General features: G+C 34.4%; 1 protein-coding gene across 4 annotated transcripts; it reads left to right on the top strand.

The window, feature by feature from the left end:
* The first annotated feature begins 41,287 nt into the window (after positions 1-41,287).
* On the top strand, positions 41,288-116,810 carry PTBP2 (polypyrimidine tract binding protein 2). 4 transcript variants are annotated; one of them, XM_040627002.1, is made up of 14 exons: positions 41,288-41,443; positions 43,148-43,178; positions 67,042-67,117; positions 79,925-80,097; positions 80,983-81,126; positions 83,496-83,660; positions 83,762-83,872; positions 89,646-89,841; positions 106,579-106,718; positions 108,157-108,190; positions 108,608-108,700; positions 114,741-114,957; positions 115,061-115,138; positions 115,312-116,810. In XM_040627002.1, exons 1-14 carry the CDS (start codon positions 41,436-41,438, stop codon positions 115,442-115,444), a joined length of 1,599 nt encoding a protein of 532 aa, XP_040482936.1. In that variant the 5' UTR covers positions 41,288-41,435; the 3' UTR covers positions 115,445-116,810. The 4 variants fall into 4 exon arrangements, with proteins under 4 accessions (XP_040482936.1, XP_040482934.1, XP_040482933.1 ...); XM_040627000.1 differs by having other exon boundaries at positions 106,564-106,718; positions 115,315-116,810; XM_040626999.1 differs by having other exon boundaries at positions 106,564-106,718.
* Positions 116,811-144,179: the final 27,369 nt, after the last annotated feature.

Here is a 144,179-nt window from a genome sequence, read left to right as displayed (position 1 = left end):
TGCTTATCTGTTCCTCTACTTTTTTGTGATAGTATGCTATGTAAAAATGAAGTTGCAAGGATAGTAAATGTTATAAAGAGAGGAACTGGATGGTCGAGTGATCCCCATAAAACAACTTAATAAAGGTTTGTCATTTCAAATATTGTATAATACACACCCTCTTCAGTTTTCTTGTGGTTGTTAAACCTCTGATCCTAAACACCTAAAAGTTATGAGGTTATTACTATCTATTGATTAGTATTTGTGGATAATATCCGAGTAACACTATCAGCCTTAAATTTGTTTTAATTAATTTCCAACCTGCTTGGCTATTTCTTACAAACTTTCACTAACCATTTATGCAGCTAGGGAAACATGAGTCTTCTATGGAAATGGAATTACTTCAGATTTGTAAAGATGTTGAGTGTCATAAGCATATTCAAAAGTTCCCAAATAAATATTAGACCTGGAGTGCAGTCTTTCTTTTTTTAATTAAAATGTAAAAGATCCTGAAGTAATTGACATCGTTCAAATTATCAAATAAAGTTGCTGAGCTCACAATTTTGTATCCATTGTATCCTTTCCTGAATTCCACATAGTAAAGAGAAAAGATCCATATCAGCACTGAAAGGGGTTAAAAAATCCTGTTTGCTGACTGGACATTTCAGTAAATTTCAGGAAAATACATGGATGAACTCATATTCAGGTGCTAACCACATAGCACCTTTGCAGAAAATTAGGGAAGGACACCTCCTGAGGGGATAGAGCCCTGAAGCCACATTCACATCTTTCTAAATGTTGAAGAGCCCCAACATTCAGTTCTTCATCTCTCCTCTCTCCACTCTTACTCATTAGAAAGTTCTCTTGCCTTTAAATATCATTTTAATACTGACAGCCAGATTCGTATTTCAGCCCCATTTGCCTGCCTTAGCTCTTAATTCATGTGTCTGTTGTCCACTCAGCACACCCACCTTGATATCCAATAGGTCTATCAAAGTTAACATGGCCAAAAAGTAACTCTTGGTTCCCTTACCCTCACGCAAACCTGATCTTTCCTAAGTCTTTCCCATTCCAGTTAATGACACTAAGATTTCATGCGTATATTTAGCCCAAATTCCTAGAAATCATCCTCAATTCCTTTCCTATCTCCTACTGCAACCCTGAAGCATGTTCCCTGGGCCCTATATTTACTTTAAATCCTGATTCAAGCCATTCTCACCCCCCTCTACTAGTTAGTGCAAGCCACTATCATCTTTCATCACCAATCCTCTAAGGGCCTCCTAACACTTCTGGTCTTTATTCTTGCTCCCTGTACAATTCATTCTTCACACAAAAGTTATCTTTTTAAGTTATAAGTCAGACCATGGCATTGCACAGTTCAGATCCCTCCAACAATCCCCTATCAGAGTTAGAATAAAATTCAAACTTATTATCGTGGTGAACGAGGCTCTACATCTCTGGTCACTCTCTAGCTCTAGCTCTCAGACCTCATCTAAAACACTCTACCTCTTGTTCTCAGCCCTCCTGATAATGGTGTTTTGGTTCTTTCTCAAAAAGGTCAGGCTTGTTTCTGCTTTAGGACCATAATATTGCTCTGGTCACCCATGCACTTATGCTTTTTTTTTTTTTTTTAATAATGATTTTTTATTGTATTATGTTAGTCACCATACAGTACATCCCCGGTTTTCGATGTAAGGCTCGATGATTCATTAGTTGTGTAAAACACCCAGTGCACCATGCAATATGTGCCCTCCTTACTACCCATCACCGGTCTATCCCATTCCCCCACCCCCCTCCCCTCTGTAGCCCTCAGTTTGTTTCTCATAGTCCATAGTCTCTCATGTTTCATTCCCCCTTCTGATTACCCCCCCTTTCTTTATCCCTTTCTTCCCCTACCGATCTTCCTAGTTCTTATGTTCCATAGATGAGAGAAATCATATGATAGTTGTCTTTCTCTGCTTGACTTATTTCACTAAGCATTATCTCCTCCAGTGCCGTCCATGTTGTAGCAAATGTTGAGAACTCATTCTTTCTGATTGCTGGCTACTCATGTTTATTAAGCACCTCTCACAGGACAGGTTGTTTTATGCAACAAGAAAAAAATAGAACCTGCCCTCAAGGGGTTTACATTCTTGTGCCTAAAAGAATGTTTTATCATCTTTCATCAAGATTCCTAAAATAGCCTCCTAACCTTTCCCTTTGTTTCTATTCTTGCAAAAAAAAAAAAAAAAAGCAACAATATTTTACATTTCTGACTGCCCTTGTTTCAAAACATTCTGATCATGTCTTATGCATACAAGAGCTTCTTGAATCCCTTAAAGGATACTATTAGAATTTTACTAGCATCCTAAATTAATTTTGTTTCCCATAGCGTTAATTGTCCTATTTTCTCCTTTAGTTCTTTTTTGCATTGTATATTTATCTCAAGTGTCTTGTTTTCTCAGTATTCATTTCTAGTAATGAACAGAGAACAAAGTTGATTAACATAGAGCAATGACATGGGTTTCTTCTATAGAGTAGAAAAGTGTGTTGACCACAATTCAGTCTCATTTCGTTGTAGGTCACCTACTTTTCTGTCTTTAAGATATGAGAATTTTCTCTTGATATATGGGTTTTTTAATATTTCATGAGTTTTCCTCCATATATTCCTCCATTTCCTCTTTAAAACATTTTCTCCTACTAAAATTCAACCCTTTCCAATATAAACTCGATTCTCAGTTTATTCTGTTATTGCTTAATTTTGCCATTTCTCCAGTTGTCTTCTGTTAATAATTTATCTTTTCTTCCATTTTCGTTTATTCTTTCTTCCATTTCCTCTTTTCCCTCCTGCCCTGCCTCCTTTTCTCGTTCTCACTCTGTTTCTTTCTTGAGCTCTTAATAGTTGTATGTTGGACCTCCTGGATCAATTTTTTATTAATTACTTTTATAATATTTTAATCAGTTTATTTTTTGAATTATGTTTCTTGAAATTTCTTTACCTTTATCTTCTATATCATTGGTTGGTCTTCTGTGGTGTTCATTATATTCTTCTGATTTGCATCAATAACTTTGGATATTAGAGAATGATAGAGAAAATTAGAAACTAGAATTCTTTTTTTTTTAAAGATTTTATTTATTTATTTGACAGAGAACAAGCAGGAGGAGTGACAAGCAGAGGGAGAGGGAGAGGCAGGCTCCCCCCTGAGGGGAAAGCCCAATGTCCAATGTCCGGCTCTATCTCAGGACGCTGGGGTCATGACCTGAGCCAAGGCAGACGCTTAACCGACTAAGCCACCTAAGTGCCTCTAGAAACTAGAATTCTAAATCTAACCAAGGACTGGATACATACAAGAACTCAAAAACTTTACCTCCTACAGATGTTTTTGTAAAAGTACTGAAAAATATATTTCACAAAACAAAACAGAAATATATGTATCATAAGGAGTTATAAATGTGCTTTGAGGAGCTATGGAATTAATACAGAATACAAAAGTAAGAAAATTACTTTGGTTCTAGAATGAAAATAAAAAATGTGGCATGATTTTTAGTAATTTATGTTCTATAAGAAAAATACCATTTGACTTAATCTAAAAACATTCAATGTTGAACAGCACAGTTTTAACCAGTTATGATTACATTTTCTTCTTTACAGGTAAATCACACAATTTGGATATCAGTGAATGATGTTTTATAATTACTATAAATACTGTTTTTAGTTTCTTATTTTTGGGTGAACTATTGCTAAAGATCACAAAAGCTTTGATTATATTATAGAATTATTTAAGTTAGCTTGTGAAAGAAATGACAAAAATGACAGAAATTGGAAGATGGCATGACAAGAGGTAGAGAAACATGTAAAGAAGCTAACTTCTCATATTATATAAAACGAACTCAATAGAGTTGATAAATTAAGATATGGAACTTTAGATATTTAATATTATAATAATAACCACTTGAGTAATCAAAGTCAGAGACAGAGTGGTAGAGGCAGAAAGAGGGGAAATTAGAAGACAGTGTAACTGTAATCACTTTCTGCTTGCAGTACCGATCCAGCCAATATCGTCTAAATCAACAAGCACTGGCACATGTGTATCACATAGAGATATAATGGTAACCTTCAGAAGAGCCAATTTTTACCACTTTTATCAGAATTAATTAGTCACATGAAAATTATGAAATTCTTGGTATCAAGGTGACACACTGGTTAAAAGTTTTAGAAGTTAATCAGACTTCATGTCATCTGGCTAAAAAATAATAAAGCGTTACTACAAAGGAAAAGTATATATTCTTAAAAGAATGAAGTATATGAAATGTGTAAATTAATCTTTAATGTGAAATATAATAATTTCTTAGTTCAACTAGAGGGCAAGGAATTTCAGATAAACAATGATGAATAAATAAAATGTAAAACATATCTAAACAAACACATTAGTTTTCGTTGAATAAAAACCAATCAAAATATCTCAGTGACATTCAACAATAAACTTTTATTATTAATATTACTTTGCTTATGGGACTGCAGGTCAGCTGGGACAACTTCTTTAGCTTTTAGTTCTGCTGCAGTGACTCAGCTCCATCGTCCTATTCAGGAGCACAGGCTGATCAGGGCAGTAGCTTTCTGAAAAAGGCTTGTCTCATGAAAAAAGTCAGAAGTTTCTACAGGGATGCATGAAAACACATGTTGCCTCTTAAGGCCCAGGTTCAAAATTTACACATTCACTTCTACCTTCATACCGCTAGTCAAAGCATATCCCATGCCCAATCTCAACATCAATGGGGCAGGTAATATATTTCTCAAATCTGCTGAACGGTAATCTGAGCTACCACATACACACAGATGAAATCATTTGTTTCTATTGAGCACTACTGATTTCATTCAGAAATACACTTTAGGAAATTATTATTCCAATCAGACTTTACCTATATTTGTTTCTCAAGTAAAAAAAGGCCAATAAAAGCTTTGCAAGTCAAGCTGCCAATAAAACCAAGTTAATAGAGTAATATATAACCAAGCCATTATTCATCATCTCACTATAAGCGGACACTAAAGCAAATTGCATGGTAAATTATTCTCAAAAAGGAAAAGTATCATTTGTTCATTGTCTCAGCATACACATTTATGTATACATTTTATTAATTCTAGAAACATAACATTCATCTTTTGGGTGAATAGAATATGTATAGCATTTTTTTTTGGTATAGCATTTGATAGGAAATGCTCACTTTGTTCTGTTGAATAGCACTATCATTTGGAATATTAAAAACAAATTAGCACATTGGACACAACATAGTCAGGCGAAGGTTGACTAAAAGTAACAGCAGCTCTCAAATGAATTTTTTAGTATATATTCAAAAGCTCTTTAACACATAGAAACATTACTTTTGACCACCAAAAAAAATATCGTATAGTGACTTATCTTCTCTATGATCTAAAAGGAGAAACATTATAGTCTTTTAAGGTAAACATTGATTCAAATTTCACAAATGAAGCATGGCTAACCATTAAGATTTTTTTATTATTTAGATACTGCTAAAAAGAACATTAATTTTGGGCTTAGAGACATATGGATTTGGTTGATTGGCCAGCATGTTCAACAATCTAAATCCATTTTAGAAGTGTTTTAAATGAATCAGCTGGTAAAACTCCAAGCAGAAACAACAAGCCAACTGAGAAGTAGGCCATTTTTCTCTTGATATTTCTTTGTTTCTCTTTTTCATCTTCTTTCTCCATTTCCAGCCCAGGAACTAAAGTAACTCCTCATGCAAACATAGCAGAATAGTTCTTGTGGTCTTGCTCTGCCTTCCTGGCCCTCCCAACTCCCCAAATTTTCCAAATTGTTAAGACCTACACATATTTTAATGATTCATTTATCTGTACTGGAAAGAATGAGACCTACAAAGGCTTGCATGATCCTCAAACTCTAGAAAACCTTTTAAGGGGAAAAAAATCAATAAAATTCCCGCTGTATTGAATAATTCAGCAAAGTCCTTTGCTGCAAATACATACAGATAGATGGATACATGGGTAGGTAGATGATAGATAGATAGATAGATAGATGATAGATGAGAGAGAGGGAGATAGACATATAGGTATATATAGAGAGATATATGTACACATATGTACATATATATTATATATATGCATATGCATATATGTATGTATATGTGTGTTTGTATACATATATCCTTATAAGCCTATGTAGATGCAATACACTATTTTCATGATGTTCCTGCATAAAAATGTCTCACTAAACCTACCTTAAATGTATTCCTGACTGGGATGTCTGGGTGGCTCAGTTGTTTAAGTGTCTGCCTTCGGCTCAGGTCATGATCTCAGGGTCCTGGGATCGAGTCCCTCATGGGCTCCCTGCTCAATGGGGAGCCTGCTTCTCCCTCTACCCCTCCCCCTGCTCATGCTGTCTCTCTCTCACTCTCTCTCTCTCAAATATAAAATCCTTTAAAAAATTTATTCCTGACTTATATTTTAATAATAAATCGATAACTTAGGGCAGCAGTCTCTGTGGGGCAAAAAAGATCGTCCAAAAAATATATCCGAAGATTATAAATTTTTGTTTAATTTTTTTGAGGAAGGAATTAAATGCAGACATTTACTTTCTCTTTTACTAAGTGGTCTTTCCAGTTTCTGAGTTAAATTTTTGTCTTCAGTGGTCTTTCAGGTCTCTACTTGTCAAATCTCTCATTCTTATAATTGCAACCTTTTAAATAAGTAAATAATTTAGATGCTTCATTAATTCAAATTGGCCCATGTCTTCCACAACCAAACCAAATCGGTGATAATTCCTGGTACACAAATAGGGAAAGTGAAATGCTTAGCAAACAATGATGACACTTAGTAGGTACTTACTAAATCTTTGTGTAATGATTCAATGAATGAATTCTATAAAACCAGGAACTGAAAGACATATTTGGCTCGTTTTTCTTGCTTGCTTGCATTCTTTCTTTCTTTCTTTCTTTCTTTTTTTGAAAGATTTTATTTATTTATTTGACAGAGAGAGAGACAGCCAGCAAGAGAGGGAACACAAGCAGGGGGAGTGGGAGAGGAAGAAGCAGGCTCCCAGCGGAGGAGCCCGATACGGGGTTCGATCCCAGGACTCTGGGATCACGCCCAGAGCCGAAGGCAGACACTTAATGACTGAGCCACCCAGGCGCCCCTCGTTTTTCTTTATTTCACAAAATTTCAACTCAAAAACGTTGGAACTGTCACTTAATGAGGGAGAAAGTGGGTATCTGTATTTATTCCTTCTGCATGAATGCTTACAAGATTTAAATACAGATTTATAAGATGAATTTGTCCTGGATGTATTTCTTGAACAATCTTTTCTTTCCCCACCTGCACCACTGCTTTAAATTATTGAATCTTTAAAAAATAAATAAATAAATAAATAAATAAATAATTGATTTGTCATTAAAGTGTAAGTCAGGAGTACATTTAAAGTAGGTTTGGTGAAAAATAAAAAATAAAGTAGGTTTAGTGAGAAATGTTTGTATGAGAAAATCTTGATATAGTGTTCTTTATGAGTTTATGAGTATGTAAATGAATACATTTATTTTTGAAATATTCTGTGAAGGAGTTTTAGCGATGTGGTCATGAAAATGTGCTCTCCAGGTCTCTTGCCATGACAAGCAGAGCTCCCGGAGGGCCTCAGCTGCTGGTGCCTCTGGATCTACCCCATCCCTCGGCCGCTCACACCAGGGCCGTGCTTCCAGACAAAGGCTGAACGTAGTGAGCGGGATACGCTCAGTCTTGCAAGACTTGGCACTACTTTAATGAGTGGCTTTGACTCAAGGACTCTCTATTAGCCTGACCACAACGTTCTTAGAACTAAGCTTTGGTCTGAGACTCTTCCTGCTGATTCTTCCTTCCTTCCTCCTCTCTCTCACAGGTATCAAACTTACAAGGCTGTTTGAATGTTCTTCCCACTTTATCTGGCTCTGTCCCCTTTATCTTTTATAGTTTTCCCCCAATAAAGCTCTTGGACTTCCAATCTTACCATATTGTTTCTCAGACCATTCTAAGAGCTGAATAATTCAATTTAGTTGAAATTTTATTGCTTTTCTTCTCTTTAAGATCTTCTCTAGGGTTTGAAGATCATGCAGGCTTTTATAGAACTCTTACTCTATCCCATACAGATAATATATTAGTATTAACCATTAAAATATGTATAGGTTTCAACAGTTTGGAGCTTTTATTTACAATGGGAAGTGCAGAAGGGCAAGGCAAACCCAAAATAGATATCTAACTAAGTTTGCATATGTGTGTTAGGTCCCCAGGTTGGATATGGAGAGAGGAGATGAAATAGAGAAACATGGTCTACTTCTCCTTTAGCCCATTGTTGTCCCTGCTTAGACCTTCATTTGCTAATTCAATTAAAATACTTAGAAAGTGAGGATGTACTGTATGGTGACTAACATAACATAATAAAAAATTATTTAAAAAAATACTTAGGAAGTGAGTTCAAGTTGTTGAACACAATGGTTTTTTAACACAACCAGATCCAGGAGATCTTGCCATTATGTCTCTGAGCTCAAGAATGGTTATTTTATTAAGAGAGTTTAAGTGCAGTTTTAAAAAATTTAATGGGGTGCCTGGGTGGCTCAGTGGGTTAAGCATCTGCCTTCGGCTTAGGTCATGATCCCAGGGTCCTGGGATCGAGTCCTACATCGGGCTCCCTGCTCAGCGGGGACTCTGCTTCTTCCTCTTCCCACTGCTCATGCTATCTCTCTCTCTCTCTTTTTTTTTTCTCTCTCTCTCTCTAAATAAATAAAAATCTTAAAATAAATAAATAAATTTAATTGTTAGCCATGTTTCACTTGTGAAATTCAAAGCAAAGTTTATCTTAAAAGACCTTATAAAATGACCCTATTTTAGTAGAGGTCACAAAAATAAACTAGTCAAAATATGACTTTTTTTTCTCAAAAAAGTAGTATTTCTTATGTCTAAGGTGCTCTCAAATATATGCTCATGTTAATTAATTTTAAAAGCTGTAGGTTAAGTATGGAGATTCCTCAAAAAGTTAAAAATAGAGCTACTCTACAACCCAGCAATTGCACTACTAGGTATTTACCCAAAGGATACAAACATGATCTGAAGGGGCACCAGCACCACGGTGTTTATAGCAGCAATGTCCATAGTTGCCGAATTATAGAAAGAGCCCAGATGTCCATTGACAGATGAATGGATAAAGATGTGGTGTGTGTATATATATATATATATACATACACAATGGAATATTACTCAGCCATCAAAAGGGATGAAATCTTGCCATTTGCAATGACGTGGATGGAATGGGAGGGTACTATGCTAAGTGAAGCAAGTAAATCAGATAAATTATCATATGGTTTCACTCATACGTGGAATTTAAGAAACAAAGGAGCAGATCGTAGGGGAATGGAGGGAAAAATAAAATAACATGCAATCAGAGAAGGAGACAAACCATAAGAGACTCTTAATTTTAGGAAACAAATGAGGGTTGCTGGAGTGGAGGTGGGTAGGGGGATGGGGTAACTGGGTGATGCGCATTAAGGAGGGCATGTGATGTAATGACCACTGGGTGTTATAGGCAACTGATGAATAACTGAACTCTAAATCTGAAACTAATGATGCACTGTATGTTAATTAATTAAATTTAAATAAAATAAGATAATAAAAAACCCCTGCAGTTTACTCCAATTTAATTTTCTCTAGGATGGCGACAATGTTTCAGATGTGCTTTGTCTATCCAATGTGACAGTTCTTTTTTTTTCTTAATTTTGTATCAAGCATATTTCATTGAATTGCTTTATTGTTATTTTTTATTATAAACATGAAAATAATTTTGAAAGAATGCCTGGAAAAGGAGAGCAACAAGTTGTATAACTGTAAAAACGTTAAAACATAACGTAAGACTATAATATATAAATACTTGAATTGCTTGACAAAACAGAAAAAAAACATTATTTGAAGTCATTATAATTGCATACCTGCAAAAAAGCAAGACTATCAAAGTCTTTTAGTATAAACTATCATGGGACACTACTGTGACATCTGTAAGACATCTGAGAAAAGAATAAAATGGTGCTGAGAATTTTGAAAGAAGATGTGAATAAATGAGAGGCCAGCTAGTGTTGCTTAGAATGAATATGGGGTTTGCTGGCCTGGAGAGGAAGTCAATATAAAGACCCACCAAGGTAATAAATTTCTAGGTTCCAGCCACATCAGTTTCTATTTCTCAAGTACAAGGCTGAGTTCCCTTGTCCCACCCAACAGGAATGTCCTTCAGAGGATATATGACTATATCATAAATGTGCCCACTCAATACCTCTTCTTGGAAATGAGATCACAGAACCCCAGCAGATGAGGGGGAGTTAGGACACAGGTTAGCCACATCCCCCTCCAAAGGTTACTAGCAAAGACAAACCTTTGGTTTTAATCAGAAATATCCATCATATTGGGTAGTAAGGTGGGCACGTATTGCATGGTGCACTGGGTGTTATACACAACTAATGAATCATCGAGCCTTACATCGGAAACCGGGGATGTACTGTATGGTGACTAACATAATATAATAAAAAAATCATTAAAAAAAAAAAAAAGAAATATCCATCATATATTAATATATTTCCCTCATTGTAAATTGGTTCTTTCCCCAAAAACCACTCCTGAGAGAATATAAACCCCTCAGGAGCAGGTGTCTTTGCAGATTTTGTTCACTTCTGCACCCAAGCACCAAGAATAGTGACAGGTACAGAGTAGTCACTCAAAAAATAACTGTATTGAATGAATAGGTCTCCTCCCTTAGGAGACAGTCAGACCCTCGGGAGAAAAACTCATGTTTAATCAGGTTTTGTAAATCCAGCATCCGGTTCACTGACTGAGACTTTTTCAGCATCAATGAATACATGTGGAATTAATTGATTGATTATTTAGAAGTAGAATTAATAGAAAAAAAATGTTTCCTCCCAATTCAGAGGTAGCACATTGGAAGCGATCTTTGAGCCACATGTACATGGCTTTTGATTATCAAGTGTTCTGCAAACTCTTCTAATCAGTTGTGAGTTTCAAGGATAAGAATGAGAAGGTAATTCATTTTTCTATGGCATTCACAGAAGCTGATGCAATTCTCAGGACAGAGCATGACCAAGGGTGGCATTTCCCAGAACTAAGCATTTAAATACCACTTCTAGAGTTGCTGCTTCCCCCTGCACCTCTGCCGCACTAATATATTTTTCAATTATTTACTGTGAAATAATGTTAGATTTACAGAAGAGTTGTAAAGATAGTACAGATAGCTCCCACGCACCCTTTACCCAGGTCCCCCAGTGGTGACATCTCACATAACAATGGCACTTTGGCCAACACTACAAAATTAACACTACTATTAACTAAGTTACAGACTGTGTTTGCGTTTCATCACTTTTTCCACTAATGTCCTTTTTTAAAATTTTTTATTCCAAGACCTAATCCAGAATACCATGCTGCATTTAATCATAATGTTTTCTTAGTCCCCTCTAACCTAGGACAATTTCTCAGCCTTTCATTGTTTTTCATAATCTTGACTGACACTTTTGAAGATTCGTGGTCAGGTATTCTATAGAATGTTCCTGAATTTGGGTGTATCTATTGTGCCATGATTAGAATAATACTACAGATTTGGGGAAATAACAGCACAAAGGTGAAGTGTATTTGTCCATTATTTTAAAAAATTTTTTAAAAGGCTTTATTTATTTGTGAGAGAAAGACAGTGGGCAGTGGGAGGAGCAGAGGGAGAGAGACAAGCAGACTCCATCCTATGTGTGGAGCCTGACTTAGGGCTCAGTCTCAGGACCCTGAGATTGAGACCTGAGCCAAAACCAGGAGTCAGATGCTTAACTGACTGAGTCACCCAAGCGCCCCAATTTTTTTTTGAGTTTTTATTTAATTTTTTTATTATTCCAAATGATATTGCTGTTTTACAAAGCAATGTGAGCATGTCGTATCATATGCAACACCTGTCAAAATTGATGCCAGTTTCTGGTTGTGCTAAGCCTAGAAATCCTGGTAGGTAGTTTTTTTGTGTACCGGAACAATTTAAAACATGTTCTGGAAGCCTACTCTGGAGTGGCGGTCAAGGACTAAATTAAATGATTGGGTGAAAACTCCTGCTCCTGTTTTGATCCTTCTAGTGACTGATCTCAGCAGCTGCTAGAAAAGAGGAAATAAAAAAGAGACTATTTGGTGGGCATATGTCAAGTTACTTATTTTGATATCATGGGGGATGACATGGTATAGTACTTGACACATAGTAACTGTAATAAATATTTGTTGAATTAATAAGTAAATGACTAAACAGCCAAGTCACAAAAGCACATCTCCTGGTACCAACGACAGAATCTTAGGCTTAGGGGACAATGGATCTGATCCAACATGTCTGCAGTTTTTCTCTTCAGGGGTCACAGTGACCTGAAAAATTAGCTTTATAACAGGTAGTTGAAGAGAAACTGAGAGAAAGGTCCCATCAAAGATTACATTGAGTATAAAATCTAAAAATTAAGTTGAGACACACATATTAAGTTTCTTCATGCTTTCTTTTTGAACCAAAAGAAAGAGTCTAGAAAAAAGTATTTTTGTTTCCTTCATTTAAATTAGATCTGTGTATCTAACAAACTTAAGTCAAAGCCTTTACATGTTTGACATTGAAATAAAGTGCACTGTGGTCAGTGCTGGCCAGAATTTTCTTTCTCTTGCTAAACCTAACTGTTGTATATATTATTGGTAGTATTTTATTTTTTTATTATTTTTAGCATTTCACTATCTAAAAATGCACATATCATTGAAAGGCAGTTTTTCTATTTCTGAAATAATTCCTCCTTAAAGAATGTTCCTGGCTTAAAGAAAATTTGGAAAAGGTTTTCTCTTTGAAAAAACTCATATGATTGAAGAGATTTCACCTTCAAAGAGTTTTACTCCAGAGGGAGCCCCCTTTGAGAATTTTAAGCATTGCATGGGAAATGTATGCTTTGAAGATTTTCATGTTAAAAAACAGTTGCATGACTTGGGTATCCTCTTTGAAGTTTTTTTTAAAAACAATATTGAAAGGATTTCCCCTTTGAATGTTTTCTTGTTACTAAGTACTGCTTTTCTGAAAAATGTTACTCTTCACTCAAGTGGTTTGCTTCTTTTCATTTTTTTCCCCCATTATTACCATACCTTTTATCATTTTGGTCTAATAAGAGGGATAGAAGATGCCACTCTACCAGGGCTCCTCCTACATACTATAAAACTAGAACTGGGTTTCCCAGCCTCACCCTACATCAGATCAGAATCAGAAGTACTATAAAAATTACTACCCCATGTAAGGAACCAACATGGAAATGTGGCCTCATATGGGAGATTTTATAAGAATTGGTGATGTCTGGATGAATTACTCAAGAACATTATAAATTGGTTATAGGTAATAGAGAACACCTCAATGAATAGTCTCTTCATAATATCCTTAAATCAGATACAGCTAAAGAAGAGACAGAAAAAATCTTTTGGGCTGGATCAGATGAGGAGTATCATGACCAATACCAGGCTCCCTTCGTTTGACTAACTATCAGTAAGACTCTACAACATCCTAGGTGCCAACGAGGACATGGAATAGATAAGACAACAGCATCACTCTAAACAAGTTTACAACCTTACAAGAAGGCATAAAATGCACAAAAATAGCTATAACCTCAGGTCTTGTGTTAATAAGTGCATCAGTACTAAAAAGCCCTTATCAGACTTTAGAGAAAGGAAAGGCTGTTGGTGATTAGGGGGATAACAGTCTTCATACAGGAAGGAACATTTCAGATAAGCATTAAAGCAGTGTTTTCAATTGGAGAATAGTACCCCATAATTGGGTCAAGACTCAATCTCATGGGATAACACTAACATTCTCTTTTAATGAAAGAGAATGGTAGAGAACAGAGTACAGTACAATAAAAAAGAAATTTTACACCACTCAAAGAAAGGGGAAAATGTGCTTTCGTGAAAATTGTGTTGCATTTTATTTTTATGTGCATATGTGTGCTTGTATTAATTGCAATGTAAAATACATTTTGTACAGTGAGTCTCAGTAAAACAAAGCAAAACAAACAAAAACCACTTGAGAGCCACCGCATTTTTTTTTCAGATTTTATATATTTGAGAGAGAAAGAGAGAGAGAGAATGAGCAGGGGGAAGGGCAGAGGGAGAGGGAGAAGCAGGCTTCCTGCTGTGCAGGGAGTCTGATGCAGGGCTCAATCCCAGAACCCAGAGATCATGACCTGAACCAAAGGTAGTTGCTTAACTGACTGAGCCACCCAGGCGCCCCCTGAGAGCAACCTGGCCACCCTAACAGGTGTTCACTAATGTTAAATGAAAATGTTTATATGTGGGGTTTCTTTTTTCTTTTTTTTTTTAAGATTTTATCTATTCATTTGAGAGGGAGAGAGAGCCAGCGAGAGAGGGAGCACAAGCAGGGGGAGCACAAGCAGGGGGAGTGGGAGAGGAAGAAGCAGGCTCCCAGCGGAGAAGCCTCATGTGGGGCTCGATCCCGGAACGCCGGGATCTCGCCCTCAGCTGAAGGCAGACGCTCAACGACTGAGCCACCCAGGCGCCCCAATGTATGTGGGGTTTCTTATTGCGACAAAATATATGTAACATAAAATGTACCATTTTAACCACTTTAAATGTACAACTCAATGGCATTTAGTACACTCACATTGTTCTGCAACTATGGCCACAATCCATCACCAGACTTGTTCACCATCCCAAACCGAACGAACCTCTATACACATTAAACAATAACTCCCCACTACCCCTTCCCTCAGCCCCTGTAATCACTATTCTACTTTCTGTTTCTATAAATTCGTCTATTCTAGATCACTCATGTAAGTGGAATCACAATATTTATCCTTTTGCATCTGGCTTATTTCACCTAACATGATGTTTTCAGGGTTCACCTATGTTGTATCATGTAACAGAAATTTCCTTCCTTTGTAAGGCTGACTATAGGTATTTTTATTAGAGCATCTTCTTAGAATGCTGGCATAGAGACCACGCTGTACTCCTCATACAGCCTTTCAAACTTTGCTCCAATTCCAGCACTTTGCAGGCCAGAATGGTGATTCTTCCTATTGCCTATTTAGAGCTCAACAGCTTTCCACTCCCTGCCAGAAGCACAAAGTGGGGTCAGAGGTCAACACCACCTGTAACAGAAGCATTCAACAAACTCATTCCCTTCTTCTGTCCCTGAGTGTTCCTGCCTTCAGCAATCATATCTTCATTTTCTGGACTCTGTATCTTATCACCCCAATTCTTTCAGACCAGCCACCTGTGTTTTCTAGCTTGGCTGAATTTCCTGAACCCCTGCCACATCGTCTGACCATAGATCCCTAACAAACTTCTTTCCAACTGCTATTCTGTACTGGGGGAGATGGTCTATTACAATATGTTCAGTAAGCAAATTTAGTAAATATTTGCTAGTATAAGTTGAATTCTTTTTTATTATTTTGAAAAATTTACAATCACTGACACCTCAATGGCCATTTGAAATGATGTTTGGTGGACTATACATATAATTCCATGGTAAAACTTTTAAAAATCTTTGGAAATATGTTTATATAATAATATTTTGATATAGCTGAGATTTGTTTAATTTTCAGCTCTATTAAAGCAATTTTGTACCATTCTCCATATATATGAGATGGTTGCTAAGGAACTATTCAATGTAAATATCAAGTAATTCAGGTTTGTGCTTCAAAGGGCAAAGAGCTAAATTTGAGAGATCAGAGGAAGATAATAGTGGCTTTCTTTCTTTCTTTCTTTCTTTCTTTCTTTCTTTCTTTCTTTCTTTCTTTCTTTCTTTCTTTCTTTCTTTCCACTTGAAAATGCAGAGAGACATTGCAAAGTCTCCTTTTGTTCCTGTGTAAGATGAATCAACCATGGCATCCTGTGCCTTGCCTCTTGTGATACTTACAATGATTGTTTAACAGCGCTTGTCTGGGCTGGGCTATATATATGCTGCATGGGGACTGTCTTGTGTTCCCTCTTGTTCCCTCCCTCTTGTTCCATGGGCCTAACACCTAGCCTGGCCTGTTGTAGGCTCTCCATAAATACTTCTTGTTTAAGTGAATAAAGGGATAAACTGGCTAGACAAATATAGCAGCTTCTTTGCTTTTCCTCAACTTTGCCTGTATTTTTCTTTCATTTAGAAGCAACAATCAGTTATGCAAGCAATCTAGCGCTGGGCAATGGTTTTCCTGACCCTCACCCTAAGTGATTAGCTCAGGAATGGGAATGTGACCCAAACGTAGCCAAATCATGATCAACTTTGGATTTTTGCTGGAACTCCTAGAAAAAGAGAAACCCTCTTTCCTCTGGGTCACTAAACTAAGGGACTGTAAGCCTAGTGTTTCAAGGAGCCTCCCTATGAATAAAGCCAACATAGAGGACTGCTGAACTGACTGAGAGAAAGGCTGAGGCTTCCTGACAAACCTTGAGCACCTGAATCGAACTCTGCCTGACCTTTCTATTCCTGTACTTTTCAGGTTCATGAGCCAATGTACTCCCTTTCACAGTGTAAGAGTTTGAATTTTCTCTCGCTTGCAAACAAGGATCATGCCTGAAAGAGCAAGTTTTAAGGTCGATGGCCCATTTGAAAAATCATAGTAGTATATTAGCAAAATTTCTCATTGTGGAGGTAATTTTAAATAACTCTCAAAGTTGCCTGTGGTGGTTGTTGTTAACCATACAGTTTTGGGAGAGGACATTGTAGGTGTCCTCTCCCAAAGATATTCCACAGATTTACACTGCCTATTAGCCATGCGTTTTTAGTGGAATCAACCTTACGTCCTGCTGTGGTAATCTAAGCACTTGAAATTCCTGGCTCACAGTGATAATTTAAGTATAGGCATGTGGCTTTACTTGATCCAACCAGAGTGAAAACCAGAACTTTCATTCAATGGTTGTGGAAAGAAAATCTCCCTTCTGAATGAATGTGGTGTGCAGTTATGACTTGGATTTGCTGCAGCCATTTTGCCACCATGAGGAAAACCAGCCTGAGGAAAGAATCAACACACAGAGGAAGACAAAGCTGTGAAAATTAGAAAAAAGTAGTCTAATCTTTAATCAATTTAATCTACCTCTGGACGTTTTAGTTCATGCACCAATATGTTCTATTTATTGTTAAAGCCAATTAAATTAGTGTTCTGCTATTTGGGTTTGAAAGTATTCTGTTAAAATGTTAATTAAACCACCAATCAGTCAACTGATAAGAAAATTCACTGCAAAGTGTCTTATTTTGCTAAAATACCTCTTTTGAGGACCCAAAAGTAACATATGTGAAAGTACCCACCAAAGATCATAGCACATAGGAGTACAAGAAATGTTGATTGAATTGGTATTACTTTTAATAATGCCTATCATTTTAGTTATGCCAGGCAATGCTAAGGATTTGACATTCTTTGGCACCTCTTCATTTAATTCTTACACCAAATTACAATAACCATAATGATTAGTTCAGGGATGGACATATGACCCAAGCCATCCAGAGTGAATCTCAAAAATTTGTAGGAGCAAAAGAAAAAGAGGCTTACTTTTTCCCATTGGATATGAAGTTGAGATAATACAAGCCCAACTCATCTTCACACACTTGATGAAGTGTCCTCTTTCTCTTTTTTTAAAGACTTTATTGATTTATTTGAGAGAGAGAGCACTCATAAGAGGGGGGAAGGGCAGAAGGAGAAGGAGAAGCAGACTCCCCACTGAGCAGGGAGCCTGAGGCAGGGCTCAATCCCAGGACCCTGGGATCATGACCTGAGCTGAAGGCAGAAGCTTGTGGATTGAGCCACCCAGGTACTCCAATAAAGTTCCTCTCCAAGAATGGGACCAACACAGAAGAAACAGAGCTTAAGAGTTAAAGAAAAAGCAGATCTTAGTGTAATTGTTTAAAGTTCCTGTGCTCCAAGTTTTCACATGTTAGGTGTCAGTTATCTGCTGCTGTGTAAAACAAAACAAAACTCCAAAGCTCAGTGGCTTAAAACAATAAGCATTTGTATTTGCTCATGAGTCCATGCATCAGATGAATAGCTATGTTGATCTGGTCAGGCTCGTTCCTTTTGACTAGGCTTACTTTATGTATGTAGTCATCTGGGGACTGACTGGTCTATGATGGCTTCATTTACATACCTGGTGGTGAGTTGTCTGTAGGCTGGGGCTAAATAGAACTATAACTGATCTTTTATTGTCTGACGGGCTAGCCCATGATTGCTCACATGGCAATGACAGTGTTTCAAGAGAGGGAGCAGAGTGTACAAGGGCTGTTTACTCTTGTATAAGAACCATCACTTCTGCCACATGCTATTGGCCAAAGCAAGTCACAAGATAAGCCTAGATTCGAGTAGGAGGGAATAGACTGCCTTGATAGAAGTCCCATCGGAACAGGTGTGGATACAGGAAGGCATGAAGAATTGGAGACAGTTTTTAAATAAATCTACCACATGGGCCTAAATTGAGTTTTACTCTTAGATGTCTCGGTTATATGAAGCAATAAATTCATTTTTTAGTCAGGCTTACTTAAGTCTAGTTTCCTATCTCTCAAGTCTATCAGAGTTTTAACTGATACAATGATTGCCTCCCCTTTGTAGCCATATTTTGGACTCCTATAGGGTGAGAGTCACATACATTTATGACCCTCAAAGTTACTGTCATTAGGTGTTTGAAAATTTTACTATTTTAGGCTACTGTGTTGGAGGAAATATCATACCAGGACTGTCCAATAGTAGCCACTAGTTACATGCGGCTATTGAGCACTGAAATGTGGCTAATTTGTACAACAAACTGAATTTTAATACTATTCAATTTTTTAAATTTTATGTTTAAATAGCCACATGTGGCTAATGATTAGCCTAACAGGACAGGTCTACACTGATAATCTCACCTATGCCCCAGGCTAGCTGAATGACTATGGGTCAGTCACATAAGCCTTCTAGTCTTAGGTCCCTTACCTAATTGATGAGTGATCAGACAAAATGTTTTCTAAACAAACTCTTAACTTTAATATTTTATGATTTTAGGTAATTCAGTAACTTCTGCCGGAAGGATGAAAACTTCTGTAGGAAGTTTGATATTTTGTGAAGATATAAAAATGGTATAAAAGATTGTTTTTCTTTTTTAAAATAGTATTTATAACTCTTTTTCCTGCATTAAGAGTAGTATGTGAAAGCTAGGGGAAATTGACAATAAAGGAAAGAGGAAAATAAAATTCGGCTATAACTGGGATAAGCATATAATTTATTGTCCAAACACAGACAATTTTGAGAGTGAAAAGGACACTAATGACAATTGCAGTGGGACAAGTGGGATCCAGAACTGTCCCAGACAAACTAGGCTTTATGGCCACTCTGTATATAGTCCACAATGTGCCTTAGTATAAACCAATAACATAACATGGAGCTAACGTAATGTGTCCAGGTGTGTATGTTTTCTGATGTTCTGTCATACTACAGGGATAGATTTTATAATATTTAAAGAAAGAAATGGATGACATAGCTTTCAGTCAATTCTTCAAAAATTATTGTTTCTTCTGGCTAGAGCTTCAGAAGGTATTGAACAACAATGAATTAAAGATCAGTATATCAGGAGAGAGTCTCTATAAAATATTGCAGACTAAAACCAGATCCATGTCTTCTAACAGCCAGTCAAACATAGGGTAGAATTTGCCTCTTCTATTACTTAGAATTAACAGTTTCTTGTGAAGAAGGTACTTACTATCGTTTTAATTCTAGGAAAATGGGGGAAATTTTTCTCATTTATGTGAATGATAATTTGCTTACAAAATGAGAAGGTAGTTTAACTATGACAATAATAATGGTGTTTTAGACTTCTTCATTATAATATTAGAAATAATTTTACTTGAAAATAGGGGCGCCTGGGTGGCACAGCGGTTAAGCGTCTGCATTCGGCTCAGGGCATGATCCCGGCGTTACGGGATTGAGCCCCACATCAGGCTCTTCCGCTATGGGCCTGCTTCTTCCTCTCCCACTCCCCTGCTGTGTTCCCTCTCTCACTGGCTGTCTCTATCTCTGTCGAATAAATAAAATAAAATCTTTAAAAAAAAATAAAAAAAAATAAAAAAGAAATAATTTTACTTGAAAATAAAACAGACCTTAAAAAGATCAAGTACTACCATTTTTATGTAGCATTTCTATGTATATTAACTAATTTCTTTTCCTTTCTTTCTCTACCTAACTGTATCTTTATATTTAAAATATGTTTCTGGCGGACAGTATATAGTTGGTTCTGCTAACTGATAATATCTACCTTTTGTTGAACTGTTTAGGCCATTAATATTTAATGTTAGTATAGATAAAATTAGGTTTAAGTCTACTACTTTAGTTTTGTTTCCTCTTTATCCTATCTACTTCATCATTTCCTTTTTCTGTTTTTGCCTTCTTTTTGTTTTTTGTTTGCTTGCTTTTACGTTTTTATTTAAATTTCAGTTAGTTAATATACAGTGTAATATTAGTTTCAGGTGTACAATACAGCGATTCCACACTTCCATACATCACCCTGTGCTCATCACAAGTGCCCTCCTTAATCCCCATCCCTATTTCACCCATTTCTCCCCATTGCCCCTCTGGTAACTATCAGTTTGTTCTCTATAGTTAAGAGTGTTTCTTGGTTTGCTTCCCCCCTCTCTCTTTTTCCCCTTTGTTCGTTCATTTTGTTTCTTAAATTCCACATATGAGTGAAATTGTATGGTATTTGTCTTTTTCTGACTGGCTAATTTCACTTAGCGTAATACTCTCTATCTCCATCCACATAATTGTAAATGGCAAGATTTCATTCTTTTTTATGGCTGTAGTTCATTAGATAGATCTTTCATTAGATCTTCTTTACCCAGTCATTAGTCCATGGACACTTGGGCTATTTCCATAATCTGGCTATTGTAGATAATGTTGCTATAAATATCAGGGTGCATGTATCCCTTTGAATTAGTATTTTTGTATTCTTTAGATAAATACCTAGTAGTGCAATTGTTGGATCATAGGGAGTTCTATTTTTTTTTTTAAGATTTTATTTATTTATTTGAGAGAGAGAGAGAGAGTGTGTGTGAGCACAAGCAGGAATAGGCAGAGGGAGAAGCAAACCCCCCATTGAGCAGGGAGCCCAATCTCGGGACCCATGAGATGATGACCTGAGCGAAAGCCAGCTGTTTAACCGACTGAGCCACCCAGGTGCCCCGGGGTAGTTCTATTTTTAGCTTTTTGAGGAACCTCCTTACTATTTTCAAGAGTGGCTGCGCTAGTTTGCATTCCCACCACACTGCAAGGGGGTTTCCTTTTCTCCACATCCTCACCAGCCCCTGTTGTTTCTTGTATTATTCTGGCAGGTATAAAGTAATATCTCATTATAGTTTTGATTTGTATTTCCCTGACAATGAGTAATGTTGAGCATCTTTTCATATCTGTTGGCCATCTCTATGTCTTCTTTGGAAAAATGTCTATTCGTGTCTTCTGCCCATATTTTAATTGGATCATTTCTTTTTGGGGGGTATTGAGCTTTGTAAGTTCTTTGTATATTTTGTATGTAATTTGTAAATATCTTCTTCCTTTCCATAGGCTGCCTTTTAGTTTTTTGCCTTCTTTTGGATTGAGTATTTTTATGACACCATTTTATCTTTTGTACTGTTTAGCTATAATTCCTTGTTATATCCTTATAGCTGTGGCTGTAGGTTTTACAATATGCATCTTTGACCACAATCTCCCTTTAAATATTATACCACTTCGTGCATAATGTAAAAAGCTCACATTATTCTTCCTTTCTTCTCCTTCCATCCCACTGTTATTGTTGTCACACATTTACTTCTACATTTACTTTTTCATTACAACATTGGAAAACAATTTTATTAGTGAAATAAATAAAATAAATTGAAACAAAATACATGAAAAGACCAAATTTTATCATTTTATATAAGATTTCAATCAATATTAATGACTTTTTCTTTTAACTCACAGTAAGTTGTTATTAATTTCTGCTTTAAGCACGCAATTATCTTTTGAAGAAATTCTTAAAATAGAAAAATTTAAACATACCCACATATTTACCTTTTCAAAACTTTTTATGCCATTATTGAGACTCAATTTCTTTTTTTTTTTTTTTTAAAGATTTTATTTATTTATTCGACAGAGACAGCCAGCGAGAGAGGGAACACAAGCAGGGGGAGTGAGAGAGGAAGAAGCAGGCTCATAGCGGAGGAGCCTGATGTGGGGCTCGATCCCAGAACGCCGGGATCACGCCCTGAGCCGAAGGCAGACGCTTAACCGCTGTGCCACCCAGGCGCCCCGAGACTCAATTTCTGTCTAGTATAATTTCTTTTTATCTGAGAAACATTTTTCTTGTTGTGTAGATCAGCTGAGAAATTTTTTCAACTTTGTCCGAGAAAGAATTTTTTTTCCTAATTTTTGAAAGATATTTTCTCTGGATATTGAATTCTAGTTTGACAGCAATTTTTTTCAACACTTGAAAGATGTCATCGTATTTCTGGATTGCAATTTTTTTCCAGTGAGAAGTCTGCAATCATTCTTTGTTTTCTCTGGCTGCTTTTAAGATTTTGTCTTTATCATTAATTTTTAGCAACTTGCTTTTGATGTGTCTTTATGTGGGTTTTTGTGTTGTTTATCTTGAGCTCTTAGGTTTGTAGTTTCATACTTTCTATCAAATTTGGAAAATTTTTAGTCACTAAAATTCCCATCTTCTCTTCCACGTCAAAACTTCAATTGCATGTGTTTCAGACTATTTAATATTTTACCATGGGTCCCTGAAACTCTTCATTTTTTTTCAGTCTTTTCTTCCTTTTTGTATATCAGTTTGTATAGTTTCTATTGATTTCTATGTCTTTGAGTTTATTGATCTTTACTTACGTAGTTTCTAAAAACTCCATTAAGCCCATCTACCAGTTTTTTCATTTTAAATATTATCTTTTTCAGTGCTAAAAGTTCCATGTGACCTTTTTGTTATATATGTTACATAATAATAATTTTATATCTATAATCTTTATACTTTTATTTCTGTCATTACATTTATGCTTTTCTTTAAGCACTTGACTTTATAATAGCCATTTAAAGTATGTGCTAAAACCCCTCATCTCTACAGTTTCTGGGTATATTCCTATTCATTGATATCTCTCTTGATATAAGTCTCATTTTTCTGCTTGTTTACATGTCTTGTAATTTTGTAGTGAGTTCTAGACAGCAAATTTTATGTTGCTGTGTATCTGTGTTTTGTTGTCTTTAAAGATTGTTGAATTCAGTTTGGTAGGTGTTCAAGTTACTTTTGGATCTATGTGACTCTTTCTTGATTTTCTTTTTGTAACTTGGTCAGGGATGGTCAAGAGCATTCTTAACACTAGTGTGAGTTAGCTCTACTGTTAAGGTGTGAGCTTTCTGGGGTTTCTGTTGAATGTCCGAGATGTTCAGTGAAGGCTCTGTACTATGGCTTATTAGAACTCAAATCTCTCCCCTTCCTGTGTATCTCCTGGCCCTGTGTGAGTAATGGACTTTGCTCAGCTTATGGCTCCTCAATCATTTTCTACCAGCCTTATGGAGTTTCACCCTATGCTTGTGTAGCTCAGTATTCACCAGTAGACTCAAGAATAACTCTTGCAGATTTTCTCTGTCCTCTTTCCTTTCCTGTTCTTATCAGTTCAAATTTCAGGTGGTTAGCCTCTCTTAAGTCTCATATCTGTCACTTCAACTTATTGAGAGTGTCGTATTCTGCTTTCCTTACTTCTCTCCTTACCATATTCCAGGAAGTATCTTCAGGCACAAAGCTGAAGATATCATAAAGTTCACCTCATTTATTTTCTTTTTTCTCAGTTATGCACTATTTGTTGTCCAATGTATGAAAACAGTTGTGTCTTTACATTTTTTCAAGTTTTCTAGTGTTCATTTTATTTTATTTTTGTATTTATTTTTTTTTAAGATTTTGCTTATTTATTTGAGATAGAGCAAGAGAGAGAGAGAGAGAGAGAGAGAGAGCCCACGAGCAGGGCAGAGGGGCAAAGGGAGAGGGAGAAGCAGGCTCCCTGATGAGCAGGGAGCCCCATGCAGGGCTCAATTCCAGGACCTAGACAGCATGACCTGAGGTGAAAACTGATGCTTAACCAACTGAACCACCCAGGCACCCCTCTAGTGTTCATTTTAATGGTAGGAGGGCAAGTCAGGTCCCAGTTACTCTTTAATGACTAAGGATGCTAATGAGCCTAGCCCAGATCCTTATCTGTGGTTTTAATGTCTTGACTCTTTGTTAGGGAAGTTTCTGTTTTCTCTTGCATGCTGCTATATTAGTTGAGAACCCTGGTTTTATCATACAGAAGTATGTTCTATTGGATTTACTCCTGAGAACTGGAGATGGAACAAAACAGTCTTAGAAAAAACAAAAACAAAAAAGAAAGCAGAGTGGCCTACTCCCTGTGGCCATTATTTCTGCTGTAGCTCAAGGATCTTGTCCCCAGTATAGCTAAGCCAGATGCCCAGACTGGTGAACTTTGTTGCTACCAGGGACTCACTCAGGAATTTTGCCATTATTTTTTAACCCAAATGGTATTAATGTTTAATTTCATTAACACTCTCTAAACTGTTTATGAACATTTTTGTGCAGTATGTATGAAATATTTCACAATACAAATTAAGAGTTTTGCTTAGTAAGGATAAAATGTTGGAATTATGAAGTTCACATTTTGTATTTTAACCATTGTGAGATAAACACATTCTGGTAGGCACAGTGCTACCATAAAACAACAAACAAGCAAAGAGACAAACCAAGAAATAAAAACTTACATGCCAGTGGACCATGAACTCTAAAGGTATCCAGAGAAAATTTTAATTATTATGATGAATTGATTAAATACGTTTCATATTGCAGTATGGTAAGAAGAATTGGTGGATCAAGGTGAAAAAATATAGTTTCTACCCTTAAGGACCTACAGGGTATGTGCAATGGTGGAGTTGGGGAGCCCCAAGCTTACGGAGATAATTGGAAAATAATAGATAAGAATGGGTGGTAGAGAACCACGGAATATTATTACAGCACAAAAGGAAAGATTTTGTGTTGAAGTGACATATTAAATGACTCCAATAAAATAAGCAGAAATTAAATTAGGGAAAGGGCATATGTGGTGTGGGAAAGTTGGAAAGGTCATTAACAGACATTAACAAGGTCATTGAGGCAAAAATGGAATGATGGGTGCAGGATACTGGTGTCTATTTGGAGCATAAAGCGGAAGACTGGCAATGCCTGAAAATGAGGCTCAACACTATGAAGAGTTTGTATACTATGTTAACAAACTTGGAGTTCACCTATAATGAAAAGGAGCCATTAGAGGTTTTTAAGAAAGCTGTTCCATATACAGACTTATTTTTGCACAAATGTCATGGAGTGTAGCATTCATATGAATAAGAACAGTGGTTAGAAAAGTCAAATGATTATTATAGTAGTTGAGTTAAAAGAATCCTGCCCCTGAAAAAAAAGTTTAATGATAGAAGAGGGGGAGTAATCGACAGATCAAGGGCCCAGATAGTACAGCATCAAGGAACTGGAAAGGGCACCCTTCATCCTCAAAACTAGAGGAAAGGAATACATGTGAATGGTTTATGTAAATTATTTTATAGGTGAGAGATTGGCAAATTCAGAGAGATTATGCATTATGGCCTCAGTTTTGTCAATGAAAGTGGCCTGAAAGTGAGTGGAGAATTGGAAGAGATTTGTGCAGATTTGGAATAGTAGTTGAGGGAGAGGAAGCAAAATACAGCTCAAGAGATTAGTAGAAGAAGCTGAAGATCCAGCTGCAGTTTGAAATTATGATTTTATGGTGGCAGTATCTATAAGACTGGGAGATTTTTCACCTACTGGCACTCAACTGCTCAGGTGTAGGAAAGGGAAGATGATAGATTAAAGCTCTGATTCGGTTTTTGTTGCATTGAATTTAGATGGTAGAGGTTCACAGTTTTTCTGAGTAGCAATTAAAAGCTTTTTTTAGAGAATCAAACCTACCTTTTAAATCTTCTCTCTCATCTCCTATAAGGAGGGAAGAAAATGTATTCATCAGGGGTCCTCTTGGGAAGAACAAAGTATAGTATTATTTGGAAGAATTATTTCTTGGAGTTGTGACCTCCAATTGCATATTGAAACAATAAATGGTATTCACTAAAATGATATGCATTAGAGAGGGAGGAAATTTTGGTTTGCTTCAACAGGGAGAGATGAGAATACAAAAACAAGAAGAAGGAAAGAAGGAAGGGAGAGGGGCTGCAGATATGTAACCTGCACAATATACTCCTCATTGTCACCTCTAAATATTCAGGGACAATCTAACAAATACTTGGTAGAATCTAATTTATCATGTCAATTAGATAAGGGACTGAATTCTATGTACAGGTTAATGCAAACTGTACAAGTGCAGGAAACACGAACATAGGAACTAGAGGCAGCATACCTCATGAGAATTCAGGCTCCCAAGAATAGACATTGGCGATCCATGGCCAGTTTACCTACAGTGTCAGGAAAGCCTCCCTAATAGCTTCTGAAGGATAGGATTCAAACCGACCCTCTGTATCTCCTGACTGCTTAGCATATGCCTTACACACAGGAAGCATTCAGTAGATAAACTCTACTCTGAGTCATCCTTCTTAAGGATGAATGCTACCTTTTCCAAGAGGGAACAGAAGGAAAAAAATGTGACTGGATCTCTGACCTTTCCCTGCCTTCAAATAAACAACTCAAAGCACAGCTCAGCACTGTCATTTTCAAATAACAAGGGCACGACATTTTCAAACATTGGAATACTGTGATAGCACATGTAAATTTTCTAAGAGAGACTGTATAACCAGAAACATATGTGCATTCAGTAACTATTATAAATTCCTGTGGCTAGGCTACAAGTAAAGCCACCCTTGTAGCAACTCTGTACCAGAAGCCATCGACATCTGTTCCTAAAGGTAAGTGCTGGCTCTCAGCTCTCTGGTTGAGGTCATTGTCTGGAAAAAATTTGTCAGGTTGGTCAGTACAGCGGTTAGTACTGGATTAACCAATTATCAGGTTAAGTTTGTGTTTAGGATGCCAGCAAAGCTGGGGCACCATATATATATATTGTACACCATATATATATATAATTTTTTTTTTAATGAAAGGCTTCCAAGAATATTACAGGAAAATTCATTGGGAAAGGTTTACTTTTTGTTTTTGTTTTGTTTTTTAGATTCTATTGGGAGTTGATGAGATATGTAGGAGAGGAAAAGGTTTTCCTCAACCTTCTTAGGATCCTTGGCTGGGTCTCAAAAATTAAATTGGCAAAGATAAATTAACAGAAGAAAAGAACACACATTTTATTGACTTTTTACATGTACATGGAAGAACTGAAGAAGTGACCAGAGTAGGAAGTTGTTGTTCCTTTTAGGAAAAGAAACAATAAATTTGTGAAGGATTGACAAAAGAGAGGGGTTTGAGTTCTCTAACTCAAAGTAGCAAGTGGTGAAGTAGTCACTGAGAAGATAAGGATGAATTTAATAAGGTTTGTTTGTACAGATTTCTCAACCCCAAATTCTCCATCTCTGGTGATAAAAATGTCGTTCTTCTTCCTTGTACAGGGACAGTAACTTTTATATGGGAGTTTCATGATCTATTTCAGGGAATAGGGGTGAGGAGGATGGTGGGAGGTCAAAGTGACCTTCCTGCTTCTGCCCTTTTCTCAAAGTCCTCCAGTTTAAGATATTCAACATGCCAAGTTTCCATTGTTTGGGGTAGCATGTCCTGAACCCCACAAGATGGAAACATACTTTTGTTAGTTTTGTTAGTAATTGTCTTCAAAAATTACACTGTAGGTGGATATTTTCAGCAGACACAATGGCATTGAATAATAACAAAGAAGTAGCAAACAAGTTGGGATAGTTCAATAAAATAACCAAGTTCAATTCGACAAAGATAAAGGGCAGAAAACATCAGAATTTTCCCTTACTCATTCAGCGATTAAGTCTTAAGCAACTCAAGCTTACAGCTAACAATATGTTGACTAATAAAAATCCTGGGGGGACTGATTTAATGAATAGATAAGAATTATTCACATATTAATTATAATTAGCATATCAACTGTATGGAAATTAACTACTTCTGAAGTATTTGAGGGTATTGAAGGTGCTTAGAAACAGTTGATAGTCTATGTTATCTTAAACGTTCTGCTTACACTTAAACAATTAAACCATACTGTTCATAAGCAAGGAATTATTTTGACAAAGATGAACTTTATTTAAATTTAACTCAAGCTCAGACGTCCTAAATTATACAAAATCTGAATATTGTGGAGTATGTTGAAAGATTTTATTGCAGCTTTTAAATCCTCTTTTTTTTTCTTTCTTTTTTTTTCTCTTTTTAGTGATATCGGGAAGGAGTTCCAGAAGATGTGCCTATACTGGACATGAGTTTAAAAAGATACATTTTGTAAATTATTAAAATCTTATCTTAAAATATACCCTAATTGGTCACATTGCATTCCACAGTCCGTGTAACATCTGAGTGGCCAGATGGGTACCTTCTTTTTAACTATATCCTTGTACCCTATGGGATACAGGGAAAGAAAAAAAATCTCTTCTTCTGCCTACCTGAAGTTCTTCAACTGGAACCCTGTAAATTAGACTGACAAAAGACAGATTAATAAGAGAAAAACAAATAGAAGTTTACTAACCTGTATATTTCACATACACAAGAGAGATACTCAGGGTTTAGTAACTCAAAGGGGTGACTAGACCTTGGGCTTATATAGCATTATAACAAAGGAGTAATAATTTTTTGAGAGAAGTAGCAAGACAAAGGAAAAGTACCTTGAGATTCTAGGGCTCAAACCATGGGAAGTCAAGTATCTGGGAAAGAAACGGTAGACAAAGGCTGTTTAGTGAAGTTTGTTATGTAGATTATTCCAGTGCTGTTTCCAGGCTGATAAGGATCTAAAGTTGTCTCCAGTGATTCACTTTTGTTGTTCCTAGCGGAGGGGAGGAAGGACATCTTTATAAATTTATGTCCTGCTTTTAGACAAATAGAAGGAGAGCAGATTAAATTTTATATATTTGCTTCTTCTCAATTGCTTTCAGCTCAAAATCATCCTTATGCCAAAGTGGCAAATTTTGAGTGGCAAATTCTTCTGTGCTTCAAGGACAGGATTTTGCTTGTTCCTGCCCAAACTTCACAAACCTCTTTGTATTTGTAGAAAATGTGAGAAAGGGATAGTTTTTGATGAGATATAAATAAACTGTTTTTCTCATTAATATCAAAGGAAAGTCCATCAGTCCATTGCATTTACCAAGGTAAAATCAAGGCAATATTAACATATTATTAGCAATAATATTGGTGGGAAAATATCCTATTGGCCTATTATAGAAGCTTCAGATCAAAGAAGTTTCCAGTCTATACTACGTCTGGAAAGAGCCACTAAGACAAATATCTTGCTTAAATATCCTTTATGTATTTCAATGTTAAAGAGAAACTATAAGTTCATTGTATTGCAGTTTTTTCTTTCTGAGATATCAATGTGTCAAATAGGTACAATTTTATGAAATAGTCTTATGACTTTAAAAAAGTTAAAATTTCAGTGTCTACCCTAAATGTCTACGCAAATATCTTATAAGGACCTCATGTCCTCCCCTGCTTAAAACTTTCCAACAACTTCCTATTGCATTGCCTTTAGGATAAGGTTCAAACTCATCAGCACGGTATATTCAGATATTTCAGGATCAGGCTTCCTCCTCATTCTCCATTCCTTACACCAAAATTCTCAACACCATTAATATCTCTCTGTGTGCCAGTTCTGACCACTTGACACTCTTTCCTGACTCCCTGCTCTGCAGATGCTGTTTCCTCTGCTGGGATGCCTTCCCTGCCTCATCTACTGGCAACCTGACAGTTCAAGCTTCAACCACCCAGAAACCTGATCATGGATCCTCAACCTTCTCCAGTTTACATTCAAAAAAACATTGTGTGAGAGACGTCTTTTGTGCTTTTCTTGGTTGTGCTGGTGCTGCACTGATTTTATTTATTTTTTTTGCACTGAATTTTAAGAATTGATTTTCTCATCTCTTCTCTCTACCAGAAGTTAAATTACTTGAGGTTGAGGACAGTTGGGGTTTTTTGTTTGTTTTCAGTACCTTGCACAGAGATTGAAATAGGATAGTTTTTCAATAAATAAGTGTTAGATACTTAAATTTTAAAAAATTTTGAACAGCCACAGTCAATATATTTCTACATCTTAGCAGCCTGGATTATCATACCTGCTGTCTCACTCTCTTCTCTTTTCTTCTTTCAAGTCTCTGCTTAAATGTCACATTATCAAGATGGCCTTTCCCAGTCTCCCTACTGAAACCTTTCACTCAATTCTCATCTATTACCCTCTTTCTACACTGCCTTGCTGTTTTTCGATACAGCACTTATCATCTCCTGACATACATACATACATGTATAAATAGTTTTCTGTCTCTCCCACTGGAATGTAAGTTCCTTGAGAGCAGAGTCTTTATTTTGTTCTCTACTCTATCTCTAGTCCCTAAAATAGTGTCTGAAACATAGAAAGTATAAATTTCATTCATTTAACAAATATTTATTGAGTGCCAGGTACTGTTCTAAGTGCTTAGTGTACATTGGTGAACAAAGATAAGCTCTTTCCCTTGTGAGTGGCCAGGGGGAGGCAGTAGTGAGGGAGGGAAAAAAATAAAAATAAAAAATTGGCATAAAAAATAAGGAAAATATTTGCTATATTGGAAGATGTTATGCGAAAAGAAATATATAGTGAAGAGGATCAGGTGTTCTAAGGGGAAATTTACACTATTAAATAGGGTGGTCAAATAAATATTTATGAATAAATAAATGTTTATTGAATAATATATATTTGTTTGACGAATGAATGAATATCTTCTATTCCATATGGTCAGCTATGTTATACATACTTCAACTTGGATGAGTTAAATAACTTCAGCTTACTAACAACCACAACATGTACGGAAACCTTTCGAATAGAAAATTATTTTGTTTGAATGGGACCTTTCACCTCATGTAAAAAAAAAAACTAAATATTTCCTCCTATTCAGTTAGGCAATTAGAGGAAGAGTAAACTCTCATAAACTGCCAGTCCATTGTTCTTTTCATTATATCAGACTGGTTCAAATCCAAACTTTTATTTCTGAGTTGACCTAATAGCCTTATAGAAAGACAGCACATTTTATGTATATAGGTAAAGTCAACTTGTTTTTCTGTATTTCAGTCTTCCAAGCTATGAAATAGGATAAGGAAGAAAAGATTTGCCATCTGTTATGCAGGCATATCACTAGAAATATAATGTTCCTAAATGAACTTTCTGCTAACTTCCCACTCTAGCTCATTTGTCTTATATATCTATGTAATTGCTTATTCATATATTCAAACATTTTTATTGAGTGCCAATTCTGGTCCAGGGACTGTGCTGAGCGCTTAGGATGTAGAGATGATTACCACTTTATTTAACAAAGTCTATTCATTAATTCATTCCATAATTATTTATTGACTACTTTATGTCAGGCATTGTTCTAGGTGCTGGGAGGGCAGCAAAGAACAAAAAATGCAAATTCACTGTTCTTATGTAAGTTGCATTTTGGGAGGAGAGACAAATAATAATCAACTAAACATATAGATACATGATATAATGTTAGGCTGTTAATTCCTAAGAAGAGAAATAAAGTAAAGAACGAAATATAGTGATGGGATAGAGTTGCTGTTTTAAATAAAATTCTCCAAGAAGGCCCATCTGAGAGGGTCATTTCTGAGCAAGACTTGAATGAAGTAAAGGAGAAAACCCTGTAAAGATATGGAGCAGAGCATTCATGACAGAAAGCACTGGCTGAGGCTCACTTTCTCTGAGAGCCGGTTCTAGACACAAGGTAGGCTATTATCAGTGGGTATGCCCTCAAGGGCCAACTGTGCTTGGATAGATTATGCTAATCCATGTATAGTCACGTTTGTACCTTGAAATCGACCATGGTGGACGTATTTATGTCATGCAAATCAACAAATATAACAAATCAGAGTTTTTCTCCCAGAGAGCCAGTTGTTAAACATTTACTGGCATATCATTGACTCCGTTCCCAAGTACTGAGGGAAGGGAGAGTGTTAGAGGTGAAATAATTTCCTTAGGGGCTAGATCCAACTTCTGTGAGACCAGTTCTCTTGGTGGAGACCTAGCCAAAAGATTCTGGTTGTTTCTTTATGTATCCCTTCCTGGACCCCAATGTTTGAGGTGGGGGGAGTAAACTTGGTAGTCACTGCCCTGAGTAATTGGTAAATGGCATCAATGAAAAAGCCCTTCCTCCTTACCCTTGCACTTCAGTGCCACTCTCAATTTTTTAAAATGTTTAGTCCATAATACCTGTTTTATCATGTTCACAGTACCACCACCAACCAAACCTGAAAGAATAAAAAAGCTAAGTGGAGAACCGAATAGAAAATACTACCACCTCCTGCTCCCACCAAAAGCGAGCAGGACATAATAACAGCATTAAGGTACCTAAATAAAAATATGCTGTACATTTGTGAACTGTACATTGTGAACGTCAACATTTTAGAACTGTTATCACAATTTTTTAAGACTTAATTTCAAGTATTAATACGATGGAAATGATGATAGGGCAACTAATACATTGCAAAAAAATGTCATACAGCGTATTTTTTTCAATTAAGTGACAGTGTATGCATTCCAGTTAATGTGTAGACAGAATCTTATTTTTACCCATTTTATATAAATGGTAGAAGGTTTAATTTATTAACCTGGATCCCATACACACAAACAATAGTTAAAAGTGAAATAAAGTGTTATTGATTGTAACTCTTTGGTTGCAAGTAACAGAAACAACTTGACTGAGTTACAGAAAAGAAAGACAGAAAGGGAAAGAGAATACCATTGGACCTTAGGAAGGCCTGGAACTAGGAATTAGAAATTCTGATAACCAGGCAGTACAAGTACAGTCTCTGTTACTTATTGTTGCTCTCTCTTTGTATCAGCTTCAATCCTTTATTCCTTCCGCAGACCAGTTATCTCCACTCCTTAGCTCACATGGTAGAATATAGTTGTCCATTACTTCTGAGTTAAGATGTTACCTTTCTAATCACTTGAGAACACCGACTGAGAGTTTTTCCTCCTATATCTAAGTTTTTAGGTGGAAGAATTAGATTGACACACTTTGCTAAGCTGCCCATTCTTGGTCTAACCAGCTATGGCCAAAGGAACTGGGCTCTCACATTACAGATATGGCTGCTGAAAGCCCATGATGTGAAGAGAGTCAAGGAATTGAGAAAGAGATAGTTCATAGAGAAAGAACATGTATTTATGGGCTAAGCAAATATACTATAAGTGCCCACATCAAAATACTTCATAGCAAATTTGAGAGTAGAAAGGGACTCAAAAAATCACCTAGTTCAATCCACTGCCCTGTGCAGCGCTCTCTTCCATCCTGTCTCTGATGCATGCATTCAGCCTCTGCTTGAACATATAATAACAGAGAGCTGACCAAAGCATGAGGCCACTCATTGCAATGTGAGGCACTTTCATTGTTAGAAGGTTCATTCTTGCACTGAGCTGAAATTTGCCTCTCTATAACTTTAATCTATTCTACTTTGTGGAACAATAAATAATATGCTTAATTCCTCTTTTTACATGACAGCCCTTTATTTATTTAAGGATGACTAACATATTCTTCACTGGTTTTCCCCAGGGCAAACATTTCCAACTCCTTCAAACATTCTTTCTCTGACATGAATCCCTCATCCTTCCCTATTTTAATGGCTAGTTTGCTTTTGATTATCTAGAAAAAATATTCCTACTCCAAATATATAAAGCAGTAAAGGGATCTCCCTGGCTCACATCACTGGCAAGACTACTAGAGTCAGTCTTCAGAACGTCGGTGATCCAGCAGCTCAGTTACTCATTCATCCTTCAGCAAAGGCCTGGGGAGCATCTACTTTGTGCTAGGCATTTGTACGAGGCACGTGAGATAAATCAAGGCTAAAACAAACTGTTGGTTCTAGAGCTTATATTCCAACAGAGGGAGACAGATGGTAAGGAATAAATGTAAAAAAATAAATTGTATAATATATTAGAATGTGGTGAGTGCCTTTAATAAAAAGAGTAAGTAGAGCAAGGAAAGGGGGACTGAGATGATTGGAGCAGGGTGGCAAGTGGCTGTATTTAGTAGTGTGATCGGGGTGCATCTCATTGAGATTTGAATAAAGACTTAAAGAGGAAGAGAGTTGGGGGGGGTGTGCAAGCGAAGTAGATAAAAGTATTTGCAGGAAGAGCAGAGCAGAGAAACAGCTTAAGTGACGACCCTAAAGTGAGACAGTGCCTGGCATGTTCTAGGACCAGCAAAAAAAGCCAGTACATGGCAAAGAATGAGTGAAGGGGAGTCATCAGTGTTGAAGACAGTGAACAGAGGACCAGAGCACGTAGGATTATAAGCTTTTGTAAGGACCCTGCCTTTTACTCAGAATGAAATCAGGTTCCATTTCAGGGTTCTGAGCACAGGAGTGACATGGTCTTACTTACATGTTAAAAGAATCTCCCTGGCTCCTCTTCAAAATACATTGTCGGGAGGTAAGAGTTTCTTTCTGTTTTTCTATAGTCTACATTTAGTAACCAGCCTCTTTTGTGATTATAATGTGGTTGCCTGCAATGATCAGCTATATGCTTCCACATTTGTGTCCATCAAACAGGAGATGATGATTATTACCACCATCACATGATGGCAAACTTCATGTTGATTGACCCACCCCTGAACCAATCCCTGGCTTCAAAGGAATGCCATATTCTGATTGGCCTTACCTCTGAATTACCTGAAACTATCACCATGGAATGGGAATGATTACTTTGATTAGCTTATCTGTGAAACTAGGAATGAAGGTTCAGCTACTCCACAGTGGAAAACTGAATGAACGTTGAGCTGCCAACAATAACGCCCTCTACAATTATCCTGGTCTAACATTTTCTTAACATTTATTCTAACTAAACATAATCTGTGGGCAAAATTTGAGTACAGTACTTTCATTTCATTAACAAATCCTAAGATTATAATTGTTTTGGTTCAATACTTCATGATTTCTTTATAGGGTCTGTCATCAAACCATGTATCCCTTAATGTGTATTTTCCGGCTATTTCTTTTAACCTAAATAGGAGATCTTACATCTAAATTCCTGTTGTATTCCTTCAAATATCATCCTGAATGCTGATTCTATCTTCCTAATATAGATTATCTGTGATTTGCAAATTTGGTAAACATTCTTCATTGTAAATATTAACTAAGGACAAAATCATATTCTTTTTTTCTTAAAAGACACTTTGTTTCTCTAATAGAATATGGGTGTACAGGGTCAGGGAATCATAGACAGAGGTGACAATGCTCCAAGAGAGACAGCTATTGCAAAATAATTAAGAGACTTAACCAAATTTGAACTATTTTCAGCTCTCAATTCTCAGTTTTTCATTGCCAGTGTTCAGGAGCAAATGTATCCAAACCACTTTTAAAACTTTTGAAATATTGAAAGATTTTGAAAAGGCTGATGGTTTCCATTTGTTATTTGGTTCCTTTCTTTGTGAAGTTATCAAAGAATAATTCAGCTGGGAAGAGTTACTCATTCCAGGAATGAGTTTAAAACCTGTATTTTTATTTGCAAGTCACTCGTCAGTCATCATTTACGTGGCTATTTACATAAAGCCACATAACTTATAATACGGATTTTATAATATATTTATAACATTTCATAATTTATAATATTTTAAAGCAAAATGATGTTGTTTCCTTTGTATGTAGGATTTTTTTCATCTTTTACTTTTCTGTATATTTTTCTTTACTTTTCTCATTCTCTCCCCTAGTTTAGTCCTTTATGCATGATCATTCTAAAAACTGCTGATCCACTCAAACTATTGTGTTCTCTTCCAAGAATAATCTCTATTATATGCACAGTATAGGAAGGACAGCCAGCTATGCTGAGCTTTTTTCAGTGAGCATGTAGATAAGCAGTCACTTTTGCTGAATACAAAAGAGGCAATGTTTGTGCTAAGACAGTCCTTTGCTCATTGCCATCTAATCCTTTCGTTTTTTAATGTAAAATGTATTTTTATCAAAGTAACACATGCACAAAGCTTAACAAGTAAATAGTTCTGGAAGATTTATCATGAAATAAAACCAAAACTATACTCTTCTGCCTTACCCTTTTCTTATCCCCAAGTACCATGCCCCAGAAACAACCACTTTGAACTCTTTTCCCTGATTCTCCTGGTATTTACCTCTATGCTTCTGAATGATATGCTCACTTGCTATTTTCTCACCTATCAATTCTACACATATTCTATTGACTTCCTACTTTGGAATATGAGAATTTATATTCCCGCCACACACACACATGCACACATTCATACTTCTCTTCTAACCTCCCATGAAATTGTTTCATAACCTTAGTTTCATTAATATTCAGTGCTTGCATTATTATGAAGATGTAACTATTTTTATGATTGATCCATAGGGTGCATTGTGATTTATTTACTTACAACTTTATTTCTCTCAGAGTTAATTTTTTTCCCCTAAGCTTACCAACAGCACTACAAAACTCTGCTCAATATAGTCACACATTTTTGGTCTATATAGATCCATGCTTTTTCTTGGAGACATCTTTCCTGGGGCCCTCTGGTCTCATATTGTATTGGAACCTAAGGACTCCTGTACTGCTGTATAGCTCTTGGCCTAGGTCTTCTTCGATCAATATCTAATTTACTTTTCCTCTCTTATATGTTGGATCTCTGGCTTCCTGGATAGCATATGTCCTTTACTGATGTATTCCCTCACTGGGAAATGCATCTTCCAGGAGATTGCCAAGAAGAGATTCATAGGGAACAAACTCTTTGACATACAAATGTAGTATATTTAGAAGTATGTTTATTCTATTTTTATACAAATTGATAGTGTGGAAAGGAATCCTTGTTCTCAGTACTTAGGAAGCTTTGTGCTATGTCTGCTGGGGAGCGAGACAGGTGGGCATTGACAGGTAAAAAAGGGTATTTTAGTACAGTTTTATCTTCATTATAAGTGAGGTTGAACATTTTTGTTTTTACTTTTCTGTAATATTTTTCCATATTCTATTTGTATGCTTACTTATTTTTCTATTTGGTTGTTGACTTCTTTATTTTCAGGAACTGCTTATGTATTAAAGAAATCAGCCCCCCTTTTTACAATAGGAATTGCTAATATTTTTTCACAAGGGCTCAAGGACTTAGAAGACAATTTGATAGCATTTTTAAAAATTAAAAATGCATTCTACCCAGGAATTTAGTTTGTAGTATTTTTCCAGCAGATATATTTGCACATATATATGGACAATAACTTAGAAACAAGAGCATTGATTGCAGAATTGCTTGCAAATAGTTAAGATTGGAGGCAACCTAAATGTTCGTCAATGATATCCAGTGAAATAAATCATGATTTACTCATTTGGTGGAATATTATGCAGCCATATATAAAGAATAAGACAGTTCTAAATGTACTGATAAGGAAAGATCTCTATGACATATTTTTTAAGTTAAAATATAAGCTGCAGGGGCGCCTGGGTGGCTCAGTCATTAAGCATCTGCCTTCGGCTCAGGGCGTGATCCCGGAGTCCTGGGATCGAGCCCCACATCAGGCTCCTCTGCTGGGAGCCTGCTTCTTCCTCTCCCACTTCCCTTGCTTGTGTTCCCTCTCTCTCTGGCTGTCTCTCTCTCTCTGTCAAATAAATAAATAAATAAAATCTTAAAAAAAAAAAATATATATATATATATATAAGCTGCAGAAATGTGTGTACTGTAATTATTACTTCAAAATAAAAACTAAAACTATATGTAATCAAATTATGCAGTAGAACATTATACAATAAATTGGTAAGATGGGTTGCTTCTGGAGTAGCTGGGGAGCAGGAATAGAAGGTATATGCTTTTTTTTGGTAACTGCTTTATTGATATATAACTTATATTCTATGAAATTCTCCAATATTCACTGTATAATTCAATGAACTTTATTTTATTTTATTTTATTTTATTTTATTTTTTTAAAGATTTTATTTATTTATTCGACAGGATAGAGACTGCCAGCGAGAGAGGGAACACAAGCAGGGGGAGTGGGAGAGGAAGAAGCAGGCTCACAGTGGAGGAGCCTGATGTGGGGCTCGATCCCACAACGCCGGGATCACGCCCTGAACCGAAGGCAGACGCTCAACCGCTGTGCCACCCAGGCGCCCCAATTCAATGAACTTTAGTATACTTAGTATATTGTACAACTATCACTACAATCTAGTTTTAGAATATTTCCATCAGCCTAAAAAGAAACCTGTGTCCATTTACAGTTAGTCCCCATTTTCACTCCTAGCCCTAGGCAACCACTAATCTATTTTTTGTCTCTCTATATTTGCCTTTCTGGGCATTTTATATATGTTTCTATATCTTTTGAATTAACTGTCCCTATTTTGAATTTGTATCACCTATTCAAAAATACATACCAAAAAACCTGATCTAATTGATTATACTATTATTCCTTCTCATAAGAAGAAACTGCTTTGTGAAAAAGTTAAAGGAAGTCTTTGGTACTATAAGCAGATGAGAGGTGAAGATAGGAATAAAATCAGAACATTATGAACAAGATCCTATTTCCTACTTTTTTTGCATCCATATTAGATCTCGTTTTGGCTTAGCATACACTGAAATTTAGATTTAATCATTGTTCACATAAGTGTAAATCTCTGTAAAAGGTCAAAACATTTACCACTCAGAAGGGAAAGAACAAATCATTACACTGAAAAAAGATATGGGTATGAAAATAATACTGTACAGGCACTTCACTTTTTATTGCCTTATTTTGTTAGGAATCCATAAACACTAATATAATCTTGTCATATATTACAAAGGTCTGCCATCTGCTAATGTTAAGATTAATAATCTGCCCATGGTTAACTCATAGAATCATACAAATTTAGATTTGGATGAGGTTTCAGAAATTTATCTATGACATTTTCCCAGATTTATTCTACTAGATATCAGCCAATCTAATTACTTCAGTGACATGTTTAACCTTTGTGAAAATCCCTATATGGATTTATTTATATCAATATTGTTGGCTGTTAACAATCCAAGAGCTAAATTTGCTACTGGTTTCTTGTCAAGTGAATAATAATAGTTAATAACAAAAATAATAACTATGATGATAGCACCCTTTATTGAATATTTACTGTAACCCATCACTGAACTAGAGAGGTGCTTTACATAAAGGCATTTAGATTTCACAACCATCTAGGATGAAGGCCCTATTTTTAATTCCATTTTCATTTTCAGTAAAGTAAATCCCATTATTTTCAGTAATGGAAACTTTTTCCTGGAGAGGTTAAGGAACATGCTTAATGTCACACAGCTGCTAAATGAAAGAGCTCAAATTTGAACCCAGTTTTTAATCAACATGCTTTTGTGATATACATTGTTGCATTAGCCTCATTCCTGACTCCATATTATACTTTTGTCCTTTTGTCTTAATCCCTCTCATTTGACTTTGTTATTTCATCTACTATTTTATATGACTTGACTTGTAAAGAACCTTAAATCTTTTCTAGATAGTGACAGGTTTAAATAAGCAAGCATATTGACTATTGTTTGTTCATAGTCTTGTACTTTATTAGGAGAAAAAAAAGAAAAACATGTTTTTGTAAATGCTGTAATTTCTTTTGACACCTAAGGACAGGCTTCCCCTCATGAGATAGTTTGTCTTTGCCAATAGATCAATATTGATTGAGTCAATGTGGAGAATACAGAAAATTATGCTAGAGTTCCTGCCCTTTGGGAGCTTACATATTAATTGTTGGGGGAAAATACATGTACAAAACCACAAATAGGTGAAAAATTATTATTAATGACATATAATGGGTTCTTTATGTATTGTAAGTCAATGGTGAAGACAAAGGGAAGGCATTGTTGGAAATAGATATTTTTAAGGATTGCCAATCCCTGAGTTAAGTCAAGAATTTTTAACATTTGTGTGCTTTGAAGAGTTCTATACCGAAATATTTGGACAAGATGCTCTTTAAGTTCTGTCCGCCTTAAAAATAATATAATTTTACGAATTATACATAAAGTACCATTTAGTACAGTGAAATTCCAATTAGTAATGGGGTAAGAGGGTTGCATGAAGGATGAATAGGAAAACCAGACTGAGAGTAACTGGAGAAATATAGAGAATATATTTCGTTTCTCAGGATTTTAAGTACATTTGTGTTTGTGTTGTGGTTTGGGGTGATGGGTGGAGAAGAGGGTAAATTGCTGGCAAAGCAGTCACCCACTGAGCAAATTTCCCCCAAATGGATGCTTGTTCAAACTTTCTTGAACCTCTGAAAAACATGTTAAAGAAAAGGTGCCATATGGTATTTGAATTAAAATGGAGACCGTGAGATAAATGGAAAAGGGAGTCAATTTGTGTAGCCCATTTTAATGTTCCTTTCGTCTCTAACCAGTGGTGAAGACTGAGGTACCACTCCCATCCCCACTTTCCCTTTCAAGCCCCCAAATGGTAGCTCCTAACTTATCATAACATTAACATTTTTCGTACCTACTTTTATGACATGGCTCAACCGGTCTTTTTCATCCAGGGCATTGTGACTATTTCCTACAGGTGCCCACTAATCAGCAGCTGAGGTTGAGAATCGCATTTTCCTCCAGTTGGCGTGGAACTACAAGTGCCTGCCTGGAAGCAAAAGCCTAGGTTTCAGTCTGATACCCAATAAGCAGTTGTCTCATAATGGAGTAAAGGTGTTTTGTTTTTTGTATCTGTTTTTGTTTTAGGGAAGGGAGAGGGTCTGCAAATAAAAGATGGCGTAAGAGGAAAGCGATAAAATAGTTTTTCCTTGGCCCCAGTAGGTCGAGGGTAGCCAAGTTGGGAACTGGTTTGGAGCTTAAACTGGAGGCTGCCTGGGGACAGTCCTGCGGTCCCGGGACCACTCTCCTGAGGTGCAGGGCAGTGGGTGTGGAGGCTTGAGAGGTGTACCACCCACGCCTCCCAAGAAAGACATCACGGACTTCTCAGACCATCGTGCAAAAGGAAGCCAGGCCGCCGCGCTCCACAGCTTCAGGCCCGGGCCCAAAGGGCGGAGGGCGGAGGGCGGAGGGCCCCAGGCGCGCGGCGGCGCGGAGGAAGCGACGGCGGCGGCGCCCACTCCCCCTCGTCCCCGCGCCCCGCCGCTCGCCTCCCGCAGCCGGGCGCCGGCGCGCTCGGCTCTTTCCGCTGCCGCCGCTGCCGCGCGCTGCCCCGTGCGCTCCGGCACCTTCGGCAATTTCCGTCGGGCCCTGGCCGCCATTTTCTCGCCGCTTGTGTGTCTCGGTGGCTGCGTGGCTCGGTTCTTGTGAGCGAAGCTTTGTCCGGTTCGGCAATGGACGGGTATGTAATGGGGCTGGCGAGGAGGTGTGTGAGAGGGGAGTTGGACCGTCCTTCGGCCGGGTCCAGGGTCGGCCAGAAACCCTCCGGCGGCCCCTCCCAGGGCTGGGCTGCCGTTACCCAACCCCCGCCCCATCGCACACACCCCCCCTTTCGCTTCCCCCGGCGGGCTCTGGTCGAGAAAATGAGAAGAAAGCGGGCTTGTAGACAGGAGAGGCACTGGGGCGATGGCGGGGGCGACGACCCCGGAGGGGGAGCGGACACGGGCTTGGCGGCGGGGGATGGGGTGGGAACCCCAGAATGTCTGGCCCGTCCCTGCCCCCTCTAGGAGCCATTTCGATCCGTAACCGGGTACCCGAACCCTGAGTAGCCGCGCCTGTGGAAGCGTGTGTAGTGCCAAAGAGAGAGGCCTGTGTGGGGACTCTTGGGGGAGAGAGGAGAGGCATCTGTGTGCACCCCAGCCGTCCCCAACCTCCCCGGCCTCGCCCGGCCCGCCCTGGCTGGGGGAGATGCCGGTGGCGGGAGCTCGGGGGAAAGCTAAGTGGGAGCCGCTGGGGAAGGGGGGGCGGGGAGGGCGTGCGGCGGCGGGAGGAAGGGGGAAGGCAGATGTCATACTCCTTTGTTTTCACTTGAGTCTGGTAGTGGGGGCGGGAGACAGGAAAAAAATGCCTTTTTGTGGGGGCCTAAGAACATTCAAGGCTTGGCAAAAGGGCCCAGAAATTAAATCATCTAAAAAACCAAGTGTTTGTGGTCGACATCAGTCACATGGGCAAGGGCCAACAGCCATGGCAGAAACAAGAGCAGATAGTCAACACAGGGCCATTTTTTTAAGCCACTTTGACCAGTTTCTGGAAAAACAAAAACAACTACAAAAAGCCAGAACCGTGCTGCATCTTTGGGAGCCCGAGTGGAGATAGAATGCTGAGTGAGGTGAGGCAAGGGCTTTGGGAAATGACACGGACCGGGGTCTCCCTGGTACTTAATGCTCTACATCTGAAAAGACTCGTAATTATTTAACTAATTGTTGGAAAAGAGGCACCCTTGAGGGCGAAAATACAGCTCTATTCAGCCCTTCTGGGGGTATAAAAACACTATTATTTAAAACACATTTATTAGAATCAGTGACAACATATGAAGAGCCAAATAAGGGTTTATTTTAAGTGTTTGGAGTTTAGTGTTTTTAAAAGATACTAAGGGAAGACCATATCAAAATTAACAGTAACAAAACTTAAATTATCCTAGAGGTTATCTAGCGATTGTTTTCCACTTGAAACATAGATCTAGAGAAGTTCACTATTTCACCAGATAAACATGGAAATTGATGACAAAACTTGGCAGTGGAATTAATGTGTCCTGATTCTATCAAGATAACTAAAGAGTTGGTTTAAGTTTTAAATTATTAATCTAAGTGTACAAGCTTTGCCTAAATGGCATTATTGTGTTCGGGGTTTAGTTCTTTTTGATATTTAAAGGGTTGTTTAAAAAATACCGGAAGTTTAGTGAATTTCATCTCAAGTTTGAAAGCAATTTCTAGAAAACGGAGTTGAAGATAGTACAAAGAAGTGTCACTGACAATCTATGTATTTGTTTACCATTTGCATGGTGAGTGGAGGATTTATGAATGATGAACTACCCTAAAAAGTTTTAGAGTCCAACAGTGATCATTAGAAAAATAATAAGGGTGAAACTATTTTTTTTTCTTTACAGAATTGTCACTGAGGTTGCAGTTGGCGTGAAGGTAGGAAAAAATTGTTTGAAACTAATGAAAACTGAATTGCTGAATCTACATTAAAGGAAATTTTCAGCTAGCTTTTGAAAGTTAAACAAAAGTGTGAAGTGTTTCGTTGAATTTTAAAAGTTGGGTTACATAGTTTATAATCTAAATAGACAAAAACTAAGTTTTTCTAGAAATGCAGACTGTGAGAACATTTTAAAGTAGGTTACGAACGCTGTTCAGGGTTGAAAAATGCTTTCAGACATGGCTTTTGGTGGATATATAAATGATATCCCAATTTTCTGAGGGGAAATTATGGTTTTAAATGGATAGATAAGTGATTTGACCTAAATCATATAATTTATTAAGATTTTTTTTTACTTTTGATTACGAATACTAAAATATGTATTTCAGTAATGAGCCGCATTAGAAATCAGTTATCTTGATACTTACAAGAAACTTGTTTAGACAATTAGCTTCCAATTAGAGTCAGAAGTTAAGAGCTAGTTTGTCTTTCCATTAAAGGAAAATAGGCCTTACGGTACAGATCATTTGGAAGCTTTCCTCACTTTTTGGCCAGGAAAACTACTCCTTTAGACCTTAGTTCTAATGCTTAGGCCTGTTTTTTTTAAATTTTTCAAACCTGGCACATCTTCCAGGCCTCATGCACAAAGACTTGTTGATGCAATAACATTTCTGCCTTTAAAGTGTGAGTAGTCTTGAGAGGCTGTGTCCCTAGTGTAGTGTTGGTGACTATTTATAATATTTTTTGGAATTCTTAAAATTTCATCCATAACAATGGGATATTCTTTGCAATACTTCAGGAGATATTTTGTTTTATCTTATTTTCTGTTCTCTGCCCTATAATGCACTAGATATTTATCCATATTTTAGTAGTTAGGCTTTTTTTTTGAATTCATATTACATAGATTGGGGGAGAAATAGCTTTTTCTAGGGAAGGTATTCTTATTTGGCACTGGTACTTTCTAAGTTGAGGTAGTTGCAGGATTTGAAATTGGAAATAAGTCAAGAGTGCGAGATCTAGAATGTATAGTTACCATCCAAATAGGTATTCTCTGGAATTTTGTAAAAGAATGAATGATACAAGTCTGAGTTGTCCACTGTTAGTGGATGAGGAAAGAAGGAACTCAGACAAGAGGCGAGAGAAATGAGGAGACGAAGAATTGGATGTCCAGGTATGGTTTATTGGTTTTACCAGTTTTCTTTATTAATTCGAGGAGAAAAAATTGGAAAATGATGTAAAAATAATTGCCAACCTTTTTTTTAATCCTTTGTTTAATATAAAAATTTGAACAACTGAAGTTTTGTTTTATGAACTTTTCTGAGGTAGGGGTTAAGAATTTTTGCTTGGGGGGCGCCTGGGTGGCTCATTCGTTAAGCATCTGCCTTCGGCTCAGGGCGTGATCCTGGTATTCTGGGATGGAGCCCCACATCAGGCTCCTCCCCTGGGAGCTTGCTTCTTCCTCTCCTACTCCCCCTGCTTGTGTTCCCTCTCTCACTGGCTCGCTCTCTCTCTGTCAAATAAATAAAATAAAATCTTTAAAAAAAAAAAGAATTTTTGTTTGGGAGTCATGCCTGTGTATGAGTAATTAAGTTTTCATATGTATATATTATTTTAATATGCATGATTAAATTCATAGTGGTAAGTATTTCTCCCTGAGTCCTAGTGCTGTTTCTCAAGTGTAGGTAATTATGTTAAATTTTTTCTGGTGCATTTTTTTTCCTGAAGTGTTAACTAGTTTGTATATTATCAAACATTAGTATCCTCGCTTATTTATACGTGTACTGGCCCACATACTGCCTTTTTTAAAAAATAGCTTTATTGAGAGAAAATTTGACATAAAATAAACTGCACATATCTAAAGTGTACAATTTTTTGACATGTGGATACACCTATGAGACCATTACTACAGCAAAGATAATGAGCATCCATCACCCCCAAAAGTATCATTTTTGCCCTTTTGTAATCACTCCCTTTTGCCTTTCCTCAAGCAACCATTGATTGATTTCTGTCACTATAGGTTAGTTTGCATTTTTTTAGAATTTTAAATGAATCAAAATGTACCCTCTTTTTTTTGTTTTTTTTTTGTTTTGGTCTTATTTCACTCTAATTATTTTGAGTTTTACCTATGTCGTCTATCAATAGTCTATTCCTTTTTCTTGCTTAGTAATATTACATTTTATGGGTATACGGCAATTTGTTTATCCGTTCAACTCTTGATGGACATTTGGGTTGTTTCCAGTTTTGACTATTGTAAGTAAAGCTGCTGTGAATATACTTGTAAAAGTCTTTGTGTGAACTTTCATTTCTCTTGGGGAAATACCTTTGGAATGGCTGGATCATATGGTAGGCATATGATTTTAACTTTTTAAAGTTTTAAGAAACTGCAGAACATTTTCCAAAATGGTTGTGCTATTTTACATTGCCACCAGTAGGGTGTGAGATTTTTCAGTCCTTCCACATTCTCTCCAATGCCTGTGATTGTCTTTGATTATAGACATTCTGATAGGTGTGAAGGGTAATCTCCCTGTGTTTTTAATTTGCATTTCTCTAATGTCTGTGATGTTAATTGTCGTTTCATGTGCTTTTTGCCAGCTGTATATCATCTTGGGTGACGTGTCTGTATCTCTTGCCAACTTTTTAAATTGGGTTACTCTTGAGTTTTAACAGGTCTTCATTCTGGTTATAAGTCCTTTATCAGATATATGGTTAATATTTCTCCTGTTTGTGTTTTCACTTTCTCAATAGTGTATTTTGAAGAACAGCAGTTTTTAATTATAATGAACTGAAGTTTACCGGTTTTGTACGTCTCAAGCTTTTGGTGTCATATCTAAGCTATCTTTGCCTAACCCAAGGTCACAAAGATTTTCTCCTTTGATTTCTAGTAGAAGTTTAATAGTTTTTGGTATTGCATTTAAGTTTATTTAATTTTTTTTCATATGGTGCAAAATATAAGTCAACATTTTTTGTTTTGGGGTATGGACTTAAACTTTTTCCAGCACCATTTGTTGAAAAGGCTGTCCTTTGTTCATTGAATTGGCTTTGCACCATTGTCAAAAATCATCTATGTATGTATGATTCTATTTCTGTGCTGTATGCTTTTCCATTGACCCATTTTTGTCCTTCTAGATGCCAAAAACATACTGTCTTAATTACTATCATTTTATATTAAATAGTCTTGAAATAAAGCAGTCATGGTCTTCTTTGTTCATTTTTAAAGTTGTTTTGGCTCTTCACATGTCTTTTTTTATATGAGTCAGTTTCTACAAAAAAGTTTGCTGGGATTTTATTGGAATTAACTTGAAAGGAATTTGAAGTAAACTGACATCCTGACAATCTTGAGTTTTCCCACTCAAGAACGCAATTTATCTTTCCATTTACCTAAATCTTTTAATTTCTTTCAGCAGTGTTTTCAGTGTATAGTTTTTGTACATTTTTGTCAGATTTACCCTGTTTCATGTTTTTTGGTGCCATTGTAAATGATGTTTTAAAAATCTCATTTTCCAGTTGTTATTATTGTAAAGAAATACAAATATTTTTCCGGGTTGTTCTTGTATTCTTCACTCTTGCCAAACTCACTTGCTAGGTCTAATAGCTTTTTTGTATATCATCAGATTTTCTGTACACACTGTTTATCTTTTTTCCTATCTGGATGCCATTTTTTTTTCCCCTGCCTGTGGCATCTGGTACAGTGCTGAGTAGAAGTGATGAGAGCAAACATCTTTACTTTGTTCTTATTATCAGCGTGAATCCCTAAATGATATTATTTCTTTCTTAAATGTTTGGGGGCAAATGACCAGTGAAGTTGTGAGGGCCTGATGTTCGTTTTCTTTGTGAAAGTTTTAAATGACACATTTAATCTATTTAATTAGATATAGGACTATTTGGTTTATCTATTTCTTCTTAAGTGAACTTTGATAATTTGTACTTTCTGATCCAAGTTAGAGTTTATTTGTATAAAGTCGTTTATGATATTACCTTTTTATACTGTTGATGTCTGTAGAATCTGTAGTGATGTCACTTCTCTCATTCCTGATGCTATTTGTCTTTTTTTCCCCTTGTCAGTTTAGCTAGAGATTAATTTATTAATATCCCCCAAAAATCAGCTTTTGATTTCACGGAGTTGTCTGTTCCTACTTTATTGATATCTGCTGTTTTAGTTTTCTTTTGCTTGGCAGAAGTTCTTCTTTTTCAACTTAGTTATGTTGAAGCTGATATCATTGACATGATACCTTTTCTAATATAGAGGCTTAGTGCTATGTGTATTTCCTTTTTAAGCACAGCTTTTGTGGCATCTCTCAAATTTTGACATGCACACTTCTTTTCATTCAGTTCAAATACATTCTAATATACTTTTTTGACCCATGTGTTATTCAGAAGTATGTTATTTATTTAATTGCCAAATATTTGGAGTTTTCCATAGATGTTCCTGTTACTCTAATTTCATTGTAGCTAGCGAACATATTTTAAGACTTGAATCTTTTGTAAATTTGTTGAGACTTGTTTTAGGACTCAAATATATATCTTAAGTTTTATGTGTACCTCATAGGGATGTGTATTCTGCTGTTGGGTAGTGTTCTATAAATGTCAGTTATATTAAGTTTATTGATAACATTGAAGTGATTTCTGTCCTTCCTGATTTTCTGTTGTGCTAGCACATTGAGAGAAAGATATTGAAATCTCTTTTACTTGTGCATGTGTCTGTTTCTCCTTGTACTTCTACCAGTTTTTGTTTAATTTTTTTTGAAGTTTATGATTAGTGCATAAATGTTTAGGATTACTATGTCCTTTTTATGCATTGACTCCTTTTTTATTATGTAGTGATCACTTTTATCCCTGGTAATATTCTTTGCTTTAAAATCTACTTCTTATGAGATTGGTATAGCCATCTTGGCTTTCTTTTGAATAGAGTTCACATGATATATCTCTTTTTCATTCTTTCACTTTCAACCAATATGTGTCCTTAGATTTAAAATGTGTTTTTTGTATATAGCATAAAGTTGGAATTTGATTTTTACATCCAACTTAACACCCTCTTCTTTTGACTAATATGGTTACTTTTAAAACTACTACTTTGCTGTTTTTCTATTTGTGCTTCGTGTTCTTCCCTTTTTCTGCTTTCTTTTGGATGAGTATTTTTTTTAAGTTCCATTACATTTCTTGTTGATTAGCTTGTAACTCTGTTTTGTTATATTGGTGGCTGTTTTTAGGAGTTTTAACATAAATCTCAAACTTACCACAGTCTTCCCTCAAGGAGTATATATGCCACTTCACATAAATTTTGTGAGTATGAGAATACTTTATTTCTCTTCTCTTGGCCTCTGCTATTGTTATCAAACATTTTACTTCTATAGATGTTAAAAATTCTATACAGTTTGTTTATTGAAACAGCCAGTTATCTTTTAAACATGACTTAACAAGAAAAACATCTTCTTTATTATTCATAACATAGTTGTATGTATGCACTGAATATTCGGGGGGATTCTCTGCAGATTCTCGGAGTTGTCTCTGTGCACCTGTCTTTGGTACTCTGCCATACAAACTCTCCTTGCTTTGGTCTCTTTGGACTCATGTCCTCTTACTTAATTGAGGGAGTTTTTGAAGTTTGGCCATTTTCTGCACCTGAGCTGTGCCATGGACTGGTCTCAAGAGAGTGAGCTGGGGCAATCATGGACTCAGCTCGTTTGTTTTTTGAATTTCAGGGATCATTGTTCATCATTGTCTGATCTTCACTGGTCTTGAAAAACCATTGTTCTATACATGATGTGTGATTTTTTAGAAGTTTCAACAGGGCAAACTGGTGCATGTTACACCACGTTGGCTGGAACTGGAAGTCCACCTATTTTTTTTCTTTAAAAAAAAAATTACATAATATGGTCTGCAGTTCAAGATCTGCCTCATTCTTTGTTACATGGACACACCACAATATAGTTCCTACATTGATGGGCTTATGGTTTGATTCCAGTTTGCAGTTAAAGACTGTGTGGGAATATTTACAATGGAAGTAGAAATGTGTCAAGTGAAATTTACAGTTAAAAAGTATATGAAAACCACATTGCCAAAAGGGGATTCTTCACTAAGTGCTTTTCCACAACTGTATGGGAGTACCTGTTTCTCTACACCCTTGCCGAATTTTGGGTTTTATTTTTTTATTTTTTATTTTTTTTAAAGATTTTATTTATTTATTTGACAGAGACAGCAAGAGAGGGCACACAAGCAAGGGGATTGTGAGAGGGAGGAGCAGGCCTCCCGCTGAGCAGGGAGCCGGATGTGGGGCTCCATCCCAAGACCCTAGGATCATGACCTGAGCCGAAGGCAGATGCTTAATGGCTGAGCCACCCAGGCGCCCTGAATTCTGGGTCTTATAAAAATTTAGAATGTTAGCTAATTTTAAGCAAAAGAAAAGTGCTTTATAATTTATATTTTGAAGTGGGTGAGATTTTAAGAATTTGACTTTATATTTCTTGTCCTGTGAACTGCCTCTGTATACCCGACCTATTTTAATGATCATCTTTGTTAGATTTCTGTGTAAGAATTGATTGATACCATATTCATCATAGGTACATTTTCTTATAGCTTATTCTTTTAATTTTTTTCCTTTGCATTTCTTCATGTAGTTTTGGGCATATAGATTTATTTGTGTATTATTATTAAGTAGTATTTCTTTTTTTTTTTTTTAGTTTATTTGATTTTAAACGTTTTTAGCTTCTGTTACCATCTTTTAAATGCGATTATAATAGTTTTGAAGATTAATGTGATTATGCAGAAAAAGTATTTTTCACAACTAGGTCTTCAGTTAACGTTAACTGATATACAGTACATATAGAATATTCAAATTTTATAGCTTTAGAATATGTTGAAATTTCATTTTTCATTATCTTTATAAATTTGCTGTACTCAGTTGATTTTAGTCCTTTTTGGTAAGCTTAGTGAGAGTATAAAAGGAAATTTGAATTTTTAATAAGAGGTTTGTTGCATGTCTTTAAAATGGTTTTTTACATTCCTTGTAATTTGTAATTAATTTCAGGTTTCGTTTCTGTACCATTAACTTTTTGTCACTGTGAAATCTTTGCAAAATAATTGGCCTCTTACTTAGGAAAACAGAAATGGTTGAGGTGATTGCATTGTAATTCAAGATGATACTCAGTATGGTAAAATGTTCACTTTTTGGATGGTTATTTTAAATAGTGAAATTTGTAGTAGTTCTCTTCTTACTAAATTAACTAAAGGAAGCCTTTAACACTAGACAGTTAATAAAGAACATAGGTGTTAAAATAAGTTGTTAGCATTTTCCAATTTGGATTTCACTAGTATTTTGAAAGCACTGGTTGTGAAGTGCTGAACTTACTGTATAAGTTTTGATATAGCAATTGAATTTACCAACATTGGCTGTTTAGATAGTTGCAATGAAGTAATGCCAACTGTTACTTTTCGTAATGATTTAACATAACTGATTGTTTATAATAGGTATGTTATTAAAAACTGTTTTGTTTGGGTTTTTAGATTCTGATATTTCTTAAAATGCTGTACAGATATGATATGCATGCTTAGGTATTTACATTAGAATTTCAAGTGAAGACATTTTGAATGTGTCTACTAAATGACAAGACTGTTAACTTGTAACTCAAAGACTGAGAGAATATATGCTCCTTGAGGGGAGAAAGAGGTATTATTCAACAACAAGTTGCTTTATTGCTCCTCCATCATCAATAAATAGTACATACTCAGTAAATATTTAATGACTCCTAAAGGGTCTGGCTTCAGTATTCTTATAATCTCATGAGCCACTAATCAATACAAAGATAAACACCAATTTTATTTCACAGCATTCTTCCTTTTTGCTGGAGATCTGTCTTTTAGGACCTCATATAGTTGAAGAGAGAAGTACTCAAGGTTTAAGCATGTGCCATACGGCCATGATAGGAGAGATTAGTTGGGTTTGGTAGGATCAGAGTAGACTTAACGAAAATAGTGAGTTGTGACATATGCATTGTAAATAGTTTGCGATAGGAGATGAGTAGTATTTGTTGAGAGAATGACATGGCCAAAGTTGTATGATGGGCTGGCACAAATTCACAACCACTGAATAGCTTTTGTGCCAATAGGTTTGTATATGGGTTTATATATGGATATGAGAGAAAGAGAAGATGGCAGATAGGTTGTAGAAGGCCTCATGTGCAGGTTGTGAAATTTGTACTTCATTTGGTAGACACTACTCTGTATACCTGTCAGTTCCCACACATAAAAGTAGCTCGCTATTATGCTGTTCTTGGAACTTGGAGAATGAGCTCTGAAAAGATTGGCTTCGGTATTACATGGAGTGCTATGAGCTAGAATAATGAGTCTCTGTAAATGTTAATATTTTAATCTCTTATTTGGTCTATTTGTGTTGCTAAAGTGTAATAGCTTTCTTAATGTAGTTTTAGACATGGTGCATTAGGAGCTAATGTGGCTAAGTAATATTTTTACTTTAGAAGTAATAAAGTATCACAAGAACTTATGATAAGTGTTTTTGAAGAATGATTCTTTTTTTATAACTTGTGAATTTTGAACATAGAAAAAGACAGTAGTTATCATGAACCATTATTTATCTGTCACTTAATCCCAATAATCATCAGTAAACCATCGTTAAAATTTGTGATATCCACTCTACTTTTCTCCTCCTGTATTGAGACAAGTTGCAAATACTGTATTTAGAGAGAGAGAGAGAGAGAGAGAGAGCACTCCAGCAGGTGGGGAGGGGCAGAGGGAGAGGAAGGGAGAGAGAATCTTAAGCAAACTCCACACTGAGCATGGAGCCCGACATGGGACTTGATCTCACGACCCTGAGATCATAACCGGAGCTGAAATCAAGAGTCAGATGCTTAACTGACTGAGCCACCCGGGCACCGCTGTATTATTTTATTTGTAAATGTTTTGGTGTGTCTCTAAAAGATAAGGACTTTGTCTTTCTCTCTCTCTCCTATTTTTTTTTTTTAATATAACCACAATATTGTTAGGACGTCCAAAAAAATGAGCAATTCCTTAATGTTATCAACTGCCAAATTTGTGTTAAAATTTTACTTGTCTCATAAAAGTCATAATACTTTTACAGTTGTTTTTTTTTTTTCAGTGGGGGGGAAGGCAGGATCAAATAAGATGAACACATTCAATATATTGATATGCCTGTTTTATTTCTTTTAATCTGCAAGTTTTCCCTTGACCCCTGTGGGTTTTTTTTCTTTTTTTTACTTTGCATTTTGTTTATGAAGAAAACTTGTTGGGGCCCCAGAGTTGCCCCAGTCTGCATCTACTGATTGTGTTCTAATGTTGTAATTTAAAATGTTCATGTATCATTGGTGTTGGATCTAGAGATATCATATTCTCTTTTCATTTGTTTTTGGTAATATTTTATAAGCGGTGGTATGTTTTTCCATTAGAAGACATATGCTGTCTGATTTGTGTGTATGTGCGTGTGTGTAATGTTATTCCCAGTAATATTTCTTGTAATAACTTCTTTCACCTTGTTTGTGCTCAGCATAGTCTGTGCTCAATAAACATCTGTTTATCGGTGTTCTTAAAGGATATGTAAAAGAAGTGTATCTTAACGTTCGCTTAAACTTTGTATGATAGAAACGCAATATTAAAATTTAATGTGAATTGTAATTATTGATGGTGGACAAGAATGTTTTTTCAATGGAGGTCTTGTCAAGTTAAGAACATGTGATTTAGAATTTGCTAGCAGGCTAGGGTTTGGCCTAGGTAATCTCTGAGCTTTAGTTTAACAAATTTTTAAATGGTTTTAATTTAATAGGACCTACCTCAAAAGTTATTTTGAAGATGAGATAAAGTAACATGTAAGAGTTAACACAGAATGGCACATAAGTGCTCAAATGATGATCATGGTTGTTACTATAGGTCTTTATATGCCTGATTTGGAAGGAGCACCTCTGGATGCCGAATAATATAGATTTCTTACGTGACTATTAGAGACAGGATTTTTTTATTGTTTACAAGTTAAATTTTTTTAGGAGCGCCTGGGTGGCTCAGTCGTTAAGCGTCTGCCTTCAGCTCAGGTCCTGATCCCAGGGTCCTGGGATCGAGCCCTCCATCAGGCTCCCTGCTCAGCGGGACCTGCTTCTCCCTCTCTCACTCCCCTGCTTGTGTTTGCTGTCTTGTTGTCTCTCTCTGTCAAATAAATAAATAAAATCTTTAAAAGTTAACTTTTTTTAATTGAAGTGTAGTTACCCTACAGTATTATATTTTCAAGAATACATAATTTTTAAAAAGTTTATTATTTTTTTAGTAATCTCTGTGCCTAGCATGGGGCTCAAACTCACAACCGTGAAATCAAGAGTCACGTACTCTTCCAACTGCCAGCCAGGCACCCTCTCAAGTGTACATTAATTTTTAAGAGAGCCTGGAGTCCACGTTAAAAACCGCTAGTCAGAAAACACTAGAGAGAATTGGTTAACTAAAAGATAAAAATTACTCAGTTTAACACAGAACAACAAAGAGATGAAAATAGTAGAGGGGTTAAAAGATATGGAGGAAAGGAAGAGGAATTCTAACGAATATCTAATTAGAGTACCAGAAAGAGAAAGTAAAGATTGCAGAGAAGCAGAATATGAAAGTTTAAAAGAGTGATAATTTTCCAAAATTGATGAGCTTCATGAATTCTTAGGTTTAGGAAGCACAAGAAAACTTAGACACATCACAGTTAAAGAGCAGACCAACAGACATAGAGATGAGCAGCCATAGAAAAATCAGATTTCTTAATAAGAACTGGAAAGACACAATATGCTTCTTCAACATAGGGGTGCAGAAGATAGTGAAATAGTATTTTCAAAATGTTGAATGAAAATAACTACCTATTCTATAATTAGCTAAATTGTCACTTAAAGAGAAAAACAAAATAGTGACATTTTCAGAGACACTGCTCCCTTTTCCTCTCCCCCAAGAAAGGCAATTGAGGAAATTGACCAACAGACTGGTTTGAGGTAGGAGAAGTAAGGTTAACCAAGAAATTGGTAGGACTGTGGGTAAATGTAATTACTGACAGTATAAGAAAGTAATGGCAGTGATTGTTTGATTTGGGGTTTGAAAAATAAAACTAAAAGTATTAAATCATAATAACATGAAAGAGTAGTCAAGTAACTGATATGTAAGTTCTGATGATTCTGGTATTGTTCTGAACTGTTGTGTTCTTTATAGTAGGCATTAGTCATACATGGGTATTGAGCACTTGATGTGTGACTAGTCTAAACTAATCTCCAGTTGTAAAATGCACATAAATTTCCAAGACTTAGTATGATTAAAAAAATACTGTAATTTTTATACCTATTACATATTGATAATATTTTGGATTAAATAAAATATCATTTGTATCCTTTTTCTTTTTACTTGCTAAAATATGGTTATTAGAACGTTTGTAAGATCTTATCTGTTGCTCATCTTACATTTCTTCTGGACAGTACCAGTGTGGAGGATGGAAATTTCAAGTCCAAAATGAACCAGATAAGTGTACATTTTAAAATTGTAAGGGTCAGCAGAATAAAAATACAGGGTATATAATTTCTAAAATAATTGGAGGATGGGAGTGACTAAAATTAAAGACACATAATCCAAAAGAAGTCGGGGGGAGAAAAGCTAAAATAATAGGACACAAGGTGAATTCATTTTAATGGTGTTAAAAGAAAGATTCTGTGGAGGATTCCTTTGAAAAATATAGAATTTTGGAGGGCATGGAGTTGGATCTCAGCCCTAATTATCTCCCAAAGGCTCCATTTCCAAATACTGTGACATTGGGAGTTATAACTTCAGCATATGAATTTCGAGGGTCATTAACATTCAGTTCATTGCATCCTCTATATACTTTCCCTCCACTTCCACCCCAGGTAACCACTATCTTGAGTTTGGTGTTTGCCGTTCCTGTGTATACTTTCACTATGTGTTACTTATCTTTTTGTATGTTAAGCAATATATGGTTTTGTTTTATATGTTCCACATGCTGTGTATATTCTATAACTTGTCCTTTCTGTTCAATATTATTTTTGTTTTTTTAATGTAAGTTTATATGTGGCTCTAATTCATTTGCTTTCATTGCCATATGGTATGTGATTTTATGAGTGTACCATTACCTTATTGACAAATATTGAGGTTGTTTGTAAATTTTTCCTGTTACAAATTTTGAGTATTCTTGTGCATATATCAGTAATTGTCAGTATTCAAGTTTCTCTGGAAGTGGAATCATTGGATTATAGAGTGTGTCTATTTTGAAGTTGATTGGATGTTGACATGTTGCATTTCTAAGTGCTTGTACTAATTTATACTCTACTAGCAGTGTATGAGAATTTGTTTCTGCACGTCTTCTCTGATAATTGGCATTGTTGGACTTTCTGTCAGTCTAAGGAACATGTGCATGGTGTCTTGTTTTAGTTTGAATTCCCTGAGTATGAATGATACGTTTTGTTAGTTTATAGGCCTCTTATGTTTCTTCTCTGTTAAATACCTGTTCATGTAGTCTGTCCATTTTCTTTTTAATGTAATTTTTAATCTTTTCCTTAGGAGTTTTTATATATTGTGGATACTAAAGCCATGTTACTTATATATACTACAATTAACTCATGTCTATAGCTTCATTGTTATTATCGATGAATAGAAGTTGGGAATTTTAATATTACATTTATATTTTGGTTTTAAGAAAGTTTTCTTTAACTCAAGGTCTTATATATAGTGGATTTTATTTTGAAAGTTTTGAAATTTTGATTTTCACATTTAAGGCCTCAGTTTACCTGGAATTTAATTTTTGTATAGTGTTTGATAAAGGTTTAATGATTTTTTTCCCTTATGGATAATAAATTTAGTACCAACTTAATTGAATAGTTCATGTTTTTTTCCTCAATGATCCGCAGTGTCAGCTGTCAGGTTTCCATACATGCATGGAACTGTTTCTGGGCTATCTGTTCTATTTCATTGTTTGTCTGTCCTGTTTCATTGTTTGTCTCTACCACAGTGTCTTAATTTATTGTGGCATCTTGGAATCTTGTGGAGTGAATTTCACAACTCTGTTCTTCAAAATTGTTTTGAAAAACATTTTCTTTACCATGTGTATTTTGAGATCATTTGGCTGAGTTCCATGAAGATTTTTTGGGTTTCGAATACATTGCTCTAAGTTTATAAGATAATTGGGGGAGTGTTTACATTATCAATAAAATAAGTTGGCAGTGCTTGAACTCAAAGGGAGAGGACTATAACATTTCTTTGAAAAATATTTCTTCCGTGTAAGATTTTCTCTAATTATAGAGGTCGTGCTTAATGCTTTAGGCAAAAATGAAAATAAATGAAATCACCAGTGATTTTATCCAAGTTAATCAGCACTATACTTGCTTCCCATCATTTCCCCTATATATTAAAAGGATTTTAAGCAGCTTATCTGTAAAGGGTGAAGAAAGAGGGATACTTCTTTGACAAATAGTTCAGTTTCTTCCAAAGTTAGTGGTTTATTCACTGCTTTTCTAGAAAATTATGTTTTACTGGACTTCAGATTTCTTAGAATTGTGTAGCATTTTTAAATTCTCCCCTTTGTATTGCTAATATTAAACATTTATATTTTGTTTAATTCTCTTGTCGGAGACCTTAACCTTACTAGTCACTAGTCTGTACAAAGAACCAGCTTTTATACTTTTTTTTTGTTTCCGTGATGCATTAATCTGTTTTTATCTTTATTTTTCTGCCTCATGCTAGATTTATTTTGTTTTTAGGTCCACTTTAGATCCTGAACTCATTGACTTTCTTGTTTAAAAAAATAACATTCAAGATTAAGGAAGACTAGGTGATACTTTGGCAATAAGATTTTGCTTTTAGAGTTCTCTTTTTCTTTTTTTTTAAATTGAGAAATAATTGACATATAACACTGTTGGTTTCACATGTACAACATAATGATTTGATATATGAGTATGTTATGAAACAATTACCAGGATAAGTTAATATCCATCATGACATATAGTTAAAATTTTTTTCCTTATAATGAGAATTTTTAAGATTTTACTCTATTAGCACTTTGAAGTGTACAATACAGTATTGTTAATTGCAGTAACAATGCTGTACTTTGCATCCCCAGGATTCATTTATCTTACAACTGCAAGTTTGTATGTTTTGACCACCTTCGTCCATTTTGTCCATCCTCTACCTCTGGCAACCACCCATCTGTTTTTTTATTCTATGAGTTTAGGTTTCTTTTTAATTAGATTTTACATATAAGGGAGATCGTACATACAGTATTTGTCTTTCTCTGACTTAGCATAATACCCTCAAGGCCCATCCATTGTAAGTGGTAAGATTTCTTTTTTTTTTTAATGCCTGAATAATCCATACCACATTGTCTATCCATTCATCCATCGATGGACATTTAGATTAGTTTCCATGTCTTGGTTGTAAATTCTGCAGTGAACATGGGGATGCAAATATCTTTTTGAGATAGCGATTTCCTTTCCTTCAGAAAAATTTCCAGAAGTGGAATTGCTGGATTGTATGATGATACTTTTAAAAATTTGGCCGGGGTGGGGGGACCTTTACTGTTTTCTATAGTGGCTGCACCAGTTTACATTCCTGTCAGTAGTGCACAAGGGATCTCTTTTTTCCACATTCTCACCAGCACTTTATTTCTTGCCTTTTTTGGTAATAGCCATTCTAACAGATGTGAGGTGATGCCTCATTGTGGTTTTGATTTGCATTACTCTGATGATTTGTGATGTTGAGCACTTTTTTACGTACCTATTGGCCATGTGCCTATCTTCTTTGGAAAGATATCTATTCAGATCATCTGCCCATTTTTAATTGGATTATTGTTTTATGAGTCATATGAGTTCTTTATATATTTTGAATATTATCAAATACAGTAGTATCCCTTTATTCCCAGGGGTACATTCCAAGATCCCCAGTGGATGCCTAAAACTCAGTAGTACTTAACTCTATATATATTGTATTTTTTGCTGCACATGCATACTTGTGGTAAAGTTTAACTTACAAATGAGGTACAGGAAGAGATTAACAACAATAACTAATAAAATAGTACCATTTATAGTTAGGTGAATGTGATCTTTCATCTCAGATTATCTTATTGTGCTGTACTCACACTTCTTGTGGTGATAAAATGGCTACATGATGAGATGAAGTGAGGTGAATGACGTAGGAATTGTGATGTAGGATTAGGATGGTCATGACCTTCTGACAATACTTCAGAAGAAGGATCATTTGCTTCCAGACTATGGTTGTCCATGTGTAACCGAAATTATAGATAAGAGGGGACAACTGTGTATGACTTGCAGTTATTTTCTCCTATTCTGTAGGTCCTCAGGTTGCCTTTGCTTTTGTGTCAAATCCAAAAAATCATTACGTAGGCTGTGTTAAGGAACTTACCACCTGTGTTTTCTTCTAGGAGTTTTATGGTTTCAGGTCTTATATTCAAGTATTTAATCTGTTTTTAGTTAGTTTTTGTGTATGGTGTGAGGTAGTAGTCTAGTTTCATTCTTTTGCATGTGGCTATTTAGTTTTCCTAGTATCATTTATTGAAGAGACTGTGTTTCCCCATTTTATGTTTTTGGCTTCTTTGTCATAAATTAATTGACCCTATATGTATGGGTGTATTTCTATTTCTGTTCTATTGATCTATGTATCTAGTTTTCATGCCTTACCATCCTATTTTGATCACTAGTTTGAAATCAGGGAGTGTGATGCCTCCATCTTTATTCTTTCGCAAGATTGCTTTGGCTATTTGGGCCCTTTCCAATTCCATACAAATAGTAGGATTGTGTGTTCTATGTCTGTGAAAAATGCCATTGGAATTTTGATAGGGATTGCATTGAATCTGTAGATTGCTTTGGGTAGTGTGAACATTTTAACAATATTGATTTTTCCAATCCATGAGCACAAAATGTCTTTCCATGTATTCGTGTCAATTTTCTCATTTTAATTTTTTTAAGCTTCATTATTAAACTTTAAAGATACACAAAAGTGGTATGAATGGTACAGTAATACACAAATCCTTCCTCTTGGAGAATATTAAAGGAAATCTCAGATAATTGCATACCATCCCTAAATACTTTATTGTGTGTATCTAACAGATATATACTCTAAGGATGATATTGATACCATTATTATACCTAAATGAAATTTAAAATAATTTCTTAATATTATCTAATATCCAGTAGTAGCCAAAATTTCCCAATTGTCTCAAAAATGTCTTTTCCCCCCTTTCAAATCAGGAATCAAGGAAAGTCAGTATGTTTAGTTAATGTCTTTTAAGTCTCTTTATAAAGCAATTTACCTTCCCCTCTCCCTTTATTGCTTTTTATTTATTGATTATTAGAGAAACGGGGTCATCTATTCTGTATGATTTTCCACTTTGTTGATTTCAGTGATTATACCTCCATGTCATTTTGTATGTTCCTCATATCATATTTCCTGAGGTGAGGCTTGATCAAATTCAGGCTTAATTGTTAGCAGGAATATTTTGTAGATGCACTCTATGTGATTCCTATTGTATCACACCAGGAGGAATATGTCTAATTATCTCTTTATGATGTTAACATTTATCAGTAGGTTCGGGTTTTGTCAGTGTGATGCATCCAGTATAGAGTGCTCCATCATCCTTTCACCTTCTTGATTTTATTAGTTAATGATTGCAGTTTTGTTGGGCATTGCAAAAATGGTGATATTCTTTTTTACCCCTTCATGTTTTAGATTCTTTTGTTAAGTTTTTACATCAAATATTTGTCATACTGGAATATTCTTTTTGTAAGAAAACAGGATAGAATTTGACTTTAAAAACATTTCCTGATGAGTTGGTACTGTAGTAACCTCCAGTGTAGCCAGTGTGAGTTTTTGTTGTTGTTAGAATCATTGTGGTGGCAAGAACTTTTACATTTATTTTCCAGTCTTATAGCAATGATCATTCTTTTAAAAGTCTTTGTTTGGGGGCGCCTGGGTGGCACAGCGGTTAAGCGTCTGCCTTCGGCTCAGGGCGTGATCCCGGCGTTCTGGGATCGAGCCCCACATCAGGCTCCTCCATTATGAGCCTGCTTCTTCCTCTCCCACTCCCCCTGCTTGTGTTCCCTCTCTCGCTGGCTGTCTCTATCTCTGTCAAATAAATAAATAAAATATTAAAAAAAAAAAAAAGTCTTTGATCTTGAGCCAGTGAGAGCTCATAACAGGGGTAGCTTTGATACTTACTTGCTTGAAGTGCCATTTTTTGTTCCAGACCTTTAGCCATTTCTTTAAGAAAATGCTGGTTCCTTTGGGTGGGTACTGGTCCTTAGTGACCACATTAATGTGGGTGCAAAGGTGCTAATTGCTGTTAGGTTATTACTTCAAAGCTCTTTTAGTGGACAGAGCTAGCAGTGTTTTGAAGACAAATACTGTGAGCTCATTTGTTATTTCCAGTTCATATTTAACTTTACAGTTTTACTTTTCTGATTTTATATTTGTACCTCTCGTGCATTGAATATTTCTGCTTGCTAATATTAACAAAATATTACATATATATACTAGTTTTTTTTTTTAAAGGAACATCAGTATTACACTGATATTATAATTACTGAATATAGTTTAAGATTTCTTTGCAGTTATTTTTGTCCTTATAGTATAATTACAGAATTCTGAAGTTTATTGAGAGAATTCTATGTGTGGTTCTACTACCAAGCTGATAGTTAGGTTTAATGGTTTCATTTTGGTTTTGATTTTTAGAGATTTCCTCCTCTCCATTTTTGGCTTAATTTTCCCAAGTGAAAAAGTAAAACAAACTACATTTATAATGATCCTTAAATTCCTGTCCACTCTAATTTGTCTTTTCTATCCCATTATAGGTATCATTTTCGTTAATTTTTGGTTCATACTTTTATCTAATACAAACAAATATGAATTGCTTCCTACATTCTCCCTCCCATCACCATGGAGAGAAAGTGGCAGGGTATACAGATTATAACAGCTATAACTTCCTTTTTAATGATAAGTATATTCTGGAAATCACTCCATGGCTATACATGGAAATTTTTGTCTTTTTTTTTTTTTCCTGTACCCGCTGCATAGAAAGTATATGAGTGTCTCTGTTCCTGATAGCCTGCCCAGTAGAGTATATTGTTCAGATTGGGGTTTTGCTAGTCTGATATATGAGATGTTACTTAAATGTATTAATTTGAACTGGTTTTTACTGTGAGCAAGATGAAACAGCTTTTCAGTTTAATATTTTGCCTATTTTTTTTTAATGGGGTAACATCTTTCTAAATTTTTACAGTAGTCTGTATTTGAAGTTTATATGCTCATTTTGATCCAAGTTATTTGGGAACCATTTCAGAATTTCATCTGATTAAAATAAAACAATTGAATTTTTTTCTAGTTTTCTTTTTCCTCATCAAAATGTCTTATTGTGTTTGAGCAAATATGGTTTGTACAATTTCTTTATGTAATTTATTGAGTTACTCGTTACATAGATTATGATCTGTTTTTGTGACTTTCATGGGTATTTAAATACAAGGATGAATTGCACATAACTGAAACGTATCAGCTTGAGAATTTAAAAAACCATGGTACACCAGTATACTAGAATGCTATGAAGATGTTGATAAAATGAAGTACTTTAGTAGTGTTGAGTTTAAGAATCTCTCAGCTATTTTATTAAATGAGGAAGACGGTGTGAAGCAGCATTTATGGTGTGATTCTGTTTTGTATGAATATTAGAAACAGATAAATATAAATTTTTGGAAAGGAATTGTAATAAATTTAATGATAACAAATTTTGAACTGGGGAGAACTTCACATTTTCTATCTTTTTGGACTTGAATTTTCTAAATATTTGGAATTAATATTGAATGTTATCAATGCTGTTGCATATGCTTTTGTGTTCTTTTAATCTCCCTTCCACCCTGCCATGAGTAGTGATTGCCAGGAATTATTTTATCCTTTTTATATATGATTTTGTCATGTATATGGCAAAAATATATTATTTTGTGTTTTCTTGAGTCTTATGAAAATGGTATGCCCCTTTTATGTTTTCTGTGACTTGTGTTTTACTTTAACAGTGTTTTTAATTATTAGCCATGCTTTTGTATATAGTTACGTAATACTCATTGCAGTATAGTATTAATCTGTGAAAATACCCTGATTTATCTCTTTTCTTGTTGGAATTCACTTGGGTCATTTACCATTTTTTACTTAAAAACAGTGCTGCTCTGAACATTTTTGTATTGGTGCACGTGTGCTAAAGTTTTTGAGCGTATATATCTAAGAATAAATATTGCTATGATGTAGAGTATGTTGAACTTTACAAGGTAGTACTAGATTATTTTTCAAAGTATTGCTCCAATTTATGTTAACAATAGTATGTAAGAGGGTGAAGGCTAAGTTATTGTATTAAATGCTGAACATAGTGGTATAAACATACAAGTTTATTCTCATAAGCTAAAGTCCTGCTGGTTTAAGAAAATGGTGGTATTCTGCTTGACGAGATTATTCACTGGGCCGACTTTCTTTCATCTTGTTGCTTTATTATTTTCTAAGCTTTTGTTCTTGTCTGCATGGTCTGAAAATACATAATTGTACTGTCTTGTTTGTTTTTTCCTTTGGTTATTCTCACCCTGAGGTTTGTCTGTTGTTTTGTTTAAAAATCAACTTTTGTTTTTTATTGATCCTCTTCAGTGTATTATTGCCATCCATATTCCGTATTTTTATTGGTTGTATGAGTTAGTGCTTCCACAGCTTCTAGTAGGAAGCTAGCACCCAGTGCACGTCTTCTTGGCAGCACCTTTGTGTTTAAAGAAATACTCACCTGAATATCTTCTTTTCTGAGAATCTAGCTTTTCTCAGGGACTTGATGTTGATTGGCATCCTTGCCCCCAAGACTTTGGGTCACGGTTCCTTCTTCTCCAAAAAAGAGTCTTTGGGCAATTCTCAGTCCTGAAACCTAACAGAGCCCAGGGACTCTTGTCAACCTCAGTCTTCAGTTCTTGCTTGCCTTCCTGATAGCTTCAGCAGCTCTTCTACCTGGGGGTGATAGATGGTACTTGGATTAAATTATTACAATGAACGGGATATCCAATAACGAAGATTAAAAAAAAAAGTTTTAAGTACTGAAATTAATGTAAAATATCATTTAAACTGTACTTTTTCTACTCATACTATTTTTTACACCTTTTTTTTTTTAACATATAGATCGTATCTTTGCATATTAGCATTTTCCTGATTATTTTTTGTGGGATGTTCACTTCTCATGAAATGGTCATTTTTGTTACACAGGAAAAAAAGTTTCTGTGGTCAGATTTAAAATGGAGGGACAACAATGCCTATTTTAACACTTAATTTCCTTTTTTAATTGAATCTAAGATCAGTTGACATCCATCCTAGATGAATTTTAGGAATACATATTTTTAGTAGAAGTTGTTAATCTGAGTTTAAGTTCTTATTCAGTTTGTTTTAATAGTCACTACTGTGAAACAGCCATCAATCACTATTTTGTTGAGTCATTTGATTTTTATCTCTTCCAACTTAAGCATCTATGCTAAGGTATATCAAATAAAATTGTTCTACCAATTAATGTGGAGACATTAATATTTTTTCAGTACTGTAGAATAACTTATTTGGAGCATAGAAGTTGGTAAGCTTTATACTCAGTGGAAAGACCAACATAATTTTTAAAAAATAATGTTTATAAACATTTTCAGTAATTTTGGTAAAAATATCTAGAATTTCAGATAACTTGACATTCTGCTGATTCAGTTATGAAGACTGTTAAACCTACTATTCTGGCAGTATGTGTGAAATCATTGTTGAGGGAGAAAACTCACAAGTAAAGCATTTTTAAAAAAATTAAGACTTTGCCATTCTTGAACATACTTTGAAGGAAGGAGGAAGTGTCCTGCATGCATCATGTCAAAATTACATGAATTTTACAAAAAATTACAAAATTCCTTTTATACTTCAGTAGATCTAAGCTTCCTCACCCCTCATCTCCGGAATTATGAATCCACTGAGGTGGAAGGATTTTGACTCACACAAACATCTAAAAAGTAAACTGATAAGATATATTTGAAAAGAAGTCAGGTATACTTTTGAAAATTATGGGAGTCTTTGTTTTTTGAGAACTAGGGCAATTGTTAGTAATAAACATTCATTCACTTATTTAGTCAAAAATTATATGTGGACCCCGGGCTTGGTTGACACTTGGGAATATTATAGTGAACACTGCTGATGTGGGCCAGGTGTGCTGTCTGGTAATCACTGTTCATGTATTATAACATTTAATCCCAAGGATTTTGATGTAAATGTTCTCCGTATTACGAATGAGGAAGCTAAAGCTTAGGATCGTTAAGTAATTTACTAGTTACATAGCTGGTACATAGAAGCTAAACTACAGGGCCCCTTTTCTTTTTTTTCTTTTTTTTTTTTTTAAAGATTTTATTTATTTATTTGACAGAGACAGCCAGCGAGAGAGGGAACACAAGCAGGGGGAGTGGGAGAGGAAAAAGCAGGCTCCCAGCGGAGGAGCCTGATGTGGGGCTCGAACCCAGAACGCTGGGATCACGCCCTGAGCCAAAGGCAGACGCTTAACCACTGCGCTACCCAGGCGCCCCTAGGGCCCCTTTTCTTAATGCCATATTGCATACTTGCTATGAAAACAAAATTAGGATGATCTATCACATCAACAGACTAAAAAAAGAAAAGTCACATGATAATAGCAGTAGATGCAGAAAAAACATTTGACAGAATCCAACATCCACTCATCATAAAAACTAGAAATAGTGGTAGGAGAACTTCCTCAACTTGATGAAAAACATCTACAGGGGTGCCTGGGTGGCTCATTCAGTTAAGCATCTACCTTTGGCTCAGGTCATGATCCCAGGGTCCTGGGATGGAGCCCCGCATTGGGCTCCTTGCTCGGCGGGGAGCCTGCTTTGCCCTCTGCCTACCACTCCCCGTGCTTGTGTGTGCATGCTCTCTCTGTCTGACAAATAAATAAATAAAATGTTAAAAAAAATCTACAAAGAAACTACAGCTAACATACTTAATGGTCAGAAACTCAACACTTTCTAAGATTAGGTACAAGGCAAAGACATTCTCTCTCATCAGTTCCTTTCAACATTCTGTTGGAACTTTTTGCTCATGTGGTAGGGCAAGAAAAGGAAATAAAAGGTATACAGATCAAGAAGGAAAACATAAAATTGTTGTTTGCAGATGACGTGATGGCCTGTGTAGAAAATCTGAAAGAAATGACAATCTGGAACTAATAAGCAATTACTGCACTGTTGCAAGATACAAGGTTAATATACAGAAGTCAGTTGCTTTTCTGTATATCAGTGGTGAACAAACGCAGTTTGAAATGAAAAATACAGTACTCTTGACAGCACCCCAGAAAATGAAATAAATACCTAGGTATAAATCTAACACAAAATATAGAAGATCTATGTGAGGAAAACTACAAAGCTCTGATGACTGGAACAAAAACAAAATAAATGGAGAGATATTCCATGTTTGTGAATAGAAGACTCAATATTGTCAAGATGTCAGTTCTTTCCAACTTGATCTATAGATTTAATGCAATCCCAGTCAAAATTAGAGCAGGTTTTTTTGTAGATATCAGCAGGTGGATTCTAAAGTTTCTGGGAAGGGCAGAAGATCCAAAATAGCCAACACAGTACTGAAGAAAAACAGAATTGGAGGACTGACACTACCCAACTTCAGCACTTACTGTGAAGCTACATTAGTCAAGACAGTGTGGTTTTGGGGAAAGAATAGACAAATAGGTCAGTGGAACAGAATGGAGAGCCCAGTATAGAGCCCCCGTAAATATAGTCAACTCATCTTTGACAAAGGCACAAATGCAATACCATGGAGCAAATACAGTCTCATTAGCAAATGCTGCTGGAACAATTGGACATCCACTTGCAAAAGAATGAATCGAGACACAGTTAACACTCTTAAAAATTAATTCCATGGATTTAAGGTTCCTCCTTATCTTTTCATGGTTTGATAGCCTGTTTTGTTTTACTTCTGAAAAATATCCCATTGTCTGGACATACCACAGTTTAGTTATTCGTTCAGTCTACTGAAAGACTTTTGGTTGCTCCCAAGTTTTGACAACTATGAATAAGGATGCTATAAATATCTGTGTACAGTGTTTTTTGTGTATATCAAATTTTCAACTCCTTTGGGAGTTGAAGATGCATAATTGTTGGATTGTGTAAGAGTATATTTGTTTTATAAAACTTTCAAACTACTTTTCAAAGTAGCTCCCCCTCACCAGAGATGGGGTTCGGGGAAGGATGAATAAAGCAGAGCATAGAGAATTTTTTAGGGCAGTGAAAATACTTTATACAACATAATGATAGAAGTATGTCCTTACACATTTGTTCAAACCCATCGAATGTATAACATCAAGAGTGAACCCTCGGGTAAACTGGATTTTCAGTGATTATGATGTGTCATTGCAGGTTGATCCTTGGAATAGCTACCACTTTGTTGGGAGGTTTTGGTAATGAGGGATGCGATGTATGTATGGGGGCAGGGAGTGTATAGAAATCTCTGTTGTCGCCTTCTCATTTTTATTGTAAACCTAAAACTGCTCTTAAAAAAAGAGAACATTTTTATTGTTGATAGTGAACCAACACTTAGGTGAAAGGAAAGAAGGAAAAACTGTTGGCTTTGTGGAAAAGGGAGACAGATTGACAAGAAAGTGCAGTTAATTTTCTATTTTAGGGGTTAAAATTTAAAACTATTCCCAATAATGTAACAGCTGACGTTTGCTTCTCAGTGAATATTTGAAAAATATAGATAAGTGACAGATTCATATTTTTAAAGTTAAAAATGTCTTATGCTAACGTGTTTTTGTTTTTATAGAGAGGATCTGACGAACTACTCTCAGGCAGTGTTCTCAGTAGTCCAAACTCTAATATGAGCAGCATGGTGGTTACAGGTAAGTGTTTCTTTCTTAACAGTGTTGCTTAATTATTTGCCATTTTATGGGGCATAATGTTAAAACTAAAATTTAGTCTTTTATCAGAATAGCCTTTTATAATTTATATTAAATGTTTCTGTTGAAATGCGACAGGAAACTTTACTAGAGTATATATATGTAAAAAAAAAAAGTGTGTAAGGTGGGTAAAAATTTGTACTAAGAAGTAAAAAACCTAAACTTGGTGACTTCTGTGGGCAAGTACCTAAGTCTGATTGCCTTTTTTAAATCAAAAAAATATAACCATTTTTCTTTCATGTTCTAAGTCCCCTCTTTCTTGCCCCTTTTGTACTTTTCTTTTTGGTTTTTGTGTTTGCACGTCTTAGAATATTTTTTACATAGTCCCCGTGCCTCCCTGAGAGATAAGTTCCAAGACTTGCAGGGAATGCCTGAAACTGCAGGTAGTACAAAACCCTAAATATACTATGCTTTTTCCTATACATACATACCTATGATAAAGCTTAGTTTATAAACTGGGCATATTAAGAAATTAACAACTAAAAATGGAACAATGATAACAATATAGTATAATAAAAGGATGTACTCACCCTTTGTCTACTGATGATGATGTGAGATGATAAAATGGCTGTGTGATAAGATGAAGCTAGGTGAATAATGTAGGCATTGTGATACAGTGTTAAGCTACAGTATTTTAGAAGGATGATCATCTGCTTCTGGTCTGTGGTTGACAACTGGTAACTGAAACCATGGAAAACAAAGCTGCAGATAAAGGGAATTACTGTGTTTTAAGTATTTGATATCCCATAAGCCCTAAAGCCGAACTAAATAAAAATAAAAAGATTCAGCTGTATAGTTGTCTTTTTTGTGTGCTTTCACCCTTTTTTCTTTGCTGTAACAGTATTTTAATTCTTTGAATTGCATTCCTTAATGTTATCTCCCTATTATCTTCATACTTAGGGTATTTTTTTTTTATATGTCTGAAATAACATTGTTGGTTGTAATGTTTGTCTAAACAAATGTAAACTAATTTTTGGACCCTAGTTTTATGGACCAAAATTTGAATCTGATGATGATGATGATGATGACGACAACGACGACAACTGGATTAGTTTACCTTATAACCCTGCATTTTACATTGTTTACCTAAAACCAAAGTTCCTTTCCTGAATTACTTACTTGAGGAATTAATTGTATTGAATAGTAAAAGGGCTGTAAAAGACTGGAAGCATTTTGATTTACTCCAGGTAGCTATTGCTTATGAATATGTACACCTCAGCACACACATACACATGTCTGGCAGTTCAGTTAAATAAAAACTGTAATGAAGTATTTACCATATCTAGTCATAATAATGTGAAAATGAATTTGCCTACACATTATTATTATTGGCTTTTCCATGAGTACAAAGCAAAATCACTAGGCCATGATTTTGATAGTCAAAGTATGGTATACAAATAATTAAACAGGTTCAAATGTCTGTAATGCTGCTTTGCTATCATTTTTTAGAACAATATATATAGTGATGAATAGTTGAAACATTTTAAAAATTAATATGTAGGGCTATGACAGAATAACTGATAGCAGCTTTCCCTTCTCCCACTGATATGCCCTCCAAAATCAACAACTATGAAACTGTGTAAAATATATTGGACAACTGTTGTCTAGAATTGATGAGCAGACAGTACTAGATAATGATCCCTGAAAGAAGGGAATAGGGTCATTATTATATGAGGTGAATCCCATAATCACTTTGGCTTTCTTCCTTGGGGTACCCTGCTATTACAGCATAGGAAAGGGGAATCTAAGCAGAGTATGGAAGTCTCACTGAGCCAAAAGACAGATTGGAATTCAGCTGCTCAGACATCTAGGATTTGTGGAGAACGGTCCTAAAAAAGGAAGCTCTCCAGGGATTGGAGCATAGGGCAGGGGTGAAAATTCAGTGTGGGGATTCATTTGATTCAGTGTTTTTGAATAATAGCTGGGCTGCCTGTGTGCAGTTGGGAAAAACTGCATGGTCTGTCAGAACTGACCTGCTTTGGGGCTGAGAGCTAGAATGGTGGTTTCAAAAGATTGTTTAGTGCTCTGAGAGCTTAGAGTTCTGGGAAGTCAGAATACAGACATCTTGGAGACAACCTCAAGCATTTAATTTAGACTACAGAAAGCCCAGTCCTTAAGAGAGTGGATCACACACTATAGCAAGTGCCAACCTTAGGACTAAGTTAAGAAACTGATATAGTTTAGCCTGACAACACATTAAGGATCACCAGTAATTTAGTTGCTTGCCTAAAGAAAACAATACCTCCTAAGGAAGACATGATTCAGTCTTTATTTTGTGAACCGTCATTCACAGTATCCACCATACCATCAAAAATTGCAAATTATGGAAAGCATGAGAACATTCCATAAAATTGAGAAGCATTAAATAGGACCAGACACAAGAATGATCTAGATAATGGAATTGACAGACAAGGACTATAAATATTTTTAAAGCTATAAAGGAAAATACTAAATAGTGAGTGAACACGTAGAGGCATGTGTTAAGAGAGAAAAGAGAAGTAGAGAGCATACAGAAATCTGAAATATATTTGAGATGAAAAATTCACTGGGGCTAACAGCAGATTGGAGACAACTAAAGAAAGGTTTTTGAACTTGAATACACATGGATAGAAAAATTAAGTTTCCCAGAGAGAAGAAAATCTATCATAGGGACAATTAAACTGTCTAATACACGTATAATTGGAGTTCCAGAGAGGAAATAAAGAGAATGGGGCCAAGTATGTGTAATTGAAGCAGTAATGGCTGAAAACTTCTAAAATTTTAAGAAAAATATCAAGTTGGGTAAATAAAAAGAACCACGCTTAGGCACATAATAGTCAAAATATTGAAAATCTAATGATAAAGAGCAAATCTTACAGTCAGGAAGAAGCCATCTCACAGGAGACCAACACCTTCACTAAAAGGAAAAAAAAGCTAACTTTAGATTGAATAGAATGATACTACGTAAAAACTTGGATTTGCAGGAGGTAAACCAGGAGTACCGGGAATGGTAAATGTGTGTGTAAATTAAAAAAGCTCTCTTTTAATCCTTTAAATCTCTTTGAAAGACTGTTTACGTACATTTAAAAAAAAAAACATATGTATGTAGATGTTTCTGTGACAACAGCACTAAGTGAAAGTAGAATTTTACAGTTGTAGGGCTTTTATTATTTATATGAAAAGATAGAATATTAACTTGAACATAGACTCTTTTAAGGTTGCATATTGAAATGATCTCCAAAAAAAAAAAAAAAAAGATACAAGGAAGTACAGTTAAGTGTGAATAGAGAGAAAGTTGGAGGACTGATTCCCTGTTTTCAAATGTTAATATGAAGCTGAGAAATCAAAACAATGCCATATTGGCATAAAGAAAGATAAATAGATTAATAGAACAGAATAGAATCCAGAAATCTACATAATTATGGACAGCTGTTTTTTGACTAAGATACCCATATGTAAAAAAAAAAACAAGAAAACAAAAAAAAACTTGAACCTGTATCTCATACCATAGTTAAGAACTAGCTCTGAGTGGACCATACATGATGTAAATAAAATCTAAAATTATAAAACTTCTAGAAGACATAGTAGAAAATCTTTGTTACCTTGGGTTAGGACCCCAAAAGCATAATCTATAAAAGAACAAATGGAACTTCATCAGGTTTTAAAACTTAAAGTTTTTCAGAAGACATTGATAGTAGAATGAAAAAACAAGCCATAGAATATCTGAACATCTTTATAAGCATATGGCTGGCAAAGAACTTTGATTCAGAATATATATAAATTTGGACTGTATAAACGCTAAAAATGAAGGCAACAAACAACCCAATGTAATAAATTGGCAAAAAGTACTTGATCAGCAAAAACATGTGGCAAATAAAGACATGAAAATCGTGCTCAGTATAGTAATCATTAGAGAAATGTAGATTAAAACTAAAGTGAGAAAACATTACCCCCTTATTATAATGGCTAAAATTTAAAAGATTGACCATACTGAGTGTTGGAAAAGATGTGGAAGAACCATAACTCTTATACTGTTGGTGGGAATGTAAACTTGTAGAACTGCTTGGGCAAATAATCTGACAGTTTCTTAAAAACTTGAACATCTATGAAATGATGCAGCTGTTTGTCTCTTAGGCATTGATGCAGGAAAAATGAAGACATGTTCATTAAAAAAAGCTTAAAAACTTAAGATGAATGTTCATAGTAGCTCTTTTTGTTAATACCCAAAGCCCAAAACAATCCAGATGTCCATCAACAGCTGAATGGATAAATGGATTGCAGTTTTGACATTGTATTCCATTGCATACTATGAACTACCACTCAGTCATAGAGAATAAGCTATTTTTTTAAAGTAAGCTCTCCGCCCATCGTTGTGCTTGAACTGATGACCTGGGATCAAGAGTCTCCTGCTGTACCGACTGAGCCAACCAGACTCCTAGAATAAGCCACTGATACATGTAGTAGCAGGGATAAATCTCCAAATAATTATGCTGTGAAAGAAGTGGGAAAAAGGAGTACATTCTGTGTGATTCCATTTATATAAAACACAAGGAAATGCAAACTAAACAGTTTGGATTTGGGGGTGGGGATGTCCGAAGGGGACGTGGTTGCAAAGAGTAAAAGGAGATTTGGGGGTGATATATATATACTTACAGTATTTCTTATAGAAGATTTCATGGATGTATGAATATATCAAACCTTGTCAAATTGTATGCCTTAAATATATGCAGCTTATTGTATGTGAATAAAACCTCAAAAGGGCTGTTTAAAAAGAAAAAGCCCATAGATGGATTAAAATGGAATACTATTGAATATTCTATTAGTGCAGTGCAAGACAAGACCACCACCAAAAACACTGGGTAGTTAGGAATAGCACATTTCAAGTGCTCATAGCTTCACATAGCTACTGATTACTACAGATTAAGGTTTTGGGTTTGTTTTTTTTTTTTGCCAATTTTACACATCAGTTTAGTGTTTAGAAGTTAGTTTAACATCTATTTATTTTCTAACTACCCAGTAACTTCTAAACACTAAACTAATGTGTAAAAGTAAATTGGCAAAAAAAACGCCCAAAACCTTAATCTGTAGTAATCAGTGCTATGTGAAGCTATGAGCACTTGAAATGTGCTATTCCTAATTGAGATGTATATGTGGTGCATGTGTGTTTCAAAGACGTAGTATCAAAAATAGAATGTAAAATACTTGATTTTTAAGAATAATGTGTGTTGATACGGTAATATTTCAGATATATTGAACTGAAATATATTAAAATTAATTTCACTCCTTTTTACTTTTTGGTATGGTTAATAGAATATTTAAGATTATATGACTTGCTGAACATTTCTTTTGGACATTACTGATCTAAGAATTCCAATTAAAAGTCAGAGATTGTCAGACTGGGTTAAAAAGCAAGACCTAACTGCAGTACCTATTACTAGAGTCAGACTGAGGTAAAAGGACACAGACTGAAAGTAAAAAGGATGGAAAATAATATTCTGTGTGGACAGCAAGCACAAGAAAGTTGATCTGATTACATTAACTTCAGACAGAGTAGAATTCAAGACGGAGTATTACCAGATATAAAAAAAAGCATATTTCATGTGTTTAAAGTGTTAATATATTAGAAAACATTTGTATGTCAGTAATACAGAGCTTTAGAGTTCATTAAATAACTAAGGAGAGAAACAAGTCTGTAATCATTGTTGGATATTTTAACATTAATTGATTTAACAGTAACCGATAGGACAGTTAGATCTTTAAAATATTTTTTTAAACAATGTCCTTCAGCTGGGCTTAATTCATATTCAGGAAACTACAACCTGACTTCAGAATAACTTTTCAAGTGTACATAGCACCATGATAGACTGACTATATATTAGGACATAAAATAGCTCAATAGATTTCAAATGGCTGAAAAGCTCATATAGTATCTGATTATAGTGGAATTTAAGTAGAACTCAAAAACAGAAATCTAAGAAATTACCAAATATTTAGAAATTGAACTACGTAATTCTGAACATGAATTAAGGAAAATACAAGGGTGGGTATCTTTATGACTGAATAAAAGTGAAAATATATCACAATTTGTTGGCTGTAATGCAAGAAAGTACCTGAGGGAAAATATGTCTACACCTATATACGTATATTAGAAAATGCTTATATTAGAAAAAAGGTTTAATAATCCTATCAGAACTATAATGCCAATATCAGGAATGAAAGTAGAGGTACCAGTACGGATCCTACAGAATGTTAATAGGAAAATAAGGCAATATTACAAACGGCAGTAATGCCAATAAATTCAGCAACTTAGGTGAAATAGACAAAATCCTTCAGAAACCTAATTTATCAAAAGTGACATAAACTATTACTCCATAATATATACAGATTAGCTCTATGTCTATTATAAAAAATAAACTTAAAATTTTTCCACAAAGATTACTTCAGGCATAGGTGATTTCACTCATAGGTGATTTTACTCAAGTATGAAGCTTCAAAGTAAGAAATAATAGCCATCTTCGGTATACTTTTTTAGAAAATAGAGAAGCAGGGAATATTGCAAATTCTACTTTATGATGCTGTGTAGCAGCTGATGGCAAACTCGTGCCAAAACCTAACAAAGAAGATATGAGAAATCAAGATTTGAAACTAATATTTTTCATTAACATAAATTCAGACATTCTTAACAAAGTGTTAGATCACATCTGGCAATATGTAAATGATAATTCATGATTATTAATTGAGGCTTACGTGAGGATTGTAAGGTTTAACATTAAGCAAGTGAACTCAGTATAATTTATCACAATAATAGAATGAAGGTGCGGGGTGGGGGGGGGAATCATGTCACTAGAAGGATAAAAAGCATTTGATAAATACAGCATTCATTCATGATAAAAATCTCTCAGATAACTAGCAAGGTAAGGGAACTTCCACAAGGTGTGAATAAGGGGCGTCTAAGAGCCTAAAACAAATTCCAATCTTTAATGAAGTATTGAATGTTTTCTCTTTAAAAACAGGAATGAGGTAAAGGATGTCTGTTTTCACAATTTTCCCAGCTTTTTGCTTACATTAGGGCAAGTAGAATAAAAAGCATAAAGTTTAAAAAAGAAGTAAAACTATCTTATTCACAGTCAACATTTTTATTTTTTTTTTTGAAATTGAGTTTATTTGTATAATTACAGAGAAGTGTAGATGCTTCTGGCAGTTCACGATACTACATAGGGTATTTGGTTCCTATTTTTAAATATCTGACTTTGTATAAACTTGCTATTCGACTCTATTTGCTATGTAATTTTCTTTAAATGCAACTTATGTAAGTTAGTTAACATATAGTGTAGTATTGGTTTCAGAATTGAGTGATTCATCACTTATGTATAATATCCAGTGCTCATCCCAGCAAGTGTCCTCTTTAATGCCCGTCATCCATTTATCCCATCCCTCCAAACTCCTCCCTTCCCGCAACCCTCATTTTGTTCTCTTAACTATACAGTCTCTTATGGTTTGCCTCCTCTCTGTTTTTATCTTATTTTATTTTTCCTTTCCCTCCCCTTGTTCTTCTGTTTTGTTTCTTAAATTCCATATATAAGTGAAATCATGGTATTTGTCTTTCTCTGACTTATTTTGTTTAGCATAATACACTCTAGTCCATCCATGTTGTCCCAACATGATTTTTAAAATAAAAAACCCAAAGGAATCTACAAAATGTTTTGTAGAACTGATCATTGAATTTAGAAGGGTTACATAATACAAGTCCAATATACAAAAATAGTTTGCTGATATTATTAGCATATTATTGGAAAATGAAATTTTAAAAAAATGCTTTTATAAAAATGAGGAAATATCAAGGAATAAATTTAACAAATAATGTGAGAGACATGGACACCAGTAACTATACAAGACATAGCAAAAAGATATTAGAGACCTAAGTGAGAAAGAAACTATGTTCATGAATTAGAAGGCTCAATATGTTAAAATGTCATTTTCCCCTAAATTGAATGGAGTTGAATCTATAAGTCAGTCAAGCTCAACAGGCTTTTAAATTGAAATTGACAATGGATTCTAGAATTTATGTGGAAATAAAAAAGAACCTAGATGAACTAAAACCATTTTCCAAAAGAAAAATGTTGACATGATCTGATTTCAAGATTCACTGTAAACTTGTCATAATGGAACAGTTTAATATTAGCAAGGTTAGTATTTACAGAATAGCGTACAGAAATAAACTCCTACATTTAAGGTCCACTGATTACTTACAAAGGTGTCTTGGTCATTCAATTGGAGAAATGGTGCCAGAAAACAATTGGAAACACATATGAAAAAAAAGAAACTCAAACTACTTAATACAGTACAGAAATAATAGATGAATATATACCTAAACCTAAGAAACTAAATATATAAAGCTTTTTTTAAAAAAATTGTAGAATATATTCATGAACTTGAGGTAAATATTTTTTAGAGAAGACACAAAAACCACTACCCATAAAGCAATAATTTATAAACTAGACAGTTTACCTAAATGAAAAACTTCTCATCAGAAGACATTGTTAAGACAGTGAAAAGGCAAGTCACAGATTGGAAAAAGATACTAATATTCACATATTAATACATATATTTGCAAAGGACTTGTATGCAGAGTATATAAAGAATTCTTTCAAAAAAAGAAAGGATTCTTTCACATCTATAAATACAAACAGCCTAAGTTTTTGAAAAAGACAAAAGAAGGTATATGAATGGCTGATGAGCACATGAAAATACATATTAGTCATCAAGAAAACACGTTATACCTACTGTGAGGCGTCCTGTCATGCCAACTAGAATCTTGGCTAAAATTAAACAGATTGGCAACAAAAACATGATGAGGATATAGAGCAAATGGAACAGTTTACCATGGCTGGTAAAAATGTAAAATAGTTTGGTAAACAGCTTGGCTGTATCTTACAAAGTTAAACATGAACATGGCCTATGACCCGGTACTTATACATCTAGGTTTTTCCCCCAATGAAAAGGACTTGTACAAATATGTATATAAAAACTTTATTCATCATGGTCCCAAATGTGAAATTACCCAGTGTCTGTCAGTAGGAAAATGGGTCAATGAATTGTGGTATAATCATACAGTAGATTACTAATTAGTAACAAAAGAATGACTATTAACAAATAACAAAACCATGAGTGAAGATTAAGACAGCATATGAAGCAAAAGAAGCCAGACAGAAAACAGAAATCACTGAAATGAATCATTGTGTGATTCCATTTTTATAAAATTAAAGAACAGATAATCAATTTTTAGTATAAATAGTGGTTGCCTGTGGGTGTTGGGATTAACAGGAAGTACAAGGAATTCTCTGCAGTATTGGACATGTTCCATATCAATTAACAAAGTTGTACAATCCAAAATTTGTTTGAAACAGTAGGGTATGTGTGGGAATCATGAACTATGCCTAGTTTTATTTTGCTGGAATGTGAAATAAGAGAGGGGGGGAATGACTTAAGTTGAGTCCTGATAGGTGTAGGGGTTTGGATATAGGATTTGATTTGTTCAGGAGTTTGAACTTTACCAGATTTACATTTTAGAAAGGATTTTTCTTCCATTTGTATTTTGTGGGGGGTCACTAACCGTACATAGGACAGTTAAAAGTTTTACAATAATCTGCCTCGGACATATTAAGGTATGATTTTTAGGTTCTTAGAATATGGAGGAAATGATGTATCAAAAAATTAGAACTTCTTAGTTATTTGGAAATAGACTGGTTTGGGAGAAGTGTTAGTTTGGGCTTAGAATCACTGGGTTGATGGATGATAGTCCCATTAACAAAGGGAAGATAGTAGAAAAGGAGATTTGTTTTTGGTGGAAAGAATTATCTGTTAAAAGCGTGTTTGGCAGTGATACTTAATGTACTTTATGACCAAAGAATGAATTGAGTCTTGGAGTGATGGAATAAAATTCTTTAAAGCCTTGTTTTAACATAAATTTATATGCATTCAATTTATTTTACCTTTATTCACAGTGGAAACACTGAGTTTTAAAATTTTTTTCCCCATAACATAAAAAGATGGGAAGAGTCTGTTTATGTTCTCACAGAGCCTAATTTGAATATTGTTGCATATTAAGAGCAAATTGCAAAAAAGACTTTTAAGAACTAGTGATTGATTATACTTGCCTGGAAAAATATGCCATTGTCATCCAGGTGTCTCAAGGATAGTTTTATAGACCATGTTATAAAGAAACTTTTATGGTTATCAGATACAGAACAGGATTTCATTCTTATATTCTAGCCATATCCAAAATGTTTCCTCAATTTCACTTTACTATAGAATTTGGTTTCTAAAAGTATCTCAACGGCCTTTCCCTTATCTGTCCAGACTTTCTTTCTAAATATATACCTGGTTTTTGTGTCAAAGAAGTGAAAAAAGTTAATGTCATTAGAACCTAAGTCTCCGGTAAATATCTAATAAGTCAGTGCATTAAAATTAATTTGTAATACCTTAGTTCTTCCAGAAGTAAAAGTGAAACATTAAAAAAAAACCTAACCCCTAACTCCAACTAGTATTGGGATTGGATTTTATTGAAAGGAGTTTGTAACTGTTTGTCAGTGAAGGAACCTTGACAGTTGTAAAATTCTTGAGTCATTTCTTTATAGCTGTGGATATGGAATATTCCTTTAATTCTGCCAGTGCTGCTAATTGTTATTCTATAATAGCAGGATTTACTATTGCTAAAAGTGTGACATTTTGCTTTGTGTGAAAGAACTGAAATCATTCCATAGATTCTGTTATGTTACTCAGAACTCTTTGGGACTTTCATTTTATGTGAAGACATTTTTATATAATGTCATTTCATTTTGTTATAATGCTTTGCGAGTATTCCAGCACATGAGACTTCTAGTTTAGTCTAGGCTTCTGTTTTTTTCTAGCTCATGTGTATGGTACTTTTGGCAAGTAGGCTATGCGGCTTCTTAAAAATGCAGTTACAGCCAGTTTTTACAATAAACCTAAGATTTTTTGTGTGGTAGCTGTTGGTCTTGGCTTAACAGCTAGCAGAATAACGGAAGTATCTTTCTGTATATTACTTGCATTTCTGGTTAACCCTTTGGAATTTCTGTTTTCCCAGATAAGAAAGTAGTAAAGTGTACAGACATTCATTTTTCATAACTCAGATTCTTTTTATTTTTTATTTTTTTAAAGCCAACAGCTTCTATAATATTATGCTTTGCCCTGAAGTCTAACTTAAAACTGCTTGGAATTGAAACTGCTTTTCTTCTCAGTTTCACATTTGATAAAGGATGCTACCAGTGCTTTTTTTATAAATGCTTGAGTGTGAAAGACTTAAGAGATTGAGAATGTACTTATTTTTTTTAGTTTTGCTAATTTCTGCTGTATAAATAGGTAGAAGCATAAAGTTTTGAAATGTTGCACTTCAGGTTGATAGACAGTTGGAAGTATAGAATTAGAATATTGGTGAATGAGTGGTACTAAAAGAATAGATTTACAAATTAAATGAGAAGGTGGTTTTTGAGACCCAAGTACTGGAGTGTTCACATGAGCAAGTAAAGATAGGACTTTGGGGCCAAAACAGCTTGAAGAACTCCCAACTATTATTGGGAATGAATATGTAAGCAGAGGGTTTGAAGCAGCTATAAAATGAATCAGGGAAGTAAGAAAACTAGAAATGAATTGTTAAGGGTGTTGTGAGAACAGAGAAATTTGGTAAGGATGAGAGGGCTCACAGTATTTTGACCATGGATGGATTTAACAAATTACAAATTAGTGAGACCGTTTATGTAAAAGCTGCAAGTAAATACCAGTAAAGAACAAAGGTCAGTCAAGGAAAAAAGAGATAGAGTGATCAAAGGTGAAGATGTTCTCTATAGAATTGAGGTAGAAAATGACTTCTGAGTTTGGAAGAGAAGTATACAAATAGAAATAGTTTTTACATTTTTTTAACATATTATTTGTTTCGCATTTGAAAGAACATCTTAAAAGCCTTAAGAAGTCTGAATAACATATGGGAAATGATGTGATTAAAGATTTCTTCAATTTATATACAACCTATGTACATAAATAAAAGCATTACTACATTGTTGTTGCCTTAGTTCTTCGAAATCATTTTAATTATTACTGATTTTACATTCACAAACCAAAAGTTTGTGCGTTTACCTGGGGAGCGGAAGGGAAAAGATCATGGAAAGAAGTCCAAATTATTGTACTTTGTCTTCTGAAGAATCACAGATCTGTAACCCAGAGAGACCCAATCTTCCTTACTTCTTGGGTAATAAATGGCCTACTTGTTTCATAAGCTAAGGGCTGTACATTTTCTTGTGTCCTTTTTCTTTTCCAGGGATGGAGTGTTTTTATATAGGAAAGTGTGCTTAGTCGTATGATTTTGAAAAGTCCTTATTTCCTCATTTCATGTTCTTATATCTCATCTAAAATGAAAACTTTCATAATATTTAGCACTAAAATATGAGTATTTAGTAGCCACCCCTTCTAAAACTATTCACCCACCGAGGGAGTATCAGAGTATGAAGAGAATATATCATTTGTTACTTTTTACATATATTGTTCAGAAACATGTATCTAATAATTATCTTAATTGATAATGTAATTCTATTTAATAATTGGTGGATATGATTTTCTCTATTCCTTTGGAAGCCTGGCTTTTGAATTTTTATTCAGGTGTATTCAGCTATGTTTTTAAGTTCTTTTTTAAACTTTGTTTTGTGGTTTTTATGCAAATGAGGAAAATTAATAAAGACTTTTTTAAATGTCTTTCAGCCAATGGTAATGATAGCAAAAAATTTAAAGGAGAAGATAAAATGGATGGTGCTCCTTCTCGTGTACTTCATATTCGAAAATTACCTGGTGAAGTGACAGAAACTGAAGTCATTGCTTTAGGCTTACCTTTTGGTAAGGTGACCAACATCCTTATGCTGAAAGGAAAAAATCAGGTATGCTTCTTTCAGGACCTATAAAATGTTAAGCTGCAAACTACCCAGTATGTGTGAATTAGCTAACTCCTAATAAAAGGATAGAATATAGTCCTGACTTTTCTAAAAGAACATAACAAAGTCTTACTCTGACTTTTCCTGGTAATGCTGTTTGAGAAACTAATGCTAGGAAGCCAAAATGAATGAGTCACTATAGTTTTCAAATTTTGCCTTTTGAATTCGCTTTTGGATTGTTATAAAGAGATTGTGGAAAATACAAATGAATGCAAATGAAGGATTTCTTTTATTGTGACTCTACTCTTTGTAATATCAGAAAACAGCGGGGGCACCAGTAGCATCTTATCCTTTAATCTTATCCCATGGAAATATTTATCTGATAGCATTAGAAGAAAATAGTCACTAATCCTAGGTATTCTTCATTGAATAAATGTATCTGTGGCAGAAAGACTCAGGGGTATTAAAAAGATTTTGTTTTAAAATTTCTAATGATACTATTTAAAAGAATTTATGAAATTTAACATTCCCTTAAATATAATTAATGTCACTAATAATCTAATATTTAATTTTTAATTTTTTCCTTTGTCTCTTTTGAGTTATGCTGCTTTAAAAAAAACTCTGAGATCGCTTATGTTTTCTAGTATCGGAATGGTAAAATTCTGATATTGAAAAATGTCTAGATTTTATTTTCTCTAGCCTTTGTTGGACTACATTTGTGGTGTACAGAAAATAAGGAAAGTAAGGATAACTTATTTGAGTGTCTAAATGTTAACTGGGAAGGTTATACTCTAGATATGGATTTTTCTCATTGGCTGAATAAGTTATAGATAATGAGGTTTACTTGAATATAATTCATAGTATTCCAATTTTTGCTATTTAAATTTTCAGGCATTTTTGGAACTAGCAACAGAGGAAGCAGCTATTACTATGGTTAATTACTATTCCGCTGTGACACCTCATCTCCGTAACCAACCAATTTATATCCAGTACTCCAATCACAAAGAATTAAAAACAGATAATACGTTAAACCAAGTGAGTATGTGTAGATACATAAATAAAATGGACATATTAAGAATCTCAAACTTATTAACAGAAAGATGTAACTAAGGGCATTTTCTTGTTATTTTTAAAGATACTTTCTTGTAATATGTCCCTAAATATTAAGTATTATGTTAATTTACAAAAAGTATGTGCAGTCTATTATTTTCATGTTTTAAATTGGTACTTGAATTAAATAATTTTTTTTCAAAGCTTTAAGGTTCTGGTCAAAATGTTCATTTTCATGTTGCAACTTCAGATTTTTGTATAGAAACTGTTAGGAGATTGGGCTCACTATTTGCATAAACTGTACTCTGCTGCTTAGACTTTTAAGGTATGATGTTTAATGCTTTTAGTTATTTGACTTTTTATAGGTCTTAGGTTTCTCATGGAAATATTTTTATTGAAGATGTGTTAATGGTTTTCTTTGGGGGGATGTAAGAATTGAGAATATATGAATATATTGATTTGTTTTTTAAAAATGTAGAAGATACTGAGTATTTAAAATTAATATATTTTTAATGGGTTTATACCTAAATATATAGCATTGCAGAAATGGTCAAAAATCTTTAGCTCCTTTAATATAGTTTTTAGCTAACTATCTTTCTGTTTCGGGAAGATCTAAACTATATATGACCCTTTGTCTTATTGAAAATGTAATGGAGAATAACTCCTCATAGATTTTAACCATCATAAAAAGTGACCTTTCAAGATCATCTTGATAGTTTATAAATAAATAAGCATTTAAAACTTTCTGTCTGAAGATAAGGCTAAATTTTCCACTTTTTTTTAAATTTTAATTTGATAATAATTTTCATTACTTTTGAACCAGAAATTGTACTTCTAAAAATTTATCTTTGGAAATATACTAGAAGAAAATATTCTATATTCATTTTACTTAGAATTTAAAATGGTATTTATATTTCAGTTTTATTTTATATGTTAGTATTTCTAGTAAAGTAATTCATGAAGATATTCTCATTTTAAAAGCTTCCAATGGAAGGAACATGAAAAGGATAAAGATAAGGCATCTTTATAATCTTAAATAGGATAAACAGCGAAAGCCCCATGAAGAAGTGACATTTGAGTAACAAACTTTAAAGTGGTTAGGAAATAAACGCACTTATTTTGGTCTGGGTTATTCCAGATTCAGGGAACAATCAATGCAAACTTGCTTCTCTTGGAAAAAAAAAAAACCAAAAAAACCTGGTTTTTCATGTTCACGACAAAGGCCCTCAGAAGAGGTGGCTACTATTTCTATTTTATTGGCTATATATTTGCCTATGCTTCTACCCAAAAGTAATTGTAAACCTGGCATGAATTCCAGACTCTGTGATTTCCTGGTTATGTGACATTTCAGTGAACTATTTTTTTTGTTTCCAGCTTTATTGAGATATAATTGATATATTGTGTAATATAAGGTATACAGTGTGTTGACTTGATACACTTTATATATTTCAGAATGATTACCGCCTTAGCAAATGTGCTGCTAGAGGGAGCACTGACTATTTGTGTTTATTCTCATAAGTGTTGGCCTAATTCTTTTGTGTTCTTCCTTTTCGTATATCATGGTGTGCAGTTGATATTCCTATTCATATGCCAATATAGGTTTTTCAAACTCTAAAGCAATGTAACGGTATTTGTCATTGTTACTTAACAGTTATTTGCCTTTATGTAGGTTTTTTGACTCCAGATAGGTAGAAAAATTATTTCCTTATCAATGAATCTGTCACAGTAGTAATATTCTGTTCTGTATTTTTTTTTCACATTTTAAAATCTCAGTGATTAAAAAAAAAATTCTAAGAAATTAAGATGTGTCTCAACAGTAGTGAATCTCTCCCGGTTTAATTAGCAGTATCTTAGAAGTTATGCTAGTATGAAAAAGGACTTAATATGTATTCTGAGTATTCCTCCTTTAAGATTGTATTAGAAATAATAAGCTTTATGGAAGTTTTTCTGGGTAATCTAGTAATCTTGCTGAGGTTTACCATGTGCCCTTTGAATAATGTTAGATTGAAGTTCTCTTAAAGTTTCTGTTTAAAATAACATTTTCTGATTATGTGAATTTGCCAAACTATATTTTGTTCTTTTGAAAATAAATTATACTGCCTGTCTTTGCCTGTTCAGTATAGGTCCCAAACCCTAGATAATTGTTTTGAAGTAAATACTGGTAGAATACTTGAATTATAAACAGATAATACCTGGCTCATGGCAGGTAATCAAAAGTATTTATTGAGTGACTATTAAATTTTGTTTAATCTGCATGTGTTCTAGAAAAGAAATGAGCTAATAGTGTAACATGCAGCAGAGTATAAGTGAAAATACTGAGTATGTTTCTAAAGTGTTTATCTTTCAATTTTTAGCGTGCTCAAGCAGTTCTTCAAGCTGTGACAGCTGTCCAGACAGCAAATACTCCTCTTAGTGGCACCACAGTTAGTGAGAGTGCAGTGACTCCAGCCCAGAGTCCAGTGCTTAGAATAATTATTGACAATATGTACTACCCTGTAACACTTGATGTTCTTCACCAAGTAAGTTTAACTTACTTTTCATGTTTACCTATAAACATGAGAAACAATGGAGAAACAATGATAGAGTAGATAAATAATACTTGATTTTTATATTTTAACAGATATTTTCTAAGTTTGGTGCTGTATTGAAGATAATCACATTTACAAAAAATAACCAGTTTCAAGCTCTTCTCCAGTATGGTGATCCAGTAAATGCTCAACAAGCAAAACTAGTAAGTCTGGAGCATTTTTTTTTTTTTTTTTGAGATTTCGATATTTTTTAGTGGCAGATAGACATACACGCATATATATAGCTAATGTTATTAATACTAACATAACTTGGCAATACCATGTAGCATTATAGATGGTGCAAATTGATGTCATTTAGATACTATTAAGAAAGCTTAAATTTATGATAAAGAAGTGTTTCTTTTTAAGGATAGTTATATGTGTAGTTATCTATAATATAGACTTCTCTTATTTTGCATTTTTGTTTGACTTAGGTCCAAAGTTTTAAGCTCTTGAGGATATAACAGGATTAAATTGTGCGTGCACACCAGTAAAGATTTTAAATGTTTTCCAGTGGGAGTTTCACAGTAATTCATTTAGCTATCAAGACAGTTTGGCTAAAGTATATCATCACGCATGTGGCTCCGATGTTATGATAGGCTGTCAGTTTATTTAAGACTACAGTATATTTAATATTCTTTTTAAAGAGCTTTTTTGAATAGGTTCTTAGTCTACTTTTTATTTACATCCTTTATATTTTTTATTGTTACATATGGAGGGTAAGAAACTATTAAAAGAAATAAAATATGTTCTCACATCATGGCCATCCTTGAAAACTGCATACCATATCTTTGCTTCTAAATGCCTTAATCTTCCATTTGTGTATCGTATTTTAAATCTACCTTTGTTCTAGCTCTTTAACTTCTTGTGTCATATTATCTCACTGTGATTATTATTCTGTTGTTAAACCATTAAATATTATTAAACCATCACATCAACTGTCTTTACTTATCTTCCTTTACCTTCTGCCTTACCTCTTTTTCTCCCTTTTACTCTTACTTTCAGACTAATTATGGTGTGTAATACTTCAGTGCCTCCTCTAGATTAAGATAGATTGTGTGGAACGCAGACCATTTTTGATTGTTTCATTGTGTTTCCATCCTCAGAATCTCATTTGGGTAGCACAAAGTCTGTACTGTTAATATTGGCATAATTGAAATGGTTTAGCAAGTGCTGTTATCTCATTTTTTTCTGGTATTTTGTGTTGTAAACAGAACAGGAATTTTTCCTGTGTTACATGGGGGGGCTAATATTTAAAGTAAATAAATTACTTATCATAATACACACTATATGTGAGGTAGACATATTTTCAGCCTGTTTTTCTCCAGTATGTTGCTACTCACTGATTCTTAAGTTATGACCTAATCTTATTATATTTTCCTTTGCAGGCATACATTAACACTTGGAATTCTTTTTTCCAAAAATAATGATTTCTCTTTACATGCCCCAGCCCTCCAACTTTGGAGATATTTTATATTTAAAGAGTAACCAAAATCCATATGGTATGAGGTTTGATCAGTAGCAATCTAGAAGCCATAATCTTTATGGCATTTTTTTTTTGCAACTTCACAACATATTAGAATATAGTGCATGTTTTTCTTAATGTGTAATATTTTTTGTGATCCCTTCTGAGGCAGAGGGAAGAGTATTTGGTAAAAGACCAATGAAATGGAATTTGATTTGGAATTATACTGCACTGGGGCTATAGTTCAGTGGGGAAAGTAGTTTATATGTGTGTTTTGTCTGAAATAATTTATAGTAATCATGACAAAAGATTATGCTTTAATAATGTTATCAGGTATTTGAAGTTTTCATTTAACCAATCTTCTGTGTACAGATAATAAGCATCAGGTATTTGTGAATGTTATATACACTCACTCAGGTCTTTTCTACAAAGATACACAGTTGTAATTCCAAAAGAGTAGGTAATTATTGAATATTATTAATTAACTGTTCTGGTATCTGAACTCAAGTTCATTTCACTATTATTAGAGAAGGAAAAAGTTTATTTCCCAGACTTGCTTGCCCCATTATCTTATAACCTGATACCTTGTTTTGATGACTGTAGTAATCTTTCTTCATGCCAGTATCTGTACTGTTGAGTATACCTAGAGAATATCATATAATCTAGCAATTGGTACCAGTTGAAATTCATCATCATCAACTACAACTAGACCAGGCCCTCTACTCTACTTGAAAAATCTTACCATGTTTCTCCAGGCAGCATGCTGTCCCATTTTTCACAATGACTATATCAGAAAATTCTCATTCCACCAAGTCTCTCCTTACTTCCCCTTTTGACCTTGCCTCCCACTTCTCAGGAAAAATAGAAACTATCAGATGGAAACTCCCATCAGCTTTTCTCACAAAATCTACTTAAAACACACCTATCTTTCTCTTCTAATAAAAGGCATAGATATTTCTAAGACCAGTAAACACCAGATCCTGTCCTCTTCTGCCCTCCAAGAGACTGCACGATCTGTTATCCCCTCTTTCTCATATTTTTTTCTCTGTTGGCTACTTCTCACTAGTGTTTCAAATATCCTTAAATCTCTCTCATTGTAAGTAAATTTACCCTGAACTCCACATAACTCTCCATCTATTCACCCATTCTCCCTTTTTCATTTATAGCCAGATTTATTAAATAAGCTCTCTTTGTTTGCTGTTTATACTTACCTCCTTTTTCTCTACCTACTGCAGTTTAGTTTCAACCCCCATTTACCCAAATTGTTCTTCCCAGTGTCACCAGCGATTGCTATAGTGCTAAATCTCAGCGTAATTCAATCCTGATCATCCATATCTAGGTAACATTTGACACTGTGAGCCATTCTCTTTCTTAAAATCATCTCTTCTCCTGGTCTCCAACACTTCTTGCTTAGATGTATTCTACCTCTCTGACTATGTCTTATCATATCCCTCCCTACCCTTCTGCATGGGGGACTTCATCTATTCCCACAGCTGAATTATACTATACTTTGTGACTCTGACAGTGCCCCCATGACTCTCTAGCATCAGATCCTTTCTAAGAGACCCAGGCTAGGAACTTAGTGGACCATCAGGCACTTTCAGACTTAGTGTGTTCAGTTCAACTCCTGTAACTTACCCCCCTGCCCCCCACAAAAAAAATCCTTGCCCCATCTGTGGTGCTCACTGTGTACCAAATTGGACATCAGTAACAAGCCAGAAAACATGGCTTTTATTCCTTTTACTTTCAGCCTATCACCAAATCTTACTGATTCTCATCCTAAATTTCTCTTGAATCTGTCCTTTTGTCTCCCAGCTCTCTTGCCACCATTCTAGTCTAAGCCAGGTGTCACTCAAAGTGCTGGTCTCTGATGTTACCAGGAGCTTTTGCCAAGATACAAGTCAGCATGCTTCTAGCTATAATGTGTGATTATTGATACAGATTCTGACATAGATTCCTTACCTTCATGCAGATAGGTTTGGGCTGATAGTCCATGAATCAGTTTGAGTAAAGCACTGATTTAAGCCATCATCTCTTAAATCCTTACTTCATTGGCCTTCTGACTCAGTTCACCTATTTTTCCACAGAGTACTAAATGATCTCAACTTAAAGTCCTATAACTTCATTCTCAGTGCCCTTCAGTGACTGACTTTTGTCGTTAGTATAAAGTCCTCAGTCCTTAACATGGCTTACAAAACTCTTAATCAATCCTCAGCTTGTCTCGCCTTTTACTGACTTTTTAAAATAGCTTGCAAATGCTGTATTTTCTCTGATTTCTCAGGCTTCCAGCTTGATGTTCCATTTGCTTCTATTCCTTTTTCTTTGTCTTTTTATGTCCAGCTCTTCCTGTCTTCTTTCAGGTTTGCAAGTCTCAGAGAGGTCTTCCATAAAGTTCCAACTACATTATATCCCTTCTTTTCTTAGTTCTCACTACCACACATCAAATTTATAATTATTTGTTAGATGTCTGTATTTTCTGTTTTACTGTAAGTCATGTAAGAGTGGGTACCTTTTCTTCTTTGTTCTCTGCTGTATTCTTAGAACGTAGCACAGTGTATGGCACATTGTAGGTATTAGAACTTTCATCGCATGTCACAACTCTCCCAGCATCTGTTGTGCTACCATTTTGCAGTCATCCTTGTATATCTCAGTATATTATGGAATGAGTTGGTTCTAAACTTTGTAGTTCAGTGCTACATTTTTATACTTGTTAAAACAATGGAGGTTATATAAAATTATAGCCAAAGAATACAAGTTTAGAAAGAGAATCTCAAGCCTACCTCTCCTAGTGACAGTTGTTCTATATGAATGGGAGATGAAAAATACATCTTAAGCACTGGAAATTCAGTTAGCCAGCAAAGTGTACCTTTAGGTTTTGCAGAAGAGAATTTATAGTGTTCTTCAAAGTATGGTCCAGAGCCCACGTAGGTTCTTGTCATGTAGATTGCTTGTGGAAAAAAAAAAAAAAAAAAAAAAAGGACTCTTAGGTATCCTGACCTAAGAAGTCATAATCTTTGGGGATGGCAGCTGAGCACTGTTTTTGGAAGCTCTGGGAACCACTGCTGTGTAAAGGAAGCTTGAGTGATCGCGCCAATGAAATTCTTTTTTTATACTAGTTAAAATTTTGGGCAGTTATTTTCAGTTAATTGGAAAATTTTGCCCCCTAGCATTTTGCTTTATAAGAGAATAACAGCTTGGAAAAAATTTAATAATGGAGGTATTAGTGAGGGTTGGAGCGAAAAATTCAACAGTCCTGAGGATTCGTGTGTGTGTGTGTGTGTTGTGTGTGTGTGTGTGTGTGTATTCCTAAGGTTCATATATATTTCAGTCCAATTTCTAAAAAGGTCATGCAAAGACGTACTATTAAAATAATATAGTTCTAGATTTACATCCCTAGTGGATCTTGGTCTATATAAACATCAGGTTTAATCTGTTGATGTATTATCAGAAGAACTGTCATTTCATTTTCACAGTGACTTATAGAGCTAAACATATTTTTCATTTCTGAACTGTTATTTTATACAGTAAATGTTTATTCTTCTAATGAAAAATTAACAATATATTCTCCTGTTCTTTAGTTTGTTTTAGGCTTATATCCAGCTGGAGTAGAAATGTTGATTATATAGGACCAGGAAAAAAAACCCGTAATAATCATAACACCAGCATATGTCTTTTATAACTCACATTGTACTTTCACATATGTGATCTTTTATTTAATCCTCAAGGTAACCTTGTGAGGATCCTGGCAGCCATTATCATCTCTGTTTTCCAGATTAAGAAAGATCCTGAGATTCAGAGAGGTTAAGTAACTTGTTCAAGATGACCTAATTGAGTGTAGGCTTTCAGCTCTAGAGCTTGCACTCTTCTATTCCCAAGCTTTCCTGGGATGATGTTCTATTTTCTAATTCAACAGTCCATTTTGATTCGGGTTGAACACCTCAAGTTAAGGAAATAATAGTGTTTGCCCCATTTCATGGCAATCGCTATTATGCATTATAGTGATACTTATTTGGCTTGAGGCGCTTCATAAAATGTGACATCAAACAAAAGTTACCTTATAAAATTACACCAATTCTTCTAAGTACTGCCATCCAGCAAAAAATGTGTATGTATAATAAAACTAAATTATTACGTAGACTATTATGGTGTGACTTTGGCAGGACTGACTATATTTGTAATCTTTATTTTTTTTAATTGAATTATTTGCAGATTTTTTCAAATTAAAAGCATTAGCATATTTGTTTACCTGGTTGTATTTTAGATTTAAGTAGCACTTTCTATTTAAAGAAGATGGTATTTGTGGAAACGAATACATGTACAACTGGGACAACAAAGAATGATGTATGGTATTTGATCCCTTTCCTGGTGTCTTTTATGTGCAGGTCTTCATTGTTGGGTTTTATTGTCGAAGTCCTGTTTCTTGCTAATTTTCATTCCTTAAGACTGCTGATATACTTTATTCACTTTTACAGGCCCTAGATGGTCAGAATATTTATAATGCTTGCTGTACCCTAAGGATTGATTTTTCCAAACTTGTGAATTTGAATGTAAAATACAACAATGATAAAAGTAGGGATTATACTCGACCTGATCTTCCATCTGGGGATGGACAGCCTGCATTGGACCCAGCTATTGCTGCAGCATTTGCCAAGGAAACATCCCTCTTAGGTATGATTTTTATTGTCTATACCACTTTTCTCCCATTTTGCCAAATGGGAAGGTGCCTGTTAAACTCCAGTAAGTATAATGAATCCCCCATTTTGGAATTTAAGAAATTGTGTTAGGTTTTATTTTTATTTTTACTCTTTTTTTTAGATAAGAGGCATTTGAAAGCTGTTGGGAGGAAAACCTAAAGTGTTAATAAAAAATCTATTAGCTGTATTCCTTTCACCATCCTCATTTTCTCTCCCAAAATGAAAGAAGAAAAGCTCTCATGAAGAAATACTGTTGAGTTCTTATTTCACGTTAAATTTGATGTCACACTGTCTACGTCTAAGCCCAGGTTTAGAGTCCTTGTGCATATTCTTTAGGGCTAATCTGATTGTTGTAATCCAGCACTGTATAGAAACAGTGAAAAGTGAACAGGTAAAACATGTAATGGAAGTAGTCATAATGGATTTTATAGCCTGTCTGTTGAACAATTTAAACTGGGAAGAATTTTCTATAAAATTTTTTTTGTATTCACATTTTGTCTTAATCATTTATATTTCACCTCATTCTACAATGGATTTGACTCAAGAAAATGCAAAAATTTGCAACTCCTAGTTGATGGAGTGAAAATGAAGAAAAAATAAGGGAAAATGTTATTTTGCAAATAAAATGAGTGAATGATTTATAATTTAAGATGAAATTTTACAGTTTTATTTGCTGTGTTTGGGAAATTCTTGATTTCTTATATATTTGTAAGATTATCTTTAAATCAGAGTTTCTGTCCATATGGAAACCAAAATTGATGAGTTATAAACTAGCTCTTAGAGTTCAGTTTATGTCTCTCAGTCAGAAAAAAAAAAGCATATTATAATAAAGTAATCTTGCAAGTAGATACATATTTACTATAGATATATAACAATTGTGCTGTTATAAATATGTAGTAAATATAAATATGTAGTAATAAACATGAACAGAGACACCTTATGCACAAGAGAAGCAATTGATGTTTGAAATTAATTCTGGTAACTTCAGACAAAATTGACCCTTTATTTTAATTATCTAATACATCTAGCACAAGCCATAATTGTTTATCATGATTTTAACAGATTGTTCAGGTTAATAACATTCTTTTCTGACAGAATCTCTTATCACTGTGTGCGCTTAGTTTAAACCTTTATTCCCTCAACTTGGCTTGTTGACTATTTCATAGTGTACCGTTTTTAAAGGTAAAGTCAAGAGTGAGACAATCAGTGATACATGATCTTTGCTTATAATTATTACTGTAGATTCTTACATTATTTACTGATAGAAATTGTATTATTTTGTACAAGAGAAAAAAAAAAATCAACATTTATTGAATAACTCCCAGGTCCTAGGCATTGTACTAGGCACAGTAGTTCTACTGGATCAGATACGTTATTTAATCCTTAGCACAAAGTAGGTAACATCAAGATTTTACATACAGTTTCTGAGAAGTTTAAAAATTCACATCCAGCTCTTTAAACAACTTAAGTGTAAAATGTCAAGAAATTCCGGGTAGCATCAAGCACAAGACCATAACAATCACTTCCTTGTACTCGAAGGAGTTTTGTGCTTTTTGCCCATTTGGATATAGTTAGATGTGTCTGTGTGTGTTTGGATTCTGGGTGGAGTCCTGGTTAGAAGTCACTTGGGTTCTTCAGGGAGTTCATCACTGTTTTCCTTGTAACCTCATGGCCCTGGTGAAATTTCTTTTAAATAATAATGAAATGTCTGAATAATAATGAATTGTATCTTCCTCTATACTTTTATTAGTCATTTTTCAGGTGTTCTGCATTTTTTGCATTAAAAGCATGAGTAAAGTTGTTCACTAAATAAATTTGTCTTCATCTTCTAGCTCTATTCTGAATATTTCAGTATATCTTTATTTCTGCAGTGTGCTTGATAAGAAAGATGAAGGTGAAGATATATGAATTCACCTTTTTTTACTAAATAACTTCATCATATTAAGTATCCCCAGATATTTTTTGAATGTTAGATGAGTTAAAAGTTTCAAAAATCAAATAATGGTATGGACTCTGGTAGTTTTGATAATTTACAAGAGGGGTAACCATTTTTTCTCTTATTTTCTATGTAAATACATTATTTTTGTACAAAATTAAAACCACACTGTGTGCAGTTCTGTGTTTTATTATAATTGTTATTTTAGTAAGAATTTAAAAAAAAACTTAATAGCTTCTTAGCATGCTAGTGGATTTGTAGTACTTGAGAAAGCACCTTTATCAGACATTTAATCTAGTTCCATACTTTTTATTTATATATATATATGGCATTTTGATAAACACCCTGTACATAACTTTTTTGTCTTTCGGGTTATTTCCTGAGACTAGATTCCTAGTGCTAGATTTATTGGGTCAAAGAAAATGTTAGAGACTCCTGATTCTTACTGCAAATTTCTTTTTAGAAGGATGATACTAAATTAATATGAATGGTATATGAGGCTGGCTATTCCACTTTTTTGCCTACCAGCATTGAGTATTATTTTTTGGATTTGATAGGATATTAATTTGGTAGGAATAGGAATGTGTCAAATTATTTTAATTTTTATTATTTTATGAGCTAGCTTATAATTTTTAAGTGCTCATTAGACATTTACAATTCCCTGAATTGGTTGTCTAGGTTCTTTCTATTGGGATGTACAATACATATAAATTGTGTATTAAGGGTATTCATACTTCATATGAGCTGAGTCTTCAACTTGATTCACAATATTTTAGACTAGCCAGTTTATAGAAAAATTATTTTTAAATAGTTTATCTCAATCCCAAAGTATCCATTTATTGGACATGAAGTTAACTTTTTTCCCCCACACATTTGTGGCTATTGTGATCTTTATAAGGAACCTCTTATGCTTTGCCTTTTAAAGTAGTTTTCAAACATCCTTTATAGTAATAACATCCAGTATTACTTTAGTGAGGTCATGTCTTCTGGAATGGTAACTAAATCTTTTCTATGTTTATTTGCCTCCAGTGAAATTAATAAGTCAGGTGACTTCAACATACAACAAACTAGTGTTGATGGGATCCATTTCCTGCTGAGTCTTCCTCAAACAGTACTTGTTCAAAATGAAATAATTGATCTCCCTTTATTTTAAAGATTCTGTAAGAACACAAGTACTAAGTGATCCTTCTTTTCTGCAAATATTTAGGGGGATTAACTTTACCTTGTATAATTTTTATATTTAAGAACTTGACTGAATTTGCAATCAGTATAATACATTTTAATGGTTTATTTTACACTGTAATTTTTTAAGACTAGCTTTTATACCTGGCTTTTTTTATACCTTTTCTTTTTCTTTTAGTAACTAGGGATTACAGTGTCTCAGAAAATGTAATTTTTTCAAGAAGGAAGACTGAGGGCTTTGTAATTAATTAGAAATCTGACATCTAAATACATAATCACAAACCTGTCAGACTATTAGTTATTCATATATTCTACTTCATATAACAAAGTGATAAAAATCCTTGAGATTTATAAATTGAGACATCGTTACTATGATCATTTTATCATGTTTAAGAAGTGTAGTTAATTTATTAAGGGGTGGATCACTTTTAGAAAAATTGCTAGAAGTAATTTTTCATGATCATGTTGTCTACCTTTTAAAACTTAGGGAAGATAATGTGTACAAAGAATACTTAATGTTAGAGCTTTCTATGCATTTTGAGTTGAATAAAGTGGCAGTCAGCCATTTCATCATATGGCCTTAACAGAAAGGCAAACAAATTTTTTATGAGAAATCTATTGACCTTAAAATAATTGATAATTGAGAACAGTTATAACAGACCTTTTGTTCATAAAGGTAAATCTGTACATAGAACAGTATCTCCATTTTCTGCACATTGAAATCACCAGGCGGCCCTACCCTAGACTGAGAATCATAAGTAGTGAGTCCTAGGAGTTTGTAGTTTAAGATCTCAAGATGGTTTTACTGTGTAATGAGAGTTGATAATTACTGTTACAGAGAAAAGTTTGTAATTCTTAGATGCTAAATTTTAGCTTTTTAGCTAGCAAAGTTAAGGGTGTTCTCAAAAAAACTTCTTTATAGCTATTGAACAGTATTTTATACTTTGTTTATTCATGCCAAGTAAATATATCTTGGTATAATTGTTCTGATAGACTATTGTTTAGCTGTTAAATTGAATTTGTTTTTTTCTATGTGTCATACATAAAATTAATAAGTAAACTTTAAAATATTCTTTTAATGTTATTTTTAAGTGATTTCTGAAGCTTGTTACTTTTGAATGGGTTATTCACATGGTAATTTTTAAGAGCTTTTTACTGTTAAAGTTCAGTCATCATATAGCAATAAAGTGAATCCCACATTCGCATCATCTTGATTTAGTAGTTTCTACACTTGTTTTATCTTTTCATTTTTTCTATTGTATTTTTAAGCAAATCCTTGACATCATGTCATCTCAAACATTATCATAGTATCTTTAAAATAATGACATTTTCTTATCAAACCATAATATGATGATCATACCCATCAAGTTTGACAATGATTTCTTAATGTCATTGAATACCCAATCCATGTTCAAATTTCCCCAGTTGTCTCAAAAAATGTATTTTAAGAGTTGATTTGTTCAGAATAGGATCCTCTCAAGGGCCATACATAGCATTTGGTTGTTATTTCTCCTAAAACTCTATTAATCTGTGGTAGTCCTCTCCCTTCATCTTCACCCTCAGTTCCACTGACTTAATGAAGAAACCTAATTATTTTGAGAAAAAGCCCTACTGTCTTAATTGGTGTGGCTGTTTCTTTGTAGTGTCACCTTTAACTTGTTCCTCCATCCATTGCATTTTTTATGTAAACCAGAAGTTAGCTCCAAAAGCTTGATTAGATTTAGGTTCTGTTATTTATTTATATTTTTCAAGCAAGAGTACTTTATAGGTGTTCTTGTGTTTCATATTGTATCTCAGTTGGAAGCATAAAATATCTGGTTATCCCACGTTTGGTGATGCTTCAAGATGAATTGTGGTTCAGGTGGTGACATTCTGATCCTTCCATTGTATTTTTCTACTAATGGTTTGACTTTCCACCAGTGATTTGTGCCTTAGTTTATTTTGTTTGGGGTTTGTGAATGTTGCCTTCCCACCCTCCCCAATTCACGTATTTCTCTACATTAATTAGTTGAAAATCTATATAGAGTTCTCCTTCATCGACTAGGGCTGTTTACCTTGTAATACAGTTTGTACAGGACAGTTAAATTCTTGCATTTATTTTTTTGGTTTTTGGTGGAAGAAATTGATGCCCAGCTTTTGTTTTTTCATTAATTATTTAAACCAGTGTGTATGAATGGGTACAGCCTAGATTCTTCACAATACTGCTTTAAACTTTAGAAACTGCAGGTTGCCTCCAGGTTCTGGTAGCCCCAGAGTGATTTGAGATAGTGACTTTCGTCCAGAGGTGAGCTGTTTTGTTTATTAACGTAATAATTATTTTTTATTTTGGTCTTAGCCAGTGGTCCAGAAAAGGGAATGGGTGGTGGATAAGGGACTAAACAGAGTTAATTAAAATTTAGATCTGTTTCTCTCAAGAAGGAATTTCATCCCCCTAAAATAAAGAACCAGGAAGCATTAGTATTTCCTTACTAAACACCAATAGAATGTAAATCCGTTCTCTCTTGTAGCTAATTGTGAGAAAAAAAATATCTACAGATAAGAGTGTGAGTTGTTTTCTCAAAGGATTAAAATCCCTTAGGTGGTGTTTTCCTTGTATCCGTGTGTATGTGTAGTCTGTTTATACTTTTTAAATATGATTCTATAAGATGTGCAGTAAAAACAAACATCGTTAGTGAAACATTGCTATCTTATATATGCTATTTCAGTAGAGAGATGAGGGGGAGAACTGCAAAGCTAGACTAATTGGAAATTAGTATGTAGCAGTGAGCTGTTAGAGCAGTATTCATATATTTTCTTATATTTAAGTGATGCCTTTGTTTTCCCACGTGTGTGTTTTTAGAAAATAAGATATTTACTCGTTGTCTTTTAGATATTATTTAATAAATTTAGGCTGTTTCAGTATCCTCCAAGGTGAATGCCATTTGGAAATTCTTACTTTGTTTTTCTACTGAACCATTCAGTAGCCACAGAGCTTAGGAAGAATAAAATTATCACTTGGTATTTTCATGAATTTGTAAGGCTGCTTTCAGTTAATTATTGTGCTGTGTAAGCCATTAAGTAGGCTTTTCTAAAAAGAAATGCTGGTTGAAATGAGTCTTAAGGATACTTTGTACCAGTTTCTAAAAAGTGGGGTCTTTTAGATGATTGTTATTGATAGAAGGAATTAGCTGTTTTTTCTACCACTATTTGCTTTCTCTATAAAAATTTGTATCCACTGTCAAAATGCCTAGATCTTTTGGGGGTAATTCCTGTGATAGGAATAAATATTTAGAAAATTATTAGTTTAAAAGGAGTTGCTTAGGTGCCACCTTAATTGTTACAATTCATTTCATATATTTTGTAGGAAAAACACATGAAATACTCTGGCTTAGAATGAAATTGTCTCAGTGCCTGGAACCAAAAGGTTATCTGATGCATATGGATACTAATCATTAGCCATTTCTTGAATATGTATTAAGTGCCTACATCATTCTTAGCCCTTGTGAGTTAATCCTCACATTATCCCTAAATGAAGTTACTCTTACCCTCTTCATAGATTTAGAAATTGGGACACGAAAAGATTAGCAGTTTGCTCAGATTCCCATAATTAGTGAGTGGCCGAGACCGGCATTCTGGCAGTCTGGCTCCCAAGTTCATGCTCCTAACCAACGATTGAATAAAATATACTATAGATTAGCTGGGCTTTTTAGCCTGTCTTCTTTCCCCTATGGAGTTAATAATAGAACAATGTCATACATCTAGTAAATACGTAAGTCCTATAATTTTAATTTCCCCCCATATACTAAACCCCCCCCCCATATACTAAGGTGTTTTCTGTTGCCAAGAAAGATTGTTTTTTTGTTGCCAAGTCCATTCAGTGTTTAACCTGGTTATTATATGATTGCAAAACCAAAAGTATTGTTCATATGTCCCTTCAAAATTGAATCCAAAATAGAGATATATATAACATACAAACCAAAATATAGTAAACTGAATTTATATTTTTATGTTTTCACAAAATGTACACTAAACTTAAAAACCAAAATCTTAATTTTAGCAAAGCCCTAATCTATAATATCCCATTATAAGACTGCATTATAGCAAAGAAAATTGTCATAAAATCAGACTGAATAATTCATCTACTGCAGGCACATTTACAAGTCATTGTCCAACAAACATTTTAGAAATATTTCCTAGAAATATTAAACAACATAGATTTTTAGAGTGTATCACTGAATGCCATAACATTAAAATTTTTTTAAAAAGCCATATAATTAGAAAACCAGTATTTTATCATGTTCAATATCAATCATATTTTTGGCCAGAAGTCACATGAAAATACCTGTATAACTCAATGTTCCGTAACTTTGGCTTTCTCATTTTATTTCTGTTTTAACGTGTAAGAAGTAAGAAAGTATAGAAGTTAAGTTGAAACTTCTCTACATGTGTATTCTTAGAAAATGATGTTGAGTTCTTTGGATTATTGAACTATCCTCCATTTTGCTATGGCTGAATTTTTAATATATTAATTTCTCAGTCTTTAAAATGTTTATTTTAGAAGTAGTGAGCTGAGATAGAATTGTTCATTTAAAATACCTGTCAGTGGACAAAATTTTAACTTCTAAATTGTAAATTAACTTGAAGCAGTAACCTTTAGAAAGTTTAACTCTGAGTCCTTTTTAAATAATATTTGAATGAATGTGTGTTAAATCTGGAATTATTTTTGTTTTCTCAGCAAGAGAAATGTGTTGGTGGTAGTAGCATACTTCGGAAGTATAACGGGCCTCAGGTGTGATATGAACATTAGAAGAAATAACGTTACCATGTCGGTGCATATTTGCTTATTCGCCAGCATTCTCAGATATTCCTGTTGGGCTAAAATGTTATTCATAGACTGCCTTTTAACTATTCAGGGTAAAATTTTCATATGAAGTTCTTAATGGATGATCATGTAGACTTTGCTTGAACTAATCTGTTAGGTTCACCCGTTATATTCTCAGCTATGGTTTTAAGAAATTTTATTTACCTTCATTTTCAAGACAGTCTGTCAGATATTTGAATTTATCCTAGTGTTACTATCCATATTTTTCAGGCTAAACAGCCTGAATTTAGTAGTAATCAACACTAGCCTTTGGATATAAAAGGTAGGTTTAAAGTAAATCAGACTGTAGATTTATTCTGAAAAAGTGTTGGTTTTTAAGAGTTGACAGTTATAGTATATCTAAGACAAAGGAAAGCCTTTCTAAAGTATGTTACTATTGCTTCTGTGACTGATAGAAGAATAACTGTGTTTGTGACCACAGTCTAAAATGTGCCTCTATCTAAAGCAGGTAAAAATTAGGAGATTTTCACTAGTTCCTCTAAAGATACACCAAGAAAACAGTAGATAATATATAGGAAATCTCATTTCGATTCTTCTCTTGATTTTTTTTCCCTAAGTTCTTTCTAACTTCATATTTTGCTTCCCTTTTAGCTTCTGTGCTTTTTTTTTTCCCCTGTTGATATTGATTTCAGTATAAAGGTGTTACTTTTTGAGTTTACGTTTCCTCTATGCCCCACTTCCTAGATATTTCTGATACCCTTATTAAGTAATTACCATGAGCATTTCATATCTGTGGAAGAATTCTGCCTCACCTCAGTGGCATCCTGGTTAATTCATTCATTGAATTATTCAGCATTCATTTTAGCACTATGCTAGGCACTGGTTTAAAATCTGGTGGAGGCAACAAACATCTGAGTAGCTCTAATGTGAGGCAAAGTGAAATCTGTAATAGAGTTGGTGTGGTATTAGAGCATAATGAAATGCATAACAAGATTCATTATCTGAAGGAGTAATTGGGAGGGTTTTATGGGCCAAAGCCATTTGATTTGGATACGAATAAGAATAAAAAACAGCATGAGCAGATGTGATAAAGTATATATCATGTTTAGGGAGTGACAAGCATTCAGTTATTAGTAAGCTCTATTGAAGACTGGAGACTATTAGTCTAAATAAGATATAGTTGTTGAATCTAAACCGGGGACATGAGAATGAAAAGAAACAAATATGGAAAAAAGTAAACATAAAAGTAATAGTACTTGGCACCTTATTGATTATGAGTACTTATGAAGAATTAAACTTGGGGAGAAGTCCACTAGACAGTAGGAAATTCTGCCTACAACTTGGACAATAGTTCTGTGAGCTTGTGAATTGGGAGAACAGATGTGTGATATATTAAAAGCTTGGCTTAAGATTCTTCAGGTATAAGAGGGCAAGAGGATTAATGACTTGAAAAGTAAAATTGAAACTTAAGCAGTAAACATTTATATTGTGGGGAAAAAATAAGAAATTGAGGGATGAAATAAATAGGATTAAAATTAGAAGTTCCTGTTCAGTTCCGTAGTTCCCATATGGTTATTCATGAGGGTGGGTATAAATCAAATTATTATGGATTAAGGGTATAAGAAAGATTTATTACTCTTTGAAGAAGTGTGATGTAATAAAGGAAAGAGAAATGGAATGGTAGTTGGAGTAGAGCAGGGCCAGGGAGAAATGTTTGCATTGAGGAACCATGCATAACTGTATGGGCTCCAAAATCCAGATGTCCTGAGTTCAAAATCTGTCTCAACTTCACTGTCTTGGCCTCCAAATTTGTAATGGATATAATGACAGTGTTACAAGGCTATTGTGAGGATTAAATGTGTTAAGTGAAGTTTGTATAGTGCTTGGCATATAATGAATGTTCACTTCATATTAACTAGTATTTGGGTTTTGTGGGGTTTTTTGAAGATTTATTTATTTTAGAGAGCACAAGTGGGAGGGGGAGAAGAAGAGGAAGAGAGAATCTCAAGTAGACTCCGCGTTGATCGTGGAGCCTGACACAGGGCTCGATCTCAAGAACTGAGCCTCGTGACCTGAGAGAGATCACGACCTGAGCTGAAACCAAGAGTTGGAGCTTAACCAACTGTGCCACCGAGGCATCCCTGGTGTTTATTTTTAAGGCTAGCTTAAGTCCTAGAATTGATGGTAGAGGATTGGGTCTAGAGTATAGTGAAAATGCTGGGGTCTAAAAAATAATGCTTGCTTAGGATCATTGTGAGAACTAGAAGGGATTATCATCAAGCTCACATAGAAACGTAGGGGCAGAGCTGGGGCCAGAACTGAAGTCATCAGCTATGTAGTCCATGTTCTTTCCTCTCACCATTCTATGTTTTTTCTGAAGAAAGGGAAGAGGGAAAACAGATGAAAGAAGGGAGTACTTTTGAAGTTGGTTGAAAAATTTGAGGAAATTCTGATCTTATTCTTAGACTTTCTGAACATAACAAGATTGAGAGTAGGATGTGGGGCTTAAGTCTGGTGGCTTTGTAGGAAACCTTGAAAGTAGACTCAGATATCAGGTAATGTTACATACCAAAATGTTTATGGAATCAATTTTTGGGTGTGCGTATGTGTGTGTTCACTCTAGTGCTTGCCTCGGCAGCACATATACTAAAGTTGGAATGTTTTCACTCTAATACTTACCGAGATGAAAGCTTAGCCAAAATACAAGATTGGACTTATCTATGTCTGGCATTGAAGAACATCAAAAAAACACTTAGCCTACATTGTAAAGTCAAGCCAAGAAAAAACAGGGAACTAGTCAACAGAGAGGCCAAAAGTGGGTTCAGTGATTGTGTGGAGTAGGAGAATTGAGAAAGATGAAAGAATGAAGTCAGGAAAGGGGATTTTAAATACTGGAAATGAATGGCATAACAGATAAAGAGAAAGAAAAAGCAAAGATGTAGCAAGAGAAGTTGCTAAAATGGATTGATGTAGTAAAAGTTGTCAAAGTAGAAGTTTTAAAGAAATTGTGAACCAAGGGTTGTTTGACATAAGATAACGAGCTGGTAGAGAAGGAGGAAATAAAGCCAGGTGCTAAAGTCTTTCTGTGATGAGAGAAAATGTTCTAGTGACCTGATGGTGGTTTTGATGAGAAATGATTGGATGCAGAATGTCTTAATTGATGGTGGTAGAACTGCAGTATGAAAGTAACATTGGGTGGTAGGGTAGAATGATGAATAATGCATCCTTTTTCCTTCCTTTGGGGAAGGGTTTAGGGAGATAAAAATGACTTTTTGAGAGGGTTATGAGAAAAGTTTCATTAGGATAAAGCAAGCCTTTAATCAAAAAGTTTCTCTAAGGAACACATTGAATAAAAATGCAATTGTTAATGATAGAAAAGAGCATGGATTCCAGCAGGCAAAATAAGGAATTGAAAGGAAGCTGGTAGAAGAGGAGGAATGGATTGTTTCAGGAAAGAATATCGTTTGTCATTCTTGTCAAAAGTGAAAGTTTCAGTTTCAAATCATGAAGTACATGTTGTAAAAAACTGCCCTTCCCCACCCAAGGCCCTGTACTTTATGAATTAGAAAGGGCCTCGAAGTCCCACCCCCTGTCCTCTGTTCAGTAATACATGAGACAACTACCAGATGTCTTGAACAGGGTAAAGAAGTAAGACCAAAAGAAATGTAATCAACTTTGGATAGAAGTTTTAGAATGGGAAATGAAGGGATAAAATAAATTCTGTATCTTTAAAAATCATGGATAAAATTGTCATAATCAAGAGGAGCCTAAGGAGACATGACTACATGTAATATGAGATCCTGGAACAGAAAAGGGTATTAGATGCACACCAAAAAAGTCTAGACTATAGTTAATAATAATATATCAGTATTGGCTGATTAATTGCAGCAACTATACCATACTAATGTAAGATGTTAATAATAGAGGGAAAAGGAAGTACCCAGGTTATATAGGAACTGTATAGAATCTTCAATTTTTCTGTAAATCTAAAATATAAACCTTATTTTTTTTAAAAGATTTTATTTATTTATTTGACAGAGACAGCCAGCGAGAGAGGGAACACAAGCAGGTGGAGTGGGAGAGGAAGAAGCAGGCTCCTAGCGGAGGAGCCTGATGTAGGGCTCGATCCCAGAACGCCAGGATCACGCCCTGAGCCAAAGGCAGACGCTTAACGACTGCGCCACCCAGGCGCCCCCCCTAAAATATAAACCTTATTAAAAATCATAGATAAATGTGTGAATGATTTAAAGTTAACAAAAGGTTTAATTCTTCTGAGCAGGATTAAGGATGTCTAATGTGACCTTAAGGGAAGAGGGATAGGTAGTTATATCACTTCATGCCACTGGACTTTGTATCATATACATGGCTGTGTGTTCATCCATTTTAGTGGAGGAAGGGTTAGTAATAATATGTCAGAACTAACATGAGAAATTCATTAAATTGCTGAATCACTCAAAATATCTGGGTGGCCCACCTGATGAAGATCATTTCACATGGAATCCCTGTGATACCTTTATATGGTAAACTGCCATACAACATTATTTTATCGTTACAATAATCCTGGAGGTAGAACAGGCATTTTTAATCTCTTATCATCAACATGCATTAGTAATGTTTTTTCCAGCATGCCTACAGCCCTAGCTAAACATGTAAATCTTCAAAATTACAGCTAAAAATAATTTACTGGAGCCAATGTATGTAACATGTTTTTATACATTTTTTACAAAGGGAAGATAGTAAGTTTATTGACCTATAGCTAGGAGTAAATATGAAAAATACAATACAGAATTTTTGGTATGGTATAACATTATGGTATAAATAGTGCATCATGAAGTATTTTGTAGGTTGTGTTTATTGTAGAAGACATTTAAGTTAAACCTAATTTTTTTTTCCTGATAATTTTTCAGAGAAGAACGTACTGAGAGAAATTGTAGAATCTTTCATTAGAGGCTTTAAAAGTCCAGTAAAAACTCAAGACTAATTCCAGTGATTTAGAACTGTGAATAGATGGCTTAAATAACTTTTCTAAGTTATCAGCCTGGGGGAGGAAATAGTGGAAGAAAAGTATATGCTAATGGCATCAAAGACAGTGACTGCCCTAATCTCTCAAAGTACTCTTACACCATACTCTGGGCTTCCTAAAATGAAGAAAGATGACTTGGTAGGATATATCATAACCTGACACACTAACACAGTGGCCCAGATTATAAATGGATAAGTGATAATAAATGGAAAAGTATGGAGATATGAAGTAACATTTGGATAGTAGTAACAATAGTGGGGATCTCACAGCTTACATTCCACTTTTTGCTAAGCCTCCCATTACCTCCTCACCTTAGAAGGAGGTAAATTGCATCTCCTTTGAGCCCATTTTCTCACTAGAAAATTTGCAGTCTTATTGTTACTAAAGGGCAATGTTGTTTAATAAAGGGTGGCATTTCCTGGCATTTAAAAAAAAAAAAAAAAGACTTGCAGATCTGTCACAGTAAAAAAGACTGCAGCCTGGACTTTTAATTTTCAGTTACTATTTTAAATGAGTTTCAGTTCTCTTTTAATTCTCAGTGATCATTTTTCCATAAGTTTTGTTGTTTTAAATAATATTGTGCCACCAAGTTACCTACCTTCGTTATATAACCCAGATTTCAACAAGAAATGTACTTCAAAACAATTATGTCTTGAATATTTAAAGTTTCTTTGAACAAATTTCCTATCACCTTTGAATATTTTGGTGAAGTTTTCATGAGATTGTTGAATTGTATATTGACATTGTAGGGATGTATTTCAGAAGAAGCTTTTCTGCAAAAATGAAGTATTAAGCTTAGACTGTCGTGTTTAGATTGATATATCAAATTTAGGTAGATTGGTGTTTTATATTTCATGAAGTAATAATTTTCCTTGAAATGTCAACAGGGAAAGACGAGTAATAGATGACTTAGAACCTACGTTCTAAGTGTCAGTAGTGTGTAATCTATCTGCATGTCTCACGTTCTTTTTTTTCTTATCTTTTTTTTAACATAGCCATACTTTATTAAGCATTTTCTTTGAAATGAATAAATGTATTTTTTTTAATTCCTTAGTATTTCTCAAGAACCACATATGTACAAAAAACATCATACCAAGTATACATGGCAGTAGTCACAAAATATCTAGAGATCTCTCGGACTGTAACAGTTAAAATCAAAACTATATTCATGACAATACTAAAATATTATTTGTTTTTTGACTCTTACTCTCACTAGCATACATTGCTCTGAAGGCTAATAGCATATGTGATCATGTGTTCTTGTTCTTTGTAAAACAGGTCTTGGCTTTTATTTCTGATATGTTAAATATCAGTTGATATAACCCAAATAAACAAAAGGTCTTTGTGATCCTCAGTCATTTCTAAGAGTGTAAAGGGGTCCTGAGACCAAAAAGATTGAGAACTTTTTCAGTGTGGGGATACAAAGTTCAAGATAATTCTATTAAATAAATAGGAGTATTTTAATAAACAGAAGATGGCGGTAAGAGTCAGAAGATATAAAGGGAAAATGCTAGGGATATAGGGAATTTTTTAGATTAATTTTGGTATCTAAATATAATTAATTGTTCAGTTGTTTGGTTTAGTGAGCCCTGAAAATTGGTAGAATTGGAAATGAAACCAGAAATTAAACTGATTTAATTTTTTTAATGTGGACAAGAGCTGCTCAGATGTCTTTCTTTGATGGATTAAAAAAAAAATCTTTTATTCTTAAAGGAATTTGAGGATTGATAAATGAACTTTTTTTTTCTGCGTCCCATGTATTGTTGTTGGTGTTTGTTTTGGGCCACCGACCGGATCCCATTAAGACCAAGGAACTTAACAGAATTTTAAGTTACTTTTTCCACTGAAGAGTAGCCAATTAAAGGCAGGGAAACAAGGGAATGATTTGACAATGTAATGCCTACATCTGGAGTTTCTGCCACTGTCGAATAATTGTGTTATCAACTTTAGTTGAATGCTATGTACATTCAGCCACAACTATCTAAAAAATACTTTCAAGGAATGCTAATTAAAGGAGGAGGGGGAGGGCCATTTTCTAAGAGTGTGCAAAACCAAAATTACTGTGAGTGATTTAATTTAACATGGGGAAGTTTGACATGCTGTAGAACAGTTGGTTAAAAAGATCCACACTGGTGGATCCAAAAAGGCATCAAAGACTACAAAGACATGACAAGTTTTTATTTTAAAATTAGATACTTGTTTCTGGGATTTACTTTTAAAATAAAAGGATGAAAAAATAATAAATACATAAAATGGATGAGTGGAAGGAACAAGATTGGCCATGAGTGCCATGAGTTAATACTTGTTAAACCAGTGTGATGGGTATGTGGGGTTTGTTATTCTAGTCTTTTTTTTTTTTTTAATGTTGGATATTTTCCATAACAAAGAGTAAAATCTAAAAAAGAAAATAGAGAAATAAAAAAAGGGGAATCTGGAAAAGTGGGCAAAAAGCACTAAAGCTCATCCTCAGAAAGATTGAAAAAATATTATTCCGCTGTTGTACTGCTCAGAGAGAAGAGATAAAAAGAAATTGGAGGGAAAAAATTTGTAAGTCAGAAACTGAAGAGATTAAGAATTTTGAATCTTAACCCTTCAGACCATCAATGAAATCATAGTTTCTATAAAGTAAAAAAAGAAAAAAAAAACCAAACTTGGCCAAAATACTAGATCTGAAACCAAAGGCAACAGCACATCCTTGTCACATACACAAGAAGGCTGGTGGAAAGAGAAAAGAAGAAATAAAACATGAACTTACCGGACAACAGTACTAAGGGCCATTTCTATCCAGGTATGTCATGAATTAACTTCGTGTAGGTTGGATGTTTCATTTTTCATGGAAGGAGAAAAATATAATTCATTAGTGAACTAGTATTTATTGAGATATAAACTGGTATGTAAGAATTGAAGGGAGGGAAGGATTTTGAGTTTATTCTTAATTGTAATGTGGATAAAAGATGGTGCGACAAAAGAATTCTTTCGTGAATAAATGACTGGCATATCTTAAAGATGATAGAAGAACAGTAAGACTGGAAAATAGAACAGTAGAAATAAGGAAATGTTAAAACTGGTAGGCAAAAGATAGGAAAAGACTGAAAGAGAAAGCTTGCATGTTAACAGTGACATTTTCTCAATCTTCCTATTGGGGAAATGTTGTATTTGAGAGATTTGTTGTGTTCATTATAACTACTTGAGTGTGAAATTAAGGCAGATAAACTTGGTAAGATTTTCTTTAGGTCATTTGAATGAATTAATTAAATAATGATGTTCCGGGTGATATGTCTCCAAGAACAGAAGAACTTACTATATTGTTTCATAAGCTGTAATTGTCTGCAAGTATGAGTTTATGAAGAAGATAGCACTTGTATAACAATGTATTGAGTTATTGTTGAAGATGATATTTTAGATGTGCCTTCTTGCTATAAACCATGGAAGTGAATTTTTCAAGTTTCTGACTTAGAAAATATATTCTTTATGCTTTGTTTGCTTTTCCATAGGAAATGGAATATTGTATATTTAATTTTTTAGCATACTACAGGTATGTACCTTAGCCCTAATATTTAATGATTTCATTGAAACCAGTTAATTTTCTCTAACTGCTACATTATGAGCAAGCCATTTTTCTAAATGTTACAAAAATTAACTTTCAGGAACCATTTGGAATGGTCAGCCCTAAGCCATGCAGCCATCGTGCTTAAATTGGTTTTTGTAAACGACTTGTGTGTGTTTCGTAAAATATGCTTTATTTTAAAATTAGGGCTTCCTGTTGCAGCTGTTCCAGGAGCTCTGAGTCCTTTGGCTATTCCAAATGCTGCTGCAGCAGCTGCTGCAGCTGCTGCTGGCCGAGTGGGTATGCCTGGAGTCTCAGCTGGTGGCAATACAGTCCTGTTGGTTAGCAATTTAAATGAAGAGGTTAGTAAAATAATTTTCTAATGTTTATTCTTTAACTCCATTTCATTTGTGAAAGTTTCTCATGTTTATTTCATTTTGCACTTGCCTTTCTTTTTATGTACATTCATTAGTCAAAGTATTTTATGTATGTTTCTACTTCTGAATAAAATCTATGTACTTGTTTAGGTAATATTTCCTTAGTCATATCTTATATATATATATATAATTATTATTATTATTTTAACCTAACTACCTATTTTTCCTAAGAAAAATATGGTGAAGTACTATAGTATGGCTTTTTCTTTTTGTTGTTCTCAAAGGCAAATGTGATCTAATTTGCAGATTTAACTGTAAAACAATTTTGTTCTTTGCCTTTTCTAATTATTTGCTTGTTCATTTCATGCTTATGTGTCATTGCATTTTTTTAAATCTTATTTTATGTGAACTACTCTAATACATTTTTCTTTGAAGGTTCTTCCAAAGATCTTGACGAGGCACTCTTCCAGTCTTTCTTAGTAATTTTTTCTTTGCAGTTATTAGTCATTGTCTTCTAAAAATATTTTTCAACTTTATCCCCCCCTTGTTAAATAAAATTTATTGCTGAGTTATTTTCTTTAGTTGTACATTTTATGTCTGGTATATTTTATTTTGATTGCTATGAAAGCTGGTATGAAATGTGGGAAGCTCGATGTATCAGTTTACAATGTCTAAATATTTCATTTTTAATTGGCCTCTGTTAATACGAACATTAAGCTTATTTTATCATTTAATACTATTGTCATTCACAGTTCTGCATGCTAAAATGTTTGAATCAGAGTGCCTTTGTTTTTCTTTTAAGAATTTTGCCTGCATTTCATAACCAGCCATGCTTATGCAGTTAAAGTTCAAAGTTTAAAATTCCTGTGCATGCTTTCCTTCCCTATGTTGAGATGAAATGCTGTAATTTACTCTTTGATATAGATGTACTTTACCCATATTTGTCTTGGATGACTACATTTTACTCAGTTTTTCTTGTACAGTACATAAACCAACCATTTTCTGACCAAATTCCTGCATTTCCTATGTACTGACCTATATTTTATTTTTTTTTTGTTCCCCAATTCCTTATTTTTTTCTTCTGCATTGCTGTTTCCCTTCCCCATTTCATCCTTTTCCCCTGTGTGTTCACCTTCCCTTTCCTTGTCTTTTCCCAAATGCCCATTCCCTTCCCTGTCTTATCCTTTATTTTCCTTGTCCTTGTCTTCATTCCCTGTCTCCATTCCCTATGTTCATGCTTCTGTGCTTGAACAAATGTTCCTCGGACCAACTTGCCCCAATTAACCGCCTTGAACCATGATCCATGACCACCTCACCATTCTGCGGGAACCACCCTTCGTTATGGATGATCTGTTCATCTCCGCTCTTCCTCGACTCTTCTCTCTTCTTGTCTTACGCTGCTTGCTCTTCTCTCCTTCTAAAGATGGTTACGCCCCAAAGTCTGTTTACCCTCTTCGGTATGTTATTGTTAGCACTATACTTTTATTATTGATTTGATTTTTGTTTCACCTTAATTCTTATTTGTAGCTAGCACTTTGGCTTAAAGTTGAATAGTAAATCTTTTGCTATTTTTCTTTGCTATTTAAAACTCTCCATAGACACAAAATTTGTTTTAATGCATGCTGATTTATTTTGCATGGTCTTTAATTTAATATCATTCACATAGCTTTGAGGGTTTATCAAAAATTATTCTTTTCAAAATTCACTGTTCAAAATCTTGATCTTCTTTATTCATTTGTGAGAATGATGAGTTTGAATGAGTGATCATGTTGATGTCTGAATGTTTCATTAATATGTCAGAAAGATAATCCTCAGCTGACTTGCATGTAAAATTAATTCCATTTTTGGATTACCTCTCTGTGGCTCCAAAAAAGGTGTTTATGGAGATGTGCAGCGTGTGAAGATTTTGTACAATAAGAAAGACAGTGCTCTGATACAGATGGCCGATGGAAACCAATCACAACTTGGTAAGATTAAGCTATGTGTTATCTATACATCTTTAAGTCTGAATCTGTTAATAAAAACAAACCCCTTTATGGCAGTAAGAAACTATTTTTTTTTATAGCTGGGCTCAAAATGTCATGTTAATTGTCATATTTTAATGTATTTATACATGATAAACATGTTTGTATATTCTGCTGTCCTCTTACCTAGCCTCAGGTACAATCTAATGGAAAAAGGTTTGGGCTCCAAAATGGCAGTAACAGTTTCACATAATAATGATAGCATTTATATTAAAGATCCTTAGTGTATTTCTTTCCTGGTTACTCTTTACAATAGAAGTTAACTGTTCATTTGGTCCATGGAATCCTGGTTTTAATTATTCTAAGTATTTGTCTAAACTTAGTAATGGAAAGAATCACATGGAAAATGTATTTTAGAGGTACCAGGTTTCTACAAAATGAAAAACTTGTGCCACATACACCATTGTTAATCCCTTTTGGAATCTTAAAATGTACTTGAGTCAAATTACACATATATTCTTTCTTAGGTAAATATTTTAATGTACCATTTGACTTTAGATACAAAGTCAGATCACATAAATTTGGAATACAACTGCATATTCACAATGTGGTAAGACTGTAAATATCATGTTCTTAGCTTATAATTCTGTTCATTGAGATTAACGGATGATGATGCCTCATATTGGTTGTTTCCACGTTGTTAATTCTGAAATTCGTTATTTTTGATGTAAGGGCGGTGTATTTTTGCTCTTAACACCCAGTGAAACTCAAACTTGAACAGTGTGATATATTTGGCCTTTGGTAACAGAAGTAAGTTTGAATTTCATTGTTTCTTACCAGCTATCATGGTAGCTCAGACAACATATAAAACTATACATCTGGCTCTCCACTTTTTAAAATGGAGAGATCTATCTTCAATGAAAGATTTATAAAAGTGTTAATCATGTCCTAGATGCCTACCTTCTGCTGCTTTGTATACTTCTGTGCTCTGGTAGGGGTAGTCATGGCCATTGTTTTTATGTACATTGTAAATAGCATCTTAGAAAGCATTAAAGCTTTCTCAAATGTTTCATTTTTTTTCTCATCACCCACAGTGTGAGCTGTGGGTGGCATTACCCTTCATATAAAGTATATACAAGCATCATGGTTGAGAAGTACCTGAGGTAGAATGTAACCAAACTCTTCTGGATACTTTTTATATAAGGACTATTTTAAATAAGTCACATTTTAATTTTTGTTATAGTTCTATTAGTTTCCTTGCTGCTAAAACAAAATACCGCAGACTGCATGCCTTAAAAAAAACAGAAATTTACTTTCTCAGGTGCCAGCAGATTCAGTTTCTGATAAGGGCTTTTTTCCTGACTTGCAGATGGCTAACTTCTCCATGTGTCCTCCCTTGGACTTTCCTCTGAGTTCTCTGGGTTTCTCTTCCTCTTATAAGGACACTAGTCTAATTGGATGAGGGCCTCATCCGCATGACCTCATTTAGCCTTCATTATCTCTTTAAAAGTCCTGGTCTTTTGATGGTCATATTGTAGGATTAGAGCTTCAGTATATGACTTTTGGGAGAATACAGTTCAGTGCATAATAGTATTTACATTTGTAAATCTTTTATGGCTGCTTTTTATAAGATCTTTTTTAATAAAGCTTTGACGTGATTTATAGTTTTTAAACTATAATAGTAAATAACATTTTTCATTGCTAGATTTTGCTTTTTTGAAGTAGATGACCATAAAAATATGTAGATGACCATAAAAATAATGGCACACCATTAATGCCTTTAATATTGAAAAAGAATTTTTAAAATTTAATATGCTTTATTTCTGGGCACTGTTCTTTTGTTTTCATACGACTGTTTGGAAATACTCATTGTTTCATGATACAGGTAGTTTTTTTTTTATGCTTAGGCAGTGGTATGGGGGAAATAACAGAATTAAGAGATCATAGTGTTTAATCGTGAATTAGATTGTTGCAAACCTCAGAGGCCATGTTAAATCATTTGAGACCACAGTTTTAAAATTTGCAAATATTGATTTTTTTTAATGAAGATTCTACCATCTAGTGTTTTCTTAAATTGGATGTTTTAATAATTTGTGTATATTATCTTTAAATGAACTTTAACAGAAGTTTAACAAAATACCAAAGAGTAGTAGTTCCTTCATGTTAAACTGGTTTTTATTTATTATATATAGCTGTCATCTCAAAAGTAAATTTAGTTCTTCTTAACAGATCTTTATCTACTTAATTATATCTTATCAAAGTGTGCTGTGAGTGGAAATCCTGTAACTCTGTTACGATATTTGAATAATTTTTAAGTATGGTTATATATTGGCTTTCACAGAACTACCCTATTCTGAATAGTGAAGAATTCTCAGTCACACTTTGAGGTCTTGCTGGTCTCCCAAAAGAGATTTCAAGAGATCCCCTCCTTCCCCCAAGGAGGGAAATAGCAAATTGTATGGAGTATAATGAGGAAACAATAAATTTAAAAATTATGATAGAATCTAAATCCCTATGTAGCAATAATAACAACAAATGTAAAGGAGTAAATGCATCAGTGAAAAGACAGGTTGTCAGATCTGAGTTTTTAAAAGTTTATTACAAGAAACACATAAAGCACAAGATGTGGAAAGGTTGAAAGTAAAAGGGATATAAAAAAGATAAATTTAGATCACCAGGAAGATAAAAGTTTTTTATGTGTGTGTGTACTCCCTAATGAAATAGCCTCAAAATATGTAAATCATAAATGAATAGAACTAGAGGGAGACTTGAGCAAATCTTCTCTTATACAGAGAAATTTCAACACACCTTTCTGAATTATGTCAGGCAGACAAAAAGAGTATCAACAAAGATACAAATGGTAGGACACAATTACCTTAACAGAATTGCACATGTATAGAATTACACATTTAACACATTAAGTACATATGGGAACACTTATGAAAGCAGGCTTCAATAAAGCAAAAAGTATCCTATAGACCCTATTCTCTGTTGCACAATTTAAGAGTTAATAACAAAAAGATATATTTAGAATTTCTCAGTCTCTCATGGATCAAGCAAGTTACTTTAATAATTTAGAATACTTTAAAATGATAATGAAAGTACTATACAAAGTAGATATGTGTAGTACAGTGAAAGTGGTGTTTTGACAGGTTAACTTTATGAATGTTGGTATAAACCTAAGAAAAGGAAATGGTAATAAAGACAAGACTAGAAATCATTGGTATAGAAGACAGTTGAGAGAAAAAAAAAGCTAGAAGCTGGGTCTTTGGATAGATTGATAAAATAGACAAGTGGATGTTGAGATTCATTTTTTAAAAAATGAGAGGCAACACAAATAATACTTTGAATTATAAAGGGGATAATTGTTGATATAGCTCCAGTTCCACATTTTATAAACTCCTCCTGTATAAATTATTTTTTACCATCTTTGACTTTCCGTTATTCATTAATATCTTCTTTAGAGGTTAAGGGAAAAGTAAAAAATTGTATTCAACCAAAACTTGCCATTTACACTGTGCAACATTGGCCTTTTCCTCTTTTATCATTGATTGCTTTGCCCATTTACACCATATTTCTTATAACTGATTTCAAGATAGAGTCCTGTTATTTATACTTGAATCTTAAATTAGCAATTCAAATAATCCCTGGCAGTTTGTTTAATCATTACGTGTGCTGCAGTTTTTGACTTTTTTTGTTTTTTAAACCGTGATACTCGACCCCTCATCTTCACCCTCATCCACTTGAGATTACTTCAGATTCTTTTGTCAAGTCAGCTGACTAGGATACTTCTCATTACCTGACTCTTCCAGAGTTAGCTCTTTGGTTATTTTGCTTTGTTTTAATACCATTTCTCTATCATCCATCTCCTCTTGGTACAGGTACTATGCCTAGGACTTTGTTTTCTTATTTCCGCCCTTCAGTATATCAAAACTCAGCTATTTGTGCAGTCTTTTCATAACTTTTCAAAGCTGAACTAAGATAGCTTTATAAGAGTCTTTGTTTACTTCTTTATATCACTTTATTTCCCAGATTCATTTCTTATAACACATTTGTATGAGCTAATCATAAGCAATAGAATGATAGAACTTTAAAAATGTTTTGTAATTCAAGTAAGTTTTATTATAATAGTGTATGTACCATCTCTGAATAATTGATTTTATAAGTGAAAATTTAGAAGTATATGTGATGTGCAGGGGCGCCTGGGTAGCGCAGTTGTTAAAGCGTCTGCCTTAGGCTCGGGGCGTGATCCCGGCGTTCCGAGATCGAGTCCCACATCGGGCTCCTCCGCTGGGAGCCTGCTTCTTCCTCTCTCACTCGCCTGCTGTGTTCCCTCTCTCGCTGGCTGTCTCTCTGTCACATAAATAAATAAAATCTTAAAAAAAAAAAAAGTATATGTGAAATGCAGTGGAACTAGTGAGAAAGAATTCAGGACTAAGAGGATTTTTTTCTTTTAGTCTCAGTTAAAAATCTAAGAAAAATACATTACAAATACATTAACACTACAGTAAAAACAGTCAGGAAGAGTAAACTTGTTTTTAAAAATTAGGGAAGCTGTAAGTGAAAAAAGAACATACTTTTGATTCTTTTCTGAATGGTACCTTATACTTTTATAGCATTTTCCTTTTCAGACCAATTTTATATTTAACTGGTTTATATTCTATACAAATAAGTATGACAGGATGCACAGATTTAATAAATTCTGTGTATCTCCAGTGTCAGACTGTGTACTGCAGTATACTAATCAAATTAAAACATTTTGAGAGTAGGGATTTTGTTCTCATTTCCCTGCTCTTCCACATTGCCTTTATCTCTCTGCTGTTAATACTCTAATACTTTGAGTAGTCAAATCAGACCTTCAGTTTAAAGTATATATGACTTTTGAAATGGTCTTAAGTTGTTGTGACTAGTGAGTAAAACATAGAGAACTGTTCTGTAATCTCAGATCAGTTCATTTAGCTTAAAAATAATCCAACTGCTACTTCAAGAAGTAGGCATGTAATGTTTTGTGTTTAAGCACTGTACTTTGTGCTGGAATAAAGACCGTGGTGCCTGCCTTCATGTACTCTGCAGTCGGAAAGAGGATTTAGATAAAATAAATTGTGATGAATTTAAAAAGAAGTAAAGGATGAATATCTAGTGAGGTTCTGAACCTTTCCAGAGGATGAAGGAAAGGCCTTTTCAGAGAAGAACGATGAGAAAGGTTAGGAAAGATAACGAACAAGTTGGGAAATTATTATAGATAGAACAGCATGCACACAGTGCTAAAGGTAAGAAAAACAAACATGTCAAGGAGATAGGTTTTATATAGCTGGAGCTTAAAGTGCAAGGAAGTACGGTACTAAAACACCCTAAGTTCCATGAGGGGTAGGATGGTTCTTGTCTTACACTTGATTATCGGCACTAACAAAGTAGTTGGTATTGTCATACATCATCAAGAAATACTTCCAAGAGGCTAGGGAGATTTCATTCTTTAACATGGCTTATACTTTTCCTAGTCTGACCTCAAGGATTTTAAGCAGATAATGACATCAGATTTGTAGTTTATAGAGTTCATCCAGCTGCTGTGTGTAATAGATGGAGAAAAGTAGAAAAAAATGCAACAGGAAGATAAATTAGGAGACTAGGTTATGCAGATCAAAACATTGTGACAGTGAAAAGTGGAGAATGGAGAGATGAATTGAGGGATAATTAGGAAGAAAAGTATTCTAGGACTTGGCAGGTTGTGGGGCAGAAGGGGGAAAAAGTTACAGATGAGTACTAAGTTCCTTTCTGCAGCAACTAAGTGTATGACTTAGCAGGATTGGCAAGGGAGAGATTGATTCATAATCAGGATTTTCATCCTATGAAAGAAACTGGCTTTTTCGCCAGAATGCTTGTCTATTGCAAATAAATTTAAATCATCTTGTCACCAATGACTGTTGTAAACTTACGATTTATTTAAAAATCATAGAATTTGGTTATTTCTGTTCTAAAAGAAGAATTTTTTTTGCTTTGGACTTTGTTAATACTGTTTTTTAATAGGCATTTTTTCTTTTTACAGCCATGAACCATCTTAATGGACAGAAAATGTATGGCAAAATTATTCGTGTTACTCTGTCTAAACATCAGACTGTACAACTACCTCGAGAGGGACTTGATGATCAAGGGCTAACAAAGGATTTTGGTAATTCCCCATTGCATCGTTTTAAGAAACCTGGATCCAAAAATTTTCAGAACATTTTTCCTCCTTCTGCAACCCTTCACCTATCCAATATCCCGTAAGTATGAAAGTTGGAGTTTTTTAAGGGTATACATTTTAAGAATAAAACATAAAATTTATCATTAATCTTTACTTTTTTTTTCCCCATCCAATTTTCCTAGTCCTTCAGTAGCAGAAGAGGATCTACGAACACTGTTTGCTAACACTGGGGGCACTGTGAAAGCATTTAAGTTTTTTCAGTAAGCAAGCTTTCTTGTCTTTAAATTAGTGACTTCATAGAAATTAAAAGTTGTCTTCATAGTAGTTTTTATCCTTTTTGTTTATGGAAATTGATTCTGGAATGGGTAAAAATTCAAGTATTTAAGCCCTTCCTAATTTTTATGAAGTATCTGATTTCATAATTTTGTTTCAGAAGAGATCACAAAATGGCTCTTCTTCAGATGGCAACAGTGGAAGAAGCTATCCAGGCCTTGATTGATCTTCATAATTACAACCTTGGTGAAAACCATCATCTGAGAGTGTCTTTCTCCAAGTCAACAATTTAAAAAGGGGGAGGTGAAGAATAAGGGTGTATCACATTGTTTGGTGTCATCACCTATTGACTGTTCAGAAAAGTGGGGACCAGAGTTTGATTTTTTTGTTGTTTCCTTTTTTTTTTTTTCCCATGCTGTTATCATTCCTTGGTTATAAAATGAAATGGCATACATAAAGGCAGAGTTGTTAACTGCTGTATTTCATCTGTTCTATTGGGAGGCCATTTTTATTGTCTGTTTATAATTTTAGTTTAATTATACTTTCCTTTTTCAACTTAGTTGACATACGTGCCTTAAAAAGGAAAACTAGTGTTGCTATTGTGCATTTACTAGGAAAAAGGAATTGGTTGTCTAGGGCACATTGTTATATGGGAATTACAATATGTTTAGGCAGGGGTGTGTAAAAAGGTTAAGTTTTTGTTTCTCCTGCTTGGAACTTATTTTGAATTATTGGCTTGTCACATTTCTTTCTATTTAATCAAATAAGATACATGATACTGAAAGAATTAAAGCAGCATATTTTAGTTTTTACTACCTTAGGCTTTATTGCTTTAAAAAAACATTGGCCTTTTGTATCTCACAATTCTGGTCTAGATTCAGTTATGAATGTAGGCATTAGTTAAAATTAACAAGATGCAGAGTATTAATTTCTTAAGACAACAAAGTGATTTCTGTAAGTTTGAGCCCTATGTGGAAAGCATTGTGGAATCTTAACCTTTTTGTACACACTCTTGTGGGACGTATCATATAAATGTCAGCACTAAGTAATGTCTTGTTTGTGGCTGAATATTTTTCGTAGATGTTTTTGAAGTTGACATGACTTACGTGCATTTAAATATATATTGCCATCCTTAGTTTGTAATTAAGATTTGGAATATGGTTGTGGATTTCTGAGCATGTGCAGACTGGTCTAGCTAGTTCAGGAACTGGTGCATGTATTTTTCAAAGATAAAGAAAGTGTACTGCGAAAATTTGCAGGAAGATTAATTTTGTGGCAGTTTTCTAAAACTGACAACCAGGTGGGACCAAAGTTTATGTGCCTTTAGTCTTAATTTACCTTGCATTGTAATATTCAGTTTTAATAAATCTTCAAAATATTTTGTATTTAGGAATAGATCTGACTTTAATAAAAACATGGCTCAGAATCTACAGGTCAAATTAATTTGAACAGTTCTTGTCAATCTGAATTGTTGATTCTGTTTAAATGACCAATACTTTTTGAAATTGATGTACTTAGTTTCAAGATTCATAGATTCTGTTATCTATGTAGACAGAATGGTCATGTATATTTTCTATTAGTTGAGTTTTTACATCTTTAGAAATGTAAAATTCAGTATAGTTTGAAAGTGGCACAATTAAAAATTAATTTTCTAACAAAGTTGGGAGGTTTGATGGTTGTTTAATTTCCTTTTGTGTGTACTCTGCTTACCTCTGTAGCATGCTCAATAAACACTTCTGTAGCTCTGTATTCACCTTTTCTGTCTTTCTCTGCTGCCTTTTCTCTCTCCTCTTCTTTGTTTTTCACTCCACTGTGCTTCTGAATTCATGTTTATTCTCTGCCAGGGTGGGAAAGGAGTATTAATATTACAATTCTATGGCTTTATACCATAAATAAATCTAGATGCTATGAAAATATACCAGCTGGTTTTTTTTTTAATTTAAAAGATAGCAACTGCTTTTCAGGAGGACACATATTAAACATTTCCCACCCTGTTATAATCTGCTTTAAAGACATAACTTTTATTGTATCTTGTTAATTCTTTCTATCTCTTTTGTTGTTGTTGTTTTTTTTCCAGTAGATTTATGCACTAATAGATCTTTTGGATTTGCCATGCTCTCTTGCTGCAGTTTCATCTTTCATCTTTTGTGTCTGCTAAAGATTTCCTACTAATCTTAGATTACCTTGTGAGTTTTAACAAAGGGTACTAGGTGTTATTGGGAAGAAACAGTAACATATGGTCTGTTTTTTTGCCATGGGTGGGAAGATAATACATTCAGGTATTTTAAAATTTAAGGGTTATCTTGTGATGTAACAACATTTTTTTTTTTTTTTTTAAGGAATTCAGTTAGGGTGCTATTTGTGTTACTCATAATATTTTTGGTCACTTAACAATTGATATGTTGGTGTCAGGTAACTTCAGAGTTAATACATGTTCCATAGGTTTGTTTTGTTGTTATGAAATAACTAAGAATTATGCAAAACTCATACATTAGGAGAATAAAAAACGAAGTAGTAGGAGATAACTTTAAATGTGCCATATTAATACAACAATTCACTTATCTCGAAGAAAGAAGAATATAGTAGATAAAACAATTGCTTACATTTGAGTCAACAACATTGGGGTTCTGTGGAAGCTAGGTGATCTCGTTGTTTCTTCTTAAAATGGAATTATACTGCAGAAGCACTCAAAGCAACAGCAGATGTGCCTGAAATATGTAAACAAAAACCAATACCATGGCTATTGAATAGTAATTGAACAAAATTTCTTCTAAGTGAACTTTTTTCTCAGTATTGGGTGGTGGTTGAAACACCTGAAAGTAGGTACTTAGCCACCTTTCAAGTATTCTTTGTGGCTGGCTTTGGGTTGGAGAAAGGAAGGTCCTGAAATGCACACAAGAACTGGGTTGCTTCAGTTGCTGAGCTGGGGGAAGAGTTCACAATACCTCTGATAGGGGATAATAACCAGACACCAAAGTTCTTCCTGCCCAGGGAGTGGCAGATTCTTCAGTCTCTTAGAGTACACTGTGATACACAGCCTTCCTTCCAAAAAGCACCAAGTCAGTAAAGTGGTAATGTTGACATTGTAGAATATTTAAAATTTGGTACATTAAATCAACTCAGTCCTTGTCATATGTAAGTTGCTGAAGTGCTAGGTGAAAATGCATTGTCATCATTATTACCACTATATGCCTCAGTCTTTTACAGTGAACTAGAGAACAGTGAGGTGTTCTTACGACTTAGCTGCTTGTTAATAGAGGCCTTACCTTGAATACTTAGGTTTTTTTTTATGACTGTGCTAGAAAACCTGGTTTTTTGACATTAAGATTTGGAAATGGGTTTCAAAGCACCTATTTAAGGAATGGATTCATATGTGTTTATATTTAATGTTATATTTAACATAAGAAATGTAATTTAGTATTTGAAAGCCACTAAAAGTACCTTGGCTTGACCAGGAAGGGTAACAAATCATTCTGTTAGGAATATATTAACTCAGACTTTTGAGGCATTTTAAGATTTAAGGTTAGTCTGATCAAATTACAGTATTTGTTCCCGTAGTTCTGTTTGGATCACCATATAGTGTCTAGGCAGAGGACAAGTCACTTTTCTAAGACTCAGTATCCTCCATCTATAAAATGGTGGCAATAAATTCTCTGCCCACCTCACAGAATTATTGTGAAGCTCAATCAGGATAAATGCAGGAATGCTGTTTGGTAAACTGTAGGAGAAAATGTAACAGCGCCAAAGTTCTAGGACTGCCATATTAGCCTGCAGTAAACTTATCCACAATAAATCCTATCCTACTGCCTTTTTTGCTAAAAAGGAAGTATTTTTTAATGGTCTAAAATTATTTTTTAAGTGTCAGTCCGGTAAAGCAAAAAGATGGAGAATGCAAGTATATAATGCATCCCCTGAAGCCAAATGAAAGGGACCTGGATTTATTAGGCTATTTGATAGCTCAGTAATTGAACATAGATACATATTTAATTATAGGTTCCACTTAAAAATGAGATTTTGTATATATATATACATATATAATATTTATATATAAAATATATATATATATATAGCTTTAAAGTTTGCTGTGAAACTTGGAGGTAATTCTAACACTTAAGACTTTGAAGGCTATGAAAGGAAGAAAAGATATTCTCATGGCTAGCACAGGACTTCAAACTAAATTTCCTCACTGACGTAATATTTTCAAATGGAACATAAATCTGAAAACATGTTTGTTCATTCAGGAAAAAGGTGTACAGTATTTAGTGAAATTGAGCATACATAGGTTTCTATTGTAGCTATATGTTTCTAGAAAAAATTTTAAGCCACAGTATTAGAATTTGTGTACTAATTATCAAAAATCTTAATTTTATAGTTATTTTTTTCTAAATATACTTTTAAGGTTTTTTTTTCACTTTTTTCACATACAGAGAAAATTGCATGAACACCTATGCACTTGGCACTTGATTCTTTCACACTTCACACTTTCCATACTTTATATGTAATTTTAATGACTTAAAAGAAATAAAACATAACAGATTGAACTGACATACCTGTGTACTTCTTGATCTAGTCCCTACGCCATCCCATCCCCAGAGGTAATCATTACCTTGAATTTTTTTTTCTTTTTATTCAGCAGTTGCTCTTCTGTATTTGTTCTGTATTCTATAGCCTAAACGTTCTTTTTCTATCTAAATACCGCACATACACTAATAATCATGATGTTTGGATGGTATATTTTGTTGTCCAACACACAAACTATAATTTTTTAAGATTGAGATATTTGGACATCGATACTCCCCTCCTCAAATCTCATGACATTTAACATATTTTAAGGTTTTTAACTCATTTTTAAATAAACATTGAATAAGTTGTTGGAGCATCAAGTTTCTCCTAATGTAAAGATGTAAAAAGTAAGCAAGGAACTGTTGATAGTATCTTAAAAGCTGAAATTATGTGTAAGATTCTTAAATATAAAGACATCCTTTCTGGCTTCCCATTATAGCCACCCTTCTTGCAACTTCCTCCCTCCCTCACCATTTCAATGGAAAGGTGCTTGGCATCTTTGTTTTCATCCCCTTAATTGGTGTTAGCGTGTATAGGATTTTTTAGTGAAGGCGTGTTACTTTTTATTATGAAACATTTCAAACACAAACAATAGAAGACTATAACCCCCATCATTCAGCTTCATTTACCAACTTAACCTTTCTTGTTCCTCTACCCACTTCTCAACTCCCATATTAACACAAATCCCAAATATATTTCATCATCAGACTTTCTGGTATATTTTCCTTGCATTCCTGGTCATAGTCACTATTCTATAATAACGGCTGGGCTAGTCTCACTTGTCAGCATTGCAATTTCTTCAGATCGTAGAAGCTTGCTACTAAAAATGCAGTCCCCAGATCAGCAGCAATTAATATCACCTGGGAGCTTATTAGAAACTATCTCTGGCCGTCTCTGACCTGCTGAATACATTTTGACAAGATTGGCAGGTGAGATCCATTTGGGCATTGAAGTTGGAGAAGCACTCTAGTAGAATATACTTTTTTCAGTTTCATGAAATTTTTTTTTCTGAGTGAAAATTTTATTAGTAATTTTAAGTTACTCAGATAAGTACTGTTAATAACAAAGGAATAACTGTAGAACTGAAAAGGACCCTATAATATATGTATTACAGTTTCTAACCTCGTTTTAAATACAAACTTCTAGAAAAGTCAAATGAATAGTTTCACAACATATTTCTATTGACTGATCTGTAATTTAGAATACAGATCCTTGGGTTCCCAGTCCAGTCCTCCAGTGTGTTCTACCAATTAAAGGAAATATAGGCCTGCTGTTAGCTCAAATTAAAACTAATTTAGTGTACAAGTTAATAGGTAAATAGCTAATAATAGAAATCAATATGATTTTTTATTTAGTCCTAAACATCAAATTTAGCTTGGCAGGGAAAGAAATTCCACGTGAATTGATTTTAAACGATTAGAAATTAACATTCTTTTAAGTGCTGACTCAAAGTATGGTATAATAAAATTACTAAATTGACCCAAGGGCATAAATAGGCAGCTTTTCTATTCACTGAATACTTCAATCCATTTCCCGACTTCAACTGGATAGCAGTTTCCTAGTTGAAATACCTAAGCTTCGCTGAGTGATATTGCTAACACTCTCATAGTTAGAGCTGTGTTAATAGAGATTTAGCTTTGCCATAGCATGCCCTTAGGGACTCTTAAAGCATACTTTTAGCATAGTTCTTAATGTTCGTATGGCTAGCAGTTTTTTCTCCAGTGTCCTGTCTTGCTGAATTTTTCCTGCTTGCCACCACTATTGCTGTCCCTAAACCTTTTGCTGCTTTAGCTGTCATTTACCCTGTTTATTTCATTTTTCATCTATCCTCTTTTCTTCTTTGCGATTTTCTTGCTCTTTCTCTTGCTCTAGTAGAATATACTTTTTTCAGTTTTGTAACTTTTCTTTTTTGTAAGCATAACCAACCAATTACATTATCCCTTTATACTTCTGGTTAATGAACTGACAAATGATAGTGCATTGTATGTAATATTCAGATATTTTCCTGTTTTTGTCTGGTTCTGCTTAAAGTCCTTTTGCCTTTATTTTGCTTTGTAAATTTTGGGATTGTAACAATTCCAGATGGTTCAAATCACTAGAAGTCTTCCAGAAACCTGAAGCATTCATGTATTTATCACTATGTTCAATTCTAGTGGAGGGAAATCTGTCAAAGAGTTGTGGTTAAAGAGCTCCTTTAAGGAGACTTTTAAACTTCTAAAAGGTTTCCAATTCATTTAGTCATGATTCCAAGAAATTAAAGCATATATGTTCAAAGGAATAATTGTATTTTCTAAAGATGTAAGTGAAAGAGCTCCAGGAGGAAGTAATAACATTACAATAGTTCTCTCTTCCCTCTGTTTGGAATTTTATAATGTGAGATACTGTTATTTTTTTTTTTTATTCTGGAAAAAGCATAGGCATTAATGTTAGACTACACTGTATTCAAGCCTTATTCTCCTACCTAGTAGCTGTGAGACTTTTACAAGCCTTAACTTTCCCATCTGTAAAATGGAGTTAACATATACCTCAAATGTGCACTGTGGGGGATTTATGTGAAATACAGTTTCATCCCTTTGATAGTTTTTCTTTTCCCTTGCTTGGGGAAGATTTTTCGCATTCCATTTATGGAAGGTTTTTTTTTTCCCCCGTAAATATTAGACCTCTTTTATTCAAAAGACATTTATTGGACACTTGCTACATGCATTGTAGGGAATTCAAGGAAAAATAGAACAATACAGCTTTATAACACTTGGAAAAGGCAAACTTGTTCCAACATATTTGATAAACTTCAGGGAATAATTTAAGCATTACATGAGTTTTGCATTTACTCATGTGCAATTTCATCATGGGAAACATTGATAAAAGCAAAAAACTGCACCCAGCTAAACCAGCTGTATAGAAGTATGTAGAAATTTACACAAAATATGCTCATGTATATTCCTCAGATATCTGTTGGCTACCTCAGTTCTCCACATGTATTAGGTGCCACACTTAACCCACATCTGGTGTTAACTTTTCATCCAGTTTCAGGTAAGTCAACCAACACTTTACAATAATAACTGATAAGCTTCAACACTACTTCCCATATTCCCACAAAACAACTTAAGATCTTTTTCAAGATGATATCATATTTATAGCAGTATTTATATATTTTTTAACCAGTTAACATGTTAAAACTGTGCTGCCTTTTTTACTGTTTTTACTTTTTATGTTCCTGATGAAGTTTTTGAGTGTTGTGCCCCAACCCCATTTTTCCCCATTAAGCCCTGTGGTTTTTATTTTGTGATTTTGCATAATGTGGGAGTTTCTGGAAATGTTTATGCTATGTTATAGAACTATCTACTCTCAAGGAGCTTCTAGTCTAAATCACATTATGACAAGACAGTGTATGGCAAAATATTGGACATTAGACATCAAAACACAGGATTTGATGTTGGGCATCACCATTTACTGATACTGGTAGCTAGAGCAAGGCCAGTCAGTTTTCTGAGCCCCTTTTCTCATCTATATCCTTTCTTACAGGGTTATTTTTAGTTTCACCCAAGATAATTTATGCAAACATTGTATAAAATATCAACACCTGTAGAAATAGCAGTTTTGGGAATGTCTGTACGTGGTATGAAAATTGCCTTTTGGGCCAATTTTAAGGTGGGATGATCATAAAAATTTTTCTGAGCTATGGAGATATTTTTTAACCTCAAAGCCCATGCTCTTTTTACTTAATACCACGCTGAATAATAACAACGTATATAAGTTACCTGTGGTTAATTTATTCCCTTACCACTTTTGTTTTTTAAATAGTTGAATTTAATTATTTATCTTTAAAATTAACTATAGGAGAGCACCTTGAAGAGGTAGGTTCCAGTTTTAAAGATTGTCAATATAAAAAATCCAAGTATTGTCCTTTCAAATGAAATACTAGTCCCTAAAACTATGATTTCTACCGACTAGAAATATAAATCAATTTTAAAAGCATTTTATACTTTATCTGCTAACATCTTTTAACCTCTTGAGAATTCATTCATTCTTTCATTCAACAAATACTACCTGCTAACCATGTGCCACCTTAGATGCTGTGAAATGGCACATAAAACACAGTTCCTTATCATGGGGCTTTCAGTGTGCTCTGAGGTAAGTAAACAAGCACTTAGATAGTTTGGTAAGTTTTATGGAGAAAGTACTGGGTGCTATTATATCATACTTAACCTTTATCAAGTAGGGATTCTTGGAGGTAGTTATACTTTAGAGCTGGGTTGGAGGAAGAACGAGGAAGGGAACTGTTCAAGACAAAAACTGTGTTTTTAAAAAAGAGATACCTGAATCAAGATTATGGCACCCTAGAGAAACTAAAAGTTAACATGGCTAGGTTGTAGATTATGAGACACAGAAGCAGTAGAGAAAATGTCCTTTGATAGGAAGAGGTCAGATTATGGGCCATGCTAAAGAATTTGGACTCTAAGATCAGTGGTTTTCAAACAATTATTGGTAAATGGATTTAAGAGAGGTAACATGGATGATAGGTCAACACTGGTAAATTTACCCTGCATATTTAAAAAATATCCCTTTTAAATACAAAGTTCTTCTAATTCTAAACAAAATCACATAAAAATTAAATTTATTTAAACCTATCCATCTAAGAATCTCAAAATTTGATATTAAATTATTTTAAAGAATACAAAGTTAAGACTTCCAGAAGTATTTTTTGTCGAATGCCATTAAAAGGAAGCCACTCTAATGCATTATCCTGACAATCTAAACCCCATGACCATACTTCTCTATATGATAAGGGTTAGACAAAGCCATGGAATGCTGCATGTTTTTGAATTGTCTTTTTTTTCTTAGTGGTAATTAAAACTATTTTCCCATTAAAACAAACATGGATGTATCATTGGAAGAATGCAAAACATAAAGCCTGTAATTTACAACATAAGATTTAAAATGAAATTTCAAAGCCATTTTAGCCACCATGCTTTAAGGACCGTTTTAGGTTGTGCATCATTATAACCCAGGAATACTGGTTCACTTTCCTATGCTGTTTAGGCTGCTGTTTGGTTTTAGAATTCTGAGAATCCCTACTCTTAATAGAGAAGTTTTAAATCTGAAATGCCAGTTTTGTTTAGTCAAGAGTTGGTGTATATGAGCAAATATCCCTTTCTAAAAAACATTTTAACCATTAAAAAGAAAGTCTCATAGCAAGTTTAAATGTTATTTGCTAATAAGATAGAAAAGAAGTATGTTAACCATAATTTATTGTTTAGCTAGTTCAAGTACAATTACACTTGCAGCATATTCTTGAGTTTAAAACCACACTCAAAACCAGTTTAATGATTGAAAATTCAACATACTTTACCACCTGTGTCTCTAAATATGCTCTCTACCTTGGCTTATCATTTTGTATACAAAAGCCATATGTAATTGAGTTTAGTGAAAATTATTTGAAATCAAGAAAACAAGGTATCTATGGGAATATTGAATTTCATAATAGATAAACAGAATGTCCAAAAATACTTGTGTTAGCATTTGCTTTCTTTCTGATCACTGAATTACCATACTTAACCTAGAACTCTATAGAGGTTCCTTACTAATATATTCTCTTTCCCTCAAGTGTCTCTTTCTGTGTCTCTGTTTTTACTAACCATTCTTAACTGTGATGATGTATATAGCCAATATCCAGGCCAAATTCCAGTTTAGGAACTCCAAAAGACTCACATTTTTGACACATACTTTAAGTGAATTGTTCTTGAACAGATGTAATTTAGTTGTAAATAAGTTTGATACTGTTTCACCTAAGTAGATCAAAGAACTCTCATTCATTCTTTAATATATTTACTGCATAAATTTCAGACCATCTTGGTCTAACGTGGCCTAATAAATGCAAAATAACTGGCAAAATTCATCCAAATTTTGTTTTCATTTACTATTTTTATTAAATTCTAAATCTGAGCATGATATATGCAAGGATTATACACTAGCACACAAGAATTTTTTTTTTTCAAGAGTAGTTAGAATGTTGTCTTCTGAGGGTTGGAGAGCTGAAGTATATGGTTCCTTATAGATTCATTGAAGCAAATGATAGGAAATCATTTAACTTATAAGGACACCGAAACAGCAAAGTCATGTAACATGTAACAATTTCTAAAAGAACAAACAGGTGTGTCCTTATCCTCTTTTATATCTGTACTCAACAATCAACACTTTATGCAATGGAGATCTGAAATCAGGGTGAACCCTTTTCTTGCCCTTTCTTCGGGGGAGGGAAGAAGTATAGAGGTATAAGAACCTAATTTGCTGTGATAGAGACATGATCAGAGTCAACCATGGACCTAATTTAACTTTGTTAGATTCACAGTGCCAAAAGAAGACAAATTCCTTTAATTTATCTATACAACCATAACTAAAAGCAAATTATCCGTATGGTAACTCTTCAGTCAAAAAGAGATGAAGAAAAGATCTTTATTGAATCTATCCATCTTAGTCACTTACCTGTATAACTCTTATTCCTGACACAATTTTACATTACTTAACATTTTTTCTGTCCTTTGGATGTAAATCTTATACTTTTTTATCATAAAATCTAAATGGATTTTTGCACTAGAGAGCCAGAACTTTCTCTCAGCTGACCTCCATCTTCTCTCCCACAGGATAAGCATGAGAACATCTGTTTTTCCTTTTCAGATAATGGGGAACTTTAGGAAACAACACACATGTTGGAGCAGTGGTGACAGAAAACACAAATCTGATGTCTAGTAGGTCTGATTTAGTTCTGGTCCTGTAGTAAATAATAGCTAGAATTTAAGAAATATTTTCTAGTAACACTTATATATGCTGTACTTTATATGCATTTGTACATCTGATTCCTGTGGTAACAGCGTGAAGCAATTATTTCCATATTACAGAAAATGAGGATTAGTCGATGTTTCTACCAAAGTCACCCAGTAAATGGCAAAGCCTGAGCCCATGTTTTAAACACTAATCCACTCTCATCTCAGCCCATAGACCATCAGTGATCACACTTTATCATATGCCTTCATAAATATGAACAGTTTTGTTTGAACACATTTACTTTTAAGCCTGTCTTATTGCTCTGCCTACCTCAGGCTTTAAGTTTCAGAGCCATGTGATGGGGCAAATAAACACAAAACTAAGCTCACTTTTCAGTGGGAGTGTTTTAACCAGGGTCCAGGTGATGGTATTCTTTACTCTTGAGTCTTTAAGCTGGCTATTTCTATTTTTATTGACATCAGTCTCGTGAGGCCTCAAGTCCTCTCTGAGTTTCCCAAAACAATGACCTTCATTTCCACCAGGGACGTAATCTGGGACTGGCTTCGATGTCTATTGATCAGAACTTTGTTTTCTAGGGCCTTAATCTACACCAGTTTATAAAACAGGCCCGTGACTGGCTTCATTTAACTTCCAACAACTTCCTTGGGGTTCAGCGTATTAATAATACCTAATAATTAAGAATTCCTCTGTGCAAGCTCTATAGAAAGCATTTTATATAATTTCCAAAGTCACGGAGTCTATATATAAGTGGTAAAGCTGAAATCTACCTTAGGAAGTCTGTCTCTAGAATCGTACCTATTTGAGACATTTTTGAAATATTTGAGTCAGCTAAGTCCATCCCAAAGTGTAAGTTCTGCTGTATGTTCATCCTCATACTTTTCTAAGGTATCCACAGCCCAGTGGAAAGAGAAAGCAAACTCCTCACTCCAAGGTCAACAAATCCCTTAGAGAGTTCATATAATGCCTTTTCTACTTCCTTAATTAAAACCTGGTTCTTATTTTACACGTATCTCACAGGGTCAAAAGGTAGGGCATGCTCTTTTCTCTCAACTACTGCTTCTATTTTCTACTTTCAAGTAAACATTACCACTCCATTGAAACTTTTGCATCTTACTATGCCTTTTGCCCATTTCCATCGCTACAATGTAGCAAACTCCTGTTCACTCCCTTACATTCATTGGAGACTTTTGCATCTGGCTTTTTTAATCACCCAAGAGCTGACAATGTCCTGATTGATTTCCTGTCCATGTTTATAGCTTATGGAATCTAGTCTCCTTAGAGTTTCTTGCTTTCGTAAACTCTAGTGACCCAAACCACAACCCTTCAGCCATCTCTTCCATGGCATATCTCTGATCTTTGAATCTTCCAGAACTACTTTACCTCTGAAAATTTGAACTTTGACAAATATCTTGGGGACTTTTGTCTTTTTAATAATCTGTTTCCCTGTGCTTAAAATAGTACCTGGCACATAGTAAGTGCTTAATAAATGCCTATTGAATTCACAAATTACAACTTTTGTTTTTTTAAAAATTTTATTTATTTGAGGGAGAGAGAGAGAAAGAGAAAGAATCTCAAGCAGACTGCTTGCTGAGCACAGAGCTAAATGCGGGGCTCGATCCCATGACCATGAGATCATGACGTGAGCTGAAATCAAGAGTCAGATGCTTAAGCAACTGAGCCACCCAGATGCCCCAACAAATTACAACTTTAAATTTCTTAATCCCAGTGTATATGATTTTTGGAAACAGCCTGTGTTCCTTGATTCTTCCAGTTCTTATACCTCATCTGAAACCAAGAATTGTCATGTGAATCACCTCACTACAATCTTCATTTCCCTTATACTTATCTATTTATGCCATACCTGCCCAGCAAATCTCAAGTCAGATCAATATCAAAATCTAAATTCTTTGCTCAATTTACTGAGTATAGTTGAACAAAATCATATACCTTTAAATATTAGTTCAACTCATCTGAATCCTTTGCAACATCGATCATTTTAAGGATCAAGGTCAATCCCCTTTTTCTATTTCCTTTAGCCTATATATACGTTTTTTCCAACTTTGCCTCTAGCAAATACTGAGAAATCACTAAACATAACTTTACTTTTGGTACACATTTGTCCGTTGTAATATTCTAACTTTCCTCTTTCCTAGCCTAGACTTGTCTTTATTATTATTTTTTAAGTAGTCTCTATACCCAACATGGGGCTCAAAAGCACAATCCTGAGATCAAGAATACTCTACTGACTGAACCAGCCAGGCACCCCGACTTGTATTTATTCTTAAAACAGAATTGTGTTACTGGGAATTCTTACCTGATTTGTCAGCCTAGACTTGGTAATTTGTCTCCCTGAACCAAGTGTTTATCTGTATCACTGCACATGCCAAATTTGTTCTATTCAAGCAAAAATTACAAAAATGACCCACAGTCTAGCAAAGAAAAAAAACCACATTGCCATGATTATAATAGAGATGTATATGTAATTGTGCAATGAAAACTCATGGAAAGGATAAATTAATGCCACAAGGGATATGACATTTGACTGGAGAACTGAAGGGTAAGTAAACATTTGCCAGAAGGAGAAATGGATAAAGAAGGCATACTAGGTATGCTGAAAGATTTAGGCAGAGGCACAGAGCAATGGAAGAACATATTTTTTTAGCTCATGTGAAAGTGCAGTATTGATGAAGTGTAGTATGGGAGATGGGGAGTAGTGAAAGATAAGTCTAGAGAAGTTGGTAAGTTTCCTCTTTCATGCTGAGGATTTTGGTCTTCCTTATAGATCAAAATTGTGAATATTTAAATTGGGGTTCTATGGCCTCAGGAACCTGTCTTGTACCCACTTCGTGAGCTGTCCTGCCAGGTTGCTTTCTTCACAGAAAGCCTTAGGAGCACCCCAGCCCATGCCCCCCTAAGCTTCAGCTATCCTGATAAAGGCCTCTCTGTATGGAGAGCCACAGGACCTGCCAGTTCATATTCAATTCAGCTTCAGCTGTCCTGCCAGTACGTCCCCTGCGTGGAGAGCACAGGGACTACCCAAACCTGTGCCCACTTCAGCTCTAGCCATTCCACCAGGGAGACCCCAGCACGGAATACCCTAGGACCCCCAGCCTATGCAGTTACATCTCCAGCTAGCCAGCCAAAGTCAGCAGGCACACATAGTCTACTCAAGGGTGATCACACACAAGATCATTCCTTCAAGTTTAGAAGAGGTAACTGTTCCACCTAATTCATAGAAACAAACACAGAGTCAAACAAAATGGGTAGACAAAATATGCTCCAACTGAAAGAAAGATAAGAACTCAGAAGAAGAACCAGATGAAACCAAGATAAGCAATCCACCTGATAAAGAGTTTAAAGTAATGGTCATAAAGATGCTCACCAGATTGGAGGGAAAAGCGGATGAACTCAGTGAGAACTTCAATAAAGAGGTAGAAAATAAAAAGCAAAACCAAAAACTATCAGAGTTGAAGAATACAATATCCAGAATGAAAAATACACTAGAGGGAATTTACAGTAGATTAGGGAATGTGGAACAATGGATCAATGATCTGGAAAACAAGGTAATGGAAAGCACCCAATCTGAACAGTAAAAAGAAAAAAGATTTTTTAAAATGAGGATAAAATAAGGTATCTCTTGGACAACATCAAGCAAACAAACATTCGCATTATAGGGATCCCAGAAGGAGAAAAGAGAAAGGGGCAGAAAACTTACTGTTAGAAATAATAACTGAAAACTTCCCTAATCTGTGGAAAGAAACAGATATCCAGGTTTAGGAATCACAGAGAACTCTAAATAAGATGACCTAAGAAGATTCACACACTATGTAATCATTAAAATGTCAAATATTAAAGGGAGAGTTTTTAAAGCAGCAAGAGAGAAGCAACAGGTTACATACAAGGGAAATACCTTTAGGCTATGGGCTGATCTTTCAACAGAAACTGCAGCCCAGCATCCTCAAAGTGCTGCAAGGAAGGAAAAAAAAAAAGGGCAAGAATATTCTACCTGGTAAAGTTATTAAGAATTGAAGATGAATTAAAGAGTTTCCCAGCCCCCCCCAAAAGGATTTTATCATCCCTAAACCAGCATTGCAAGAAGTGTTAAACGAACTTCTTAAAGCAGAAAAGAAAAGGCTATAATTACAAGTAAGAAAATTAGGAAAGGAAAAAAATGTCATGACTAAAAGCAAACACACAGGAAAGGAGTGTAGCAATCACTTATAAAGCTAATATGAAGGCTAAAAAAAGTAGTAAAATCAATTATATCTAAAAAATTAGTTAAGGGCACTCACAAAATTAAAAGATGTAAAATATGACAACACATACATAAAATGTGGAGGGGAAAATAAAAATGAAATTCTTTTAGAATGCGTTTGAAATTCAGTGACCATCAACTTAATACAGACAGCTATATACTTAGGATGTCATATATGAACCTAATTGTGATCACAATCCAAAAACCTATAATAGATACACAAACAAAAAGAAAGGAATCTAACACACACACACACACAGCCATTAAATGACAAGAGAAGAACACAAGAAAGGAATAGAGAGAAACAACAAAAACAAGCAGAAAACAATGACGAAAATGGCAGTAAGTACGTATCTTTCAATAATTACTCTAAATGTATATGGTCTCAATGTTCCAATCAAAATATGTAGGTGACAGACTAGATTAAAAAACAAGACCCATTTATATGCTTCCTACAGGAAACTCACTTCAGACCTAAAGACACATACAGACTGACATGTCATTTGCAAATATCTTCTCTCATTCTGTCGGCTGTCTTTTGGTTTTGTCGACTATTTATTTTGCTGTGCAAAAGCTTTTTATCTTGATGAAGTCCCAATAGTTCATTTTTGCCTTTGTTTCCCTTGCCTTTGGAGATGTGTCTAGCAAGAAGTTGTTGTGGCCAAGGTCACAGAGGTTGCTGCTTGTGTTCTCCTCTAGGATTTGGATGGATTCTGGTCTCACATTTAGGTCTTTCATCCATTTTGAGTCTATCTTTGTGTATGGTATAAAGATATTGTCCAGTTTCATTCTTCTGCATGTGTCTGTCCAATTTTCCCAACACCATTGTTGAAGACACTGTCTTTTTTCCATTGGATATTCTTTCCTACTTTGTTGAAGATTAGTTGACCATAGAGTTGAGGGTCCATTTCTGGGTTCTCTGTTCCATTGATCCATGTGTCTGTTTTTGTGCCAGTACATACTGTTTTGATGATTATGGCTTTGTAATAGAGCTTGAAGTCTGAAACTGTGATGCCACTAGATCAGATAAGGGGCTTATATCCACTATAAAGAACTTATCAAACTCAACACCAAAAGAACAAATAATCTAATCAAGAAATGGGCAGAAGACATGAACAGACATTTCTTCAAAGAAGACATACAAATGACCAACAGACACATGAAAAAAGCTACACATCCTTTGGCATCAGGGAAATACAGAATGAATACCATCTCACACCAGTCAGAATGGCTAAAATTAACAAGTCAGGAAACAACAGATATTGGTGAGGATGCAGAGGAAGGGGAACTCTCTCACACTTTGGTAGGAATGCAAGCTGGTGCAGCCACTCTGAAAAACAGTATGGATGTTCCTCAAAAAGTTGAAAATAGAGCTACCCAACAATCCAGCAATTGTATTACTGGGTATTTACCCCAAAGAGAAAAATGTAGTAATCTGAAGGGGCACCTACACCCCAATGTTTATAGCAACAATGGTTACAATAGTCACACTATGGAAGAGCCCAGATGTCCATTGACAGATGAATGAATAAAGAAAATGTGGTATATATAAATATAGCCATCAAAAAAATGAAATCTTGCCATTTGCAATGATGTGGATGGAACTGGAGTGTATTATGCTAAATGAAATAAGTCAATCAGAGAAAGACAATTATCATATGATCTCATGTGGAATTTAAGAAACAAAACAGGATCATAGGGGAAGAGAGGGAAAAATAAAACAAAATCAGAGAGGGAGACAAACCATAAGAGACTTAATCATAGTAAACAAACTGAGGGTTGCTGGAGGGGGTGGGGAGTTGGGGTGATGGACATTAAGGAGGGCACACGATGTAATGAGTACTGTGTATAATATAAGACTGATGAATCACTGACCTCTACCTCTGAAACCAATAATACATTATATGTTAATTGAATTTAAATAAAAAACAAACAATAAAGACACAGACTGAAATTGAAGGGACAGAAAAAGATATTCCATGTAAATGGAAGCAAAAAAAAAAAAAAAGAAAAAGAAAAGCCAGAGTCGTGATACTTGTGTCAGACAAAATAGACTTTAAAACAAAGACTGTAAAAAGAGACAACAGCATTACAAAATGATAAACAGAATCAGCAAGATAAAACAACTGTATATATGTATGCACCCAACATTGGAGCACCTAAATACATAAAGCAAATTTAACAGACATAAGTGGAGAAATTGAGAGTAACAATAGAGAACTTTAACACCCCACTTACATCAATGGATAAATCACGCAGGCAAAAAATCAATAAGGAAGCAGTGTCTGAATGATGCACTGGACAAGTGGATCTAACAGAAATATACAGAACATTCCATCCAAAAACAACAGAATTCATGTTATTATCAAGTTTAAATGGAACATTCTCCAGGATAGATCATGTTAGGCCACACCACAATGGCAGTCTCAACAAGTTTAAGAAAATAGAAATCATTTCAAGTATCTTTTTGACCACAATGATATAAACCTAGAAATCAATTACTAGGAAAGAAAAACACTGGAAAAAACACACAACATGCTAAGCAACATGCTGCTAAACAACCAATGGGTCAACCAATAAATCAAAGAAAAAATTTTAAAAAAATACAGAGACAAATGAAAATGAAAGCACAATGGTCCAAAATCTCAGGACATAGCAAAATCAGTTATAAGAGAGAAATTTATAGCAATGCAGTCCTACCTCAAGAAATAAGAAAAATCTTGATTAAATAATCTAATCTTACACTTAAAGGAACTAGAAAAAGAAAAACAAAGAAAACCCGAAGTTAATATAAAGAAGAAAACAGTGAATATCAAAGCAGAAATAAATGATATAGAGAATAAAAAAATAGAAAAGATTAATGAAACCAAGATCTGGCTTTCTGAAAAAAAGATTGATAAAACTTTAGCCAGACATATCAAGAATAAAAAAGAACATAAATAAATAAAATCAGAAAGGAAAGAGGAGAAGTAAAAATCAACACCACAGAAATACAAAGGATTGTAAGATATTACTATGAAAAAGTATATGCCAACTAATTGGACAACCTAGAAGAAATGCATAAATTCCTAGGAACATACAGTTCTCTAAAACTGAGTCAGGAAGAAACAGAAAATCTGAGAATGATTACTAGTAACAGAATTGGATCAGTAATAAAATAATCCACAAAAAACAAAATTCTAGGACCAGGTGGCTTCACGAGTGAATTCTGTCAAACATTTAAAGAAGACTTAATACTTATTCTCATCAAAGTATTCAAACAAATAAAACAAAAAAGCCAAAAAACTGAAGAGAAAGGAAAATTTCCATATATATTCTACAAGGACAGAATTACCGTAATAGTAAACCCAGACAAAGATAGTACCAAAATAGAAAATTACAGGCCAATATCCCTGATAAACTAGATTCAGGGATCTGAAACAAAATATAAACAAACTACATTCAACAATACATTAAAAGGATCATTCACCACAATCAAGTGGGATTTATTCTGAGTACTCAGGGACAGTTCAATGATTGCACATCAATCAACATAATACGTTGAACAAAATGAAGGATAAAAATGAGATCATCATCTCAATAGATGCAGAAAAAGCATTTCACAAAATTCACCAGCCATTCATGATAAAAAAACTTTCAACGAAGTGGGTTTAGAGGGAACGCACCTCAACATAATAAAGTCCATATATGATGAACCCACAGGTTACATCATCATCTTCAAAGGTGAAAAGCAGAGTTTTTCTTCAAAGGTCAGGAACAAGACAAGGATGTCCACTCTCACCATTTTTATTCTACATAGTCCTTGAAGTCCTAGCCACAGCAGTTAAACAAGAAAAACAAATAAATATCATTAAACTTGACAAGGAAAAAGTAAAACTGTCACCATATGCAGATGACATGATAATATACATAGAAAGCCCTAAAGACTCCACCAAAAAACCTGATAGAATAAATAAATTCAGTACAGTTGCCAGATACAAAATTAATATTCAGAAATCTGTTGTTTTTCTATACACTAATAACAAGGTAGCATAAAGAAAAATTCAGAAAACAACCTCATTTACAACTGCACCAAAAAGAATAAAATATCCAGGAATAAAATTAACCAAGAAGGTAAAATACCCGTACTCTGAAAACTATAAAACACTGATGAAAGAAATCGAAAACACTAACAAATGGAAAGATACACCATGCTCTTGGATTGGAAGTATTCATATTATTAAAATGTACACATCACTCAGAGCAATCTACAGATTCAATGCAATCCCTTCCAAAATACCAATAGCCATTTTTTTAAGAGAGAGAGAGCATGTGCATGAGTGGGAGGGGCAGAGAGAGAGAGAATCCCAAGTAGGCTCCACGCCCAGTGAAGAGCCCGATGCAGGGCTCAATCCCGTAGCCCTGAGATCATGACCTGAGCTGAAATCAAGAGTTGGTCACCCAAGTAACTGAGCCATCCAGGCACCCCCCGATAGTATTTTGCACAAAACCAGAAAAATTAACCCTAAAATTTGTATGGAGCCACAAAAGACCTCAAATAGCCAAAACAAGCTTGAAAAGAACAAAGCTGAGGTATCACAATCTCAGAATTCAAGATAAACTACAAAGCTACAGTAATCAAAACAGTATGATACTGACACAAAAACAGACACATAGATCAATAGAACAGAATAGAAAGCCCAAAAATAAACTGATGCATATATTGTCAATTACAACAAATGAGGCAAGAATATACAATGGTCAAAAGACAGTCTTTTGAACAAATGGTGCTAGAAAAACTGGACAGCAACATGCAAAAGAATGAAACTGGACCACTTACACCATACACAAAAATAAACTTAAAATGGATTAAAGACTAAATGTGAAATCTGAAACCATAAACCTCCTAAGGGAAAACATGGGTAGTAATCTCTCTGATATCAGCCTTAGCAACATTTTTCTAGATGTCTCCTTAGGTAAGGGAAATAAAAACTAAAATAAACTATTAAGATGATACCCAAATAAAAAGCTTTTAATTAGTAAAGGAAACCATCAATAAGACGAAAAGGCCACCTGCTGAATGCAGAAGATATTTGTAAATTATATATGTGATAAGGAATTAATATCCAAAATGTATAAAGAACTCATACAACTTAACCCAAAAAACCCCACAAATAATTCAATTGAAAAAAGGGCAGAGACCTGAATAGACATATTTCTTCAGAAGACATACAGTTGGCCAACAGACACATAAAAAGATGTCAATATCACTAATCATCACGGAAATGCAAATCAAAACCACAATGAGATATCATCTTACACCTGTCAGAATGACTAGGATCAAAAAGACGAGAAATAACAAGGTTTGGTAAAGATGTGGAGAGAAAGGATCCTCATGCATTGCTGGTGGGAATGCAAATTGGTGCAGGCACTGTGGAAAACAGTATGGAGGTGTCCCCCAAAAATAAACACAGAAATATATGATCCAGTAATTCCACTACTGGATGTCGAATCAAAGGATATGCAAATACTACTATGAAAAGATATACGCACCCCTATGTTTACTGCAGCATTATTTATAATACCCAACATATGGAAGTAACACAAATATCCACGGAGAGATGAATGAATAAAGATGTGGTATACATATTTACAATGGAATATGTCTCAGACATTAAAAAAAAAGAGAGATCTTGCCATTTGTGTCAACATGGATGGATCTAGAAGGTATTATGCTAAGTGAAATGAATCGTACAGAGAAAGACAAACCCATATGATTTTACTTTTATGTGGAATCTAACAAAATAAAAACAAAGGAATAAACAAAAAAATGCAGAAACGGACACCTAAATACAGAGAACTGATGGTGTCAGAGGGGAGGGGAATGGGCAAAATAGGTTTTTTGGAGTGGGAAGATACAGCATAGGGAACATAGTCGATGGTATTGTAATAGCGTCATATGGTGACAAAAGGTAACTACACTTGTGGTGAGAATATCATAACATATAGAGTTGTAGAATCACTATGTTGTCCATCTAAAACTAACATAACATTATGTGTCAACTGTATTTCAATAAATTATTTTTTAAATTAAAAATCATTTTTAAAGGGGCTCTATGTGATTACATTTGTATTCCATACTGGTAGGAATGATGAGGACAGATTGCAATGGAGAGAGCCTGGAGTAATTGAGATCAGTTGGGAAAACTCTTGGAACAGTGTAGGCCAAAGATCATGCTGTGAACTTAGGCAGTGGAAATGGAAAGAATTTGAAGAGATTTTCAGAGATGGGTTGGGGAACCTTAATTAAATGAAAGGATGTGAAGGAAAAGGAAGAGTTGACGATCAGAGTGTTATGCTATTCTTTGTATTAACAAAGTAGGGAAAGAATTAGNTCTTGTAGTGTGGTTTAAACCATCAGTTAAAAGAACTGTCAAAATACCCATTTCGGCTGTAAAAGCATATATGAAGCACAGAAAAGAGGTAGGAGTTGAGGTAATATCCTGGAAGTCTTTTGGCCATACACTATATATAACAGCTTAAGCAATAGGAGTGGATAAGATCATCTATAGAGAGTTGGAAGATATTTTAATTTTTATCAGTTCTGTTGTTCCTCTCCATCCAAATAAATCGTGCGCCTGTTAAGGGCTGGAATTGAGTCAAATTTCATATGCTTCTAAGAGCCCAGCAGAAGAAAATAGTATGAGTATTCACTCAAGAACTTTTCCCCTTTCTTTGCTCTCTTACCTTTGAAGCACTTGTCTTTCTTTGCTTCTGCACTCTCTCTCCAATTCAGCACAGAGAGTAATTTGGAAAGTAATTTGTATACTTATCTGGTTTAGTGGGGTTTTCTCCTTCTTTCATTTTTTCCCTGCACTCTCCTTGTTCCATTAGAATCTCAGAGTTAAATAAGCAATTTTCTAAGATGTCCTTGTCAGGAGACATTATGGAAATTATTTGAATATCATTGCTAAGCCAGGTGAGCCATTTAAAAATGTAAATAATTTGCAATACCATGAATCTAGCTGATGAAGCGCAAGCTTAATGCTGATTGATTTATTAGAATCTTTTCCTGATTAGTAATTGCTTCAAAATGTCTTTTCTATGGTTCAGTTTATCATTTTTGTGCCAGTTCTTAATACATATCTGTATAACTGTCAAGTTTGTAATAAGCATTTCCCATCATTAGTCGCTCCGTACTTTTCAAACCAGTAAGGAGGGCTAGTAACTATACATTTCTTATAGTTATTGACTACTTGCAGTACTTAGTTGATATTATTAGTGATCCAATTTATAAAAGGCTTGGAAACTTTGCAGTTGTCCTACACAGCATTTTGTTTTTCCCAGGGTATTCTATTTTAAAAATATGTATTATGGCATCAAAACAACATTCAGATTACAGACTTTCAGGTTTTTATCCAATCTTTAAAACTACTTTACAAGAAAAGATATAATCATGACCTTGAGGCATTTTCAACATGAGCTTTATTTGAAATTCACAAACATGATTATAATTTCAAGAAGCTCTGTTTCAAAGTTGTCTTATTGCTATAATGAAGCAGCTAGAAAGTTCATTTATTCTCAGGTTAAATCTCAGGAAACCTATTTTATCATAGGAAATCACTCAGTGCTAAAATCCTGCTTTAACTCTGGGATTCAAATTAATTCATATAACTCTTGGGGAATGACTATCAGTCAATCACAGAAGTTTTATTGTCTATTATATTTATTTTTTTAATATAAATTTCAATTTAACATCCTCCGAGGGTAAGTACTCGGTGTATTGCTACTTTTATCATATGTGTATCTTCATTTATTTAACTGTAGATACAGTTGGTATCAGGAAGTTTGCCATATCCTACATATCACACATTTTAGTTGTGTAGTGATAATAAAAAGATTTGAACACAATACATATTAATTCAAAAATCTATGATTATGGATGATTTTCAGCCATTTATTTCAACAGTGGTAAGAGATAATATTATGTGCAGTTTTCCAGTTTGGAATTAACTTGACTGTGACATTATTTTGGCAGTTGTGATTATTATAACAATCATGATTTACTTATGCCAAGTCTCCTACTTGATACATCCATGAAAATGTTAGGACAAATCACTTACTAAAATAAGAACAAATGAATATCTCTTTTAAAACTGTTCACTCGCAGCTCAAAATCTTATATACTGTTTTGTTTCCAAAAAATATCCTTTTGTGTACACAAAGTCTCCTCATTTCTGTTAATTTCTCAAACCGAAACTACTTAAAAAAAAGGCATATTTAAACAATTTGTGTGCTGGTATCTATTACTTTTGAAGTACTTTTCTTAAATGGAGGAATCTAACATTTCAAAAATCAGAAGATATACACCAAAATATTGAAAATAAAATAGGATTTCTGTTTGTTCATCTAAATGTTGTTTTTGTACCTAGAAGCATGCGTAAGTTCTTTTGTCAATTTCTAAACATTTACTTATATAGTTTAGTTCCATTACATTTATATTTGATGTAGCAAAAATTTGTGAGGCCTAAAAAGACTACTTATTTGAAATAACAGAATTGAAAACGAACATATAATTTCTAAGATCAGTGGGGAAGAAAGGACAAACTGGAAGGATTTTACCTAGAGTAAAAATATAGGGCATTTTCCTCTTTTAGATAATTGTATTAAAATAAAGTCTCTTTTTTCTTTCAACTGACTAAATAAGATATAGTTCAAAAATGATTAATTGAACTTGAAAGTAAATAAATACTTCTTAATTAAAAATGTATTTATTTAGACTTTTAATTTTATACCAAAATCTATTTATATAAACTTAAGACTTTGTGGCCTCTAATTTACTACATTTATTTGTTCAATTATATTTTTTTCCATCTAGAAAATGTTTATTCTGTCATGAAAAATTCTTAGATTTTTAAAAAGATTTTATTTATTTATTTGAGAGAGAGAGCACAAGCAGGGGGAGGGGCAAAGGGAGAGGGAGAAGCAGACTCTCCACTGAGCAAGAAACCCCAGACAGGGCTCAATCCCAGGACTCCAGGATCATGACCTGAACCAAAGTCAGATGCTTAAACTACTGAGCCACGTAAGTGCCCCCCCAAATTCTTAGATTCAAAACTGAAATTTAATTAATATATAAAAAGACATATTTAAAAATCCTGGAGAGTGATCCAGTATTGCCACTGATTTAAGTCTGACTTTGAATAAATCATTTAACCATTTAAGAGATAAAATTTCCCATGAATAGAATTACCGTAATTAATTAATACAGTTGCCAAGAAACTAAAATATCATTCTATCTTGGAAACCTAGGAAATGCTACATAGTTTTAAAAACATTCTGACAACAAATAATGCCCGTAATAATTTGGAGAGTTGATCTCTAGAAAGAAAAGCACTAAAAAGATTCAGTGAGTAGAAGAAAACAAGTACCATGGGAGAAACACTGATTTAGATTGGAAGAACTGAGTTCCTAAAATAGGCTCTACCCTTAACCACCTTAAAGACTCTAAGCACAGATGCTTTTATCTTGATAATCATGATCAGCCTAAAAAATGTCTATGGGACTTTTAAGATCTAACATCTATGACTTAATATCATCAGAGGCATAGAATATGTTAAATACAGAATGATGAAGGTGAGCTCCTTGAAACGCTACTTTAGAGAGATGGGATTCTTTAAAGAGTACATTAGACAAAATCTAAATGGCAAGTCTCTCCAAAACTTACTGTAAACATCAGTTGTTTAATAGTATGTGTTTTCCTATACTGTTAATGAAGTCTTACTAATCAGATTTCTCTATTCACATAGCCAGGCCTAGGATCTAAAGCTGAAGACAGGCTCACAACTATTAGATTGAGGCCTTCACAAATTTGGGCTTTCTAGACTCACTTGGTCCTCAATGTTCCTCCTTATCAGTCATTTTAATTGACCTTGATGAAGTGCTGCTCTCTTTGTCCTCAACACATGCTACTCAAGCCCCCCACTTAATAAATGTGTGCATACACAGCCTTAATACATACATACATGTGCTAGTTCACTCAATAAGTGATCCTGTAATATCTTACCCATTCCCTACCCCAACTTTATAATCAAAATCATCAACTGAAAACTCTCAATTCGCTGCCTACATAATCATCACATATGTCCTTCTCTACAGTCTCAAATAAGTCCATCCTATTCAAGGATAATTCCTCTCTATGCTTTTTTCCCTACCCTTTTAGAAACTTCTCTATGAAGTACCTTTTCTCCTCTTTCTCTTAATTTTCCATTTGGATTTCAAACTCTTCTGAAAAATACAAGATGAGGAATACTTCCAAGCTCATTTTATGATGCCAGCATTACCTAACACCAAAACCTGTCAAGGACACTACAAGAAAAGAAAATTACAGGCCAAAATCTTAACAAAATATTAGCAAACCATATTCAGCAATACATTAAAAGAATCATACACCACGATCAAGTGGGACTTATTCCAGGGATGGAAGAATGGTTCAACATTTGCAAATCAATCAATATGACACACAACATTAACAAAATGAAGGATAAAAATTATATCATTTCAATAGATGCAGGAAAAGTATTTGACAAAATTCAATATCCAATCATGATATATACTTACAACAAATTGCGTATAGAGGGAACATATTTCAATATAAAAAGGCCACATATGACAAACACACAGCTAATACTCAATGATGAAAAGCTGAAAGCTTTTCTTCTAAGATTAGGAACTAGACAAGGATGCCCACTCTCACCAATTTTATTCAACATCACATTGGAAGTCCTGGCCAAAGCCATTAAGCAAGAAAAAGAAACATAAGGCTTTCAAATTGGAAAGGAAGAAGTAAAACTATCTCTATTTGCAGATGGCATGATATTATATATAGAAAACCCAAAACTTCCTCCCAAAAACTGTTAGAAATAATAAATTCAGTAAATGATAGAAAATCAATATACAAAAATCAATTATATTTCTATAGGGTAACAATGAACTACAAGAAAGAGACATTTAAAAAAAAATCCCATTTACAATTGCATCAAAAAGAATAAAGTATATGGGGCACCTGGTTGGCTCAGTTGGTAGAGCATGCGACTCTTGATCTTGGGGTTGTAAAGTCAAGCCCCACATCAGGTGTAGAGATTACTTAAAAATAAAAACTTTAAAAAGAAAAAAATAATAATGAAGTACCTAGGAATAAATTTAGCCAATGAGGTAAGAAATTTGTGCACTGAAAGCATAAGACATCAATGAAAGAAATTGAAAATAACACAAATGGAGAGCTATCATGCTCATGGATTGAAAGAATTATTATTATTATCAAAATGTCCATACTACCCAAAGCAATCTGTAGATCCAATGAAATACCTATCAAAATTCCTATGGCAATTTTTTTTCTTACAGAAACAGAAAAAACAATTCTGAAATTTGTGTGGTACCACAAAGGACCATGAATAACCAAAGCAATCTTGAGAAAGAACAAAGGTGGAAGAATCACACATCCTAATTTCAAACTATATTCCAAAGCTATAGTAATCAACACAGTGTGGTATTGGCATAAAAACCAGACACATAGATCAATGGATCAGAATAAAATGCCTAGAAATAAACTCATAAATATAGCTAATTAATTGATGACAAAGGAGCCAAGAATATACAATGGGGAAAGATAGTTTCTTCAATAAACGGTTCTGGGAAAATTCAACAGCCACAGGCCAAAGAATGAAACTAGATCCCTATCTTACACCATACACAAAATCAATTAAAGACTTAAATTTAAGATCTGAAAACATAATTTGCTGGATTTGATTCCAGCAAAGAATAAAAACAAAAATCAACAAGTACAACTACATCAACATTAAAAGTTTATGAACAGCAAAAGAAACCATCAACAAAATGAAAAGGCAACCTACAAAATGGGAGAAAATACTTGCCAATCATATATCTGGTAAAGGGTTAATACCCAAAATGTATAAAGAACTCCTACAATTCAATAGCAAAAAACCCCAAACAATCCGATTAAAAACTGGGCAGAACTGAATAGGTATTTTTCTAAAGAAGACATACGAATGGCCAACAGGTACATGAAAATGTGCTAAACATCATTAGTCACCAGGGAAATACAAATCAAAACCATACTGAAAAAGCCACCTCACCTTTTTGAGGTATCATCTAAAAGACAAGAAATAATAAGTGTTGATGAGAATGTGGAGAAAAGGGAAAACTAGTGCATTGTTAATGGAAATGTAAATTGGTGCAACAACTATGGAAAACAGTATGGAAGTTCCTCAAATTATTAAAAATAGAAATGCCATATGATCCAGCAGTTTCACTTCTGGGTATATATCCAAAGAAAACAAAAATAGGCTATTGAAAAGATATAATGTTCAGCATCATTCACAATAGCCATGTTACAAAAACCACCTAAGTATCTGCCATTCTACTTATGCATATGTGTGTGTGTGTGTTTGTGTGTGGTAAAAGGGTACAAAATTTCAGCTGTAAGATGAATAAGGTTTGAGGATCTAATGTAAAACACAGTTAGTTGATAACATTGTATTGTATAATTAAAATTTGCGAAGGAAACAGAACTTAAATGTTCTCACCAGAAGGAGGAGGAGGAGAAAGGGAGGAGGAAGCAGAGCAGGAGAAAGAGAAGGAGGAGAAAAGGAGGAGAGGAGGAGGAGGAGGAAAAAAAGAAAAAGAAAAATGTGAGGTGATGGCTGTGTTAACTAGGTGGGGACGATCCTGCCACAATGTGTAACTCTATCAAATCACTACAATGTACACTTTAAATATCTTACAATTTTTAAATTATACTTCAATAAAGCTTAAATTTAAAAATATTTCTAAATAAAAATGGTTTTTGAATTAGAGGGGAAAAAACAATCCTGTGATGTCCCTCCCCTTCCCAACACAATTTTATAACCAAAATACAAGTTGTCAAGTGAAAACACTCAACCTCCCCCTGACAACATAACAATCACATATACTCTTCTCTTCAGTCTCAGAGAATGAGTCCGTCCTAATCAAGAATAATTCCTCTCAATGTCCTTCTTCCTGCCCTTTTAGAAACTCCTCTATAAATTATTCTCTTTTCTCTATCTCTAAATTGTGACTTTGGATTCTGTGTTAGCCTATAAACGTGTGCAAATTGTTTATAATCACTAATACACACACACACACACACACACACACCCCTTCTTTGATCTGATGTTTTTTTCTGATTTAATCTCCCCTTTACATTCACACTGTTTGCAGATGTAGTCCATACCCACTATTTCACACGATCTATTCTTTTTTTAGTCAACTGCAGTCTGACTTCTGCCACCAACATTCCATAGAAACTTCTCTTACTCAATGATTAATGGTTGTTAATGACCATCTAATTGCCAAAATTACTTTATATATATCATTGCATTTAATCTGTTAACATCCTACTAAGTGTA

This window comes from Ursus maritimus, unplaced genomic scaffold (genome assembly GCF_017311325.1).
Source record: "Ursus maritimus isolate PB19 unplaced genomic scaffold, ASM1731132v1 scaffold_12, whole genome shotgun sequence".
Lineage (NCBI taxonomy): Eukaryota > Metazoa > Chordata > Mammalia > Carnivora > Ursidae > Ursus > Ursus maritimus.
Note: the sequence above shows the minus strand (reverse complement) of the source record. Positions and strands in the feature narration are given on the sequence as shown.

What these genes read in the sequence shown, in the direction of transcription:
- PTBP2 (XM_040626999.1), top strand. An exon ending in AGGTTGCAGTTGGCGTGAAG is followed by an intron (nt 43,179 to 67,041) that starts GTAGGAAAAAAT and finishes TTGTTTTTATAG; the next exon opens with AGAGGATCTGACGAACTACT. An exon ending in ATGCTCAACAAGCAAAACTA is followed by an intron (nt 83,873 to 89,645) that starts GTAAGTCTGGAG and finishes TCACTTTTACAG; the next exon opens with GCCCTAGATGGTCAGAATAT.